At 39.1% G+C, this 143,636-nt stretch overlaps 8 protein-coding genes across 10 annotated transcripts; 3 read left to right on the forward strand and 5 right to left on the reverse strand.

Annotated features, from left to right (window-relative positions):
- Positions 1-696: 696 nt before the first annotated feature.
- Positions 697-69,770, reverse strand: LOC102234910 (mitochondrial peptide methionine sulfoxide reductase-like). Of its 3 annotated transcripts, XM_005812773.3 has the most exons (8): positions 48,117-48,347; positions 38,789-38,857; positions 38,522-38,641; positions 35,023-35,127; positions 21,499-21,605; positions 9,754-9,923; positions 7,714-7,737; positions 697-6,255 (listed from the first exon to the last, which is right to left on the reverse strand). In XM_005812773.3, the coding sequence occupies exons 1-8, from the start codon at positions 48,307-48,309 to the stop codon at positions 6,036-6,038; spliced, it is 1,008 nt and encodes a 335-aa protein (XP_005812830.2). In that variant the 5' UTR covers positions 48,310-48,347; the 3' UTR covers positions 697-6,035. The 3 variants fall into 3 exon arrangements, with proteins under 3 accessions (XP_005812830.2, XP_023208767.1, XP_023208768.1); XM_023352999.1 differs by lacking the exons at positions 697-6,255; positions 7,714-7,737 and adding an exon at positions 69,733-69,770 and having other exon boundaries at positions 8,336-9,923; positions 48,117-48,315; XM_023353000.1 differs by lacking the exons at positions 697-6,255; positions 7,714-7,737 and adding an exon at positions 41,844-42,098 and having other exon boundaries at positions 8,336-9,923; positions 48,117-48,201.
- Positions 69,771-70,668: 898 nt separating this feature from the next.
- ythdf2 (YTH N6-methyladenosine RNA binding protein 2) lies at positions 70,669-78,754 on the reverse strand. Its single transcript, XM_014473998.2, has 6 exons — positions 78,544-78,754; positions 78,293-78,317; positions 76,221-76,300; positions 73,620-75,314; positions 72,044-72,109; positions 70,669-71,750 (listed from the first exon to the last, which is right to left on the reverse strand). Exons 1-6 carry the CDS (start codon positions 78,568-78,570, stop codon positions 71,727-71,729), a joined length of 1,917 nt encoding a protein of 638 aa, XP_014329484.1. The 5' UTR covers positions 78,571-78,754; the 3' UTR covers positions 70,669-71,726.
- A 3,303-nt stretch (positions 78,755-82,057) lies between these two features.
- On the forward strand, positions 82,058-88,706 carry LOC111612193. Its single transcript, XM_023352513.1, has 7 exons — positions 82,058-82,467; positions 84,966-84,983; positions 85,096-85,226; positions 85,346-85,466; positions 86,828-86,890; positions 88,240-88,305; positions 88,395-88,706. Exons 1-7 carry the CDS (start codon positions 82,287-82,289, stop codon positions 88,421-88,423), a joined length of 609 nt encoding a protein of 202 aa, XP_023208281.1. The 5' UTR covers positions 82,058-82,286; the 3' UTR covers positions 88,424-88,706.
- Positions 88,707-91,074: 2,368 nt separating this feature from the next.
- Positions 91,075-93,289, reverse strand: LOC111612218. The gene is made up of 5 exons (XM_023352702.1): positions 93,280-93,289; positions 93,215-93,224; positions 92,985-93,172; positions 92,099-92,283; positions 91,075-91,985 (listed from the first exon to the last, which is right to left on the reverse strand). The coding sequence occupies exons 1-5, from the start codon at positions 93,287-93,289 to the stop codon at positions 91,536-91,538; spliced, it is 843 nt and encodes a 280-aa protein (XP_023208470.1). The 3' UTR covers positions 91,075-91,535.
- LOC111612192 lies at positions 93,081-96,856 on the reverse strand. The gene is made up of 7 exons (XM_023352511.1): positions 95,758-96,856; positions 95,534-95,639; positions 94,128-94,345; positions 93,810-93,880; positions 93,659-93,719; positions 93,280-93,324; positions 93,081-93,172 (listed from the first exon to the last, which is right to left on the reverse strand). Exons 1-6 carry the CDS (start codon positions 96,160-96,162, stop codon positions 93,310-93,312), a joined length of 876 nt encoding a protein of 291 aa, XP_023208279.1. The 5' UTR covers positions 96,163-96,856; the 3' UTR covers positions 93,081-93,172; positions 93,280-93,309.
- Positions 96,857-98,586: 1,730 nt separating this feature from the next.
- On the reverse strand, positions 98,587-102,195 carry iah1 (isoamyl acetate hydrolyzing esterase 1 (putative)). Its single transcript, XM_005801085.2, has 6 exons — positions 102,090-102,195; positions 101,947-101,999; positions 100,583-100,734; positions 100,306-100,467; positions 100,105-100,226; positions 98,587-98,983 (listed from the first exon to the last, which is right to left on the reverse strand). The coding sequence occupies exons 1-6, from the start codon at positions 102,150-102,152 to the stop codon at positions 98,807-98,809; spliced, it is 729 nt and encodes a 242-aa protein (XP_005801142.1). The 5' UTR covers positions 102,153-102,195; the 3' UTR covers positions 98,587-98,806.
- Positions 102,196-120,009: 17,814 nt separating this feature from the next.
- LOC102237353 (transcription cofactor vestigial-like protein 2) lies at positions 120,010-128,011 on the forward strand. The gene is made up of 4 exons (XM_005801086.2): positions 120,010-120,296; positions 120,702-121,050; positions 125,113-125,559; positions 126,950-128,011. The coding sequence occupies exons 1-4, from the start codon at positions 120,210-120,212 to the stop codon at positions 126,991-126,993; spliced, it is 927 nt and encodes a 308-aa protein (XP_005801143.1). The 5' UTR covers positions 120,010-120,209; the 3' UTR covers positions 126,994-128,011.
- A 6,700-nt stretch (positions 128,012-134,711) lies between these two features.
- On the forward strand, positions 134,712-138,403 carry LOC102237609 (cathepsin L1-like). Its single transcript, XM_005801087.2, has 9 exons — positions 134,712-134,823; positions 135,093-135,197; positions 135,286-135,428; positions 135,780-135,977; positions 136,055-136,246; positions 137,480-137,645; positions 137,731-137,836; positions 137,922-138,025; positions 138,181-138,403. Exons 2-8 carry the CDS (start codon positions 135,098-135,100, stop codon positions 138,019-138,021), a joined length of 1,005 nt encoding a protein of 334 aa, XP_005801144.1. The 5' UTR covers positions 134,712-134,823; positions 135,093-135,097; the 3' UTR covers positions 138,022-138,025; positions 138,181-138,403.
- Positions 138,404-143,636: the final 5,233 nt, after the last annotated feature.

Genomic DNA, 143,636 nt, shown 5'->3' on the forward strand with positions numbered 1-143,636 from the left:
ACACAAACAGCTTAAACTTCAGGTCAGTGTTATAGAGAGACATTTTCCTCCCTCTCTCTGATGAACAGTCAGTGTCCAGACTCTTACCATTCATATTTCCACTAATTCCATCTTATATAATTTCATATATAGGAAAGAAAAAAAACATTTAATGTTATCTTTTTATATATATTTGTTCAGAAGAATGCTGAATTAATGTTAAATTCCTTATTTGTGTGCACAAACTTGGCAAATCGAGATAATTTTGATAATTATATATGCATATATCTGATAAATTTAGCTTAAATCAGATATTGTGAAGGAAAACTGCCTGATCCACAATTTCAGAGCAATTCTCCATGAAATAAGAGAGTTTCCAGATCAGTTCTTAAAAGTATTTTACTAGTGATGCACCGATCCACTTTGTTCTTCCGATACCAACACAGATATCTAAAATTCAGTATCAGCCAATACAGAAAAACAGTGACAGATTGACTTAAAATGTTTCTTTTGTTTTAAACACAGATATAAATTTTTACTGAAATACAAATTTAATTGATATTGCTGCACCAGTACAGCTCAGTAAACCAACACACGCTTGATTTGTTCAGTCGGTGTAGTTAGGAATATAACAAACAATGTTACAACAACAAAAGGTTGAGTACCTTGGTCAAACATGTAAAAATCACAACCAACCTTTGAAATGGTTCAGAAAGAGCAAATTCTGAATATAATATAGAATAAATAATAAATCTTAATGTCGCTCAGAGAATAAAGCATAGAATTAGATTAACTAGATATCCCCTTATGGATCGGGCACATTGACCGATACCCAATCATTTATATTTGCAATATCTGGATCGATACAGATATAAATATCAGATCAGTGCGTCTCTAGTTTTTCCATCGTTCAGCTCGGTGTGTAAAAATCACAGCCACAGCCTTAAAACCCTCCAGTTTCTCCCACTGCTCTTCATTCTTTTTAAACTTGATGGGTCCCCACTACAGCACACAGGGCCCCATTTTTTGATCTCCTCCCATCCCTCCTTTTTTTCTCTCCTTCCTCTATCTCTTTCTCTTTCTCTGTCTCCCCCCTGCTAGGATCCCCACAGCTGCGTGGACCAGGTGCGTTCCGCCCCGACACACACGCACACACACGAGCGCGCACGCCCACAGGCGCACACACACACACACGCACGCACACCCCCCCCACACACCCTTACACCCGCCAACGGACGCAGCAGGAAATGCCTAATACCAGTTTTAGAATGATGCCACTATGCCAGCTTGACAGGGAGGCTGCAGGATCTGTCACGAGAGAAGGCGACAAAGACCAAGTGAGAAAGTGAGACAGATGGAGGGTAGTGTCTCGCCAAATTCTGGGAAAGTCAAGGAATACGAAGAAATATTTGTGTTGATTAAACTTTTGCTTTTACTTTCCATCCTAAAAGGTGTCCACATGTGGACAGTTTCACTTCCGTCCAGGGTCCGAGCACAGTCAGCTGCACGTCTCTCCCCGGGATCATCGCGCAAAAAGGAACTTCTGTGAGAGCGAGTGTCTGTCTGAAGCGGGGCACGCATGTGTGACTTTATGTGTGGGTGGATGTACATGTGTTTTATAAAAAAAAAAAAGTACCAGTTATTTTGGTCTGTGGCTCACCACAGCTCACACTCTCCTGTGTCTTGTACTGATCTCACAAGGCCCTGAGAGAACAAGGGGGAAAAGTGTGTGTCAGAAAGAAAATGTCAATGAATAAGGCCAAGACAGATCAGAATGTGCAGAAGAGATGAAGAGCAGGTGAAGTAGAAGGGAATTTCTCATTAGGACTTATCTGAAATATGAAATCATTTTTAAAAATCTGTAATAAATCTAAATTTGGCCGCTTTTCTACGCTCTCTTCTTCATTTGTTGTCCTTCTTGACATTTCCTTGTGTTTTTTTATTTTTATGTTTGAATAACTTTGGCTGTGTTGGTGCAAATAGCACAAAATTTGGCTAGTTTGCTTATTTTTGGGTTAACCCTAACAACTAAAAATGGTTTTCCAAGCCTTTCAGAAAAATCTGTGCCCCTTCAGAGCCATTATTATTGTGAATTTAACTTACATAAAACATTTTTCCCATGTTTTTATGAATGTATTGTTGCAATATGACTAAAAGTAGAAGCTTTTAATTCTCATTCTTTCTTGTTGAAATAATACATTTTAACTACTAAAATAGGCTGCTATAAGTATTTTTAGACGCGACTAAAGTGGTTGTGGTTCTAACTCTCACAGGGGGCCAATATGCTAAAATATTTTCGTTTTGCCTTCGACTGCACTGAGAAAGTGTTCATTAATCCGTCTGCAGGACAGACAGGTTCATGTATCAACCCTTTCTGTTCAGCATTGATGGAAACTCCCCTTATAAATGTTTAACAAGTAAGAATTAACCAGTTACTTCCAGTTACCAGTTACTGATGAAGTTATGAAAACTTTCAAAACCATTATCAGGCAGTTATATTAGTTATGGAGAAGTAATATAAGTAATCAAAGTACTTAAATAGTGACAGTATTGTATTCTCTGACGTTGCTATCCACTGTTTATTAAACATTAATGAATGTGCTATTACCTTATGAACACGATGCACAAATGTTAATATATTAACTTATCTGACTGAAATAACATTGAAAATTGTTTTAAGATTTTAGAAGAACAAAATCTGATTAATGTTATTACTCTGAAGTAACAAAAATACAACAAAAATGTCAAAAGTTTGAAATATGAAAGTACAATTAACAACCAAATTTATCCAGCAAAGATTTTAGGCATCACTGAATGTTTGTTAGCTATAAATGTGTGAAAAATGTATTTTTGTTGATTATGCTGTAATTTTAAACGTTATACTTTCTGCAATCAGTCAAGTTCAGGACTGGAATCTGGATCTGAAATATTGAGTCTGAGCTTCTCAAAAAAAAGTTTAAAATTGATATTTTAGGGGTTTTTTTACAGTTGAGGTTGATACTGCAAATGTTTGGGACTCTACCTTTACTTTTTTAAACAAAAGTGTGCAAAATTCCTTTATTTAATTGTAAAGGTGCAATAAAAATTATACTGTATGTTTGACAGATGGTGCTGCTAACATTTATTCACATCTAATTGTTTGTTTTTTTTTACTTCAAATGGATCATTTTAACACTAGTTGCTCATTTACAAAGTGGAATAAATTTTTTCTAAGACTCAATAAAAAGTTTCATTATTGTAACCTTTTCAACAAGCATTATTTTTGAAGTTTTGAACATATATCTTAAATTATGAAAACAAAATTCTATTCTGAAAGGGGAGCGATTGCAATCAAAAGTGTCAGAAAACCACATTTGGATAAACTTAGTTAAATGTTAAAGGCTCTAAATGTTGTAACAGAAATATTAGTTTCTAGATGTTTCATGCTGGTAGAAACACTTGGAGATGTAACTGCAGCAAAATGTAGATCTATAAAATACTGACTAAAGGAGGCTGTGGTGAAATAAGCTGAATTTTTCAGTTGTGATGTGATAAAATGTGAAACGTGAAAATACTTCAACTTTGTCCTGGTTTATTAGATAAACAGCATTTTAAATTGAGTCTATGAAGTTGATTACAGCAGCAACATTTCCATAAATCTGCTTTTTATTTATTTAAGTTTCAAATGAACAAAAGATTTTTTTAGTTGACCTTAGAAAACTATAACAGCCCCATCACACCTTTTCTTAAAACACATCTGCAGTGTGAAGTAGATGGTCATTAACAGCGTCATGTTAAACAGACGTATGACTAGCAGCAGCTCAAATCTACGTGTTAGTTTCTGTTCAACTTTTAATCCGATGATCTACAACCGACGGGTTCATGTTTGAATAAATGGCAGCTGTTTCGTATTTTTATCCGAGCTAAAAACTTTGACTTTATGTCAGTCAAAACGAAAGACTCTTTTACAAGCTGCTGCTATAATTTATTTTTTGAAAAGTGCTCATTTGGAATTCACAGCAAAGTTAATACATTTATGGCTTTTTGTGTATGATCTTACAGCATTGTTAACACTCACAGCTCTTATTACGAATCTTCATATGTTGATCAGAAACCATAAACTGGTAAAAAGTGAATCATATTTAAATTATGCTGAAGAATATGGAAGGAGCCATCTGGGGGTGATTCTCTGAGGTCAGTGAGCAACGATGCAGAACACCCATCGGTTAGCTGCAGCAGCAATGCGGTCCACGAAAGACGTCGTTGCATTACTTTGGGTACGAAACCTGAAAAGACTGCCACACACACATAGTCGACGCATACACAATCACACACCCTGCTGACACCTCAGTGTGGCCACACTCTCACCTCAAACCTTTCCATTCACTGAGCAACAGGCCAAATTTTCCACCAGCGGATGTTTTTTGAGGCCAGCTTTTGTTTGAAGAAACACAAGGCCTCAGTGGGGGCCGGAGAAAGCCGCGTTTTCTGGTGGATACTTCACCTTTTGTTTCCACTGACTGAAATCACCTGTTATTAGCTTTTTATTATTTTTGTTTATCTGAATCAGACACAAATTCAACATTTTAATGAAGATGACTTCTCTCATGCGTCTCTTCCAACTTTAAGACAATAAATATGAGGTTGCTCACAAAATAGACACCCAAATCTGAACATGAGTTTGTCCTTCCATATATGGAAGCAAAACACCAAAACTACAGACAAAATAGTATTTTTTTTAGCTCTTGCTCAGATACACACACTCCAACAGGAAGAGTGTGGGTGTTTGGGAACAGCTGCATGGAGACGCATCAGACCTAGCTTCCTCCTGGTGCAGCGAGCACCAGCTCTCCTCCCTTTTTCTCTTTCACTCCCTCCATCTTCTCATTTCCTTGACGTTTAATTATTCTTTTCCTTTTTTCAACAACAACAACAAAAAATCTGCTCCTCTCCTACACAGCGAGAAACAGACAGTATCACACCACCATCTCATGTTGGCTCCACTTGAGATTCAATCTGCACCGTTGGCAGAAATTAGCAGGCTTTGGCATGCACACAGAAAACTGTTAGTGCATGTTGCAATGCAAACACAACGTGCGTACACGTGTGTGTGTGTGTGTGTGTGTGTGTGTGTGTGCCTGTGCGTCTGTCCTGTTTTTGTCCTCCTTTCCACGTAATGGTGAAACATCAGCACATCACCACTTGAAAGCCTGAATATTGCACAACATTTTCCTGTGTCGAGCTCTAATCGCGGCACTCGCTGGCAACGTTAAAACTTTCCTCCACTTGCACAGCTGTGTGAGGTGAGGCTGAGATGACTCAAGACGCAGATGGACAGAGCAGATAAAGATTCAAGATGAACATGGGGAGGAAGATGTTTTGGAAATTTGATTGTTGCATCAGCGTCTCGGTTGTAAAATGTCAATGGTTGAGATGGTCTTTGAAGCCGCTTATCAAAATGATAAGCGGATGCTGCATATGCTGGCAAATTTGCGCACCATATGAATGTTTCATCCCCCGGTTTGAATCAAGGCCAGACAAAGCTACATGCACAGGTGCAAGAGAGGCTGAGCATCTCCGTGTTTCACTTTCCCTTCCAGTTTTCTCTTTCTGCTCCCAAACGCTAACGCTCCGAACCGTTCCAGCCGGTATTCCTGTTCCTTTAATGCCTCTTTCAGCCACTTTCTGTCAGCAGCACGCCCCCAGTGCACAGTAACTGCACCGAAGACACTCAGCAGTTATTTCTGGGTTTCCTGTGTGTCATGCGGTGGTAGCTTGAGCTAGCTAGCATGGCTGACAACACACAGGCTCACAGGTGCGGCATGTCACAGAGTGGGCCGTCAGCCAGAAAGCCTGTGGGCCAGTTAGTAGTCAACTGGGCCCTGTAGCACGTGCTGCCCTCCACCCGAAACACGGCTCCAGTCCCAGAGGGGCAGAGAACAAACTCTGTCACATTTCCTCAGTGGAATTAAAAACCATTGTGTGTGTGAACATGTGTGAGCTCGCCGCGCCACACAAACCTGTTTTAGATAACCTTTTTATTAACTTTCACATAACTACATGCACAGTAGCTGCGTTTATTTACTTCTTCGCCCTTGGCGTTGAATCATCACCCACAGATCAGACCTGGAGTTTAACCAGCTTGCAGGGGCCACCAGGATTTGCCCTCTCTCCCCAGCTTGCCCCCAAGCCGCAGATGCAGGAACCCAGACAAGGCTGCACTTCTCTGGGCAACACAGAGACGCCGCTGTGCTCTGGTTCCTGGAGCCCCGACGCTCTGATTGAGACCGTGTGCCCCTGCAGGAACCAAAGGGAGGGGAAGGGAGAGCATGGGAGGGGATGCGAACACATCTGGCATCTGAAAACCCCGCACATAGCTGCTCATATCATCAGGAGATAAATGTACAAGCAATTAAAAAAAAAGAGTAGAAAACAAACATATCTAAAGCTGGCCTGTTGGAGCTCTACAATTTGGATGAAGCAATTATGTGAGGAGCAGAACAAGAAGGCACAGCCATTCTCCAGCTGGTAGGACAGCACAACTCCAAGCTATTGTTCTATTTATACATCCTACCAAACAACGTTGTGCTGGTGTCTGAAGCAACAAATTATGTTACTGCAAAGCACATGAAGAGGAAATGCCAAAAAAACAAAGCAACTTTCAATCATGTGAATAAATACCACACAAAAATAAGTTAAGATCTATTGATGTCGTCAAAGGGAAGCTAAATAGAAAGCTGTGAAAAGGAGGACACAATAGAGAGCGTATCAGTGCAAGACATTTTGCGTGGGTGCACGGCTGTGCAAGGTGTCTTTTTGGTGTCTTTTTGCTCGTTTTGCGTGGGCGCTCCCCTTTTGCATTAGGCGGCGGTACAGGACGGCGTTCAGAGCTGCTGCTGCTGCTGCTGGTGGAGACGTGTGTTTACGTGAATGCGTGTGTATGTGTGGGTAAAAGTGCAGAGAACCTCCGATAAACAACCGACACTTTTATCTCCACGTCTCAGCCCACTGTTTCACAGCGCCACCTGTTTTCACAAACCTGCTCATTCCTTCATTAGGAGGGTCTTTATTGAACCTATTAACTAAGAGATGTGTATTTTTAAAATGTTTCAGCGAGAGACGCACTTTGTGGGCAGCTGTGGGGCCATTATAAGCCCATCTGCAGACAATAGGCTCTGTCTGATGGGCACACACAGCCTGGTTCCTGTCCTGCCTCGCCCCACTGTGTTTGTGTGTGGATGCCTATATGACAGTACCATGCATTTCCATGCCCCTTTTTAACCTATCACAAAGACACCACACACTCCTGCAGCTATTTCTAAATGTGACTCATTTTTGCATGAAATTTTCGCAGCACATCTCGACTCATTCTGAACCTAGTGTGTGTGGCAGAAATCAGCAGCAGCTCGCTGAGGCCACCGGTGCAGGTGGCGGAGAAGACGATCACAGATCCCAGCCCGCGATTAGAACTCGCTTACCATCAAAACCTGAGGAACTCAACAAGTTCATCTTATGAAAAGGTTATCTACTGTTAAAAATGATTTTAAAAAAAATCAAACTGACATGCAAAGTATAAGCAGGCTCTGGAAAAGAGCTGGTTGGCCAAACCACATACCACTCAGAGCAGTTCGATCAAGCAAGCCGCAGCTCCACATGCCTCGACACACACACGCACGCCTGCACGCACGGCTCCTGCATGCAGACACATGCAAAAATATCTGCCCCAATACTAAAATAGGCCCGGGGAGGTTGCACCTGCACCTGTGCCCTGGTCCACACCTACACACAGGTGTCAGGATGTGACACATACACACAGACAGAGAAAGAGAGATAGCGGAGAGGGAGGGGGAAAAACAAGAGCGGGGTGAATCACACTACTGCGGTCGACCAGAAAGCTTTTTCTAGATATCATCTCTGTATTTTGGATTCTAACCATGAGTGTGATTTTCATTTTTAACTACACTTTCACAGCCGCATGTTTAATTTTAAAAAACACGGCGTGCAGAACGGTTTCCGGGGATTTCTTGTTTCTTTTCTGAATGATTGTATTTTTAAGATGTTCAGCTGTAAGTTGTTATTTTTCTTGTTTTTTTTTATCCTAATTGTGGTTTTGCATGAAGTGGGGTGAGGGGTTCAGCAAAAAACCGAACCAGACAAAGAGCATAGAGGCTCAGAGTTTCTCATTCTGCTTTCTAAAATGAGTCCTCTCTAAACGCGTGTCTGAGTCACAGATGTTCCCTCGCTGCTGTGGCGCGTCCCTTCTCAGACGGGACAAAATAGTTTATAAATATAGCATAAAATAGTGGGCAGGTGTGTGCATAAACAAATACTGACACTTAGATCAAAATCATCCATGCAACAATCAAAAATATGAAAGAGATTAATTTTATTGTTTCTTAAATGAGATATGAAAGACAGCTTATGAGACAGCTTTAATTAAAATTTATATGAAATGTTAAAAATAACAATAACAATAGAAAACTGTACGTAAAGCAATTAATCTCTGTTAATGTTATAAAATGTTTCACAGTTATTGTACGTCTACTGACTCAAAGCACCTTCATATGTGTTTTCTACATTGTTTAGAAAGTTTACATAAGAAAAGTTTTATGAGTTTATTTGATGATGATTTTTAACATGAAAACAGCAAGTGAAAGTCGATCATGTTTAAGAAATACCACCACCGTGTGGACATTGAGTGTAGCTGCAGTCCAAAACTTTTGACTTTTTCTCTAAAATAACATCAGGTCTCTGTTTTACTTTTGTTTATTCATTCATCTTGAAGGTTTTTTTTTATTTTTGTAAAAGAAAAAGAAGCATTTTTCGTGTTATAAATGTGACTTTTGCAGCACATCTCCACACTTTAGCTGAAATTCTAAATATGTAATTTCAGGTTTATTAATAGTTCCAAAACATGTGAATAATATAAAATTATATAAACAACACTGTTTATGTACACTCATTGGCCATTTCATTAGGTACGCCTGTTAGATTACCTGAAAAAACGAACTGTGACTCAACCAATCACATCACAGTAACCCAGTGCAGAGAAACCTGGGTGTTTGTGAAGGATAAAAATCAAATGGGTGGACATTTTTTGAAATGACTCACCATGGTGTCATTTTTTGCATCACAGAAAACTGGCATTTTATCACAGGGTGTTCACGTTTGTTGACTAGAAGTCATTTTCTTTTCTTCCCACAAGTTGGAAAAATTGTGCAAACTAATATTAATCTGTTTGAAGATGTCTTCTGTCTCAAATGTCCTGTTATGTTTTTCATCTTTCTGTCTTAGTGTTAGGAAATTGTGATAAAATGGTGATTCTGACTTTGGTGTAAAAAACAAATTGAAAAGGTTCATGGTGTATTCTTGTCATATCGCCCACTTCTGACTGGAATCATGTCATCAAGTATTTTCCAGTTTGTCGTATGATTTGTCAGACTGTATATACAGAAGACAATAAAGAGTAAACATGCATTGAATGTTATTTCTGTTTCAACCTCTCTGTTGCATTTTACATCTTTAGATTCTGTTGCTACATGCAAGTTAAATCTGTCACTAATTCCATTTCCTTCTTTACAAAGCTCCACTTTTTATTTAGGTGTCTTTACTTTATTCCATTGTTTTATTTTTCAGTCTACTGCTTTAAACTGTAATATTTTCACAAATTTGAAATGTTTTTATGATACATATATTTTAGGGATGTGGCTTGATTTTATTGCTTTTTGCTGATGTGAAACAACAAAATTGATTTTTGGATCAATATAGTTTTAAATGCCCCCACACATGCCTTACAGCTCCTCCTTGCTGCCTCCAGTGGGACAGTAAACCCCGGTCCCTTTAAGGCCGCAGTATCCTTTGGGTACCTTCTTCAGGTACTGCTGGTGGTAGTCCTCCGCGTAGAAAAACTCCTGTCCCTCCAGGATCTCAGTAGTGATTGGACCGTAGCCTTTCTTATCCAGTTCCTAAAGACAAAACACAAAAACGTAAATCCAAGCAGCAGAAAAAGTCAAATGAAACCATCAGTGCTGAAATGTCTTCATTTGCAGCAGAGCATTCCCAGTGGTTTCCTTCCAAACATTCAGAATTCCTTTTTTCCCAAAACAGCTCTTAATTTTCATCTGAAGTATGTTCATATTGAAATATAAAGAGACAAAAGCCTCATAATAAAAAGATAAATATTATTCTTACAGAATTGTGTAATTATTTAATTTCATTTAGTTTACTTTTTGTTATTTCTTTACTGCTGTCCATCATAAAATAATTTAAATTGTGTCACTTTGACTGTCACTATGATTATAAAATCAAACAGAATACCTCAAAAACAAAATGGTTCTAATATATTTGAACATGAATTATTTCACTATACATTTATCTAAATGATTTGAGAAAGTCTTGTATTTAACTGATCACTAAACCTAAATCTTTAATGCTGAAAAAAGTTTTTTAAAAAAGTTTCTTTTCTTTCAAGCATTCAGTTGTGCTTTACTGTGGGCCAAAAAGTGCCATAATTCAATTAATATGTCATCTTTTTACATCATTATTTATATATGTAATAAAAACATACACAAAATAAATAAAAATGCATGTATTTAAAACAATTAAAATACGTCTTAACATTAAAATGTATTCAAAACACAATTGAATAATCAAACATCAAAATCATAAGTACAATTTGATTGAATTAGGTGTTAAAATCATACTGCATTATTTCAATATTTAATTATTTCATATTTGAAAACAACTACTATGACTGTCACAAGGAACACAAGATAGTTAAATAAATCTACTGTATATTGTATAGTTTTACTTAAATAATAAAAAAAGAATCATGCTAATTTTGTTTTAAATAACATAAATACATACATGTTTAATTATTCATTTAAACATTTAAATATTGATAAATCTGTTTATTATTTTAAGGAATTGTAATTTTATTTGAATTTACCTGTTATATATAAGTTACAAAGCATATAAAAGATTTTATTTATGTGTTGAATTTACCCTCACAGTTGTGAATTTTCAACATTTCATTTTACGCTCCTCAGTCCGACTGCAAAGTGACTGAGTGACACTAGAAAGGAATATCAGCGTCTTCATATAGTGCAGCATGTCTTCTGCGGCTCTCTGTAGGACAAAGCATCAAAGAGTATCCGCTCGCTTTGAGAACTCCTCAAGACATTTTCACACTTACCTTATTCTAAACATGACGACAGAAACCTTCAAACGCTCTAAAACAACGCTTTCTTCCACACACTGAGCCCTCTAACAGCTATATCAAAGCTATTCCTGCTGCGCTGAGTGGTTTTCTCCATCTAATAATACAAGCGTTCAGCCCTCTATAGATCACTGCTGCTGGAGCTGACGAAACAAGCTGGAGGAGCACTGAGACTGTTTGTGGGCAACAAGTAGGTCTCTCCGCGTCAGAACAGTTTGCAGCACTCTGGAGGTTTGTTTTGCTTTGTGAGGGAGTACGCCAAGTTCAGCATGCATCAAGAGAAAGAAGCAGAGCGTGTTCAACATGGGCTCAAGTTGTTCTCATCAGCCTACGTCGGCCTTCTGTATGATTTAAATATTTTGCTCCTGATAAGAAGACAAAAGTTGATATTTGACATGTTTGCAAAGTTGGCCGGCAAACAAAACTTAAATTATTTGAGGGAAGCTTGCATTCTATGGCAATTTATTTTAAAGTGGCAGTATGTCACTTATATAAAAAATATTTGTTTACATGTTTGTTAAAACTGTCACTATGTTGTGACAGTTTGGTATGAGACAGATAATCAGTGAAAAATTGAGTTTCTCTGCCTTCTCCCAGTGCTAACTAAAAACAACCAATCAGAGCCAGAAGGCGGGTCTTAGTGCTGTCAATCATGCCATTCACATGGCGCACCCATCTGCTCTCTGATTGGCTACAGCATCTCCCCGTCAGCAGAGCCTGTTGTGAATGCTAAGTTTAGCTGGCAGATAAGCAGTTGTTTTTCCACCATCAGAACATTTACAATGTTGATTGACAGCGCTAAGACCCACCTCCTGGCTCTGATTGGTTGTTTTTGGTTGGGAGCGGTGCATTTCTTTCGACAGCTCAGGAAGCAGGAGGAGGAGATCGAGCTTTTCACAGATTGTCTCATATCTACTGTCACGACATGCTGATAGTTTTAACTTCAGGTTTTGATCAAAGTTGTAGCTTTAAGGTTGTTAAAGGTTGCTGTATAAAGTCTGCAACTTTAAGCATTAAATGCTGCCGAATCAAAGAATTGTTCTAAATGAAGAGCTTGCATATGAGAAGTGTGTAGTACATGTTCATGCTGCTGGGAAAAACATACCAGAAGATAAAGAAAGAATGCATGTTTCTGCAAGTTTTGTATCTGTACCTACAAGAGATTTGTAGGTACAGGTGATAAACGCAAAAAAAAGTTCAACAACGGCTGTGTTTAGTTCTCCTGACAATGCTGAGGATGTTAAACTTTAATGAAAGGAGCTCTATTTAAAGATTTATTACAGCCCCGCGATCTGAGTCATCTAAGAGTAAAAGGAAATTTTTATTTGAAGAGGATTAAGATGAGATTATAGAGGAAAAGGTCAGACAGCTTTCTGAAAATGGAGCCGTGGGCAGCGTGAGACCTTTCAGTGAGATAACCATCAGAAACTGGTCAAGAAAACCTAACAGACGAAAAGGAAACATTGTTGAACTCGTCTGAGGAAAACATTGACCTCAATTATGTCTTCTCACTGAAAAACACAAATTTGAACTTTGACTGCTTATAGCTGCATTTGAACAAATTAGATAATCTTTGAAAATATTCATTTATAATTTACACAAACCGTGTAATGCATTCAAGCATTTATTTTTGCTTATTTTGATTATTATGGTTTACATCTGATGAAAATCCAAAGTCAAGTTTCAGAAAATTTGACAAAATGGCAACAGTAATAAAAAAAATGTAGGGCAACTGAAAGATTTTCCTTTGTACTGTGCAGTCAGACATTATGACTGCTTGGTTGTGGCTTCTTTAGCATGAATTAGTGGATCAGTGCAGCGTAACATGGAAGGATCTGCCAGTAGTTCTTGCTTTATTATTGACCCTCAGCTTGTCTGCACTGTAGGCTCTGGTGGTGACGTTGTTCCTGTTTGCTGACCAACCAATCACAATGACCCCATGGTCATTACACAAGTGTACCGATAAAATAAACCACCCAATAAACTGGGTGATTTATTGGCTGGGTGAACAATAGTAACCCCACTGTTGCCAACAATGTCTCATTTCAAGTGTACTGAAATATTTACACTAGAATTTAAACCAGAAATACTTGGAAAGATTTTGTGTTTTAGTGTAACATTCGATTTAACAGAAATAAATCACGTAAATCTATATATAGTTTGTGTTTTTGATTGGAAAAACAAAGATAAACTACTTTTTGGTTACATTTAATTTAATCCAGCACACTTATTTTATGATGGAAACTTTAGCAGCTCAGTTTGAAGGCACAGCTGGTTGAGAGTAACATCCTGTTAGAGAACAGCCGTGTTGTGTGCATATTTGTCCACATGGAGGCAGTGTCGCACCGGCTCGGAGTGGCAGAGCTGGGACTGATGCAGAGGAGTCAGTAAATCAAAGCTCTGAGCCCCACAGAGAGGCTGAGGCAGCAGCTGACCTCTAACTCCTCAGTGGCTGCTGCTTCAGAGTGAGGGCTCTGGTCCCCCTGCAGGATCCAACCAGCGCAGCCTTTAACAAATACGGCAGACAGATTCACTTTACCGCTTCACACTATGCACACACCGCCAGGAAAGGCCATACTTTGATGATTTCAGTCAGCAGCGTTGTGGAAAGCCGGCTGACGGAAGTGCAGAGCTGCACGCCGTGGCCTAATTAATCAGTTATCACCAACAAACCACAGTCAACGCCGCAGAACCCTCTGGGGCGTTCTGGACGGCCAAGGAAAGGTTTGCTATTCCGAGCCAAACACACACCTCCACCCTGACGCCCCCGCACCACTCCCTCGCTCTCCATCCAAGCCTCTACAGCAGTCACAACACGGCAGCCATTTTAGATCTATAAATCAGAATGCATGGCGTCATGCCACTGTGTATAACCTTATGTGGCTTCACTTTCTCTCTCTCTCACTGCAGCAGCGGCAGAGGAATGGAGGAAAGAATATGGAGGATAAAAGCGTCAAACATGGAGGGAAGCGGAGTTAGCAAGACGTCTTCTGGTTGATGCTAATCGGGACGTTTGGACTGAAACTGGTGGACCTGTTCGGGTTTTGTGCATTAGTGGGTGAGGAGGGTTCGAAAAGCGACAGAAATCATCTCTGGAAACCATTCAACACACCTAATATCGGGATGTGAATCCTAAATGTAAACTAGAAGCGCATCTCCGCCTCGGCTCAGGAGGTTTTAGGAGAAAACCGGAGTCGGATGTGAACCAAATGTGGTTAAATTTAATATTAAATTCAGAGTTAAAAATCTCTAAGTCGTCCTGAGTGAGAAAAACATCCCTGAGTGTGTGCGGCCAGAGCGGCGCTCACTCAGCCCAGTCAGCCCTTCCTTTCTTCACGCCTGTCGGAAACACTCCCATGTCAAAGACATGGCTGAATGGGTGCATCCCTCCTCCTCCTCCTCTTCCACTCTCTCCATCTCCTGATGGATTTTCATTCTCTTGCTTTCTCTCTCTCCCTCAGACCAACGTTCCAATGTCCTCCCTGCTTCCCAGCCAAGCGAGAGAACCCCTCCGCCCTCCAGCAACGTCGCCGTTGCCACACAGGCGACCCCAGGACACAAATAGGACGTGACACCCCGAGAGAGGGGCAGAGGTGGGAGAGGAGGGAGGAAGAAGAACATGTACTCTCCCTTCTTCTCTTCTTTACCCCACAGTCTTGTCTCTGTGCCTCCTTCCCTCTGAGGGCCTTCAGCAGAACAGCGGTGGGGAAGACAAGTGCACTGACGTAGAGTTTGTGACACTCCATGACTCAGTGAAGACATCTGAAAATGGATATGACCTCAATTTGACTGTTTTCTTGCTGCAAAAACACAAAAAGTATGTTTAGTCTAGTTTCTAGTGCAAATATATTAATACTCTTGAAATAAGACAAAACTATCTTACAGAAGCTTTATTTAATAATTCCTTAATATTGTTTTAAAAAAAGTAATAGTTTCACTGGCAGATTATTTCAGTTATAACATGGGAAAATGTGTCATTATAAGTAAAATAATCTGCCAATGGATCTTGTACTTTTTCATCAATATTGAGAAATTTTATTTACTTAAAACAAGCTCATACTTCTTGCTGAAAAGTTACTTCTAAGCTAATTTTGTCATATTTCATGTAAACTAAGATTTGCATTAAAATTATACCAAAAATACTACGTAAGATTTTATTTTTTGCAGTATATTTTCCTAGCAAAGTAGTAATGGTACTAACATAAATTAATTCAAATTCAAAAATACTTTATTGTTCCCACAGGTAAATTAAGTGTTGTTGTAACTCATATTAATTCAAAATTCTTCAAAGAGTTATTGTAGATGGTGATGGCAGGAACAATCTCCTGTAGCGGTGTGTATTACAGCGAATTTGAAGACGCCTCTGACTAAAGACAGTGTTTCTCTAAGACAGACTCATAAAGAAGCTAGTCAGGGTAGTCTTTAATTTTCTTTATTTAATGTAAAAATTGCTGTGCAATGCAACTTCAAACGTATTCATGACTCTGATACCTCATATAACTCGAGCAAAAAGATGGTGCTCTAGTTATATGAGACTAAAATCAAACTTTTGGACCTAAGGTACATGCAAAGCGCAGCTGTAAACGAACACCGTAAAATTGTGATGGCTGCATCATGTTGTGGGGATGCGTTTCTGCAGTAGGACGGCTGAAGTGAAGAATGGGTGAAACTAAATGAGCAAGAATCCTTAGAAGAAAACTGATGCTAAACACACAGCGGAGCGATCATGAAATGGTTTGAATCAAAGCATATTTGTGGGTTTCGACTGCCTAAAACTAAATTTAAAAATAGAAAAGATGGTGCAGACATACCCAGAAAGCTTTCAGTGGAAATCTCACCTCTGAGATTTGAATCAATAAAGAAAATTAATATTTTTCCCTTCACTTCTCAATTATGAGCTACTTTGTGTCGAAATAAAATGAATATGTTGTAGTTTGTGGTTGTATTGTGACAAAATGTAAATAAATTAAAGAGGTTTAATAACTGCAAAAGGTAAAAAAAAGTAAAAACAGGAATCAAAACAAAATTAGTGCATTACTAAAGCTAGGGACTGAATTTAGTTTGCATTTAAGAAGCAGAAAGTCTTAGTTTAGATGTATCAGAGTAAATATATAGATTTTTTTCCTCATGAAGAAATAATTTAAAATGAAATCTGTTGGATCACTTCCGTGATGCCAGGTCATTACATTTTTGCTAAATCTTGTATTATTTTTACAATACAAAATTGAGTTCTGTGTAACAACATGTTTTCTAGGTGTAATCAAAATTTTTTATTTTGTCCACCATGTGCTAAGAAAACAGACCAAACATTTGCAAAATGTATTTTGATGAACAATTTTTTTCATTTCATTAATTAAACGGGTTAAACTTCCAGCACATGGAGCAACGTATAGCTGGTGTCCTCTGAGCACGGCTCTGAATTTCTCTGGATTTCAAATACCTTAAACCTGGTAATTAAGCTGGTTTTAGGTTTATATATTAAAATAAACACTATACGTAGCGCTAAAGTTAAAAAATGAAAAATAAACTGCAAATTTCCAACCCAGATGAGTTCATTTAAATAAATCTAGAAGTTAAAAAGACAACAGATGAAGGGATCTCCATTCCCATCCTGCTCCGGATTCCCTTTGCTCTGATCTAAAACCGGAGTGGGGTCGACTGCAGCTGCACACCTGAACTCTGGAGTTCAGAAAAAAAAAAAAGCCCTTCAACATCTTAAAAATGTAAATACACTTTTGAGCACGCACTGCACACATCAAAGCTGCTCTACGGTGAAGAGGCGCTGGTAATAGACAGACGGTGGCTCAGCCTGGAAATACATGAAAAAGCCTGACATGGTGCAAGCCGACGAGCGCGCTGCAGCCCCGGGGTCGCCCTCTGTGACCTCAGAGAGGCAGAGATGGCAGGACGCAGAGAAACAGATGAAAAGAGGGAGATTACGAAGAGAAATGAATGCAAATAAAACACATTTAGCTATTGGGGAAAAAAAAGAGGAACGGAAGATAAGAAGGCATCCTGAATGTGCCCGACGGATGAAGAGATTTTTATTTTCTGCTCTCCTCATCCGTCTTTCCCTGCTGCAGTACGGGTCAGGATCCATTTTAGTCAGGCTCTAATCTTCGCCGAGCCCTCCTACATTTTGTGAGCGAGGAAGCCAGCACTCCTACATCCCTGGAGCAGAGAGGGATGCACGTGCTTTTTGGAGCGAGGGGATGAGCGCTTAAACTTGTTTTATTGTTGTTTTTTAAGGCAGATGTGAAGCGGAAGAAAGAAAATCTCAGAAGGTCCGTCCTGATTTCACGTTAAAACCCGTCTGAAGAGAAATCCCAGATTAAGAACAAATGATTTCATTAACGGATTTCTCAGTAATACCAATCAGTTTAGGAGATGGCAATAACTTTTGCAGAAATTGGGGAACAATTGAAATATCAAAATCCCACTTTTGAACTTTCCAGAAAATAAAAAGCAAAAATAAACTTGTGACTAGAAGTCTGATTACAAAACCTGCTGATGCTCCTCAGCCTCAGGCTTCTGCATGTCACTTCTAACCTCAAATGCCTTTTTTTCCCCTGCACTCATCATCAGAACTTCACTCCCCCTTCCCTCTTCATCCCGTTTTCAAGCTCATTAAGTTGGGATGCTTTATCAGAGGGCGCACTCCCTCCTCCAAGGCCCGACACACACACACACACAAACACGCACGCCATATTCAAAGCTGGCTTGATAAATCCTATTGTTCATACATGCACACACACATATAGGAGCCCCCGTTTTTCTCTCCAAACCCCTAACCCATCCCTAAGCCCCCCGCCCCACCCGCCACCTCCGTCTCCTCCTAATCAACTCTTCCCATCCCTTCTCTCTCACCCTCCACTAAACCCTACACCCCTCACCCAGCTCTGGGGAGACACTTTCAGGCAGAGAGGGAGGGATGAAGAAGAAGGGGAAGAAGAGAGATCGGGGAGACGGAGAAAGAGAAGCACTCCTCCTCTCTGCTCTGCTGCCACAGCGGCTGGGCTACAGAAGCCTTTGATGTTCTGCAAATTTCAAATTTCATTACAGAGAACCCCCTTCTCCCCAGCGCTCCCCCCTCCTCCTCCACTAACCCTCCCTCCCTCTTCGCTCTTGTGCTTAAACAAGCTTTTCTGCCTCACTCTCTTACCCCCCCCTCACCCAAACCTCCCCCTCAACGCTGAAGTTAAGGAACTGAAAGCCCTGCAGAGGAGACTCCTCATATGGGTTAATTATTCATTGGGCTGCGCGTGTATGTGCCAGATGCATGTTTGCGTGCGTGTGTGTACGTCTATGACTCACGGCCCCGGCAGTGGGCTGGAATCTGGATTTTTGCGATGCCTGTCTTATCTCTGGTCATCATCCACTCCCTCTTGTCACTTCAGTGAACGAGGCTTCGTTTCTGCCACGAAAGTCTTCCAGACCCCGAACGCAGGAGGAACGCCTTCATCTAGCTTCGTTCTGAGACAAGTGTTTGAGAGCAGCACGCTGCCATCTTGGTTGGGGTTGTGTCAGCCGCTTTAGGAAGATGGGAGCCCCAGTGGCCCGTTGATGGGAGCGAGGTGACGTTAAAGTGCTTGACAGATTGGTTGTGTCAGCAGCGTTGGTGGGGAGAAGGAAGGATCGAGTCTGAATGTGTGTAGAAATGTGTTTTGAGAGTCTCTGCTGTAAACCTTCCTTGAAATCAATAAAACAAAATAATACAACTGTGTTTTAATATGTCCCTTCATGGTTTTATAAGCTTCTGATCCATGTTATTACTGTAGTTAGGCAGTAATATGGTGATTCTGTGCATCAGATTATCTAAAAGTAGCAAATAAAACAAAACTATATGTGTGTGGATATATTTCCTTTACTCCGATACCCTTAAATAAATTCTTTATCAACAAATTGCCTTCAAAAGTAATCTAAAACAGTCCACCTGAGTGTAATTCAGTTTTGTGAAGGCCTCAGATAGAACATTAGAGAGAAAGTATCAGGAATACAAAGGATCACAGCAGACAGGTCAAGGAGGGAGATATGCAGATGATTTAATAAATGTTGGGTATTAAATCAATATTTCAGGGTATGAACATCTTACAGAGCTCTGCTCAATCCATCTGCTGATGATGGAAAGAGAGTTTTAATCAGAGAAGCCTTTAAAACTTTGGAGAAATACACAGCTCAGGTGGGAGAAACCGTTACCAGGACAACTACAAATCATTTCTTTCCAGAACTGCGGCAAGAGGAAATCCACTGTTGAAGGAAAGCAATAAGAACTCGTTTGCAGTTTGTTAGAGACAGAAAATGGATGGAAGAATCTGAGCACAACATAACTCATGAGGCAACACGGTGCTGGGAGTATCATGCTTTGGAGATGCTTTTTATTTGGAGAAGCTGATGTTACCTCAAAACACTTTTCATCATCGCCCAATGTATGTTTTTTAGTTTCTTTGTGGCATTAATCTGCGAGCCTTCAAGTGTCAAAAATAGCAGCAACATTGATTATTATATAATTAATTAAGTGTAAAGTTGATTATAATAAATTGCTCTGCCTGCACAAAATAGTGTTTTTTTCTTCATTGGTGGTAATAGCAAAAGAAATAAAATATACATTAATTAAAAAAAACACACAAAGAGATTTATTTTACACCTACAAATAAAACAAAAATAAATATCCAATTGCAGCGGTGGGTCTTAAAAATGCATTTTGAATAGAAGTCAACAAAATTAGCCTATGAATAAAAAAAAATTATTAAAAAATATAAAGTTCAAAAATCACAAAAGCTCATAAATTTTAAAACATAACTTGAAATATTAAATCTTTATTTGGCTCTAGGATTATAACTGAGTTAGGTACAAAAACTAGTTCTGTAAATAATCCCAGACTAGAATATTCCACACCGATTGCAGATTAAAAAAGCGTTTGAAATTCCTTAAACAATCATGTCTGGAAAATAAAAAGAAAGACTCATAAATATTGCTTTGATCTCATTTTGCCTTGTTCCGGTGAACTCAGTATCTCCACCTGCTGGATGTTTTTTTACACACCTATTTTGTACAGAATTTTAATTGGCTTTGATTGACATTTCATGATTTAGCTGCTCAGTTCAATGCATGAGAAGTAACTAAAACTCATACACATCAGCTTTAATAAGGTTTATGTGTTTCAGGAAGTCAGTGTGGGACGTTAGGTCAGCAGAAAGAGAAAGAAATGTCTCTTCAGGTTTTGTGAAATTTTTTAGTTTAATTCAGGTTTTGATGTGAATGTAGAAACTCTGAGTTGCACATCTCTTAGTCTCATGATGCCTAAAACACTAAGGGTGCCTGGTTTATAAACACAGAAGGTGTGTGTGTGTGTGGGGGGGTGGGGGGGGGAGGTGTATGTGTGTGTGTATGTGTGTGTGTGTGTGTGTGTTTCAGTTGACAGCCTGTCAGCAGTGACGGCCCCCTGACATGGCTTCTTCCCTCTTTAGCTTTTTCTGCTGTCCTTCCCCGCCTCCCTGTCCCTCTGGTCCCAGCTGCCAAAGCTCCCCTAACCCCTGACCCCAGCTCAAGGCCAAGGTTGAGAGGTTGTTGCCACGACAACATAGCAGCCCTCTGATCCTTGCCTGCTGACCCAGAGCGCCCAACGTAACCAGGAAGATGATAATTTGCTCTCCTTTGCCCCCCCGTCAGCTAGTCCATGAATACCATTTAGAGCTGAGAGGAGGTGAATGAGCCAAGAAGATGCAGGGATCAATTTTAAATGATGGATGGATGGATGGATGGACAGATGGACTGAAAGAACAAAAGGGGGACGCGTGTGCTGCTGAAAGGAAATCAGTTAGGATGACCTATTGACCCTCTCCCCTTCTTTCAGCTTAAAAAGATAGAGATGAGTTTGATCCAAACAGAACTCGTTTTTTCAAACGAAGAGGTCAAAACTGAAAGCACCGACTAGTTATTGTGATTCAAATAACAAAAAAACGGTTAATGAGTGAAATAAAGACATCAACTGCATGAACTTATTCTTATTTGTTTGAAGTGTCCGCCATGTTTGTTTCTTTTTACCCTTTCGTCAATTCAAACTCACATGGCGATGCCATTTTAATCAAATACTTTGTACCTGTAACTAAAGCAGATTTCAACCTTATACTTAAATTAGACTTTAGCAAGTTAACCTTAGTTTTAGATACATGTATTTAAAACTTTTAAAGAGTTTTTAAAGATGTGCAAATACCATGATTTAATGAGTGCCATACGTGAGCCATCTAGCACTCATGCAGTTTTAGAAAAATCATAACGGGACACACACACATGTTGGCTGGTGTGTGTTTGTGTGTGATCACCTTCTGGAAGGCCTCCTTGCTCTTCAGTGCAGCCTCCTGTTGAGCTGGGCTGGATGGGTAAATGACTGAACGATACTGAGTACCGCTGTCATTGTGCTGCTTCATACCTGCAGAAAACACAAAACAGGATAAACATAGAAGCCACACAAGGGAAGCACAATCAGAGGATGGACATGTTCTGCATGAATACGTCATCACACTGCATTTTTATGAAATGAGAAAAACTGCCAATACCAAGTCTGAGTTTCATTTCATTTGCAACGCTCAGGCCTGATTAGTCCCAGGACATGTACAACCTAGAAATCCCTTCAGTAGAACTTGTCTGACAACATAAAGTAGGCCACATTTTGTTTAAAAGCAGCATTTTCAGAAAATTACATTTTGTATGTACTCAGATTATCTTCTTCCAATATAATTCTTTAGCCAACCTGAAACAAGCAAAAAAGAAAAATAGAAGAATTCACAAAAATCTTTTCACAACACAGTTAAACATAAGATTTGGTTCTGATAGATATTACTTACTTTTCTTTACCATCTGCTCTTGAATTTCTTAATTAATGCCAAATTGGTTTGGATAGTTATTGCTTCTTAGTAAATCAAATTCCCATTAAAAAAAACTGTGGTTTATATTTGCCTGATATTAAACTTTGTTTATTGAAATCTTTAAGTATCACAAAAAGTAAAAGCAGATTTTAATTTACAGAGGAGCAAATAGGACTGTAGGTAGATGAATTTTTGTCTCCTGTAATCTGAGAGACGCTCTCAACATTTTCATCAGGTTTACATCAGTGGGTTTGGAAGGAGGCCAGGCCTAAAGCACCTTGATTTAGAGGGCTAAACAGCTTCCATCACTTCTAAGGTTTTAAGAAGCTACAATCCTGAGCAGCTCTTGCATCAAGGAATGCATCAGTGTGCAACTCTCTGCTGGCTGCACCGTTTGCTTTTTGTCTGATTCTTATGCTCATCCATAACTGGAAAATGCTGCCGTTTCTCCATCTCTGACTGGTTGCTATGAGCTGCAGTCAGTGGAGGCTGTAACAGATACGCCTTCCAGCCAACTGAACGCACCATCAGCTCACTTCATTACAACTGCAGCGTTCCCCTAAAGAGGCACATTTCCCTTTCAGGACTTCTCTAATGTTTCTTACTGTGTTAGGTAATTTTCTGGCACTAATTCAAGGAGAAGCTCTAGCTGTAAACCCAACAGTGATTACTAATCACCTTATAAAGATGACGTGAGAACGAGTTGGCAAACGGCTTCTTGGTTGCACATCAAACATGCACCAGTGCTGGATTCCAAGCTGTGTTTGAGCTCATCCAACAAATCTGAGTTTCAACATAAAAAAAAAAACCCTCCTGAGTGAAGTCATTGGCTTTTCAATCACTAAATGTTCTACTACGTTCAATAAATAGTAACTCAGGGTGTCCAGGTTGGGTGATGTTTTTCAGTGCTGCCATATGCCAGAGCTACAACTGAACTAGATGTAAGTATTGGTACAGAAACCAAAACTGTTATTCTGTGTAAAACGATAATAATTAGTTGATGGTTTTTATCAAGCTTTGACATCTTTTACATAACACAAAGTGTAAATCATTTTACAAATTGGTTAATAATATCCATCATAATAATCCCATTTCATAATACTGCCCACATCAATCTAAGAAATGCATATCAATCCATATTAGAGTTGCTGTAGGCCGACACACTTTAATACACAAATATTTACAGTACTTATGAATACGCAGTCTACCCACAGTGACAGTGGCTCTGTGTGTAGAGTAGTTGTCTTGTGATCGCAAGGTTGTAGGTTTGATTCCAGCATCCTCCTGCCACATGTCGATGTGTCCTGGTCAAGGCACTAAACCCCAAATTGCCTACTGATCTGCGTATCGGTGTATAAATGTGTGTGCGAATGTGACTCTAGTGCAAAGTGCTTTGAGTGGTCAAAATGACTGGAAAAGCGCAATATAAATTCAGTCCATTTACCATTACAATGTTATTCCCTCATCAAAAACATACCTTCGATTCTTTCATGCATGCTTGAGACATCCTGCAATCTCCCCTGAAAGCCATTCAGGTTGCAGAAGTGCTAGTTTTTCAAAGTGGTAAATTGCAACGTCAAATTTCTTTTACATCTTGTTTGATGTATGAAACATTTTTATAACAACTGAAGGTAACATAGTTACTTTAATGTACTATAAAATGGTACTATGTGCCTGTAAAACACATAATATTGCCCCTTTAATAAAATCAGAAGGACGGAGGTAGCAGTGATGTAAGACTGCTCTGTAGCTCTGGCTCTCTCCCCAGAGACGAGTCAGCACTTCACACATTGGGACATGTGTCCAAAACTGCTCACATGGCATTGTTAGCGACAAGCAACAACTTCCCAAACGCTGAGCTGTAAAGTTTGGATGAGAGGCGAAAGGTGAAAAGAAACAGGAGAAAAGTCCAGCTGCATCCTAGTAAAGCACTTCTGTTTGTCAACTCCTATATAAGTGAGAAATTAGACCAGAAAAATACCAAAATTCAACATTTGTGCAATTTCATACAACAGGACTTATGTTGACCTCAGTGCGATTTACTCTGAATCTTAAAATCTGGCATGACATTTGGCAAGCCTGGGAATTACCCAGAGGATGCATTAAGCACTTTAACTAAGATGTCTGTTACTTCTGGCTGCATTAATCCCAGGATGGCCGAAGCCTGACTACTGAAACCAAGGCCTCAAAGCAGTGGTTGAAATCATGTTGCCTGTATTTATCCGTTGTAATAAATGGATCAGTTGTGATCACAGTACTGTAAGTTAACCCTGATGTAATGCATCAGCAGTACTGCTGCGTCGCCTTTCTGTGTTCACCACGGGAGAGTAACAATCTCCACTGACACAGAAAACGTATCCTTGACACAGTAATCTGCATATCTTGTTGTCTTTAGATTAAACGTTACCTTACATCATGGAATGTCGCAACCTATCTGCGAAGCGGCCTGCTGGAGCGGAACGGCCATAAGTATTCATCTGGTCGTCATTCAAATCAAATCAGACAAGCAACCAGCGGCTGTTCTGTGACACACACTGAATAAACTCACAATAAGGGATGTTTGCTGCCTCAGAGAATCTGCTTCACTCAATGTTCCTCAATAAAACTACATTCTTGCGTGGTTCAAATATGATGAAAATGTGTATTGGAGGGGAAAAGCTGAATTACAGAAACCTGTGCTGACAACATTCAGGGGAAACATTTTTCAAATACAAAGATTTTGAAAACAAAGGCGAGCAGCAGTTACTGTAGTTGTGATATCAGTTCATACATTCATCCTACAATTATTTAAACAAAACAACATTAACTTTTGAATTATTTTGCCATCAGTAACTTTGTATATCTTTTTGCATAAGAGCCAGAGGAAATATCTCATTTAAATATCAATTGCTATTGGAGAACTTTCCTTATTCTTTTATGAAGCAATAATGCATTAAATAATTCAGAACATTACAAATGAACTAAAGTTTTTTCTTTACATCTTAATCCCAAACAACATCCAGATGTTTTCCAGTAAAACCACTTCCCACATTAACATTACGGCAGCAGAACGCTGCAGAATTGCTCACCCCTCTAGCACTTGCATAGAAATTTTTTCTGTGAAATATTGCCGAGTGATGATGCAATTCTGCAAAAATTTACTTCACTAAAGTTAATCTGTGAAAGTTTTTATATTCTCAGTGTAGACAGTTCTTAAAGAACAATGTCACAACTACTGTATGTTCCAGCAAAAACAAAACAAAAGAAAAAAAAAACGTTAGCAGTGATCAGACACCTAAATTAAAAAATGAAAGTGAGTTGCAGTTTGTAAAAGTTTTCTTATCCTAAGATTTATTTGCTTTTAGCACTTTTCAACAACAAACCTAATGCTGTTCCATTAGGTTTTAATTGATAGGCCAACAAACATAACGCAAAATTAGGAGGATGAAGGAAAAAGGTCTTCAAAGATTTTTACAAATAAGTCTAAAATTTGTGGCGCGCATATATTCAGCCCCTTTACTTTCAAACCTCAAAATAAAATCCAGTGCAGCTTATAGCTTTCAGAAGTCACTTGATTAGTAAATATAGTCCAGATGTGTTCATTTTATTCTTGGTATAAAAAAAAGCACGACCCATCAGGCAAATCATTTTGGCCCGACCCAGGCCAAATTTTGGATCTAAATTATAGCAAAAAATCTATCTTTTAACAAGTAATTTGATAAAGCATTTGAAGACTAAACTATCTGTGACAGTGGAGAGGAAAAACTCTGCTTTAGCAGAAAGAAACCTCCAGAAGAACCAGAACTTGATAAAGTACAAGCAACCATCCGCCACAAACGACTGGCGGTTTGAAAAGTCAGAGCAGATACACAAAAAGAAACTGATACAGACTTTCAGAGTTATAAAAAGTAAAAAGTTAATAACGAAAGAGGGGGAATGTTTAGTTGTTGGCAGCATTATCTCAGCTGATGCGCTCCTCCTGGGAGCAACCACAGGTAAACAGAACATCAGACCAGAAGAAGGTAAAAAACCGAGAGAAAACATACAGATAACAGTTTAAAATGAGCAAATGATGCAATTTAGAGAGTAGTAGAAGAATAAAGTAGCAGAGTAAAATATATGTCCATAATTGTCTCTATAAGATCCTCGTCTCCATGACTAAAAAATCAAACAAAACCCCCCATAAAAAGAAAGAAAAAAAATAAAACCTCCCGCCTTCACCTCACTCTCTCCATTTTTAACAGCCCCCTTCGTTATTTTCTACATCCATCAAAGGCGGCAGTAATTATTAATGAGAACCTCCCTGTTCTCTCTGCATTATGCATGAGAGCCTTGCCTCTGAAAGCAGAGGGTAATGGGGGTGGACAGAAGAGGAGGGGCCAGAGGTCGCACATGTGCACACACACATGCACACGTCGCCTTGAGGGGTCACTGACCTACGCCCACCGAGCTGAAAATATTAATTAATAGCCTCTCCCAAAAATGGGAGAATTTTAACGTGGCTCCTTTAACTTACACGGGAGCTAAAGTCAAAAGGAAGTGGGAGGGTGGAGGAAGCGGGTGGAGGGGGTGTCGCTAAGGGAGTGACTCTCTCCTGGAGACAGTCAAGCACAAACCTTAGGACACAAACGTACACGCAAACACTTTTGGTTGTGTTCAAACCCGCTGAGAATTGCTGCAGCTCTGTAAAATCTCTTCCAGTGTTTTTGTTGCAAGGAGGGAAAAAAATGGCTCCACTCAAGTTGTCCCTGCTGGCTGCCGGGGATAAAAGCCTGTCATTTTCCCCCCATGTCCAACTTTCCCTTCAGGTCTCTGCTTCCAGATTTTGCTCTAATTCTCCACTCTCCTCCGGCTCGTGGCTTGTCGTTTGTTAATGTGTGTCCTTCTAGACTCCGTTTGTAACTGTCTGAGCTAAAATTGAAGATCCTGTAAATTTAGGGGTTTGAGATGATTCGTCTTGCAGAAAGCACAATAGAGTTTCACCTCAGTTCAATTTTAGAAGATAAAAATATAATAAGAAGGTAATCAGTTTGAAAAAGATGTCGATATTTATGAGAAAGGAATGACAGACTAAGATTTTATATGCTTCTGAACTTTCTATTATTTTCTTTCTGACGTAACTAGCTGCGTTTAGAAAAGTACATAATTGGGCAATTTCACATTTCGAACATACATTCACTTAATGGAAACACACCAATTTTGAAAAAAACTCATTTGTTGATTACAACTATCAAAATTTGCAAAACACTTTGTTCCAATCACACGAGTCACATGATCAACAACCGGACGTTGCTACAGGAAGTGGTAGGAGGATGATGGCGCGCCGTGATTTTTAATGATTTATTGCGTGAACAAGCTTATTCACATGTGATTTTAAGTACATTTCTTATTTAATGGAAACAGCGCAATTGCAAAATTGTATTTTTCCAACATTAGCGGAATACTGACAAAGTTTTACACACATCTGTAATGGAAACTGATACACACAGCTAGCTCTGGAGTCCGGCTGCTGCTGGTGTCCAGTTATTGTTGGTGTTTTTCTATAACTGCCATGTTTTTGAGCATGAAGGAAGAATATTTGATCTCAAAATTATTGCACTAGTTTTGTCCGATTAGATGGTGGTAAAGTGAACGCTAATGAACAATCTAATGAATTTTCTGTTACGTATTTTTTCCTCCCCACCCTTTTATCCTTTCATCATCCTCCCCTTGAATGCAGTATCAACCCAATAATATCTGTAAAAACTGTAACCTTGCCCCACATCTGTTCCAACATCAAAAGGAGATTACTTAATGCTGATGGGTTTTATTTTGGCTTTTTTATTAGAGAAATACACAGAAAGACCTGTAATTCCAGATAGATGCAGAGATCCCCGTACATGTGTGATAGTAGTAGTGCTTGTGCCGTGCCCTGCAGGCCCGTTCCGGCTGTGTGCGTGCCAGCAGAGCTCTCTCCTCCTCCTCTCTCCTCTCGACTTCTATTTTTGCCCTGTTCTTATGTAAGCCGCTGCTAACGCGCTGGAGACAGAGGCAGAGTACGAAGCAGGGATGGTGAGAGCCTCCCTAGTGGACACACACACCTGCACACGCGTCCATACGGGCTGCGTACGCATGCAAAGGCACGGGAAGGGGAACAGAATGCGACGCTATGCTTGCACATACAGAGGCGATATTAAATCACAACGGTGACTCTGCACATGACACATCATGCACATTACCACAGTCGTTTTCTAGAAAGGGGAGCACATCTCGCTCGGTTATTATCTGATTGCTCATTAAATACACAGAGAGACACAAGCAGGCTGAGTTTACACTCTGCAGAAGCTTCACGCGTTAAAAACAGCTTTATTTTCTGTTTTTAGTGGCGCAGCGCTCTCTAACATGATCACTTCATGGTTCTGGGCACGCTGTCAGAACGCTGTAACTCTGGCCCTTAACTGTTTATTTTTAGCTGCTTCTAAATGGAATAAGTGAAGCTTGATGCCACTGCATAAGATCAAAATTTTTACTCCTCAAAATGTATAAGCGTCAACATTAGACAGTATTTTTACTCAGCAGCTTTTTTTGAGGCAGATTTCCATAAAAATTATGCTCATCAATATTAATGGATTCTAAAACAACTCCACATATTTTCATTTTGTTATATTTATTGCCCTTTTAATATTAGATTACAATAGGAGACGGAGCCAATCTGATCTCATATCAGCATAAATTACTGAACTAATTCCTAGATCAGATATTGGACTTTCCATCCTCTGAGTCAAACAGCATGATCTTGTGTTGCTGCAGGTCTTATTTTGCCAGATTTTCAGGTTTTATGTACTGTGGTAGAAAGTCGGAGTACCCAGAGAGAACGCATGCATGCATGGGGAGAACATGTAAACTCCCTGCAGAAAGACCCCAGCCCAGATTCTGAAGTATGAACACATGGACAGCCCCACCTTCTTCTGAGATATTCCAGTATTAAAAGTAAAAAAAAAAATAGAAGCAAGATTCTTATGTGCTTTTTGCAAACATTTAGAGTGGTGGGGATTGACTGCTATAATAGAAGATTCCCCAAAGTGCACTGGACGGATAAGTTACTCCAACGAGAGGAGCAGATCAGAAAAGGCATCATTTGACATTAAATCTAAGAGACCTTGTGAATTCTGCACATGTAATCTCTTTGGTCGTAACTTTAACAAACGCTGACCCTTAAATCTGAACAAAGCTCAAATGGTAGCAGCCATTTTTATTTTTCAATTTTTTGTTCTTGTCTTTATTATACTCCACTTATTTATTTTAAAGCAACAAACAAACATCACACATTAAGGCATTTTGAGGTTAAACCGAACTTGTGGAAGTCTTGGCGAACTTATTTATTTTTCCATAAACCGTTGAAGGAAGTGACAAAAACCTCAGAGGAAGAAACTGAGGGCAACTTCCTTCTGTGAACAAAAGTGGAATGGCATCAGATTTTAGTGGTTGTAGGATTTCTCTTTTGCTATTGCTCCCGCTGACACTAGACCCATGTGTTTGTTATGGTCATATTGACCTGAAATGTCTTGCAATATGGTACGCTTCCTGCTTTTGGAGCGATCTCCTCTTTGCATTTGAACTGCGCCAAAGTTCTCTTCAACCAAACTGAGACCTAGCTTTTTAGGCAGACCAGAGTTTCTGTTTTTAGTCCTCATCAGAGTTTGATTACATATTCACACTTCCACAAACAAACCGGACTTTCCAGGCAAACAAATTAGAGTTTGATTGAAGTGGACTACACAGAATGGACTCTTAGAGTCTAACTAATTCTTATGCATCATATTCTATAATGTTCTTAGAAACACAAGACTTCTTTAAAAACATATATTACTAAATGTATTTCATCAGAATTAAATGGGGGTTCAAACTCAACCCCCGCAATGCATACACTCATGCTGCAATCTCCATAAATTAGGGTTGCAGCACGTGTGAGAGTGTAATGACTGACACCTGGTAATGAGCAGGCCATCATCAGCCAACCAAGCAGGAGAAACAGGGTCAGGTTAGGAGAGTGTGGGGGTGGCTGGGGCCACAGGTCAGAGGTCAAGGCCTCCTCATGGGAGTGGGGTTTGCTTTAGATGGCAGGGGCACCCCTAACATTAAGGGACAGGGTGACACAGGGGGATATGAGGAGGTACCCCAACAGGGAATTGGCGTGTGTCGCAGCCAGCTGGGGTAAAGATATTATATTAAGGAATATTCATGCTCATTTCAGCTGTCAGAAAGAAACTGCCGCCAGATGGAAGACAGCTTGATTTATGTCCGTTTGATTGTTTGACCCTATAACTGTGATGAGCTGCAAAAGTGTATCTTCATTTTGTGGATCGGTGCTGCACAGCTTACAGGGGAATCTAAAAATCTAGGTTTTGCGAAATGTCAAAACAAACCGTGAACGACTTCATCTCAAAAACGTGTCAGACAGAAATGCAGAATGTCTCTTTCACGGCATTCCCGCTCCACAAATGTTTCCAAACCGGTGTGAGTGTGCATGTACGTGCAGACGTTATCAAATGAGGACAGCTGCGTCGGCCATTTTAGCTGTGCATTTGTGTTTTTGTGTCTATCGGCACACGCCTGAGTTGCCTGCGCACTGACGCAGCATCAGCAAGCCCACACCATAAATACTGCATGGCCCCAAAAAATAGAGAGGATGAATGCAATGAGGGAAGAGGAAGTACAGGGGAGGAAAAGGGATCAGGAGGAAACAAGGAGGGTGGGAAAACATAGGTTGTTAAGATGAAGGGCGGCTGGGGGTTGAAGAAAGGGATGGAGAAGAAGGGAAGATGGGGGGAGGGAGGATGAGGAACAGGAGGAGATAGTGACTAAGAGATAAAAGAAGAGCGAGTGGATGTGAGTGTGTTTGTGTGATGAGCGGATGGCCTGAGGGAGCGGCCGAGTCAGCGTGCCGCTCTGCGGATGTACCGAAGGGGCTCCGGGCCGTTTGCTCACTCACTCGCCCCTTCGCTCTGTTCGCTGCAAAGAGGACAAGGGTGGAGGGGGAAGGGGATGCAGGTGAACCTGACAAGTTGGGGGAGGATGGGAAAATGTGCAAACATGAAGAGAACACAAAAACTGAGGGGGAAACGGGGGAGAAAGAGGAAAACCAGAAAAAGGGTAAAAGGGGGGCAACAGAGAAAAGTAGAGGGTTGCAACTGATGCAAAGATGCAAAGACAGAGAGAAGCTGCACAAAATGATCCATTTTCCACTGCTTACCCACAAAGTTTAAGGAAATCATTAAGGAAAACATGACCTACAGGCCTCTGAAGGTACTTGAAAATAATAAACGGTAAAATATAAACAAAAATATAACATAAAGCTATTAGTGGGCCTTATTTACATGTTTATCTGTATGTGCATTGGTTAAAGTGCCGCCACATGAATATTTATCCCGAATTCAAACAACCTTTTCAGTCATGATGATAAAACAGGACTGCTGTGACCCTCTGACACAAAGAAGCCACTTTGTTGACAATTTGTTTGTGCCTGAGAACTGTGCCTGAGCGCATGCGAAGGTATGCTGCTGAGGGCTTGTCAAAACACAGACATAAGAAACTTATGATATGGAAGCGTGTTGAATCGAGGGGGGTATCGAGGGGTGGGGTGGGGTTTATGCAACATCCCAGGGAAGCCAGCGGATTGAGACTAACGTTGCTGAATATGGAAAGAGGGCACACAGCAAAGGCTGCTGGGAGTTTCTGATTGGCTGCTAATGTTGCTATCCAGGCCGGGATTGGTGGAGCCGATGCAGCCCGACATCACGTTGTTGGGACTAAACCCTTTTGAACTAAGGCAAAGCAGCAAAGGCACAGATATCAAAACACATTCGCCCACCCCCACGCGCACATGCATGCACGCATTTGCAGCTGCACATATTACATGCAACTAAATAAGTACCTATGCACGGTTTCAATCACATGCCAACACTGATTATTAAATAAGCCTGGCCTCCGTAATGAAGCACATCAGGAGGAAACGGGATCCCAAAACGCTCTTCGGCTTTTCCCCACATACCATCTCACGTGAATCTACACAGGTCAAAGCGGAAAGAGAAAACTTCTTTAATTTCTTCATTCTCTTTTAAGCCCAGCTCTAAGGTGGACAGAATAAATTGAAGCTTAAGCATGCATGAAGGCACAGCCAGCGGGCCGCTTTCCACCACTCCACGCTACATTTGTCAAATCAGAAGAATTTCTGCTACACGTGAACCCCGGATCTGAGAGCAGGGGAACGGCACCGATTCGCATTTAAGTCACGCGTGAGGAGCAGAGCTCCTAGAAAAATTTTTATATATACGAGTACTTTTGAGTTTGCGGTGATTTTTCAATATGTCGGTCGGTTTTAACTGTGACTAACAAAAACAGAGTGCATAGAAAATTAGCTGCATGCTATTAATAAAACATGAGATGAGCCACGGCAGTGTGATCGGGGGAAATGTATGACGACTCCTTTGGCCTCGCTGCCTCTGCCCTGTGGCGTGTCGGCTCAACTCTGTCTGCGACTTTGCCTGTGGTAAGACGTGTCTCTTCCCTCGGCTACTGTGAAGAGGGGACTAATCTCTTCTAATCAGGAGAATGTGGTTCTCAGATAAACCAAAAAAAAAGTCTATGTCTTCCCCTGCCTCCCGTCTTAAACATACCGAACAATGGGACGGCCTAAACCCGAACAGAAGCAACAAAACAACTCATGATTCGTTTGATTTATTTTACAACACCAACCAAAACTTTTTCACAGATCATCATAATGCCACCACAATCTTCAAAATATTTTATTGCTGTTCTTGTGTGACAGACCAACACAGAACAGAGTGTTATTGTAAAGTGGAAAAGAAACAAAAATATTGAAGGTTTAGTAAAACTAAAGATCTTCACCAGACGTAAAACATGCATTTGTTTTGCCTGTTTTAACTCGGCTGTATTTCTCTACCAGATTTAGATCAATTTTGAAGACTGCCACAGATTCTCAATCGGATTTAGGTCTGAACTTTGACTGGGCCATTTTAATACATTGATAAATTTAGATTGTAGATTTAGCTGTACAGTTAGCCTGTTGGAAGGTGAACCTCCACTGTATTTTCAAGTCTTTTGTAGCCTCTTACATTTTCCTCCAGGATTGCCCAACTTTGACCAGCTTCTATGTCCTTTTTGATATAAAGCTGCATGATGGGACTCTGTGTTTAATGTTATGGACTCTGTGTTCAACCACATAAAATTTTGCTTATAGGCCGAAAAAGTTTTTTGTTTCTTCCGACTAAAGTACGTTATTCCATGCGTTTTCTGTGCAGCTTACATAAATTGTGACAAACATTGTGTGGTTTTCTTTAAAAAAAAAAAAGGTCCTTGTTGCCAGTCTTCCATAAAGACCAGGTGTATGGAGTGCACCACTAGTAGTTCTCATGGATCTTTGCAGCTCCTCCAGAGTATTTGTGAACCTTTTGGATGTTTTTTAACCTGTGTGCTGTGATTCTGTTGTTTGCTCTACTATTGTGCCGCTTCTTGGAGTAGATTTGTTACCTTAGCTCTGATTTGTTCGTTTTGTAAACTTTCGTTCAGATTTTTTTTTGGTTGAGGCATTGAATGTTGGGACAATAATGCACTCTAATTTTGGATGTTGTGCAGCTGGAATGATTTTTGCTTTTGAACAGTTGCTATGATGCTTAACAGAGGAAATGATATATTTTTGTCACCCAGGACGTGTTACTGTGGAATGTCATCTCTGTCGTCCTGATATTGAGCTGTTAACATACTATGTCATGAGACTGTTAAATATCTACAGTGTCTTACATCAGAAACTTATTCAGATTTGTTGCAACACTGACTGCTACTGGAGATCCTTCCTGCCCACAGCATCACCGACTCTTAGAGGATACATAAATAATAAGAGTTATGGCAGCATTTAATTTCTCTTTGTGATAAAGTTTTTTGAACTGAAGTGAATTTGAATTTAGTTATGTTCTCTAACAGACTGAAGATGTCTCAATAGAATAGCTGGATTAATTAAAGAGATTAAATTACACACACGGGGATGGACTCTTTACTAAAGAGCTTAACAATGGTTTGCTCTGGATTTCATTTGGGGGTATTAGAGTAAATACCCCTAAATGAATACATATGTACACCAAACGCTTGAAATTTATGATTGTAAAGACAAAAAAGTGTAAAATAGTCAAGGGATATGAATTCTTTCGTAAGGTATTTTATGACACTTCCTAAAGTGACGTTACTGAACGAGGTGCATGCGCCTCTTAGGGCTGAAGGTCGGGCCTATGAATCTTTGATCCGTCTCTCCTGGTCCCACCCATCCCTACATTCAATATGAGGTAGCAGAGTGCCACTTGGCCCGTTCCTGCCATCTCACATACACACACACATCCCCCCCCCCCACATACTCCGACACACACACCCTCCATGTGTCCTCCTGGTGCATTAATGTTCTTACATCACCTCCTCCAGTGAGCACAGAAAACAAGAGAGCACCAGACTCGAAGAGATGGAGAGATGGCTTTTAGTGGGGGATGGGTACGCTGTGCACGTGTGGGTGGCAAATATGTGGCAGGCTTCACAATAATGCAGCAATATGTATCATAAGGCAAACACTTAAATCGGGGGCAATTTTACTCTAAAAAGGTAAAATTTGCTAAATTCATTTCCTCCAAGAGGGTCGAGTTTGAAAAATATATAATTTTGCAAGATGTAGTTGTTGTTTTTTTTAAAAAAGTGTAAGCTGTGCACAATGTAAGAAATACTTTTTCCACAATCTTGGCTTGAATGTTGTACCACAGTGGTGTGCACCATCATGGATGGCTGGGTCTCAGACACATTAACACTGTCTGGCATTGACTTGCACCCATGAGACCTTCCCCCCACTGCAACATGCACGAGCGCATGCCTGGGCATCACCCTTCTGCTCTAATACACTCTCACCCCCTTGGGATGGCTCCTTTTTGGAGGGTGACTGCGGTTTGTTTGGATGCACGCTCCTCCTACCTTGTGTAGGATCGTGATTCTCCCAAAACTGTCTGAGGAGTTCCTCCAGGCTGATGTCTTGAGGGGAGAAGACCACCCTCACCACCTCAGTGTGGGCCGTTAGACCTGAGGGGGAATCACAGATTGACATCGCTCAAAACAAATGCCATCCACCTCATACCCTTTATTTACAAATACTGAACATTTTTAATATTAAAAACAAAAGGAAATTCCAGGTTTAAAATTGCAGACGAGAGAATCAGAGTCCATGCACCACAGGTAGAAAACATTCAGGCTGATCCTCCTATGAGCTGTTATTTCTCATGGCACCAGAGGAGAAAGAGAGAAACAGAGGGTTGTATGGAGAGAGAGAAAATGAAAGCAAAGAAAAAGATGAAGCTTATGGTGGAGGTTGCCAAAAGCTCACAGATACTCATTCCTGTTTGCAGCTGCCAGGATACTGAAGCCTCAGCGAAATGCCTGCAGGCGCTCTCTAACTGAAGGCTGCTTTAGGTCTCATATGTTCTGCATGTGCATCTGTGCACGTTTATAGCAGAAAAGGTGTTTTACATTTTTTAACATAGACATATTTTATTAGTAAATGAGGCATCATCTAAAATCCTGCAGCACTGTAGAGGTAATATAAATTTAGACCTACGTACGGGGACACAATGTAGGTTACAGGAGATGACTGAGTTCATATACAAAACAAAATTTTGTGAAATATGATTTGCATATGATCATGTTAGAAAGAAAAAAATCCTAAACAGTTGCCTGCCAACAAATAATAGAAATATATATTGGAAGCATTTACACATTTTTATACTGAAATGACAGTTAATGAGTATTTATGCTTATAAACTGTCAGCAACAAACTGTATGGGCTAGTAGCAGCTGCAGAGACTTTAGCTAGCCATAAAAAAAGCAACAATTTCATTTGGAACAAACAAGATCTTCTCAGGAAAAGGTGACCATGTGCCACGACTATCAAAGCTTGTTCCACATGTAGAGGGTAAAAGGCTGGGAAAGATCAGGACCAGTAAAGCTGTCAGAGCTTTAAAGTTCTGCTGAAGGACCAGTCACCCGTCAGCTAAAGAATCAACAAGCCAGCCTGTTTAACTCCTCTGCCACTGAAAACAAGCAATGCAACTCTGGACACCAATTAAAACGAGTAAAATTAGGAGTAGAGCTTTTACATTTGTTCAAAGATGTACTGATAAAGTGTCATGTTCACACATCCTGAAGTACACTGGCTCCTAATATTGTTTTTTTTTGTATTATTTTTTGTATCAGGTTTTTGTAATGTAAAGAAAAAACATGTAAAAAGTCATATGTGACAATAATCCTTTACAACTGAAATGCAAAACAAATCGTTTAAAAAAGGAAAAATAAATTGGAAAATAATAATGCAATAATGTGTTTGTACAGTGTGCACACCCTTACATTATTTTTAAACCACTTTTTGTGTTGTACGCATTTATATAATTATTTTTCCTCCTCCTCAAAAGTTAATTATTTCTTTACAATAAAACATGTCATTGATTGCATCCCACAAAATAAAATGTGAACTAAGTTTTTTTGCTTGAAGTCATGAATTATATTAGTATTTTAATCAACCATTCTTGGAAAGATATTTTTTACAGCTGGCATAATAACCTGAACTTGACTGCATTGTATTTTAGCAAGAACTGAATTAGAATACATTTAATTAAAAGGAATGTGTTTAATTTAATGTGAATGTGACTATATAATTGAAATGATTTTTACTAAATTGGATCTTTTCCTTTTTTTTAAGTGCCTTGAGATAACACCTGTTGAGAATTGTCACTGTATAGAGTAAAATTGAAATATATGTATAATGTAGCAAATATATTTCAATGTAGCAAGCATAGCAAAAATTAATAAAATAAAATGTTATTTATGCATTCACAAATAAAAAAGCCAAAGTATTAATAACACCAGAGACTGAGCTGGAAATGAGCTAAAACAGATCCCAGTTAATTCAGACAGCAACTCCAACAAAAACATTCTGCTTCATATTTTATTCAACATCGTATAATAGAGATGGTAACTTTACCTTACCTCATGCTGTTCTAAACAGCGGGCCTTCAAATATATCTTAATTTATTACTTTGGTAATCATTGAAGATGTAACATCGTTCATGAAACCTTTTTCTCCATAACTAAATGAGGTTCGTGTTCTTTTCAAACTGTAAATGTAAGAGATTTAGGTCCTGACCTGAGCGGCATCAACCATGTTTTGTGTCTCTTCTGAATGATTTGCAGAAAAAGAAATGCCAGAAGGGCCTTTGAGCTCATTGCAGAGTACAGAACAGTTTCAATAAACGGCAGGAAGTCGTATTATTGGTTCAATCATTTTACCCAGGTTCTTCGTAAATAACATTTTTCCTTCCACAGCTTTGCATTCTGCGTTGCAATTGTCTGGCGCATTAGACTGTGCTTGTGCTGTAAATGAGGTAAATTATGCTGATTGATAATAAGATGCTCCTCCTTCTACAAAGGGAATTTCTGACTGCTCTCCATCCTCCCCTGTTTCTGTCAGTCAGGCCATCCACCTGTCTGCCTCTTCTTTCTCGTTTCGTCTGACAGTTCCATCAGCCCTCTCAGTCAGTCTGTCCTGCCACGGCGGCGCTGACAGCTCCTCGGCCATGTGCCGTCGCAGTGTTCTGCTCCGTCATGGCCACTGGAGCGACGCCTGCACTCTCTGAGTCGATGGACAGGACCACTGCTTTTTTTCTCACGCTTTTTTTTTAATCCTCCCTTAAAAAGTTTATTCCGCTTGAGCACTTATTCTCGTCGTTTTACTCATCCTTCTCCATTTTCCTCCACAGATGACCATCTTGCTACTAAGAAGCTGAGAGAAGCAGCAACAGGGGAGGCTGCTGGTAGAAACCGTGTGACAGAGCATCCTGTCGGTGCTCTTCATGCCCCTGTGTCTGCACCTCGACTCAAAGCTGCCCCCCTCCTCATAAAGTCCCGAACGAACAGCTGATCATCTTCATTTTCAATATGCATCACCTTCCTACGAATCCATTTGACTGCTACAATAACATAACGGGAATTTTCTTAACATTACGATCAACAAGAACAGAATCTGTTTCTGCAAATCACATTCTGTGGGAAAGAAGCCCATGTATGGCGCCTTCGATGCAGAAACCTCTGTTACTAAAAAAACACCGCAATACAGCACAGCAGAGAGCAAAATCCTCACAAGTAGGTCATGTGGGGGTGGGGATGTTGGGGGGGTGCAGCCCATCTGGAGCAGTGCATTCTGAGTAGTTGACTGCGGATGAAGGGAAGAACCAAGACGAGAGAGCTTTATTTAAAACAATCTTCCTCTGCATCTGCTTCCTTTTTTCTTTAAATTCTCTTTAACCTTGACACTTGCAGCGTCAAACGTTCTGCCAATCTGTTTCACTTCCTCGCAGGAAGGTAGAAGGATCTGTTAGCGGGAATCAGAGAGTGGGAGGTGTAAATACCAGTAAAAAATGTGCAATACCTGTGCAGACTTCATTGTAGGTCGGGTTGGGTGTGAAGCCCCCGGCAAAGCCCACCTGGGTGGAGAAGACTCCTGGAAGCCGCCAGAACAGCTTCTCAGCTCCCCAGAAACAGCCCATTCCTGCACACACACACGCACACACACACACACACACACACACACACACACACCAAGGCACAGTTAGGCCTTTTTGCACTGCGTCACACAGAGATTTCATGAATGCAGTGAAGTTTCAGGCTTTATAAACGGATGACTGTGCCACCTCACCAAACATGATGGTTTCCATGCCTCCTGGAAAAGGCTCCACAGCGGGATTCCCGTTAACGGCATGCTTGTCTGTGAGGTAAAACAGTGGAAAATGTGTTATGGGATCATAACAGTAAAACGAAACAGTGTGACTTTCAGTGTGCTAAAGAGCCTGAAAGCAGCGTCGAGTCGGCCTCAGCGGCTCTCATTTAGCAACATCCTGACGGATCAGAGCTACGAGGAGATATTTAAGAGATTACACAGCTTTGATTGTCCCTCTGATTCTCCCTGCTGTTCTCTCTTTATACAACTACACACATTTAAGGTATTATTGTTCAGCTTTTATTACTCAGATGTCTCAAACGTCCAGTCAAAGTTCAGACAACAAGGTGTCCCCATTGCTTCACCTGATCTGCAGATGTAACTGTAACAAAAGGTGGTTGTGCAACATGTTGACTCAGGAGGATAAAGTACAAATGCACACCACACTTTTCAGGTTTTATTCGGGATTTCATTTCATTTCACAATAAATCCCACAAAAATGCGTTCAAGTTTATTGTTGTTCAAAACGTGGAAAAGTTCGATTAATATCTTTGAAAGGCACCAGGATTTACATTATATGACACATGTGATCAATATCAACAGGTAATAGGTCTAATAGAATATTCAATATTCAGTATAGAAAATATTCACTGAACTCTGACCCAGAACTACACAGCATTCTGAAGGATGCAGGCTGCTGAAGCCTTTCCTGCAGGGGTTGTAGCATCCAAGGCAAGGTTGGTAGCATCAACTAACTCACTCACCCTCTGGTTACCTAGCAACAACTTGCTGAGCAACTTGCACAGCAGCAGTTTACGCTTTTGCTACTGTGCCTCATAAATGCTTAATAATGTTGAGTATATACTATGGATAAAAGAGCAAAGGTCGCGCCATAAGTTTTATACTAATTCAAATATTTAAAACAAAAAAACTCATAAATAATTATCAATATCAACTGATACGTTCTTCAGCTTTATGGAATAGTCCTATCTCAACCACTTCTTGATCACAGTGAAAATATTGAACTATAAATAGAGTGTAGAAACAGTGCAGCCTGAATTTAGAGTGCTAAACGGGAGGTGTGTGTGCGTGTCTGTGTGTGTAGCCCTCAGATATGTCAGGAGGATTAAGGTTTAAGAAGACTGAGGTGACTTAGCGTGCAAATCTCCACTCAGCAAGGCTGGTTTGTATTGCAACCACTAATAGTTGTCTCCAGATAAACAGGCCACAGCGTACACTAAGAGCTTAGCTATATATCGGTAATGGATGCTTACTCCAAGTTCCATGAGGTGATCGCTTATTGTCCGATTAAGTTACGTTATGTGTGACACTGACCTGAATACTAATAATCACTAATCTGATACAGACAGAATAGTTCATTTCCTAGATAGGCCTGGGATGATCCTTAGCTGTGACAAAAGGCCAAAGACCATTAGCTACCTGCAGTTGCTTCAGACTTAAAGGAGATTACGATAAAGACAGACCACACTGAAGCACTGACAAGAAAATGTTTTCCCATGCTGGGACTCTAAAGATAAGGGCTTTTGAAGAAAAAACGCTTGGACAGATAATACAAGTCTTGTTGTATTGGGGCATTTTTTGATATTTCACAAAGTCGTTTGGTTTTCTGTGCAGTAACAGATTGCAGACACATGAAGGACTAAAATGTCACGGAGGCCTGGATGCCCCCAGGCGGCCGCATCGTGGACTCCTATTGAGCGGCAATTCTGTGTTTTTATTTTTTTATTTTTAGCAGGAGGTTGTTTGGCGCTGCCAGGTCACGCTCACAAGCACAGTCGGCTACAGAATCAAAGCACATCCATGTGACGGACATGCTAAATCTTCTCTGTCTCATTGGACGACTTCAGACGGTGGAAGAACAGAAGAAATGGTCTTCTAACATTTTCACCGTCTCCTAGATATCACCCCCTGGAGTTGCCAAATGACTTCGAGAGGTAAAATGAGAGAGTGAGAGGGAGTTAAGTGTGAGATAAAGGAGTAGGAGGAAAGGAAAGAATGGTCGCAGGAGGAGATATCTGCCTGCCAAAACGATAAAAAGAAGTAAATCGCCAGTTAGAAGCAACATATTAAAGTTCCGGTGAGGAAGCAAAAGACTCCCCTGGCTTTCAGACAACCAAACCTTCAGACACCTTATAAAGAGACGAAGCACTTCATGTAAGTGAGAACCCCGAGAAAACAAACACAAACGAGAAAATATACAATAAAGAAAAGGCGAGTTAGCTAAGAACCTGTTGACATGATATCCGCGTGTTTCAGCTGCTCTCCATCTTTACTTCACACTCACTTCCTAATACCACTTTGCTCTGACAGTCACTTGCATGCTGACTTGCATGCAATCTGCAGCACAACTGTTGGTGCATCAACCGCTGTTGTTTTTTTTCTTTTTTCCTGTGGAGGAGCTGGCAGAGGTCCACTTGGTGCCAGGCTAGCACTTTTCATTGTGCCCAGTCAAACACACCCTCCTTCTCACACCCCACTCTACAAGAATTACCCCATCTTACACACACGCATCGAGAAAGAACCCGGCTGAATACCCTCACTGCGCTGCCTTACTATGCCAGCAAAAGAAAGAAAAGAAGACGATAAAAAACAAGCGGGGAGGGGGATTGCCTGGGCTTACAAAAGAAGTTAACAGGCTGAAAATGTGGAAAGGACTCATGAAAAGGTTTTTTTCCTGTTTTGGATGGGATCCAGGCTTAAGTTCTTTAGCACACCTTTGTTTTTGCAGATATCTGGAAAGTGCATATCACAGTGTACGCCATGTAAGGAATGAAGCTAAATCCTTTGGTCACCTTTTGTTGCTTTAAGCCTAGATGCTGTAGGCGGCTGGATCAGAACCAAAACGTTGGACCGGACGCCCTACCATTCTGCTTGAATCAAGGTGACTACTGTTCAGGGGCACAACAATCTGGTGCTCAGCGGAAAACAAACACCCAGTTTGAAGTCTTGTGGTGAATTTTTTTTTTTAGCCTTTGATACTTTCCGATTCAACCTATGGTTCTGTGTTTCTCACCCGCACAACTGAAGTCCAAGCGCTGCTGCCTCCTCACATAGAGACAGGGGAGCGGTACCATCCCAGCATGCCAAACTGGTGACGTTGGGTTGATTTCCAGACCGCTCGGCTTGTTTCCTTCCAAAAATCCTCTCTTTCTCTTTCCCTTCCCTCCCTCTTGCCATTCCTCTTTCTAGTTGCGCACAGGTTGGCAAGGAGTCAGGCACGAGTCGTCGGAGGAGGCTGATGCTTTATACTGGTGCCAACTACCCTCTGCTGGATGGGAGGAAGGGAAGGGACGAGAAAAGAGTGGGGAAAGGGGGGCGGAAAGACGGGGGGAAGACTGAAATCTGTTTTTACACAACACAAAGAGGTAAATTAAGGAACTAATGAGAGCGGCCTTCAACAACCCAGAGAACTTTGTGAAACACTTAAACATACACGCTCTGGCCACTTTATTAGGTACACCTTGCTTTTATTTACTGAGCCCTCTTTTGCCTAAATTATTAGTGGCAAAGAGATTTTGATTCATATTGACATGATAGCAGCATCGTACCGATTTCCATGATGCAAATCGGCCAATCCTCCACATCCAAGGAATGCTCCTTTTGCAGTTTTTTTTTACATGTCCTGTTCAGAAATGTAGCAACCAGAAATGACTTAGTACTAAGTGAGAAACCCAACAGATTTACTTTCACATGTGAAGCATTACAGATTTCGCTACATTTATTAGGTCTTTCTATCTGACATATTTTCTACTAATATTGATCATGTGACAATTGATATTAATACCGTTATTGTATTATAGCCCAGCCCTAATATATCATATTATTGGAAATTGATTTGGGTTCATTTCAACTCCAATGGACACAGATACGGAAAAGAAGGGGAAAGAGGTTAGGTAAAACATAAATAGAAAATCAGGAAATAAAAATAGAGGAGAGGTAGAAGTAAGTCTGTCGCAATAAGCAGTTAATAAATTTATCACATTATAAATTGAAATGAGGTCAATAATTTCTACCCTGATGGTTAATATGTTAGGGCAATTTTGTTTACAGAGACATAATCAGTTTTAATTATTGTTTATGTTTATGGTTTTTATTCCTATTTTTTCTTTCTTTTTTGTTGTTGTGTGTTTTATTTTGGATATTTAAAATATTTTCTAGTTCCAGTTTTAAGTGTTTAAAAAAAATCTAGTTTATATTTCTGGGAGCGAGCAAACTTGCATTATTATGCTATTATCAATAAATTACTTGAAAATGGTCTCAAAACAATAATATCATTTATTGCAATAACTACTGGGACAACTTATAGTGCGGTAAAATCTATTATGACAAGCCTAGGGAGACAAATTGAGAGAAGACAAGAAAATATACTAGGAATCTGTGTAAACACCTGCAGAAAGAGAGAAAAACAAGAACCAAGAAACCACAGCGACAAACAACAACATGCATATATAAAACAGCAATGTCACTGAAAAGCCCACAATAGTAACTAAAAGATGTATTTAGTGCCAACCACAGGGCAACGTATCACAGTGTATCACTTGTATTCATAAGGTTTATAAGCAAGCAGTGTGTCCCCCAGGAGGCCAGGTAGACAAGGATGAGATCGGAGTCACAGACATCCAAAGATGGGAACCCTAAGAACACCACTGCAGGTATTTAGCTGAATTACCATTAGTACACAATGTGCTCTGTCTGCCAAATAATGGTCCAACCAGTGGACAGTTTCTGTGGACAGATCTGGTAAATTATGCATTTGCAATGGGTGGTCCTATAAGCTGTACAGAGGTCAACAGAGAGGGCAGCAAGCAGAGTCTGTGTTAATATAATGGATAAAATTATTAATATCTTTAGGAGCTTCTGTTACTGTTATATGTTTCCTTTTCCTAAACCCAGACTGGAAGTCAAATACAACCTGGTTGTTAATTAAAAGCCCCATTAATTGATCACTAACAAGGAAATTGAGAAGTTTGGCCTGGACAAGTAGCTTGGCGATGAGCCTACAGTTATTTAGAACAGAAAGGAGATTTCCAAGAATCAATGTGTGTTTGGAGGGATTGTCCAGTTGGAATTCCCAGTGGCTTGACTGGTTTGACGCTTGGAGCCACCAAGACTCAAGTGACTAAAACCTGAACAGGAAATAACTAGAACAGCAGTGTCTCTATCCAAATCAAAGCCAGTTTTTAACATCCACACGGACTGAAAAGTACCAGCTCCAAAATCAGATTCAAATTCATTCAGATTCAGATTTATTCGTGTCCCAAATGGGCAACTGATGTTACAGCAAGTATAGAAACTGAAAGACAAAGTATCAAAGAATCAACACAATTAAGTTCAACTTTTGACTTCAAGATAAGACAAAGAACAGAAAGTGTTCCTGAAGGAGTCATGGTGAGGCCTTTAACCTTAAAACATTGTACCAACTTCCAAGCATGGGGTTGACCACATAATGTAAAGACATATTTCACATAACAGATTGCAGAAAGTGAATGGAATAAGATGGATGAACTTCTGACCAGAGCTGTAAATTGAAGTCCCAACTATAGGTCACAATGCGTATTCTCCATTTCTGTGTATAGAGTTAGAATTTTTTGCTCTCTGTCATCTATTGTTAAATCTATGTGATGTTTTTACTCACCTATATTTTTGATTGAATGAGGTTTTCCAATATCAATGTCAGTACAAAAAGGAAAAGACTAACTTACATTTTAGGAAACCCTCCTTTTTTATTTGGCTCACATTTGCCTACCTTGTAAACTTGCATCACCACTTTGTCATTCCTCACAAACTGAATAAAAAACAGAAAGGGCATCTAGAGAGAGCTGTGAAACAATACTGGCAATATATCATTGCCATGAATCTGTACATAACAGTTACAGCGAAACACATAGCAGAAATTGATTTCAGTCAGCTTGCCTCCCCCACCCCATCCTGTTTAGAAGAAATATTGGCAGTCTATCCTGCCCTGACTCAAAATAATAGCTACTGTGCCCCTACCATGTAGCAATCTGCCATTGGATAATTCTTGCCAAGGTCACAGACTACATCACACAGACCACAGTGAGGGAGGGAATGCAGGGCAACAGGAAACAGAACCAGGAACAAGGAGTAACTTTATCAGGGTGCCAGGGCAAAAGGTTAATCTGAAAACGAGTCCTGTTCGATGCAGAGAGGAATTAAATGGTGTCCGCTCTCAGGTCCACAGGGCTGGGACTGAACTGGGCACATGTGAAGACACTCCTTAAATCATTACTGCTTGGAGGACCACAGAGATACTACACACACACACACCCACGCACGCACACACGCACACACACTGGAGACAAAAAACCCATCCTCATCTAAACTGCCACCCCCATGGTGAAAGGGGAGGAACAGATTTCTGCCATGCCGTGTCTCCGAGCTGCTTCGACAGACGGAGAGGCAACTTACGACGGGGTGGAGCCTTCATGCGCATAATGCCCAGATGGGCCCCTGGATGCTGTAGTACCTCTTCCTCCTATGCACTCACGCCTGGCTCCCACAATGCACTTAGCGGACGCAAGTGTCTGAACGGGTGACAAATGCAAGCAGCCGACTCAGATTGCATAATGTTTCTCATAACCGGCCATCCTGTTTCATAAGAGAAACCCAAGCAGGTGAATGAAAGTGTCACAGTGCGATGAGCCAAGTAATAAAACTGTTGACAGCAACTACTAACAGCAAACAACCCAGTAGGCTCTTACAACCACTAAAACAGAGTTTATCAATGTCCAAAGATTAGATCTCAAAAAGTTACAATGGTTCAAAAGACTTTACAATACATGTTGGTTGCCAAGGTTAACTTTGGACAAGAATTTTAGAAGTTACCGTTGATTCAAAGATGTGTGAATCAACATCACCCAATTTAATTTCAGGACTCACTTTACAGCTACTCATATTCTAAGATAGATATTCAACAGAAGTATCACAAAGCATACCTTTCCACATTTGGTCAGGTGACAACCAAACTTTTTGACAACCGGATCACTGACTTATCACACAGAACACCTGAATTATACTGAGATTAGATTACCCATAAGTAAATTGGATTTGATTTTATTTAGGCTTATCAGAATAAAGAGGCCAGAATACTGATGAATGCCACACTTCTTAGACTTTCATTTGTAAAACATGTTAAAAACATGTACTATTTTCACATCACAATCATGCACCAGTTTGTGTTTTAACCTCACCTGCACAAAACTAAAAAAGTCTTATTTGTGATTGCTTGCATCCAAACTGTTTTATATCTACACAGAGAGGTAGCAGTAAGTGTAACAAAGTTTAATCTTCTGTTAATATGTAATCACATCCTCGTTATTTAACTGCAATGCTGGGTTTATTATTGAAGAGATCTGATACTGACATACTGTCAGTGTTGTTCAGTGAAGCATTCGATTTGCATTTGATTTAAAGAACTTTGAACTGAAATATGCTGTTTTTCAAGTTCATCAGCAGAGGGTGAAAGCTGATCAAATCAATGTAGCTTCAGTTCACTTTTTGTTTCCAGAATACACGCTTTTTTTATATATTCATGAACACAGGTACTTTTTTAATAATAGAACATTAAAAACAGCAATTTTAACTAGAAAACTAACAGTATTCACTGAACTTGAAATTAGTTCAGTTATGATTTGTCTTTAACTGATTCATTTGGATCATTACTCTGGATGTTTCTTTAACCTTTATGAAAAAAATAACCCTGAAATTTGGCTGAATCTGTTCGGACAGAGTACAACTAAATGTTTTTCTGTGTTTTTATGATGATCATATTCCACTGCATTGGACAGTCATCAGGAGTCTGACCTCGATTGTTTTGAGGAACTGTTGTCTAATACATTTTAGGAAATATTATTTTCAGTTGCTTCCACCTTTGGATATCTTGTGTTGATGGGATGTTTTAGAAATGTTGAGGTTTTTTATGTTTTGAACCTTTGAGCCACTATATCAGGGCAGGCTAACCCATAAAAACTGACATTTCACAACTTTTCTAAAATAAGAAAACTACTGTATTTCTAGCTTCCCCTGACAAGCAATATACACCACCATTCAGGCATAACATTATGACCACTGATATGAAAACCTCTACATGCCATCTGCTAATGGGTGGGATATACTAGAAGTGACAATTGTCCTGAAAGTTTAGTGTGTTAGAAGAGATTGTTTGAGTTTAACAAGGACCAAATTGTGATGACTAGACACTTGGATCAAAGCACCTTAAAACCTTTGACCAATGAAGCAATGGAAGAAGGTGGCTTGGTTCTTTTATATGAAGTAGATTGTTGGGCGTGCATGAATTGTTTACCTGGGAAACACATGGCAGCTGGACATCTTTTGGGAGGATGGCTTGACTTCCTCCCAGTGTTCAAAAGCATATGTTAAGTTAAATCTCAACTGAAAACCCACCTGTTTAGAATTGTATTTGAAATGTAATCAATTACAAATTTAACCTGACTTAGTGCTGTGTTTTGATTATTGATTCTATATTGCATTGTGTTTCTGTGTTTGTAATGATGTAAAGCACTTTGAAATGCCTTGCTGCTGAAATGTGCTATGCAAATAAAATTTGATTGATTTGATTGATTGATATGACACTCAAAATTTACCTTATTTTGCTTTTACTGTCGTTTGTCCTGTTTGTCTGTGTTTTTCTATGATGGACTGGAAACCTGTACAGGCTGGATAGGACCCGGCGCTTCAAGACCCTGCATGGATGGATGTAGCTCCTTTCAGCAGGATAATGCACTATGCCACAAAGCCAAAAATGCCTTAGAGGAGTTTTGAAGAGTTGCATTTGCCTCCAAATTCCCCAGATCTAAATCTAATTGACCATCTGCCTGTAGGCCTGCGCAACGCACTAGTGCAGTAGGCGGTCATAATGTTATGCCTGAGCTGCGTATTCTATTTAGGATTTTGTATTTGGAGAATGTTGGTTAAACTAATTTATATCCAGCGAGTTGGTTATTAAAGTCGTTTCAGTTCATGATGTCATGCCCATCTGTTGCTGCAAATGAAAAAGCTGAGCTTTCCATTGTTATTTAGGTATGCATAAAAATATTATAAAGTTCTGAATGAAAAAATATATATGAAGTTGTTATCTTGCATTATTTTGAACATCAGTTCTTCTACACTCAATGTGTGTGTGGGTCTTTTTTTTTTCAACGTTACATAACAAAGCTTTATAGTTTCAGCAGACGTGGCTCCACAAAAAAATCCAACTCCGCAATTTTGATAAACTTTTATAAACTTACGTTACTCTGCAATTTACCTGCTACGACCATTCTCTCCTCCCTTCCCTTCAGAGCCCGCTCTCTGCTCGGCAGCTCGGTCTTATCTGTCATTCTGTCAGCGGCGAGCAGCGACACGTACACCAGCAGCAGCCCTGCGCACTTTCTGAGTGTTTGTGGAAACCAGCCCGAGCACGGCGGAGCCTTCCGGGAAGGTTTCATAACGGCCTCCATCACGGACTTGCGTTAAACGGCGAGGACGGGAGGGAGCGATACCGGAAAGGGAAAAAAAAAAAAAAAACGGCCATCAGTATGAATATTCATGGCACGTGGGCCACGTCGTGCGATGCATATTAACTAGTCAAGGGGTTAATATGACTTTGGCACAAAAGCCTGCAGAGCACCGTGTGCGGGAACGAAATTAAATTTAAATAAATACCCACCACATTCAGCATGCAAATGAGCACTCACCAATTATCTGCTCCCGTTTTGTGGGAGGTGCGTTTGGTGGAGCAGGTTAAAGTATAGATGTATAAAATACCAGTCTTAATGGTCTGTGCAAGTTTTGGTAATTGGATGTTTTCATTAGAAACCAGCAGAAGTGGTTAGAGTAGCCAAAATCTGTCCCCAAGTAAAAGTAGCACTACTTGAACACAATTTTACTCAACAAAAAAGTGAAGCAGAAACTATAAAAAGTCAATATGTATTTGATCATGTACTGAGTAAATAATATCTGATTTAATATTTAAAAATGATGTCATCAGGCAGACAAAAATAGAAAATTATGCAAATTCTGGTGTTTCATAGAGTAAAAAATAAACACAAATACATAACAGTTAAAATATAAAATTACTGAGAGGAAACATTTCCACATCAAATTTGTTCAACAGAAAGCTGGACAACAATCATTTCAGAAGCTAATGAAAGTGGTATATCTACATTGTATTCAATCAATCAATCAATCAATCAATCAATCAATCAATCAATCAAGTTTATTTGTATAGCACATTTTATCAACATGGCCGTTCAAAGTGCTTTACGCTGTGAAAACATTAAAAACTCATCAATAAACACATGATACAGTCAACAATTGTGAAAACCAATAACATACATTACATGTTGTGAAGTGAATTTGTTAAAATCATCAACACATCAAATATGTTGGTCAGTGTTTCATTAATTATTGTTCTAAAGCAACTCTAAGCAGGTGGGTTTTAAGTCTCAATTTTAAAGGACTCGGTGTTTCAGCTGTTTCACAGGTTTTGGAAAGTTTATTGTGGTGCATAGAAGCTGAATGTTGCTTCTCCATGTTTGATTCTGGAAGCAGACCAGATCCAGAAGTCCTGAGCGGTCTGGAAGGTTGATCTTCCCAGAGCAGATCTTTAGTATATTTTGGTGCTGAGCCGTTCAGTGATTTATAAAACTCCGCTGTCGTAGGGACAGATACAGGAAATCCTTCCTGCCATATGCCATCTCACTGTACAATAAAAGCTAAATCATTGTTCTGCACTAATCAGTCCAATTTCGCACAACTGCACTGTGGCACACTTGCTGTACATATATTTACATATACATACTGTTTCTGCATTTTTTTTTAATCTTTGCAAGGACTGCTCTACGCTGCTTTTATATTGACAGCATGTTATATTTTATTTTTATTTTATCTTGTCTACAATTGCTACTCAGTGGTGGTTGTTGTGTGTCTTGTCTCTATGCTGCTGTAACTGCGAAATAATTTCCCGGCTGGGATGAATAAAGTAATTCTATTCTATTCTATTCTATTCTATTCTATTCTATTCTATTCTATTTTATAAACTACCAGAAGTATTTTAAAGTCTATTCTCTGAGCTTTCACATTATATATATATATATATATCATAAGTGGGTAAATAAAACTGAATATCAAAGAATGACATTTTCTATCAAAGTCTTTTAAAGGTTCAGCTCTCCACTGCTTTCAACTTGAACTTCAGGAAGACATAGCGATGGGACGGTAATGACGATAATTGTTTGTCAGTGGGAGCATAAAGTATTATTCCTTGTTCTCTGATCCAGTCAATGAGAACAACAACAAAAAAGAAGTACTCAGGGCATTGTTCCCATATTCTGCAAGCCAAAATAACATCACAGCCTCCTCTACAACCCTTCCCTCCTCCCTGTCTTCCTTTTTCCTCTCTCTTATCTGCCAGAGAAATGAAGCTCAGTCACCTGTGGAAGAGCTGAATGCTGAACGGGGGCACTTTGCAATGCAAATGCCAGGTAATTACCCGAAAGCTAGGAGAGTGGAAGCACACAGATGAAAACAGAGCAGCCAGAATAAGAGCGGAAGGCAGAAGGAGAGATGAACCGAGTGCTAGGTTCACATGCCTGTTGATGCCGGATGATTGGGGTGTAACTGAGTTTGGAGAGGCGGTGTGGGAAGAGAAGAAAGGATGAGGTACAGAGGACCAAAGGGATGTGAAGACACTACATAAATACAGTAGACACGCTGTGTTCATTTTCTCCCCATTCTTCTCTGCTTCTAAAAATGCGCTTTCTACTTTAAAAAAATCAATCAATATCATTTCTGTAACCTCTGCAGAGTTGTGATTTTAGAGGGATCTACTTTAATGTGAAGGAATTTCTGCGATCAAATAGATGTAGGAGTGGATATGTGTGTGCTTGAGTGCTTTTGTGCACATAGGCAATTTGTCCACGAGTGTACGTACATGCTTTCTTACAAGCACTTGTGCATACATGCATGCATGGAGTGGTTGCATGCATATATTTGACTGCATAGCTGGTGTGTAGTAGCGGAAGATTTAGCGAGCACGCCAGCTTGCAGCTGTTTGATTGTCAGAGAGTGAATGCGGAGAGATGTGCAGATGCGATTATCAAAGAGATTATGAAATGACCTGGAATTAAACACTGCAGCAGACTTTACCAGGGTATCACTCCATGTTAAGCCCCGGGTTTGATGGGAGACACTTGGTTAGCCAGGTCACATACCTGCTATATGCGGTGTAAGTCAACATGCTTTTTGTAATTCACTTCATGAAGACATAAAGCCCTGCTTAGACAGACTTTTTATATGTCTCAAAATACAGTTTCTGTCAAATGTTTGCATTCACTCATCACTGGCATCAATTTCATTCATTTGGGGCTTTTAATGATTTATTTGAACTTTTGCTTTTCCAGGTTGGAATGTTTTTTAAAATCAAAAACTATAATAAATATTAAAAACAAGAAATTGTTGGACAGGTCTAAGTTTAACATACATTTTTTCCCCATACATAATGTGTCAAATGATAAATATAGGCTCAAATATTAACATTCACATAGTGAATGTTTTTTAATACCTTGTAGCAAGAGAAGAAAATCCACACACTTTTTCTAACAGTCAACAAATTTCTGCCATCATTCTGGATGGATTTTGATTACTCTTGTTTTGGCAGAGCTCCATTAAATTGGTGATTTCCTAAGATGGACCCTTCTTTTAAGACTATTCAATAAGCTTTCAACAGGCTTGGACCTATGGACCTATTGGATCACCATCTGGATCCAAATTTCAAACATCTTCTCCAAGTTTGAATCAAATTTGCAGTTGCACGCATGGACAAACCAAAATGTTTCTGGAGAAAGGTTTTATGATCAAAATGAGACAAAGATTGACTTGTTTGGCCAAAATGTCAAGAAGTAAGTTTATAGGAGTCAAGAGAAGACTTTCAAAACTAAGAACACAGCAGGGCCGTGCAGAGACCTTTGGAGGGGCTCAAATTTAAAAAAGGGCACATTGAACAAAAACACCTTAAAACAACATAGCAACAACCCATATTAATCAAGAATTTAATTGGATCCTACTAGATCATTGCCATCATGTGGGGACAATGCAAAGTAAATGTAGTATATTTTCCCCAACAGGTATAAAGTTGCTGTTTCTGCTGCTGACAGTCCTGGAGGTCTGAGCTGATCTGAGACTGTAACTGTTGAACAGAAGAGAGGAGAGAAGGTCTCTGGTTATGAAGTTATGAAATAAGTAAATTTGCTGCCATTTTGCTAATTAAGCCCTAATAATATTTATTTAACCTCTAGAGCAACTTGACTCAAAGGGGTTAACTCTATATTATTGTGTGATGTTAGCACCTCTGAGATCTAGAATATGAAGGATCTAGAACATGTAGGCTCAAATATCAAGACATCAAGGCAAAGAAAACTCAGTAGCTGCTGGTAGGGGCCCTCCAGACATTCAGGGGCCCCTAAATGGTTTAACTGTAACACAGACAATAGATCTAAACCTGTAGCATCATTTATAGAGAATGACAATGTTATTAAATTTTATTTAATGTATTCAGCTGAGAAAAAAAATTGTACATTTAGGAGTTAATTAGGAAGTTTACTTTGTAAAAGTTTAAAGAATCATCTTGATAGCATGGTTGTTGTGTTGCCATGGCAACAATATGGCGTAATCTTTGTGTTTGAATTTGGTTTGTTCACAAATACATCACAGCAAATAACCAATAATCAGTGATTGATTTTAAACTCCGCTAATAAACCTGGTGTCCCTCTCACAGACTTCAGCTCATCTATATTGAAACATGTTAGTGATGCTGAGGTTCTCAGTAAGACGGGTTCCGGAGGGAGGGGGGTTTGTCTAAGGCCCCATATAACCTTGGGCCGGCCCTGCATGAACAGCCGCTGCGATGCGCATCTCTGGAAGCCACCTGAAATCTACCTGGAATCTACCTGGAATCTACCTGGAATCCCTCGGTAGCCCCTATGTCAGTCTGCCGATGCTTTGGAGACATTTTGATTCATTTAATTGAGGCCCGTTATTCACAAACCAGTGTATGAAAAAATATTCTTGCCCATAATTTGATAGTTAGAGGATACAGATCCGCCTCCTCCTCACCATGGACCCGGAGTCTGAACAACATGGAGGCTCTGAGAGTCATTATTAGACTGAGGGCAGCCAGACTAGTTTATTTTGCTAAATTATTATATTTAGCTAAATATTATTGCTGAAGGGCACAAGCAAGCCTTCTGACATACAAATAAAAAAATTTAAAATAAAAAAATATAAATAAAAAAAAAACTCAAATAGGGCACTAGGGGCATCAAGGATAAAAGGGGCAGGGGCTCCAGCCCCCTCCGCCTTCCCCCTCTGCACGTGCCTGGAACACAGTATCAACTGTCACATGGTGGAGGTAGCATCATGCTGTGGGTTTGTTTGGCTGTCACAAGTTTAGAAAGAAAGAAGACTACCTGCAACTTTCTTTAACTCCATCTAGAGCAAATCTAGAGTTGGATGTTGTGAACTTGGACCACTTGGGTGTTTGAATGGAACATTAATCCAAAGCTAATGCTACAGACAGCTTAATTTGAACTTAAGATGATTTTTCTCCATTACCAGTGATGTTTAAATTCAACTTGATGTTGTTTCAGGTGAGTAAATAAGTTAGATCCAGAACTTAAAATGCATACAATGGCAAAGTTTAGATCTGGCCCACCTTTGTTTTTACAATGCAGAATTTTGACCCTATGAATTTATGAAAATCAACAGTAAATTCAGACTTGTGAACACAATTCTTGCTTAAAATCATCACTGAAATTGGAGTTTGAATATCCATCCAACCCCCATCATTAAAAGTTGAAATTAACATGACATTTCTGCAGTTAAAGAGTGGATGCAAGCTTCTGACCAGAACTGCACTTCTATTAGCAATTGACCAGAAGAAGAGGTCGTCAACCTGGAAACTGCTTTGCTTGTTTAGTGTAATTGTGGCTTTTTAAAAGTCTCACTTTGACTAATTAGAATAATAAATCATGCCGCCTCTGTGTTTTTAAAGGAATCTTTTCGTCTCGCCAAAGCAGGTGGGATTGTGGGCTGGTGAGAAAAAAACAAAGGCTTTGATTGCTCTGCCGAAGCTGCTACAGGCAGTTAGGGGCAATGTGGTTCTCTGGCGGTATTCACAGACCAGAGTGGGAAAAGCAAACTTGACAAATTTTCATTCATATGCCTGCCTGTGCTTGAGTTTGCTTGACATAAATCAGCAGGCTTATTGGAGAATGGGAAGAGATGGAGACTAGTTTGAGTGACTTGGAAAGGTGAGGGTGGTTTGGACATTGGTGCATTTCCAAGAATTTGCAGAAAATTCTTGGAAATGCAAGCATGCTTGCATTTTGGCTATAGCAGAATTTCATTTTTCTCTCACTTTAGAGACCCAGCACAATGTAACAAAGTGAAAATCATGATGCAGCAACCAGTGACATGTTAAGTTGATTTATTTCAACATTTCTTTTATAGACTCAAGGGAAGATTTTTTTCCTGTGCTCATAAAATCTGAATAAATTTGAATTTGTACAAAGACAAGTTTACTCAATACAAATAGTAATTTAAGAAAGCATATATTCCCCTTGGGATTTTCTGTTTTAATGAAAATCGTACCTCATTTTTTTGCACATGTACATAGGATGGATCAAATGCAGACCTACAAAGACAAGACTGTCCTCTAAAACTGAAATACTGAGTAAGAAAAGGAGCTGCAGAAACCCACAGCTCTGTAGGAAGAATCTACATTGTGAACATAAGCAAACATACATAAGTTGCTAGTTGCGATAAAGCCATAAATGGGAGAGAGAAATAACTTGGAAGGAGGTGACTTTAATAAAAGCCAGGTTCGTGGAGTGCATAAATAAGTTTTCTTGTCACGCATCCTCGTTCTTGAACTGTGGATTTCTGCAGCTCCTCCAGAGTTACCATTGCTACCTTATGTCTTTTTCTCTGATTAGTGCTCTCCTGTCTGGTTGTCAGCTTTGGTGGACATCCATGCCTTGGTAGATTTACAGTTGATGGATTTAGCAGAGCTCTGACAGACATTGCTTTAAATTTCTTCACAGTTTTCTTCCTGACATTTTTGCTGTTCTTAATCTTCAGGATATGGATTTCTTTTGGTTGACTTCTTCAACAGCCTGCCTGCAATCTAAATCAGTCTAACACTGAAAATCTATCAAGGCGTCTATTTTAAAGAAGAGAAGTGGACAAAAATAGTGCAGAAAGATGCACCCAACCCACCAAACCAACTCAGAAACACAATTGTCCACTAGTGCTTAATTTTGGACTGCAGGAACTTGACACATCAGGAAAAAACCCACCCACCTCTGCATGGGTGTGGGGTGTTGTAACTACTGGGATTCAAACCATTTTCCTTCTGTCCTGTTAGCTCCCTGCTCTAATCTCTGAACCATCAAACTGGTCATGTTCAACCATCAATCAGACACATTCATATTCTGAAACTAGAGGAGACACAAATGGGAGACTTTGTTGGATAATTGAAAAGCCTTTGCAATATAAATGTTTCCCAGAGCTTGTCCCGTTGTTCCACTGATTAACTGTTTGATCATTTTAAATGAAGCAAAAATAATAATAAAAAAAACACAGTAACATTATTACTGCCTCTGAAATATTCTTAAATACAACACGACTTTGAACTTAAGTGAAGTGTATTACTGTCGCTTCTGAAATGTTTCCACTCTAAAGAAGAAAGCTGTCACAACCTCTTGTGTTTGAAAGTCATTACACACTGCATGCTCTCATATTTCTGTGTGCATTCCTCTCATTTGACACTAACTGAGCCTATGCAGTGTATCCTTAGGTTTCCTATGCTTCTGAGGACAGGCTTCCAATTAGTTCTTCACTTTAGACTCATGTAGCGTAGCGTTTTAAACTTAGTTTTGCATTTGTTATCCTAGCAGTTCAAATAATTAATTCCATTTATGAAGTGACTCTTAAATTATTGTCAATATTTACAGTTTTACTCAAATTTGGAGTGCTCTCAAAACTTAATACCACAAGGATCATCAAGATCTGCAGTTTAGTAATTTAGGTATATTGTTCTTATGCTCTAGACTTCAGAAACAACATTTTACATATTTTTTAAAGATGGCCAAAAATATGAAGTAAGACATTCAGATCATATTTGGGTCTTGGTGTTGGAGACCCTGATCAAACTTCTGATATCTGCTGACTGTTTTTTCAGCAGCTCCCAGCAAGCCTAGCAATATGCCTCTGGCAGAGCCAACTTTTAAGAATGTAGCACATTATTTTGTTGATCTGACAAATCTGGGAATTACTAGTTTTTCACTCAGTAATGTTCCAAGAGAAACAGATTGCTGCTATATCTCTGTGTCATGTGATCTGCTAAGATATCCCTGGACAGCTAAATGTGTGTAGAGAGAGAGAGTGGTGGGAAAAGAGCAAATGAAAATCATTAAAATATATGACTTTCAAAGCTAAGCTTAAATTTATGAGACAGAACCATTTTTTGTGTCAGTTCTGTTGACACAAAATTAACTGTGTTAATCTTGTGTCACCAAAATTAACACAGTATGACATAATATGATATAAGTTGAATCAACAGGTCATACTGCAACTGAGCAGAAACTAATGTTAGCATTTTTAGCTATTGTTTTTCTAGAAAATATATTTTTCCACAGTAAGATTTTGTAAACATTTAGTTGTCAGAATGCCATGAAGCATTTAGTCATCAAATATATTTGGATGATTCGATCATGACCTTTTTGGAATGTCATCTGCTCATCACTGCTGTTGCAAATAAATGATGAAACTACATTTTAGGTATTACTGTGTGAGAACACAAAGCAGCTTTCTGAACCATGTAAACCCATGTTAAAGCAGAACACGAAGAAAACAACAGCTGGGAAAAAATATTGGTTGCTGGTTGGAGAGACTGCAGCGTCCTGAACATCATGGGAGGTATATTCCTGATGAAATGTGACATGCTATTTTAATGCATTTTAATGCTGCAGAATTTACAAGATCATAAATAGAAATGATTTTATTAAGTTTACTGGTGCTTTGGTTATTATTTTATAACTTAACTCTGCTTTAAACCTGCCTGCTATGTTCCTTGGTCTTCATGATGTTTTTGTAACAAGCCTCTGAGGCCTTCGGAGAACAGCTTGATTTATTCTCTGAACTACACATTGGCGGACTGTGTTTTCTAATTAGGTTTGATGTGGATTTTAAAGGGGGCTCAAATTTGCATTTCTAAAAAATGTGAACCCATCCATCATTTTCCTCGTTATCTTTATGAGGGTCTATCACATAAAAAGCCTAATTTATTTTTACGAGTTTTTGGTTATGATGTGACAAAATGTGAAAATGTTCAGGGGGTGTGAAGACTTTTACACATTGCTGTATGTGAAACAAGCAGCCAGACAGAGAACGGGTGGATAAAAGCAGAAAAAAAAAAAAAGAAACGACCTGATGGGCGATTTGAGTGAGCTGAGTGCTGCTCCATAATGCCGGTCCACTTCCTCTCCCTCTCGCTCCAGCCTTGCTAAGAGCGGCTGGGCTAAGCTACTCTTGCCCTACATACAGCCTAAACAGCAGATTACCAACTGTCCCTCTAATCCCATGCACCGGGGCATGTGCCACTGTCACCATGTACGAACCACCCAATCACCCTGCCGCCTCTGTCGCAGCCCCCTGCTGGGCTGGTAGCCTAACAACCTCCCCCCACTCCAAACCCAGACCACAACAGCTTCTCTCATTCTGGTTTCTGTCTGTTAATTTTTTAAAATTGAATTCAATCTGCAAAAAAGCTTGCTCATAGCAAAAAAATATCGAAAACCTTACTCTATTTGCTGCTCTTCTTCTTCCCTAGCAACACCCCCTCTGATCCCACATCCTCTTCCAGCTTTAACCTCCTCATGACCACCTGGCATCATGGCACAGCCTCCTCCAGTCCCCCGGCCTTACCTAAACCAGCAGACCTGAGATTAGGGTTAATCTGGACCTTGTGTCATCCTGTATCCATCCACCTCCCCCCAACGCCCCATTCTTTCCACCCTACCTCCCTTCCTCTGCTTTACCAAAGAGGCTTTGGTTTAAAATCCTTTACTGCAAACCCCCACTCCCTTTGCAGAGTCTTTGCTGCCAACTGCAACTTTTCCTCCCGCACCATGTCCTCAGGCAATCCTTCAGCAGACACTGGGAGAACCTGTCCCCGAGCGATGAGATGCTTGCAAAGGATTGTTTTTTACTGATTGTCTCCTCCGTTAGAATAAATCTGAAATTAGGCATCTGCAGAAATTTGCTAAAATAAAACAATAAATCTATTCATTTCTACAAAGTGAAACATAGAAAGTCTGCACCCATGAAGACTTTTTTTATGCTCAAGTTCGGGACGGAATAACTAAACAATTCATGCTTCAGTCTTCGCTCCTGATCAAGGCTTCCCGATGCATTTAGTGATTTCTGTTCTAGCTGGAGGACTGAGTGAAGATGTGAAGGCCTGAGTTGGAGGAAGGCTTTTATAATAGGTGGAGAAAGAAAAAGCAAAGATGCACAAAGCAAGGAGACAAATAAAGAGCCAAAGTGCTAATGCTCCCTTCTTTTTCTTTTCTTTTTTCTTTGTCTGTGGACGTAAATGGCAAATTCCCCCTCAAGCAAAGTCTCCCATCTTGAGTTGAAAGGCCAAAAAAAGAAAAAATAACACTTGGCTGACGGATACTGGTAGAAAAGAAGAATTAAAGTTGCAGAAGTGGCGGCAGATGTAGGCCAGTGAGGATGAATAAGGAAACTTAAATGTAAAGGGAAAAATAAAAAGGCCCTTGAGGATAAGAACCTGAATGAAATGATGCTTTCATGATAAAACAGAATGCAGAACGTCGTGGCATGATCAGAAGATGCACATCTTATAATGTTAATATCCAATTCCTTGTGTAGTTCTAGTCAATTTGCTTAGCGGTGTTTAAGTTATTCACATTTTTCACCATGTATGTTTTTTTCATTTTAATTAAAGAGTGGATACACCCCTTAAAATATGTCAAATCAGAAGTTCCTCATTCTGTTGCGTTTCTGTGAAAAGAACAAAAATACAGCAACGTTACAATCATTGCATGTTGAGGTGGACCGGTAGTAGTGACTGACGAAAAGCGGGATCACTCGCTGGCGGATGAAAAAAAAAAAGTCAAAGAGAAAAGCGTTCGAACTGGTTGCTCAAAAAACGTCCTCAGAGAGCAAGAAGGGGAGAGCAAGCAATGTGGTTAATGGACGTAAATTAATTGCTGTCATGTGGATTCTGATCCCAATAAATCAGGGTCAGTGAGGTCTCTGGTGCCATTGCTCCATCACTGGGATTCTGCAGGAAGAAACCTTGATCTCACACACACACAGAGACTCACACCGACTCACAGCTGTACACATGGAAATATTTGACTTTTTCAGTTGAAAATTAAAATTAAACATGCAGGTAGAAATAAAATTTTCCCCCCAAAAAACAAACAAAATCTAAAATAAGAGGGCAAAAATAATATCAAGTTGCTGCGGCACTCCACGACTATATTTTGGATACAGGATCCTTGCATCAGTGTGGGTTTTTAAAAATTGCACCACAAGTCAAGGCAGGACACTGGATGCCAACTGGTGCAGATATAACTGGGTTATAAATGCATCGTGCCTCAATAAATTAGCAATGCTTATCATTAAAAATTACCAGTGTGCTTTCTGCTTAGCTAGGCTGCAAAATTGATTTACCTTATTTTCTGACCATGGTCATCAGAAACACTTCCTCTCTGCTCTGAGAATTACTTCATGTGTTAATCAGAAAATATGTGAACCATGTATTTTAATTATAATTCACACAAGAAAATTCAAAAACAAAACGTGTTAAAAGAGGCCGCAGCACTGCAACAACCCACAGATGAAACTCGGAACAAAAACGCCGTCCACGCTGAAGTTGACATTTTTATATTTAATTTATAACCACTTACAGTAAAGCATGCCTTATTTTGTATACCGTACAATGTGCCCTCTTTGATACCGTATGCCCCAAAGCAAATCACTCATGTTCAAACAATAATATCTGAATGCGAGCGAAATGGTGCAAAATGGGAAGTAGGTCACATAGCAATTTATTTGACAAAAAGGGGATGGGGGGTGGGGAACTGGGACAGGGTGTATGCAGAAGCAGCAGCAGCAGCAGCAGCAGCAGCAGCGAAGGTTTTAGGGACCAGAGATCAGATTTTAACGGAGAAAGTGATCGATCGAAGAAAAGTTACAAACACTTAACGCTCATTAGATCTGTGTTTGGGCTGGTGTGAAGCTGGAACAATAAGCTCCGCATGAAGTCTCGCTCACACACAACAAATAAAGCATGCTTACTTATCAGAGGCTTCATTGTCTGTTCTTGTGAAATTGAGACCAATTTCGCAGCGTTGCAACAATACTGCGTATCAGCACAACTGACACAGAGAACAGCAGCAACATTGATCAGCTATCAATGAGCCGCCCAATAATCCCTGACCAATATACAACAAAACACAAGCGGATTTCTAAATATATTTCCAACAAGAAATACATTTTAAAAACCGTATAAACTACAACAACAAGTATATCATTAAGCATCATATATGTATGATTAGAAAAAAACATTTCACTCCCATATATTTTTTCGGATAAACTGCATTTTTATTAAGAAATATTCTTGCACTTGTAATTTATCTAAAAACTGTAAATATTTTTTTTTAAATAAGAAATAAAAAAAACTATAGAAAAAAAATTATTCAAATGCAATATGAAAATAAATTACATTTAGAGGCTATTTAAAAATGATACATTTCTATGGATGAGTTAAATCTGATATTTAGAGACGACTAATATAAAACATTTTATTATATAAATATGAGAATTGCAGGTAAGTCAGATATTACAAAAAAAATCATTTATATAATGTCGTAGATATACAGTAACACACACCATGTCTGAGGGGTGTTAGGGTGATGCGGCCCTCTTTGCATGTTTAGAGACGATGTCATGTACATCCTCTGCAATCTGCACAGACTGCGCTCAGGACCTGTAAAGCCACATTAACACATGAGAGAGGCTCTGGAGCACCAGTCTTTTCTAATGACCCGATAATCCGACCCAAATGCTGCCTGCTTGCTAATCTCCCCATCAGATTACCAAAGTGGGAGACGAGCACTGCCTATTTGTCCCTGCCTGCCTGTCTGTCTCTTTCTGCCTGTCTGTCTCTCCAGACTTGTCTCTTTATATAATCGCTTGACTCTTTTCTGCCCGTGTTTCTCTGTCTGACGAAAAAAAAATCTTTTCTCGAGTCTTTCTGATCTTTGCAGCTGCCAGCTAGCAGTGGTTGAACGCCCGTTTGCTACTCTCGTCTTTAAAAATTAAGGACGAAGTGCGTAAAAAACGCTGTAAAAAATATTCGATCTGCCATATTTTCGAGGTGGACAAGGTTCAACTTTTTGTGAAAAAGCAGCATTTATGCTAAAACACCATAGCATGCAATTAAAGGGAAAATTAAAGAATGATCTTTAACAGAAAAATACTTCAAATTAAAGAAAAAAAATGTATCTTGTCTTCACAAACAGAAAAACAGGATCTCTCTGGTGTTTCACACTAGAGCTCTGCTCCAATATGTCCGTGCATTTCAGGCAGAAATCATCCAACCTAACATCATGTATGTCTCACATCAGCCATGTCTGCGTCTACATGTTAGCCTTCGAGGCCACATAAGATATCACTTTAAATCTACAGAAAAACACTTTGACGAGCCCGCTCCTCGGGTCTGTACATGCATATATTTGACATATGGATTTACAAAAAGCTCAGACAGAAGCTCAGTTTGCACACAGATAAACAAAAGATTTGATTTATTGCTTCAAATCTATAAAACTGTGCGGAGTCAGTGACAGACTATGGACGGTGTCTACGTTCCATAAATTGTGCACGTCAATCTTCTTCTCTGATGTGTTTAAGGAACATTTTTAAAGATTTGTCTGCATTGTTTTGCAGAGGCTGAAATAAGATCAGTTTAACTATTCTTTCCTTTTTTTTTCTGATAACCGTATATTAATGAAGGATAATAATAATACCCATTCTGAATAAAGGAAGCAGTGATGCTGATGTATGAATAAATCAGATCAGCAGCCATAACGAAACGTTACATTGTTTATTGTAAAAAAAAAAACAACAGTAACAGCTTTAGTCTTAAAATGCTTTTAATGTGTGACCTATGTATTTCAACCAAAGTATTTGTGTACTTCTACACACCAGTGGAGATAAAATACATCTGTAAAGTGGAAGAGGTTCACAGCCTCACAAAAACAGTGAGAAAGAAAATCTAATTCAATATGATTGAACGACGACCAGATGAAAATATGCGCCCGTTTCTGTGTGGATACGACAGCTGTGGACACTTTTTAAAGAACGGGAATGGTTACAGCAGCGGGAATACCGGGATGAGCTAAGTGGTGAAGTGAGGCATGAGACGGAAAAGAGCAGTGGTGCGCTGGAGGGAGCGGGAGTTGGAAAAGGGCTGGTAATAAAAAAAAGAGCTAAGGTCATCCCTGGTAGATTCAGCAGCGTTAGCGGGGCTCGTGTCCGTGTGCACGTGTGTGTTTGACAGGGAAAGAGAGGGGAGGGGGGGTGGCTGCTGCCGCTGCCCATTTACCAGAATCAGCTGATGGCTGTGGATGATGGAGCGGGGAAGGAGTCAAGGGTCAAAGCCTCGCATTGTCAGCCCTGCTCCACTCTCTCATGGGGTTCCCTCCCTCTGCCGTCAACCCCCCCCACCCCGCGGCCTCCTCCACATTAACATCCATTCACCAGCTTGGTGCATTGTTGTTGCTTGCAGCAGGAAGAGAGGATGCGATGCGTAGCTTACAGACGTCACTCTTGCAGATCATTTCTGTTCTGCTGCGGTCGCTCCAAACCGTTCGTCTGCTTCTAGTTGTGAGTGCACTAATGTGTGTTTATATGCAGGTGTGTGTGTGTAGGACAAGACAAGAGAACTGCCCCAGCCCCCCCACCCCCCACACTGCTCTCATCCCCCAGTTTTAGATCTACCCTCTCACCCCTCAGCTACTCCCCCTACCCCGCCGCCCAGTGCAAACCTCCCCCCACTTTGCCTGTGTAATCCCTGCCAGCTGGCCCTGTTGGCTAATCCCTGTGCACTGATCAGCTGGGCCATGCATCCAGTACGGGACAGGATAGGGACAGGGGCAGATAGGGGCGGGACATTCGATAGATGTGTGTTTGTGTGTGTGTATGGATGTATGTGAGATGGGGGGTGGTGTCGACCAGAAAGCATAAATTGAAGCCCGTGCCTTCTCCTCAGCGCACTGTGTCTGCGTGTGAGCCAGTCGCCTGTCCTCCTCGTCCGTCCGTCCCTTATTTCCCTGTTCTCCTCCTTCTCCCTTGGATCCTCATACATATATACCTACCTGGCTTATATATGTATATTCTACATCGTGGGCTTTTTTTCCCGTTGTTTCTGGTTTTGTCTTGAGCAGATCCAAATGGATTTTTCCTAAAGCTGATGAACGGCTAGAATTTAGCTGAGTCCGTGTTTTTTTTTTTCTTCCTCCTGCTACCTTCTCCTCCTTTCCCCCTTGACTGCATGCGTGACACCTGCCTGCATCCCATCCCTTCAGTCCCCCCTGTTTGCTATCCCACCACCCCTTGTGTCTTCCGAACGAAGAAGAACCCAGACAGGATGGAGATGGAGCAGCGCAGCCACAACAACTACAGCGGCAACAAACAACAACAAGACCGGGAGCGAGGACCTGAAGGAGGACACACTCTCCATCTTCTCTGCTGTTTTTCGCTTCAGCCTTAGAGAGGAAGGACGTATTCGATCAGAGAAAAGAAAGATTCTGTTTGTGGTAGCATTGTGTAGGGTAAAACGAAAAAAGAGACTGATTGCAGTGATGACGAGTTTTTAAAAAAAGTGATTTCCTGGAGTGATTTGTATGATAAAAAGCTTCAATTCTGAAATCTTTTCCCTCTTTCCATCACACTTTACTGCTTGCAAATCGATTTGTGCGTCTGTGTGTGTTGATATTTAGGTCCTGCTTTCTGGTCTGTACAGATACATGCGCAGAGTGTACAGAGCGAGAGAGAACAGTAAAGAGATGGAGAGCAGGAGGGAGGGTGAGAGGGAGATAGCGACACAGCTTTACCAACTGGGATGAAGATCGGTTTGGTCTGGTTAAGCCGTACTGAGCTCCAGAGAACAGGCGACGCGTAGAGTCCGGCGCTTTGCTCACATCAGGACGTTGCGGAGCGTCGTTGGTGTGTCCTCGTGAAAAAAACGAGCGTCCTTCCTTTGTTTTGCTCTCAGGGGGAAGATGTTCTGCAGGAATGGTAGCGATCAGGTAGCCGGGCAGCTGCTCTCTTTATGGTGCAACAAAGGTAGCTTCGCTCGCTCGCTCTGCTGCGCTCGTCTCTGTTCTGTTTACCCAAACAGCATCTAAAGGCTGTGAACCCTGCTTTGATGACAACACTTTTTTTTTTACTCTCCCCCCCTCAAATTTTGTTGCTGCACATCCACATTTGCATGCGTGCATGTATATGTGTCGTTCAGTGCGAGCCACCGTTTGTAGTGTGTGTTTGTGTCTTTTTCTGTACTATCTGCACAGAAAACCTAATATTTTTTTAAACCAGACTGCACATTTGTGTGGAATTAACATGGCTGGCACTCTGACGTGTGAAAGACCCGCAGAGCCGCATCTGAGCCTACAGGGAGGACAGATCACAGGTGAGGAAAAGGGAATGAGAAAGTACAGCTGAGCGGAGGCAAAATATTTTTGCACTTTTGCAACAGAAAAGAGGAGAAAAAAATGCAGCAAAAGAAGAAGTGAAGTCCAACGTGCGGTACATGACAGATTAGAGGAGAACATGGAAGCGTTAGCTGCGAATGCTTGGAAGTTTGGGTTTGAGCTCTTTGTGTTCACAGTGGACCTTGATTTAATTTCAATACAATTAAGGCACGCGGTGAATGCCAAGAGAGAAGCCACAGTCGACCCTCACCTGCAGCGTGTAGGCGACAGGACAGGGCTGCACAGATTAACACGTTTCACAATCCAGATTAACCACACACACCAGAGACTGCACACACAGATCGAAGAGGAGCAAATGTATATTTTAGGACACAAACCCACAACCACTGGGCACTGGTCGGTTAACATACTGGTTTCCATATTGTCCCAGCAAACAGAGCCATAGGCAGCCTTGCAGTGTTACTCCTGCAGCCAAGTGGACAGAGGGATCACACTGGGGGGATTTGCCATGTGGTGACAGTGGGACACTTCAAAGCTCTGTGTATTTTCTCGTGAGAATATGCTTCCTTGTGAGGTAAAAAAAAATATACTGCCAACTTGTGGAAAGCAATAAATCAAACTCCTGCTGTGTATTTGTCTTGTAGAAAACTCAAAGTCATCCTCCTGCATGTTGGTTTATAACTTTAGCTTTGATTTCAGCTGCAACACGCTTACCTGCTTTTGAAATGATCCATTTGGATTTTTGACTTTCAGCATCACACTTGTGTCTTTTCCTTCTTTGAAACATTTCAATAAAGTCGTCGTTTTATGGACTAAACTTCTATCTGTAGTATTTCTTGTTAAAGCACAAAGCAAATCCAAAATGACAAAGCCTCAAGTAATTTTAATAATGAGCATAAATTATTGTATTAAATAAAAGAAAATCACAGCCCTACATCAAATGATTCATGCTGCAAATCGCTGCAGGCAACAAAGATGCGAGCTGACCTACATCCCAGATGATGGAGGCAGAATACGCAGAAGGTACAAAAATAAGAATTTTTTTTTTAGGGTAAAAATTAATTATTTACAATAAGTTGACATAATTCAGATTTTTTTCAGATCACACACAACAGCAGCTAAAAACTTCACAAACAAATTTATTTAAGAGCAAAAGCTGTGTCTTATTTTTAAAAAAAAAAGATGCCACAGCTATATAGCAGGTCTATATCTACGCATTTCTATTCGCATGCATTCATCTCCTCACAATCAAAGTGCGCAGGGGGTGAGCGTGCCACATATGTTGAGACAGAGGTCATCAACTGCTTTCAGGTCCCTCTGCCTGTCTGCACATTATGCATCGTCACAATGCTCAACACAATTAGGAGACATGCGGAGGGGGATGCCGAACACATCAAACACTGCAGAACCCCTGGTGCTGGAGAGCAGGTGACCATAGACAGACGGCCCCTCCCCCACCTCCGAGAAAAATGATCTCCCAACATGACATCTTTTTTTTCTTACATATATGTAAGAAAACAGAGGTAAAAAATGCCATGAGGCCGCCTTATTCAATTAATACTAAAATAAAATAAACATAAATAGCGTAAAATAGATGATTTTGAAACTTCCAACTGACAATACGCATTTAAAATGCATTCATACAATAATATTCTCAGAAAAAGATTGTGCGATCTATCTTTTAATACAAACTACATTATGATATTTAGAGGATTCATTTTCTCATTTTGATTTGGAGATTATTTTTTTCCAGTAAAATGCAGGAGAAGACAGAGAAAATCTAATTTAGTCACGTAAATAGAGGTCGGGTTGGTGACATGGCGAAGCGTCACTAATGGAAGAAAGAAATGGATGCCTTATGATAATGAGGGGAAAATAAAGCAGAACCATGACCTTGCAGTGCAAAATGAACCCAAACCGTGTAATACGTCGCTCACAAAAGAATCTCATGAGTCGAAAATGTTTTCTCTGGATTGATCTTGTCAGGATTTAAAATATATGTAAATAATTATATCTTCAATCATAGCTGTATAATTCTGATATTTTTTTATTTGATTTTTTTTATTTTTATAGATTTGATCCATTTACAGAAAAGAAAACGTGGGTTGAGGATGCCATCTCAAACACCATCACAAACTCTCCCATCATGTCTGTTAGTTTGCTGCTTCATCTCCAGCATGCTCTCAGCGTAATATGCACTCTGTGGGATGTTCCGGAGCTGACCCTCCTCCTCCTCCTCTTCCTCCTCCACCTCCAGCACCACTTTCTCTTTCTTTCTTCCCTCTCCGTATGGGGCATCTCCATGCGCCCCTGCTTTATGGCTGCTCATTTGCATCCCAGGAGGGGCTGAAAGGCGTCCCCAGAGACACGCAGATAAGGGTCAGAGGAGAACCCCTTGAGGGCGGCACGCTTGCCTCGCACACACACCCTCCCCCCCACCACAACACACAGACGACACGTGCCATGGAGCTCCCTCCCGACACACTCAACGCTCACCAGCCGTGGCTCTTTTATCGGCTGTTGTCACTTTGTTAGATGCTGTCTATTCATGATAAACTTGCCTTTAATAAGGGTGAATCTGATTTCCCAGGGTTATCCCTAGCAGTGGGCGACATGGACGTAAAGTTTTATCATGATATTTTGCTTTACTGTTGTGATAATGAAAAATTTGGGGTGGGCATTTATTGTATTGTTTATCATTTATTATGTATGCCATAATAAGAATTTTGATTTATTGTTGTTGCAATAAATTCTTATTAATGATGTTAAAACCCCCAAAACTGTCCCTATAGAGGGATTGTTATTTTTACTTCTTTCTTCACTGTTTGTTTAATGAGAGCGTAGATTTATATAAGTAATTTGAAAATGTGATTCAAAGCTGTTATTGTGTGCAGTTACACGTCTGCATGTAACGTTTATCATTATCACAGCAGTACTCCAAAATATCGTGATAAAAATTTTAAGTCGATATCTCCCACTCCTACGATAAATGTGATAAGAACAATTTAAATAACTGAGAGTGAATGGGGACGTTTGTGTGCTGCGGAGAAAAATTACCTCGGGGTGAAGCAAGTCAAAATGCATCAACACAACGAATCTAATATGGCATTTAAAGAACAAGCACTTGAGGAAGTGTGGCTATATCGAGGCTCAATGTAGGAAAAAAATGAATATCCGGAGCGGCCAGATAGCAGGTAAAGCAGCGCACAGCTACCAATACTCACCCAGATTAGAATCACAGTCAGAAAACTAAACAAATAACCTGAAACCAAGTCTTCGAACTGGCGGTTTAAGACGCTGGGTTCTGCTCTCGCTCTTGGACTGCCGCTACGCGCTACTGGTAGTAATATTTCACAGACAACCTCCACCAGACAGTGAACTCTCACAGTGAACAGCTGCAGCATGTAACTTAAAAAATAGATTTTAGATATGTCTAAATTAGGTGAATTTGTCGCCAGATAATTTTTCCATTTTGCCAGATATCATAGTATCATTTATACCTAAAGCGAAAAATGAACAACCATTCAAGGCAATCGGCAGTGATTTGCAGAGATCGGCCTCATTGATGATCACTATCGGAATCGGCAGCAAAAAACCTGATCGGATCATCCCTATACGGTCATCCAGATGTATAGGCAAATTAAAGCCTAAAACCATCGGTGTGAAACCTCTGACAGAACGAACATACAGCGAATGTCAGAATGTGCACAACCTTGTTAAAAAGGTCAAATTTTTGTAGCATAAAAAAATTCTACAACCAAAAAAAACTTTTTTTTCCCCCAACTTTAACATGCCTAGTGTACAAGTCAACTAAAAAACACATTTAGTAAGAGAGAATAACTCGACTAAAACAGATTCAGTTTTTCCTCCTACCAACAACTTTCCTGTCATTGCCTCTGATCTCATTCAATCATCAGAGATGACAGACGTCATGTGTGGGGTTCCCCAAGGTTCCTTCCTCAGACGCCTCCTATTTAGCATACATGCTTCCGCTAGCTCACGTTATATTAAGTAATTATGAGATTAGCTACCATAGGTATCATAGGTGTGCAGGTGATTCATAACTCTTTATCATAATGTCACCAGGTGACTATAAACCCATTCAAGCACTGAAGAGAGGCTTGAAACAAGTTAATGGATGGATGTGCCGTAACTTTCTCCAGCTCAGCACAAACAAAACTGAAGTTATCTTTGGATGCAAACTTGAACAATGTAGAGTTAGATACTGCAGCTAAAAACTACTGATCAGGCCCAGAGGCTGATGGAAAATAGATTTTAAAATACTTTTGTTAGTTTATAAATCATTGAATGGCTTAGCACCAGAATACTTTAGAGCTGTTGTTTTTCTATCAAGCTTCCAGACCAATCAAGTCTTCTGGTTCAAGTCCACTCTGCATTCCCAGAATCAGAACCAAACAAGGAGAAGCAGCATTCCAGTTTATGGTTCACTAATATGGGGCAAATTTCCAGAGAAATGCATAATTGTTGAAACACTGAGCTCCTGCTGTTGGCTTGGAGGTGGCTAAAAACCCATTGTTTATGTCATACACTTAAATCCTACTTCAATCTACTGTTAATATGCTGACAGTCTGACTGCAAGAATATCAAATAGCTAGCCAATTTATTTTTTACTAACAGATCTACATCGGTACAAACATTAGATTTTTGCTTGTTTAAATGGGGAAAATGCGTCTAAGTGCACAATATATGCCCTTTTGAAATTGTTTTTTCCAAATGTAATATGTTGGAGGACATCAAACTAGACATTACGATGATTATCATGGCACTTAATACCCACATCACTTTAAAATCACTATTTTTAAGACCTGTACAAACCGCTGAGACGCCTCTATCCCTTAAGAAACAGGTTCAGAAATTTAGAACATCCGAAATGAAAACTGTAATACAGCCTGCTGTTCATTTACACACCAACGTTGCGAAAGCGTGACCAAATATTCTTGAAAAGCCAAATTCAGTTCGTTTCTTGCAGATTATAAAGCTTTTCTCAATTTTTGATCAGATGACATGTGATAAATTTCCACACCAGTACACTTTATAGACGGTATCGCTTACCTCGTGTCCAGGAAGGAAGGGCGATGAACTGAACCCGGCCGAAGAACTTGCAGGGTAAACGGTCCTGTGTCGCCCTCTTGCGTCCACTTCGACTATTACAGAAATAATTTCCAAGACAGAAAATGGCGGAATGTGGATTAATCAAATATTTATAATTACTGAATCTTGTACGCGTCGTCTTTTACAAAATGTCATGTTCCACAAATGAGTGAGTTTATGTAAGGTTTTTAATCAAGCTAAGTCACCACATTTCATGCCAAAAAATAACTGAAGCGATCCGAAATACGTAGTTCTAGAATGTATTTTCAATTTACCTTATGCAGGTAGAAGATGCATTATTCTTAACACAATTATAAGTTGACAGATATACCCAGACAATTTCACAGCAGATATTTGACTTGGATGCCTAAAGAACACAAAGGTGTGTCTCCAAGAACTGCATTCTATTTGTATAAATTCTGGTTTGACACACACTTGGCCCAATAACCGACACGCACCAATGCAGAGGTGGAATTCAATCCTCGTGAAAATATCGGTTCAGACTTTACTGGCTTAAAGGAGAATAAGTGCAAGTACAAATAGCCAATGAGAAGCAAAACCCAACATAACTTTGTGGAGCATCTTTATTATGCCACAAATAAAAGCCAGTAGATCTCAAGGTTTCCTTTTTTTTTCTAAACTGACAATGACACCGAGCAATGCATGGCTGCAATTAATGATTTATTATGAATGTCTGGCTGAGCAGAAATAAGAATTGGGGAGTGTGGAGGACAAGGTGACACAGAAAAGTGGAGCTGTAGGAAAGGCAAAGCAGGGTTAAAGTAGAGCCTCCATCATTTGCAGGCTGATAACTGAGCAGAAAAAACACTAATACCATGTAAAAACAAGCTGAATAAAGAAGCCACTTTTAATTCGAACATAAGGAATGGACACAACTCTGCTGAATATACCACATTTATTACTTTTGAACTGATTAATAGAAAGAGTGGGGGCAAGGCCACTCGCATCAGTCATAAGAAAACGGAAGGAAAAAAAGCAGCCCATAGCAACAATGACTCAACTTCTTCGAGAAAGAAAAAAAGGCGGAAATAAAGTCTAATGAAGACTGTTAACAGACGGCCCCATTTTTTCCCCATAAAATTATACAGTGAGCAAAAGCTCATCAACTTAACATGTTCTCTGAATTTAAACATTTAACCCCATTCCTTTGTTTTCCTGCCTTGATCCTCCTCACCCCACATCTCCTACACACTCCGACAACATGTGAAAAACACAGAGGGCTTTTCTTTTTTTTGTTTTAAACGAACATCTGTAGTCCTCCTAAACAAAAACATGACAAGCATGTACAAACAGAAACTGAAGTGAGAATAGTTGGCACCAGCCGTCGGTGAGGAATCCACTGTGGAAGAAGTTGCTCTGGGTTTCTTGGTTGACGATCTGAGCATTATTTGCAGACAGGTGTAAGGGTTGCTTTTAAAGATGAAAATCTTTCCATTCTTTTTTTTTTTTGGCAGAGGGGGACACTAAATTTTTCTATTTGCTTTCTGTATGGATTTTTGATCATTAAGGTTTGTGTGAGAATTACAGACTGAAGTCTTGGACCATAAAAAAACAGATGCCGATCCTTGCATTTACAAAAAAAAAAAAAAAAAAAAAAGGAAGAAAGAAGGAGAGGAAAAAGCAGCGTACAAGGAAAAAGCGTATGTAGTGGAATGGGGTATGGCAAAAAAAAAAAAAAAAAAAAAAGATTTCAGCTAAGGATGCTATGCATTTAGTTGTAGTCCTATGAATAATCGTTTCCTTTTTACTACAAGTTCAAAGTAAGTCTTCAAAGTCAAAAAAAATCAAAGTCTTCATTTAGTTTTTTTTCCTTTTGTCCTTTGTTAAATCTTCACCCCTATTAGAATTTCTTAGAGATCTGAATGTAATAATGTACTGGAGCGGACAGGGTTTTAGGAAGGGGCATTGCAGTCCTTTGACCAAAGCACCAACTGTTACTTGACTCGTCCTTGGCGCTCCTGGAAAGAAAAAGCAAGAAAAACAATTAAAAACAACAATAATTACAAAATAAAGTACAATAAAACATTTTTTCTTCTATTTCCAATGAATTATAACAGAAGGGGACGTGTGGAGCATGTAAACAAGATAATAGAGATTGTATACTGTGAAGAGTGGATATCACTGTATCAAATAACCGACGATGTAGGTAGAATAAAAAAAGCAAACACATTTTTATTAAAAAGTCAACGTATCCGGGCATAATTCAACAATACATGTGCATCAAATTACTCCTGAGCTCAAGCAAAGTTACCTGAAGCCTGTAATGACTCCTGTTGCTTGGGTTGCTGGGATATGGCTCACTGCCTTGGACCTCCACCTGTCAAACACAGAACAGAAAACTGAGCACAACATAAAAAATGTCATTTCCATCTATAGATTTCAATTATAACCAAACATTTTAGATTAAAAACAACTTTGATACTGTAAAAAGAATATAGGTTGTGCTTCAGAGATAGAGTACAATTAGAGCAGTAATCCAATACAAGAAGTTAATGAAAAACTATTTATAAGCATTTATTTAAATGTTCAAAATTACATTCAAGAAATGTAAAACTACACAGCAAAGAAACCCCCCCCCAAAAAAACGCATTGTGGGATGTAAAAGTATGTTTCCAAAAATCATACATGTACAGTTTAACTATAAAACTGTTCTGTGTGCAAACAAATGGAAGAAAGGAATAAATATTAGATTTTATCAAACACCCCAACCTGTGAAAGAATCCAAACTCTGCTGCTTGATACTTTTATTCCTCATGCTTTAAATTCACTATGTAAAGAATAAAGTGCAACAATGGTAAAGTAAAGATAGTATTTCACTGTTTCGTGGTTTTATCCAGTTCATTGTAAAGCCAAAAGTTAAAGGTTACAATAAAAATTAGGGAGCTAAGCTTCTGGACTATACCAGAAAATGTGTAAAAATATTACTAAATACACACACCCTATTGTCTGTTACGGCAAGTAGCTACTGCACACATTGGTATATTAAAATAACTGGAGATAGGTGCGATGCATGCCTATGTTCTCCATCCATCACTCTGTGGCCTTTAGCATTTTAGCCAAGGTCATTTGTGTCCAGTGAGTATCTGCTGCCATGAGACTCCAACTAAATATTACATTAGCATATAAAATGCAAGTTCATAACACTTGGAATATATTAACCAACAATTATTGCTCTTCAAACAGTCCTTTGTAACATATTGCACACACTCATGTTGCGATGATATTTTGTCCAGCCGTATTTCCTGCATACAAAACCACCACCAATATGGCAGCTAAGCTGAAAAATAAACCACGCAAAAAAAAGTCATTCACACAGGGTATTTCCAGTTTATAATTTGACTCATGACTAAAATATTTAAGAACTGCACAATACTTTGCTATATTGTCATGTGTTTGCATATTAACACTGAAAAGCAGTAATTGAAGGCTAATATACACAAAGTGTCATCAATATACACTTTGAATGCCAAGAGGATAGATATAAGACTCACTGTAGTAGTTTCCCACAATTGACAGATTATGGTAATCTGCCAAAGGTCAGAGGTCATGAGTAAAAAGAAAAAGTGGATTTCTTCTAATCGATACTACAATCATTACATTCACCAACAATAACACTTTTTTTAAAATATTGTGCAGCTCTAGTGATAAACAGAAGGGATAAGCAAGTCATTACAGAGAAAATAATTAAACTTAGAATAAAAATGAAACTCGTAGTAATAAACTTTTCATTCCGTATAATATGACAGAAAAATGCAATATTTAAAGACATTCAGAGTTGAACAATTTTTTTATTACACGTTTCAATCATGTTAGGAATGGTGTTTTACCTTTTTCACACACTCTTCCTCCTCCTGACGCTTCTCATAGTGAGAGAAGTCATCGAAGATGGAAGTGGTGTGTTTATATCCAGCGATGATCTTTAACACCTGCCTGGCCTTGTCCAGCGGTACCTCCTGTGTGTCCCGAGAGTTGGTCACCGGTTTGTTTTCGTTGTTCTCTAGCCGAATGTGCCTCAGCTGACTGTTGGGAACGTCTTTAACAAAGATCCAGCGCACGTCGAAGCGGCCCTTCCACTTGTCCTGCGACCACACGCCAGCAGACGTGTTGTAGTCCACCGGTGAGCGCATCTCCGCTACACCGCAAAAGTGCCCGCTACCATTGACGCTGAACAGAAGATAAAGCGGCCCTTTGCCCGCCAACGAGCGGTAAGCGGCGTCGAGCCGTTTGTTGCCGTGCTCCGTGCTGCACCAAATGTTGTACTTGATGGAGCGGTGGATGTCGTCCTCGGAGTAGCTCTTGATGATGAACACGCGGCCCTGCTTGAGGTTCCAGTCAAAGTCCTTGGGGTTGTAGTTGTTAACCATGCGCAGCTTTTCTAAAACGGGGTGAGGCTCAGACGGGACTCCGGGAACCACGCCGACGCTGGAAGAGGAGGGAGGCGACTGGCCTGAGCCGCTTCCACCGGCGTCTCCAAACCCATTGGCCCGGTTACGCGGAGGGACCCAGCGAGTTGGTTGAGAAGGCTGCTGCTGTTGGTGGTTTGGCGGTGGCGGACCCTGGGAGAGGGGCTGGGGTATCTGAGCCATACCTGGCTGTCCAGTAGGTGGAAGATGATGCTGCCCCAGCTGGGAGACAGGTGGAACCAGCTGTCCATTGCTCAGAGGCATCTGTGGGTTCCCTGCAGCTGTGGCTCCAGGCTGCGGAGAAGCCTGATTAGGTGGCTGCCCGTTGCTGGGAATAGAGGGCACCTGCTGAGGGGTGGCAGCTTTGGGCATGGTGCCCTTGTTGTCCCAAGTGCCAATGTCCATGTTGTGTTTAATGGGCGGAGGAGGCAAATTGGCACCTGCCATGCCACCCTTGGTTTTAAGCTTGGGTTGAGGCTTGGCGGGTTTGCTGGCGATGTCGGCCCAGGAGGCCGGCTTGGCTGGGGCAATGGAGACAGGAGGCATGCTGGGAGGTCCAACAGAAGATACAGGGCCCAAGGGCCCCCCACCAGGCAGCCCAGAGCCAACCACCTTTGGAGCCATTTCTCCATTCCCACCAGGGGCAGCACCACCGATTTTAAGACCCGCCATGCCCTGGTCCAGGCTGTTCATGCCAGGTGCCTTGTTGAGGGGTTCGTTGGCAGCAGGTGCAAATGGAGACTGTCCATCAATCATGGCACCCCCAAGCGAGCTGGGGGCATAGGCGTAGCTGCTGCTGTAGCCAGAACTCTGCGGTGTCCCCGACTGTCCCTGAGAGCTGCTGTTGCCCCATGCGGAGAAGTCGATGCCGCTGGGGAAAAAGTTGAAGCCATGCTGGCCCAGGAACGGGTTGCTCCCCAGGGGGCCAGGCTGGCCGAACATTGCATCTGGGAGGTAGTGGGGTTCACCATTGCTCAGCTGTCCATAGGAGGCCAGGTAAGGCATAGGAGGGTCCCCACCAGTGGACCATGCTGCCTCATTCAGGGAGTAGGAAAAGCCAATGGAAGGACTGTAGTAGCTGGGCATGTACGAGTCCGACATGGCCGTATAGGCATTGCTCTACAACAGAAACGGACACGGTATTAATAGTATTTCAAATAACACTCAATATTATTCCTGCACATTTATCATGCGAAAATTCCATATTTTTTCCAGAATCTAGCGTACTTTTCAGCCAATTTTTGCAGTTTAAATACAAAAGTTCACTATGAAGTCATTTAGAGATACTTCCACACTGACTGGACTCGGTAAATATAAATGACTTAAGAGGATGAATAAACGGTAGCAAATTATGCCAACAACAGATTGAAGGATGGATATAAGTTTTACAAGTCAGTTTCAAACCCCTTAAAAATAACACTGGATAAGACTTCAGATCCCAAAATGTCAGTTTAGTCTAAAAGCATTACCAATAGTGCAACTGAACAGGATTATAATGAAAACAAAATTTCCTCAAATATTTAAGCACAAATAGTCCTTCAGTATCTCTCACTTATTTTGTAACTTCCCAATAGAGAGAGGTTGCAAACGAACCGCTTTCTACTCCATGGTATTTCCTTACAGGTAAAACAACCAAATATTTGTTAAAAGTTTTCAGATATAAAATCCTTCAGTGTCCTGTTAGAAAAGCAAAATAAATGACACTCTACAGATTAAAAGGCATAGGATTATTTTTTTAATGAATGAAAGTGAATCAGTGATGCCCCAGATAACAGAATTAAACTGGAAACAAATTTTTGTAAATCAAGTTTCAAATTCTTTTACATGTAAAATTCGTTTTATAAATTTGAACCCATTGTAGGTAAGTAGGTAGGTAGTTTTTTGTGGTCATTTTTTTATTTAATTTGTAAACTCCACTTCCATCAAAAAAGAATAAAGATATGATTTTTATTAATGCATGAGGAAAATGCGGTCATGGTGGTCAACATGATTCATCAACTTCTCAAACATTGGTCAAATGCTCACCTGTCTGGCCTGAGTATTCAGGTAAGGCTCAAACTCATCGTCATTCAAAGTATCCTTTTGGGTCACAGCTCCGTTTTGCACTGAACAGAAAAAAGACAAACAGGTGTGTGAATCCGATATAGAAATGTTACAGTTTCAATTTATATCATCATGATCGCCTGTTATATGGCAAGATTAAACTTATTAGATGATGAGGGAGCAGCCTGAGCAAGTAAAAAGTTAAAAGATGTTTTGATGTACTGAAGAGGCAGACTTTGTTACAGTTAACAGATCAAAATGATATCAAAACCCATGAAAGGCAGAAATGTGAGTAAGACTACAATAAAGTGAAATCTAACACACAAGAAATATTAGTTATTAACTGCTGTCTATTGGCTATGTTACCATCGGTGAATCTGGGCTGATAGTTCTGTAACGGTCACTGGATTTGCAATTGCATAAGTGACTTTTTAGGATCTTTAATGATAATGTAAACTCAGAATGCTATATAGTCTAAAGTTTTTAAGTATTAGTAAAACAAAATTCAACTAATCTAGCATCTCTGATTTCAAACCAGAGGGGAGAAAACGGTGTCTAATGGTGCTGAGATTATCAGAAAAATGCTAGTGCTGGAAAACTGTGATAACAATATTGACATTTTTTCACATTCCCTTCTTTACCATTAGACAATGTTGCCACCACTATGGGTGGCTTTAGATTCTCAGTCACTAAACATGTAGATCCTCTTTGAGGCTTAGGAACCTTGACAGTAAATGTAACTGGTCCAATATCATATCATTACACACAATGTGAATGAATGACATTTAATATACAGTATCCAACCAAATATCGCAACCACCCAAGCAATGTTTTATAATCGCAATGTTGCATCAAAACTTTGATTCTAATGCATCTAATGCAAAATCTTAAAATCAGTAGCAGAATCCTCCCAATGTGATACACGACAAGTCAAATTTACTTGACGAAAGTAAATTTTCCTTTCAAAATATCTAAACATATTACAATTGATAGGTTAGACAGAATAAAGACATCCAGGACTTTTGAACATTTTGTTTGACAGATATTTGACAATTTTTCATAAACAATTTCAAATTCAGTACATCTATTAAAACAGTTGATTTTTTTAAATTATTATTTCTAATTTTATTGTCCAATAGATTAAAGCCTCGAGAATTAATTGTTTTTAGACTAATGGAATGCGTAAAATATATTTCATAACTATATAAAAAAATAAAAATTACACACATTTTGTGATGATATTACATTTTGGGTTGCAACTTGTCATTTTGGGCGGACATAATTGCTTGAGGATTTTGGATTTTAACATTTTAAACCTTCATATACGTTTGTGCCATTTGAAGTTGGTTTTAAATGAAATCCTTTTTACAATTAACTCTTCTAAAAATGTTGACGGCAAATTTTGCCGAAATGTCTTCTGGGATCTTGCTATACATTATGTATCATAGTAAAGATTGATAACCGCAAGTGAAATTATAGAAACAGGTAAATTATTAATTTAAATGTAGAGTTATAGCATTAGCGGTAAAGTGGTGGTAAACCATGTGTAGAGACGTGTCGTTTCGGGTTAACATAGCAATATGCTAACATTAGCACGCTACCAAGCGTCCTTTCAACTTGACGGTCTTGGCTAACATTAGCCACAGAGAAAGGCACCTGTAGATTAAACACAGCAAAAATGCCGTTTAGTGTGTGCTGTAGAATCAGACTGAGTGGTAAAATGTTGTCTTCGTTCAGTTCTTTGGTCAGAAAAGCGTCCAGTCTAACCAGGAAAACGATGCCGATGTGAATCATTTTGCTATTAACATTAGCAAGTCAACGCTACCTGTGGGGACCTTTTTAAATCTTGCACCGTAAACGCCCCAGAACTGGTTTTAGATAAACCAACGTTGCGTCTTTTATATTTAAACCTAAAATATAAAGTAGTTTGTGATAGACATAGAGGGGCCTTTAACCAGCAACAAGCTAACAGAACTCACGAACGCAGGATTTTCAGAGCGCACGGCACGTAAGGAGATCCGTATTCACAACCCCAGTCAGTGAGTAGCTCTTACCTTTATTAGCTAGGCCTTTCGGTCTCTGGATTGGGTCCAGGTGATTCATGAAGGTTTGATTTATGAGAAGAGAGGAAGGGGAAAAAATAGATGAAGAGATGTATTTTCACCAGTCAGTTTGTTTTGCAGGTGGTCAGGCCTACTGCACTACTGAGCCACAGCCGCTGCCTCGAAGCTAAGCTACCTGCGCTAGCCGTCGCGATGCTGACAAATTTGGCCCTCGCAAACGTTCAGAAAATACCTCTTTTTACCTGTTCAAGAAGGCTGCTGGCTGACATGTCTTTCCCCCCCCACGGCCTGTGTAACTGTATTCTCTCCTAATTAACAGCGGCGGGGTGTATAATTTGTCCGGCTATGAAGGAGTTTCAGGCAAGCACTCTTATCTTTCTACAGAGCCTGGTTTCTACACAATGGCGGGCTGCAGTTTGCTTGACAGACTCCTCAACATGGCTGGGCGGCCCTCGTCAACTCAGAATGACATTTATTCACAACGAACACGCGCCCTCTAGTGGCTTGGAGGAAGAATATATGAATAGTCCATTAAAGGTGGGTAGAATACCCTAATTGTGCTCAAGAAGGAGTAGCACTACTTCAAACAAATTAGGGTCTTTCTGTTTGTATTTTTTTGTTTAGAAAAAGTCAGAACCTTAAGATTAAAGTCACTTTAATTTCACAATTCTCACTTCTGGAATTTTTAGAAAAAAAATCAGAATTCTAAAATTAAAGCCAGAATTCTTTTTTTTCTCTGTGGCTCTAATCGTCCTCCGCAACTTCAACATAGTTTTACTAATATAAAAATGAAAAGTAGCCACCTAAGGAATTACTCAAGAGTAAAAAAAAAATTCAACTTAATGGCTACTATTAACTTAAGTACTGAGTAACTGATCACAATATCTTATGATGTGATCAGATAGGCAAAACATAGTTTTGTGCAACTTCTAGTATTTTAAATATTGAAAAGAGAAGTATAATATAAATAAATGACCTCCAAAAGGCACAACAAGGTCAACAAATAGAAACAGCATTAGAATAACAAATCCTGTGCACGAAAAAGAAGTCTCACTTTAACATAAACTAGATTTGTGAGTCTGTCTGGTGCTTTTTTAGTGAAAATGCGTTTACCCTTCATTTAGTGAAGTACGTCACAGTGGATAGAGTATCCAGATATTTAACTTAAGTTAGCTATACTAAATGTAGCCAGTTGTTACCCACTTCTGAAAAGAACTTTAGATGTTACAGTCCTCAAAGCTTAACTTTTCATTTAAATATTTATCCAAGACACTTTAAACATGTATAGCAATTTGCAAAGTATTTATATTTTCTAATTTTGTCACATTGCCACACCAACCTAAAGTTCATTTTATCAGGATTTGAGTTGACTGACTAAGAGAAAGTAGTGCATAGTTACAAATTAGAGGAAAAATCATAAATAAATTTCTATTTTATGCAAATAAAAATCTGAAAGTGTGACCTGCATTTGTATTCAGCCCTCCTGGTACTTGGTAGAATCATATTATGGTGCAATTGCAGCTGTGAGTCCTTTTGAGCAGTGACGTGCGGTCAGGGGAGGCAAGTAAAGCAGAGCCTCACCTGTCATAATGGAAAAATATGATAAAATAATTTAAATAGCTATTTTCACCCTGTGGTTTGTACTGTAAAGTATTTATTTTTTATTTAGCTTAACCAATTTTGATTATTTTTTCTTAAAAATCGCTGAATTTTCGCATTTTCCCATTCAAATGCTCGGAAGCACAGCCGGTGAGGCAGCAGCGAGCTGAGCCTCACCTGGGATTGCGCAACCTCTCGCTAACTCCACTGGCTGCCATTCTATGGGAGCATGCTCCTCCTGTCTGTACGTCGACAATAAAATGGTTAAAAAACATTTAATATATGAACTGATTTTCCATAATTTAGCTCATGTATATAATGTACAGTGTTTTTGTCACCAACTTTGTGCGTAACGCGTTTCGTGTGCTGAGGAGCGATCAGAAACAGCAGAGAACAGGCAGTTCTCTTGCCTCAGGGCAGGGGGCGCTCATGATTCCAGACATTGTGACTCCACAACTGCAGAGTAAGAGACAGTAACAGCGAGCTAGCTATACAATAAAGTGCAACGATATATTTATAGTTTTCTCCTCCTACTACAGCAATCACTTATTAATAATCGCAAAATAAACATTAAGCCTAAAACCATACTACTGCAACAGACTGAATGTTCTGTCTGTTGTTGTCTATGGCCCCGGTTCGGGATACTCTGGACTCACGTTCTGTTTGACTCACTGATCCGACGGATCGAACCCCACTTGTCCGAAATGCAGACAAAGGCTGATCTGATCAGGAATTACTTCAAGGAAGCAAGACTGGTTTTTGGAGTATTCTGAGAGCAAAGACTGAAACATGATGTCTTTTTGTGCTATCAGGTGGAGTGTGTCACCAATTTAAGTTTGCATCTGGTTCTGTTAAAGCTACAAGAAAACATACAGTTTTTTTTATTTGAGACTTTATTTTTATGGATTTGTTGTCTGATTTTAGGCTTGATTAGATCAAGACTGAGGCAACATTCCTCTGTAGCCTTTCTTTTTGTTGACATTTTGACCCACCAGTTCATGATGTTTACAGTGACTCTATTTGGTTCAGATGTTTTCTGGATCCAAATACCCAATAGAACCCACAGCAACACAAAGTATTTGCTCCCTTGTAGATTTCTTCTGCTTTTACTTTCCTGTCACACTTACATGTTTCAGATTTAATAACAGAGAAAATAAGACAAATTCAGTTTTTAATTTTCTTTTGTATTTACTAATGTTGGAAAAGTGCAGTACAACCCAAACTGAACCTAACTTAAAATCTGGTTGAGTGTCTTTGTAGGATTATTTTAATTCCACCATGTTGGATGCTTTAATGGGCTTGTTGCCATGGCATCTCAATTAGCTTTTAATTGGGACCTATTATGAAAAATTTACTTTTTGTTTGTTTTTAATCTTCCATTTGGGTCTCAGCTGCTTCTAAAAACACCTAGATGGTTTTTGGCATTAAGTTTATGCTTTTTTTTGGCAGTTTCAAAACTTTCCTGATTGTTAAATCGCATTCAAAGGGCACCGCTCCAAAAGCAGGAAGCGGACTACAACCCAGAGCATTCTGGGTAAATACGAGTAGCTGGAGTAACGTTTTTTTAAGACAAAAGAGAAATCCTACAACAGCTAAAATCTGACGCCACTTCATTTTTGTTTACATTTCAAGAAGGAAGTGTGGTCTTCGAAGGTTTTTGAGTTGTTTCCTTATGTAGTTCATGGTGCAGCGCCCCCACAGGCGAGGAGGGGAACAGGTTTCTAATTAGTTAAGATCATTTGATACAGTTCAGTGTGAAAGCTCACCAGCTAAAAATGTAACAAATGTTGCAACTTTTGTACCAAATCGTACCGAGTCCATAGGTGAAAACACCCTAAGAAGGGAGAGAAATACATTTTTAATTGAAAATGGATTGAAAATTTTAAGTGTGACAAGTAGTTAAAACAGAAATGATGTGCATGGAGCAAATACTTTCCACATCATCGTACGTTTGTCAACTCAAAATGTCCATAAGCAGAAAGGTTTGCTTTACTCGTTCCAACCTTAATATGAGGTTAAAACATAAGGATTATGATCATGAACTCATATTTGCCATAAAGTTTGGAGTTCAGGAAAGTTATCTGAACAGAATGGAGTAAACAAGGAATGGATCCCACCTCAGTCTACAGCAGAGACTCCTGAACTTTTATCCTCACCTTTTTGTTTTCACTCTGCAGACTCAAGACATGCTGAGCAACCTCGAGTCAACGTCTGTGCGCATCGTCAAGCATCACCAGCCTCCCTCCTCCTCCTCCGCCGGCCGGACCGCCCCCTTCTTCCAGCCCCCGCAGCCGCTGACCCAGGTCCGGCCCCGGTCGCGGCCAGCAGTACCCAGGGCCCCGGCCCGAGCTGCGGCGCCAGCCAGGGCAGCGCCGCGGACCTGCAGATGGCCACCATCCCGGAGGACACCAGCAACGACTCTCACCTGGCCGAGGAGGCGCGGCCGCGCGATTTCACAACCGCAGGAGTCTCCTCGTCGGCTACGAAATCCTCCTACGAGGATCTGACCGAGCAGAACCCATCAGCGAAGGAGCGGCGGCGCCTCCAGAGGCAGGAGCGCCTCGAAAGTAAGGAGACAGAGTGCTGAGAGAATAACGGCGCCGCCGCCATCTTGATTTAGAAAACCTCAAAAAAACACATGGAATCATGTAGGTTAGATTTGTTGAACGGAACCACTTCTTTGAAGCTGTGGGTTCCTTTTCTGTGCCTTTTTAAGATCTGGTGTATTTTGAGGGATTAAAACGGAAGAGCATTATGGCCGCTGGGCGAATAAAAGGAATTCTGACTTTAATGTGAAGAGATCAAAAGTCAGAATTATGTGAAATCAGAATAGTTGATATACTAACATACTAGGATGTTTTCACCAGACTAAAAATACTTGGTAAGATTTTCTTTTTGCAGTCAAAGTGCTTCACAAAAACACAAACATAAAAACAAGAAGACACAAGTTGATGGAAAATGTAGCAGTCTAGTAAAAAAAGTCCTTAAAATAAACTTTGTCACACCTGACTGATCTTTAGCTACTTTCCAAAGAACAGGCAGAAAGTTCTGTCCCCCGATGTGAAATGCTGGTGGGCATGTTTATGAATATAAATGCATGCCACACTTTTCAGATTCATAAAACTTGTCGATTACATAAAGTTCCAGTAAAATACACTAAAGTTTGTAGTTGTAATAGTACAAAATGTGAATTTGTTATTTTTTTTGCATTAAACAAAATTTAGGTAATACTTTTAACATTTGGTTGCAAACCCTCACCTAATCTTCCCAACGTATCTTTATGCATAAAGATGCGATTAAACATCTCCAAACAAAATTAAACCTTTTCTTTGTATTCTTAGGCTAGATCACCCGCTTCGGATGTTATCATCCCATAGAATGGCGATTATCAGTGGTTATCAGCCCCATTGAATGGCCTCAGTTGGTCCCTGCTCTACCTGCTAGCAGGCTGTTATCAACCGTTATCAACCATTCTATCGGTGATAACAGCCGCTTGTCGCTAATAGAACCTTTTTTTAACCTTTTTTTAAAAACCTTTATTTATAATTTATCTGCGAATTTGAACAGGATATTAAGAATTTACTAAAAATACAAAAGCCAAACGTATCCGTCATAAGATTTTAATTAGGTATTGTAATAAACGTTACAGTATTTAAAAACAACTCACTAAAATCTAAAACCGGAGGGTTTTTTTTTCTGTTTTGTTTATTTTTGTTCGCTTTTTTAAAGACTTATATTCCCAATATGCCTTTTATTTCTTTGGATTTTTTCCAATAATTCACTCAAAATAAATGCCAAAATTTAACATACTTGGTTAATTTTATTGGATCTTTACAAGACGTGTTCTCTCAATACATGCCGTGTTTTTATCTTCCGGTCGTGCAATTATATATATATATATATATATATATATATATATATATATATATATATATATATATATAAGCATACAATGAAATTAAAAGGTATATTCTAGAGTTATGTAGTTGTCCAACCTCATAGCCTTCCACTAGGTGGCTGTATGTACATCCGAAGTTGCTTGCAATCCATTAATAATGATAAGAAGAAGTTAGGGTTGGCCCTAATCTTATTTTTAATTTAAAAAATTAAAAATAAAAATACGGATGGATTTGCTCATATGATTATATGAAAATCTGTGTTTGTACCATATGAAAATGTTTAATATTTGTATTAGTAGTAATAATAATAAATTACGGATTGCACCCGACAAAACATTAGAGAAGAAGAAGAAGAAGAAGAAGCTTACGTCATTCGACGCGACACTTTCCACGGTCGGAGCTGGTGAGTAGCCCCTGAATCTGTCAAATAAAAATGTAGTAAAAAACCTCAAAAGACCGAAAGTCTACATTTATAAATCTGCTGATGGTAGTTCTATGAGTTAATGTTAGCGAGTATGTGGCACAGCATGTGTTTGTACAGATTTAGACACGTTTTTAACCCTATTTGGTAGAAAAAAAAAGCTAGCTAAAGTAGCCTCTTAAAAGCCAGTCACATTCAAATGTAGCTGTCCTTCATACCTTTAATAACAATGTGCTAAAATTTTGTTTCATATATCTTAAAAAACCGTATACTTTTCAGTATACTAGTTTATATCAGTATATTGATTTAATGTTAGGATTCTATCATACAGTTCATTACATTTCATCGTTTCCCACAGTGTATTATAAGCCCTGAGGCCATCATTCTTTATTTGTTGCCCCACCAGGCTAAGCATTGTTTATTTATTTAAGTCTTTGTAAAACGTTTGCATTTTCTATGACTTTATAGTTATTGTTCAAGTATTAATCTTCCAATCTTTCAATAACACATAATTCTCAAAATGTAATTTCAAATTTCCCGTCAACTTTTAACATTTTTTATCTCAAAAACATGACCAGCTACAGGATGACTGACTGTCATAAAACTGAACCACCGGGCTTACCATGTTTTCTGGGGGATACCCTGCAAGCACAATGCATGCTAATATTTATTTATCACATACCAGAAAAAACAGCTACCTTCTGTTTATTCATATTCATGGTTGTATTTTCTGTCTTTCTTTTAGGTTCAATGTCAAGAAGAGGTATGTGTAGCATCTCTTAAACATTGAGCTATACAGCAAGATCTAAGAAAATATGTGTTTGTCCTGAATATTATTTTTTTATATGCTCTGCTTTTTTTCATTTCATGATAAGAGAGAACACATATCTCGGAGGAAGCGAAGGTCTTCCTCCAGAAAGACTATAAAGAAGGGATGACCAGGGTGGGATCTCCACTGGTTGGAGCGGCATCCCAGGCCACTGGCTTGCCACCGTTTGTCATTGATGTATGTTTACCAAAGTTCTTTCTAGCCATTCAATTTCAGAATTCAGAAGGCAAGATGCAATTTCATATAAAAATAAATTCAAACTTCCTGTTTTGTAACAAGACTTTTGTGTTTTTTAGAACTGGATTGGAAACTATAGAAGAAAAAAGCCATCTTCTTCTCAACCTAAAAACAAGAAGTTATACACCAAGGACCTGTCTGGTTACAACCTGTTCTGCAGGGATCAGTTAAAGAACAAGGGTGAGAGAGGATTTACTGTAGCTGTTATGTTGACAAGCATTGTTGTGTGTATAGCTAGCCTGATCATTGCAATTCTCACTTACAGCACAGCCTTTGCTTTCTCCCCTTGACTCGGATTATCTCCTGCAGACGTTTCATTGTGCCAATCAGTAAACAGAAGGAGAAGTTGTTAAGACTGCCAATTTTCTGTGCTGTTTTAGAATTGCAGTCCACCTGTAGTTGTAGCAAAGTAAAGGAAGCCATTCAGTCTTTGTTGGCCTTCCAAATATGGAATTAACATGGACAGCTGCCTCGATGAGCTCAGGGCTTCTGTCTTTGTAGTGACAGATTTTATGTATTTATTTATTTTATTTTATTTATTTATTTATTTGCAGCAAATGCAATTTCAAGTAGAATTTTTGGCATTGAACTGGCACATGACATACGTCACAGACAAACATTAGCGATTGGGTAAAATTTAACACCTCTAGAGAGGTGTTAAATGAGTGTTAATTGAGCAATAGTGTCTCAATAGCCATAGCCCAGACCCTCTGGATGCTTCAATGTGTAGTACAATGGGTCATTTTTTTACCAGGCTATTCATAAACTTAATTTTTGGAAAAAGTATCTTGCCTTAGTTATTTTGTAGTTGTGTAATACTTGCATTGTTCTGTTCGATTTACTTTCTAGAACAGTGGTTTCCAAAGTTGATTCTCAAGGGCTGGAACCTTCATGCCCTTGAGCCATGATTGAATCTAGGTTAACACACCTGGATTCAATCATGGCTCATTAGAAGGCCAAAGAAGAAAATTGACATGTTGAGGAGGTTACAACCACCAGACAGAGAAGTAAAACAAGCGGTCCTTATTGGAAGGACTTCATTCAGTATCCCTTTCCATGTAATAGGGGGTTTTTTTTGGACTTGTTTTAATCATACAATTCCATTTGAAATTGTATATATGGTTTTTATATCAGATTTATATTAGAAATAAATCTCTTTCCCTGTGACAATTCTATTCAGTGTATCCCAACAGATACCTGCTTAGTTATTTGCAATTATGGTCTATGATGGAATAGTTACCGTAAAAACTTTGCAGAAGCAGATGCCAACTTACAACGAGAAATGAAACAAATATACCCTGAAGTATGGGAAATTGTCCTTTCGTTCATTAAAATTAATAAAGTACAATGTTGTGTTGATTAATATTAGCCTTAAGAAAACCTTTAATCGTTCACACTTCACAATGTGTACTTGAGAAATACTGTTTAAGCCATGTCCTGGATACTTGTACTTCAAGTTTTGATATTGAATTTTATTGTACTCATATTGAAAATATGTTGGAAAAACAATTTCAATAATTATATTTTATTCTTTGTATCAGACCCCGGGAGGAAAATTAGGACACCAACTGTGGAAGACATTTTGAATGCAATGTGTGCAAATGGTAAGTTTGTTGCATGTCTATCCTGAAAGTCCTCCATTACAATGTTGTTATGTATGTTATGTGGGTATATTACAAAGCGCACTACACCCTCGGTAACACAATATGTCTGGTCTTCCTTAGGAAAATATGTATTCCGGATGATTTATAGGTTTTCAGATACAAAAAGTGTGGGGAGTCCAGCTTTGTCTTTAGGTTACTCTGACGTACAACCAGATATGTTTAAGAAATTATAAATATTCCATACTTAGATAAATCACATACGCTTTGGGGTACGTGTATTGGGTGATCTCATTAGTGAGGATGTAACACCTTTCAAAATGTTCTATATGGCTATTATGTATAGTTGGATTATAGCTGTACTGTCATGTCAATGTCTGCAAGATTCATCTCGGCATTGATATTGTGGTTGTACAAAAATGTATGTGTAATATAGTGCATGTGATGCGTTTCTCATGCTAAGACTGTTGAACAAATGTAGTTGTGACAATTAGCAAGTTGGCAAGTCTCACAACAGCTGATGTTCCCTCTGAACAATAGTCACATTCACAAATGCGGAATACAGAAATATTTTATTGTGAGCTGTTAAAAGTAATAGTTGCAGCTGGTGTCACAGCTGACATAAATCCGAATACTTTGCAGCACTATGTTTGGTTATGTTTTATTGCTTATTCAAACCACTTGAGGTGGAGACCATCAGTCACACAACAAAACACAGAAAACTCTCATTCCCTATGTACATCAACCACATTTCCAGCTTTAATTACACATGCAAACATTAAAGAAATTATTAAATTAGATGTACCACAAAATACAGTAGTACAGAACTAAAGCATAGATGCTTGTCTTGCATCACTTGTTTAACTTTAAGGAAGTAGAAGACATCTCAAATTACGGAACTAATGAATGAGCAGGCAATAATTTGTTTTCAACATAAAAAAAAAATTGCAGAAATAATTACATACAAATCACACTAACCAATAGCTTAAAGTGGGGGTTCCCAAAATTGTTCCTCAATGGCCAGCACCTTGCATTTCTTAGTTCTGTTCCTGGTTTAATGCAAGGCCTATGAATAGGTTGACATGATGAAAAGTTTGTAACTTCCACCGGTGAGAGAACTAAAACATGCAGGATGCCCATCCTCAGGGCCCTAATTTTGATGACAATGAATAAAAATAAAAAGTATTAATAATAAAACTGTTTCAATATGTTTAAATATGCTGTTTACACAGAACTGATAGTAACGCTTGAGTTCAACATATTCCCGTATAAAGTATAATATGTTAAACGTTACTTGAAGGTATGACCTACCTTGAGATCACATTGCAACTAAACTGTTAATTCTTCTTTAGATGAGCGGAGCGTAACAGAGCCTATGGGTTTGACGGAAGTGCTGTCAAGAGAACCGACTACAGATGGTATGCATTTAAATAAATTAAGGCATTATGCTTCTTTTATGTTTTTTAAACTACATTTGTCAATAAATGACTTATTTTTCTTTATTTAGATACTACGGATGTTTGCAACATCTGTTGAACAGACGTTCATCACTGAACATCTGTTCAGTGATGAGAAAAAAAATGCCAAGAAGAAGTGGCGTGAGTGGCGACGTTGCAACACATGTGAGCAGTGGTCACACCTGGCATGTGGATTCAAGAAAAACTGAAAAATTGTCTGCACTGGGACTGCAAAAAAGACACTTCTAATTTGGTCACAGTTGTGACATCTGACATCTGTCAATGTTAGCATTTCCTGTAGTTTTTTCTTAAACAATTGATAAATGTACAATGCATCAATAAAAGCTTTTGTATTGAAAAGATATTCTGTCAAATGTGAGTTCTTTAAATAGTAACAAACATTTGGGTATCAAACGAACACATCAGTGAGCATGTTAGCTGAACTCATTACTATTACACTTGAAAAATGTCCACATGGTAGCACAGATAATACCCTTTAGCAAAAGAATGAGTAAGATCTTTCCTTTTAAATAAACAAATTGACCAGGTTAGAAGACGACACGTTCAGGTAAAGGCACTTTCTCCCTTCGCGAAATCGTTAGGACAGGCATGTTGATAGGACACAGCTGGAGAAGATCCCAGTGTGGGATGCAGTAGTTCCACAACGTCACGTTACTATTGGTTATCAATGGGTGACACGCCACGTGACCAGTTACACACTTTTTGCCGCTTAATGAAAACTATTAATACGATTTGACATTAGGATTTCATTCTGTCTGATAATTTCAATTTATGACTGGAAAATGTGATTTACTTACTTTAACAGAATTTACTACCCACTCAGACTGGTGAGTTCAATCATGACATCGCCCCGTGTGTCAATGCACCCGCGATGGGGCGCATTCCATTTCAAATATTGAACGTGTGCCGCAACAATAAGACCCTGTGAGTTGTAAGTGCGAGGCTGTTATAAAGTAATGTATATGGTCATTGAGAGTATAATTGTAGTGTGTAGTGTTTTAAACTATGATCAGGGCTTCACGTTTTTCTCATATTTAGTTTAGCTGCACTATTACAGATAGTATGTGTTAACAAGGAGAAGCTGTATGGGAGAGTGATGCAAAAGAAGCCTTTTCAGCAATTACGCCTCAAACAGAGCCGCTTGAGGTCTGCAAAAGCACATTTGGACGAGCCAGCTTCATTTTGGAATAAGGTCCTGTGGACTGAAGAAACAAAGATTGAGTTGTTTGGTCATAAAAAAGGCATTATGCATGGCGGGGGGGGGGGAAACAGCATTCCAAGAAAAACACTTGCTACCCACTGTAAAATTTGGTGGAGGTTCCATCATGCTTTGGGGCTGTGTGGCCAATGCTGGTACTGGGAATCTTGTTAAAGTTGAGGGTCACATGGATTCCACTCAATATTAACAGATTCTTGAGAATAATGTTCAAGAAGCTGATACGAAGTTGAAGTTATGCCGGGGATGGATATTTCAGCAAGACAATGATCCAAAACACCGCTCCAAATCTACTCAGGCATTCATGCAGAGGAACAATTGCAATGTTCTGGATGGCCATCCCAGTCCAGACCTGAATATCACTGAACATCTGGGATGATTTGAAGCGGACTGTCCATGCTCGGCAACCATCACACTTAACTCAACTGGAATTGTTTTGTAAAGAGGAATGGTCAAAAATACCTTCATACAGGATCAAAGAACTCATTAAAAGCTACAGGAAGCAACTACAGGCTGTTATTTTTGCAAAAGGCAGATCTAATAAATATTAATGTCACTTTTCTGTTGAGGTGCCCATATTTTTGCACCTGTCAAATTTTCTGTTAATGCGTACTGCACATTTTCTGTTAGTCCAATAAACCTAATTTATTTCTGTGTCTAATGGAAACAGAAATATTACTGTGTCCATTAGATATATCAAACTGAAGTAGCTTTTGTAAACACCCAAATATTTATACATAAAAATGATTGAGATTAATAGAGGGGCCCAAACTTTTTCATATGACTGTATGTTGCCGCTTTCTCAGGTAGGTTACAAACAGTTATGTCATAATGCCCCAGCCGGCATACCTAGGTGGGCCCCATAAGGGAAAAAAGAGGGCAGACAGTATAGGTCCCAAAATGGTTTGTTACCATTTTCCATAGTGGCCCATATATTTTTTTTATGTAAGCAGAGACAAATCACATAAGACTACATGTCAGAATTTTCTGACATACAGTTGGTGTTATTCAGACTCTCTGTCTTTATATTCCTGCCTGATCCGTCCCGCTGTGTGCTTACATTTTAATGTAATATCTGGTGTGAAGGACGTCAATATTCGCGTTGCCCTCCTGAAAAACGCAAACATCAACACTAATGTTAACTGCTCTATAACCTTTTAAACAACCAGGAATGTACATGTCCTTACAGTTGCAAAACTAAATGCAAATCTAACAGTAAGATAATTCTCACTAGTCTGTGCAGCCATCTGAGTGGTGGAGCAGTGGAAGGAGCGCGTAGACAGCAAACACTCAACCTGGATGCTGGTGTGAGGGGTCTCCTAAAAAAGTAGTCAATCATCCAACTGCAGATTATATATTATGGTGCTGCTGGCATTCTTACTAAAACCAGGAAGGTAAATCAAATAAACCAGTTTGTAAGTCCCTACACAGGCTACAAATAGTCCATATTGTAAGTTTTGAAATCTGTCTGAAATATCACAGAAACACTGACGTAGCTCTTAATGAATTTTTAATACAGAGTAGTGCCCTTCAAAATAATGTAATTCTTGGATAACAGTCAAATATTTCTCAAATATGAACATCACAAAATTTTAGTCCACTACGTTTTAGTTATTTCGTTGTTGTGCCCAAATTTAAAGATATTATGTAAAGCACATTATGCAGCATCTCAAAATTAAGAGTTAAATTCAAACTGTAAATGAAGTTTAGTCATTAACAATGTCATACTGAACAAGAACATTAATAAATGTGAAAAAGAGTACAAAGCTGTAATGAGTAAAACTAAAATGCCCTTGATTATATATAGCTTGACTTAAAAAACAGATATGTCTCAACAATATCAAAAGCAATAAACTGAGATGTTAGAACAAAAAGCTTATATGAAAATCATCAAACAATAAACTTTTTATACTGGAATATGTGCTCTTCACATAGGACAGTAAGTGGCCATAAATCATGAAGATGATTCACAATCTATGCTGTTCTCTCCTTCGTCAACATTGTCGTCATCATCCTCTTCATCCTCTCCATCGTCAATGCTTTCATCATAGTCTATGTAATGTAGATCTGGAGACATAAGTGCTTGAGAATGAGAGTTAAACTCTGGTAGGTGATGATTTGGAGGAGGGGCACCAACTTCAATAAACCTCTTGAACATGTTCATTGCACTGTACATTTTCTTTTCTAACATGATAATGTTTTGATGAAGTACAGCTTTTGAACCAGGATCTGCAGTATCATTTATAGCTGAACTTAAATGTCCATGTTGTTGATGAAGGTGAAGAATGACAGTGTTCATCTCTCTCTTAAGTAGAAGCTTTTCTTCAGCTGCTCTAGTCTTCAAATGCAGGGCTTCTATTGCTCGACTTTTTAGGTTCTTTGGAACAACACCATGATCTTCAATCTTTAAAATAAGAGAACAATTGCAAGTGGAACCTTGTTAAAGCGTAGTAGCAACATAAAGTGAATAACAGCATGTAGAAAGTTGAATAAAACCTTTAGATCAATTCTACTCACTTGTTCATCAAACAATGTGTACAGCTGGGAGGAGGCATCACACAATTCTCGAAATTCTAAATGTGATGGAAAGATGCCAGTTTGTGGAGGCCACTGCAGATTATTGTACTCTGTAACAATCTTCTTCAGTTTTCTGTTACAGGCATTCACTTGCTTGGACAGCCTTATAGCAACTCCCTGTCCATCTGTAAAGAAAGAAGAAATATAAATACTAGTAAAAATAATACAATCAACACAATATGAAAACATGATACAATAGTCATTTATTGAAGTATGTTAAACATAATAAAAGGTCAACATCTGAAATAGTGTTTATCTCAATTTGGATTTTGTGAACACAAGTAGTGGCAGCCAATTCTACACAAGATATTCAACATGACACTAAAGTTCGCATAAGGAAATATCAGTTTGTAGGTCAAAATCTATTACTGCCAATAATTGAATGATATTTTAATTGTACTCTTAAAAAAGTTATCCTCAGAATATAAAGACTGATAGTTCTTACAGTGACTTAATATCTGCAGTAATGCATAAGATCATTGAATGTCCATTAGAAAATGGATGTATTACAATACTCACTTATCTGTGCCTATTTACAACGGGCATTAGGTGAAAGACAGGATACACCCAAGAAACATATTCATACACCAAAGATAAATAACCATACACATCAAAAGCACATACCCATGACAAAGGACAAGTTGGAATAAACCAGTCACTTCGTACACTGCATAAAGAAGCTTAAGTACCCAGAGTGAACATATGCATGGTGCAGGGATAACATAAAGATTAAATTTAGGTTTACCACATGCTGGGATTCAACCACAAGACCTTTGAGCTTCAATTTTGCTAATGACCATACAGTCAAGAAAAGAAGTAGCGTTACCATTATATCTTCTTTTCAGGTTGAGAAGAGTGGCCCTCTCCCTTGCTTCATTTTGTGCTCGTCGTATCAGCTGACCTCTAAGTTCCTGGTCAACATCTCTCAGTGTTCTCTGGAAAATGTCATCCGAAGGGAGCCACCTTCGTTTTACACCATGGTGTCTCTCAATTATTCGAAGATCCCTGTCCAGCCTAACCACAACAAAAACAAACAAAAAAAACAAAACAACGCACAGTTTCTTTACTTCAGGCGAGAACTGTTGTTCAAATATAGAAGAGTACAAATATCTGTCTCTTACTGTTATTCATCTTCAATGAGTGACTCCTGTTTATGTGATCCGGATCTAAAAATGAAAACAAAGACTTTATATTGGCATAGCTTGTATAATTAGCTGAGCTTAATACTTTGTCATTAATGTGGCAACATTGTAAGTCTTGTGTAAGTATTTCACAATGTTTATACATTATCTTATGCATGTCTGAGGTTAGTGCCTAGTAGTGAGGCTGCTTCCCATAGGTGAGGTTAGGAACATGGAACAACCACCAAATCGAGACATTTGACTACATTTTTTTGTATTTACTACATGTCTTGAAAACTGCAGACCTTTGCAGCACCCTCATCATTACAGACACACCACCAATCTGCCTACTGATTTGGTATTCAAAAAAGGATCATACCTGAGCTGGTTGATTTCGGTCAGCTTCATCACATAGTTCCTCTTCCATCTTGGAACAATCTCTGTAGATAAGTCAACAATGTATGTTATTGAACAATCCAATATCTCTGTGAATAATTGGAAATAATACAAATTACATCAAAATTAGTGACCTTCGTCGGAAGTGATAATGGCGAAACTGGGAAATAGACTCTCCTACTAGGGGTCTGTACAGCATATTAACCTGTAGTAAAAAGAGTCACAGTACTTATGTTTAATCTATTAATTCCAAAGGTACATAAGTAAAAAAAATAAATAAATAAATACTGTAAAAAAAAAAATTCTAAATGAGAAAGCAGTAAATAACACATCTAGTCTACTGGAAATGCCATCAGTGACATTAATTTAAAGAAATATTTAATATATTAAACAGAATAAAAAAGTTGCAATATTGTTGACATATTTACTAGGACATATCTTTTTCTCTCTACCTCCATAACAGTAAGATTGTTTTTCCACCGTAAGGTGTTGATGAATCCCTCTACAGAGACCTGGCACTCCAAAGAAAGATGGACAAATAGCTCAAGAAGAGCCATTGAAAAAGCAGCCTGTGGCTTCTCCGGTGAAGCAGGCCAAAGGCCATACTTCAGAAGAGTGCAGACCTCAGGTTCGCATTTACAAAAAGAAACTGTGCAATTAATGAGATGACCTAAAAAGACAAAGGAAGAAAAAGGATTCATTCCATTTTTTATCTCACAGAGTCAATAAATACACTGTTTTATAGAACTTGGAATTAAATCAGTCCACAATATGTGTTATAATTATACTTTGATTTTATAAGTTGTATAACAAATACATGATATCCATATGAGGAGTTGATCTTTTTATTACTGCTCCCTTTAGGGACCACCGAGCCACATCTATGCTTCTAAGATGGAATAGGACAGGGGTGACCAAAATTCGTCCTCGAGCACCTTCATTCTGCATGTTTTAGTTCTCTCTGTGGTGGTGGTAACAACCTTTCCAGCAGGTCAATGTTCTTCTACTGAGCCATCACTGGATCCAAGTGCATTAAACCAGGGACAGAACTAAAACCTGCAAAATGCTGGCCTTCGAGGACCGACTTTGGGCACCACTGGTGTAGGATGTATTGGGATTACACCCTAGGAGCTGGCCCAATTGGCTGGGTAGAGGGAAGTCTGGGAATCCTTAATTATGCTGTTACTTGGGTGACCTGACCCCAGATAAGCAGAAGGCAATGGATGGATGATATATCCCTTCTTTAAACATGTACAAACCAACGCAGACTTGCCACTTTAACTGTGTTTAACTTAACATGTGTTGTCTTTAACTGAGCTTCCCCTCCAATCTATGTATTTATGTAGTTTTCTATATTTGTGTATCCAAGTATAAATAAATAACAACAAAGAAGAATAAAAAGTTATTCCACAATAAAAAGTCACATAAACATATATTCACGTGGGACAAGATTAATAATCATAAAGTGAAAACATAAATTTTACTAAATAAGATTTAGAATTTTGTAGAATATATATATATATATATATATATATATATATATATATATATATACACTGCTCAAAAAAATAAAGGGAACACTTAAACAACACAATATAACTCCAAGTAAATCAAACTTCTGTGAAATCAAACTGTCCACTTAGGAAGCAACACTGATTGACTATCAATTCCACCTGCTGTTGTGCAAATGGAACTTTGTACAGAACAAAGTATTCAATGAGAATATTTCTTTCATTCAGATCTAGGATGTGTTATTTGAGTGTTCCCTTTATTTTTTTGAGCAGTATATATATATATATATACATACACATATACACAAAATTAATTAATTAAAAAATTACATAGTGTAAAAACATACCTGTGTTGACAAAAGTCTTTACATCTCTGGAGTAAACAACATGGGTGCTGTGATCCCCACTTAAATGCAACACCAACTGCTGGAAAGCAGCCTCATAGCAGGTTTTCTAAAGAGACACAAAAAAGGACAGAGAAAAACCGAATTTTATGCAATTAAGAACTCATTCTCATTCTATACATATCAATTACAATATTTATTAGTACATTCAACAAAAATGAACTTACATTCCACTTTTCAGGGAGGTGCAAAGAATTTATGGGTACTGTGTAGACACAATCCTTGCAAAAAACACTGCTTCTGCTGCATTCCAGACAGCGGTATACTCCAGGTTTCTTGCACACAGAGCACATGTCAGAGAAAGGAGCGGAGGACTTATAGGACTCTTCCAAGACCTGATCTTTTAGTGTATCCCATAGGCTCAGCTCCTTCCTTTTTGCCCTGGTATACGCGGTCCCTTCTTCCTTTGAGTTTTCAGTACAAATATCATTTGATGAGGGAAAAACAGTGTTGGTGTCAGATGAGCCTGCATGTGAGGGAATGTAGGAATATTTCGCCCGAGCACCGATGGTTTTCCGAGTTACTTTTATTTTTTTGGTCTTACAACGGACACTGCTCTTATATTTAGGCATGGTTCTAAAGTGGGAGAGAACAGAAAGAAGACAGAAATACTGTAACACCGAGAAGCATAAAATAATAATAAAAAAAACAAAATTTTAGCACATTGTTATTAAAGGTATGAAGGACAGCTACATTTGAATGTGACTGGCTTTTAAGAGGCTACTTTAGCTAGCTTTTTCTTCTACCAAATAGGGTTAAAAACGTGTCTAAATCTGTACAAACACATGCTGTGCCACATACTCGCTAACATTAACTCATAGAACTACCATCAGCAGATTTATAAATGTAGACTTTCGGTCTTTTGAGGTTTTTTACTACATTTTTATTTGACAGATTCAGGGGCTACTCACCAGCTCCGACCGTGGAAAGTGTCGCGTCGAATGACGTAAGCTTCTTCTTCTTCTTCTTCTCTAATGTTTTGTCGGGTGCAATCCGTAATTTATTATTATTACTACTAATACAAATATTAAACATTTTCATATGGTACAAACACAGATTTTCATATAATCATATGAGCAAATCCATCCGTATTTTTATTTTTAATTTTTTAAATTAAAAATAAGATTAGGGCCAACCCTAACTTCTTCTTATCATTATTAATGGATTGCAAGCAACTTCGGATGTACATACAGCCACCTAGTGGAAGGCTATGAGGTTGGACAACTACATAACTCTAGAATATACCTTTTAATTTCATTGTATGCTTATATATATATATATATATATATATATATATATATATATATATATATATATATATATATATATATATATATATATATATATATATATATATATATATATATATATATATATATATATATATATAATTGCACGACCGGAAGATAAAAACACGGCATGTATTGAGAGAACACGTCTTGTAAAGATCCAATAAAATTAACCAAGTATGTTAAATTTTGGCATTTATTTTGAGTGAATTATTGGAAAAAATCCAAAGAAATAAAAGGCATATTGGGAATATAAGTCTTTAAAAAAGCGAACAAAAATAAACAAAACAGAAAAAAAAACCCTCCGGTTTTAGATTTTAGTGAGTTGTTTTTAAATACTGTAACGTTTATTACAATACCTAATTAAAATCTTATGACGGATACGTTTGGCTTTTGTATTTTTAGTAAATTCTTAATATCCTGTTCAAATTCGCAGATAAATTATAAATAAAGGTTTTTAAAAAAAGGTTAAAAAAAGGTTCTATTAGCGACAAGCGGCTGTTATCACCGATAGAATGGTTGATAACGGTTGATAACAGCCTGCTAGCAGGTAGAGCAGGGACCAACTGAGGCCATTCAATGGGGCTGATAACCACTGATAATCGCCATTCTATGGGATGATAACATCCGAAGCGGGTGGCTAGATCCTCTTTTATCACGTTATTTCAGTGTATCATGTTACATATCAGTCACTCTGAATGGGGGATGCTATTGTTGGTCTTATTAAGGTTTGTTTTTTAATAAAAGCACTTTTTAAACACTGGAGAATTTAAGTTTTGCACACAGTCGCTTTTCTGAGGTTGTGTATTTGAGCCTTTTACATGTATATCAGAAACAGCAAGTTTTTCACTGATCTTGTGGCGTTTTTGCTTTAAGTTGGTAAAAATAACTTTTTTTCTCATTCCTTCATGAGTTTCCTGCTGAGCGCTGCTTGTGCTCAGATCTTCTCAGTTTGGTTTTATAAACTGGTGCCAATGTGAGCTCTGCACATTCATCTGTTTGGTGCAGACTCGTTACAGTTGCCTGCTGTGTCGCATCGTAATGCTGTACAACATTTTATTGTGTGTAAAAATAAATAAAACATTTTGCATTAAATACTGTGTGTAGTCTCTTTTCTACATTTGAGCGTTTTGGCTTGTATGAATGACATCTTAGTAAGAAAAAAAATCTTTATTGTACATGTTAAGCATTGACTTTTACAACTTTGTATTACAAACAGTAGACAAGAGTAATTTTTCACCAAAAGAATTCAGACATTTTTAGATTAATCTCAGATTTTCAGGAACTTTCTTTTGGATGTTTGAGTTTGAAATGTTTAATTTTTCTTTCTTTTTTTAGAAAAACTAATTTATATTTAGTTAAATATAAAATTTTCTAAAGAAAAACAAAAAAACTAGGACATTTCTAATTTAAAAGTTAAATACATTTGATAGGAAAAATGGCATCTTAAATGTCCATGTCTTTTCTAGATAATTTCTGATTTTTTCTAGAAAATGTTCAACTTTTCAAACTCAAACGTTTCTATATTTTTTGTAGAAAATTTGAGATCCTCAATTTCTGAACTTTCTAGCAAATTTGCAACTCAATTTTACATTTTTTTTCTAGAAAACTTGAGATGTTTAAAATTGTATTTTTTTTTTCAACCAAATTTTCAACTTTTAAAAACCCAGAAAGTTTAAAGCCATTTTCTAGAAAATTTGAGATTCTCAGTTTCTGATTTTTTCTAAACAAATTTGCAACTCAAAAAATTTTTTTTTTTCTAGAAAATTTCTGAGATTAATCTACAAATTTCTGAATCCTCCCCCGGTGCTAATACTTCACAGTAGAGTTTTGATTCCACTTGCTGTAAATCCAAAGATATTAGCTAATACTTTGATCATTCTAAAGTCCACTGCTTGTTTTTAAGCTTTTCCAGACGTTCTCTGCTTCATGAGTTGCAGAGGAGGCTGCTCTCTGGGCTACTGGTCTCCACGTCTCCCCAGTAAGGCAGAATGAAGGGCAAATGAGCCACACGGCTCTCCAGTATGCTCCAGAGATGCTGCGCCACAAACTGGTTTCCCTTCTCTGAGAGGTGCAGCCCATCTGACAGGTAGGCGGTGAAGTCCTGGACAACATTTAAATAATTCAGTCATTTATTCAGTCATCTCAAGACACCCAATCAGACTCTAGCAAACTGAATCTTTCATTTTCATCTATTAACCTGTTGCACAAACTCCCAGGAACCGGTTGAATGTGTGGATAAACCTTTAATGTATCAAATACATTTGCAGAAAACTGCAGATTTGTACCAGCTCAGTTAAAAATACCTGCATGTTTAACTAAAACATCGTCTTACAGAGGTCTTGTTTTCAGAAAAATACTTTATATGAACACAGAAGATCTGATTCCGAGTATACTGTTTATAAATTAATATTTTTAAGTGTCTTGTTGGTACCTTGAAAGATTTTTCCACATTTTGTTTTTTATTGGGATTTTACATGATAGACCAAGAAAGTCTCAAATAGCAGTAAAATTAAAGAAAAATGTATTATTTTCACCATTTTCTTTGACTGAGGTGTGCTTGTATTCAGCCCACTTTAATATAATGCACTAAAATAAATAACAACCGTTAATATACAGCCAGACCTACAATGGAATGGTTAAGATTAGGAATGCAATTTATTGGTTAATGAGTTAATCTAAACTTGATTGATTGACAGACAATCGGCCGTGTTCTTAAAAACTTTAATTTTATTTTGTATCCACAGGGCCAACCATCTTTCCATAACATAAAGGGCTAAATTTTTCATAATACGCTGAAATAAAAAAATTAAAGTACCTGAATAAACAGAAAATGGTGTTTTTTCTCTCATGAAACTTAGACAGGAACTTCTTAGGTTGCTGAATAGAAAAACAAAAGTTGTAATGAATCTTAAGGAGTAAGTCCAGTGTTTACATTTCAAATCAGAACCATGTAAAAGTTTCATTTGGACCGTTTCTCTTTCCCGTTGTGGTATGGTCCCACCATCTGTGTTTCTGTATCAACTGGCTCCTCTTAGGGATGACCAGTGCTGCCCTCTGCTGGGTGGCGGCCAAACTAAAACACTAAAAGAAGGTCTGTGCTGAGGCTATTAGATAATTGATTGCAGCTCATTTTAATCCAATAAACCATTAATCGTTTGTGACTCTAATGAGACAATGTGGAAATATGTACTGCATGTTAATTACGTCCAAGATTGCACTCACTTGTCCGTCTTTCTGCATGAGCGTCCAGAGGTCCAGGACGTCCGACCCGCACTGACCAGCCGCCTGAACACATGCCTGAGCGTACTGTCCTGCCACCGAGTTGTGCCGATTTAGAGGACATCCTGGTGGAGACACAACAGGAAGCAGTTGGGGTCAACACAGGAAACCAGGAAGAGAACAACCCAGAGGTCCGGAGGTTACCTTTGAGGACGCACTCCTTCTCCCAGGCCGGCTCGTGAATCGGAGGAGGAGTGATAAAGATTACTTTGTCTGCTGGAACACCAGCTGAGGTCAGAAACCTGCTGATCTCCTTCAGGTTGTCTGAATACTCCTTTAGAGGGACGTGCTGCTGTGGGTTCTTATCTAAAGGAGACAGAATATTTCTGTACACAAAACTTCTGTATTTTATGAAGTAGTAAACCTGAAGAAAGTAGATAAAACTCTGGACTTCTTCAACTAAAATGGGAGTTGGCTGTACCTTCCAGCGAAGCATCGTTCGCTCCAAAGAATACGGTAACAGCTGCTATGTTATTTTCTGCTGGATTCTGGCTGCTGATGAGGCGAGGAAGGACGATCTTTGCCCATCTGGAGTTATAGCCAGACAATCCTCTGTTCACAACATCACATTTCCTAAAAACAGAATGATTCTGATTCACAGATCCATCAAATATATAACTAACAAGATTTTTTGAAATTTATTTCTTAAAAATTAAGAGCTTTATTGACAGTGTTTTAAGTCCATTTGAGCTCCATAATGCAATCAGGTCAAGTGATATTATTATTATTATTATTATTGTTATTATTATTATTATTATTTTTGGCAGTGATATAACTTGGAAAAGTGTAAGTTATTTATTGTATCTCGGAAGCTGCTCATTGGTTAACTTGACCTCATTACTAATTAAAGATAATTTCAATAAGCTAAGGCAGAACAGTTCAAATATTAAACCTAATGCACACATTTGTAAATATTATGTTGACATTTTATGACAGTTTTTTATTTATTTTTATTTTTTTAAGTATCCACTTTTAACATATTTCACAATTTATTAAAACAAGAAAACAACAAAGCTTCTTGAAAATTGTCCGAGATTTATTTAAGAAGCTCTAAATAACATCTGACGGTAAAAGCTGTTAAAGTACGTCAAACGTACTTTAACAGCGGTTATCTAGCTTACGAGGTGCACTTGAATGCAACATGAGCATTACGCCGTGGCTGTAAAACACTGTGTAAAGGTGCAATGTCCAAAGAAACAGAAGTGGTGGGGAAAATCGCGAACTCATCACCAAAATTTGAACATTTACATGTTTAAAGTATGATTGACTTTATTATGTGTAAAATATAATTAAAGAGTACCTTTATTTAAACATATTTTACAATTAAAACAAAAAAACCAACAGTGAAGCTGGAAATGGATATGGATACCTTAAAAGTACAACACAACCTTGGGGATATTTTATCGTAAATCAGTCACTTTAAATTCGTTTTAACATTGATAATGTAGTGTACGAGGTGTACTTGAACGTGCCACAAGGTTGTCGATGTCACCGTAAAATACCGTGTAGAAGCGCAATTTCCAAACAGAAACGGTGAGGAAAAACGGCAGACTTCTCACCAAAATGTAAATATTTACATGCATAAAATATGCATCTGAAGATTTTATAAAGGAAAAGTCTGGTACAATTAAAAGAGGTCGAAATTTAACAAGTTAAACAGAATCAAGCTTCCTGGTTTGTCATTATTCGCATGTGGCATTCTGTTGTGACAAACTGTTTTTATACAGAACAAATCGCTGATTCTGGAAACAAACGAAGAAATCACTGAATCTGTCATCTCCTTACCTTGCAAGTTTATTTGCAGTTTCTGCTCCCCATCCATTGGGTTGAAAGGAAAACTGAAACATGCACAAACAGAAATGTTACAGGTGGCGCTGAGCAGACGACAACCAGAATGACGCTTCGTATCTTCACCGCATAAAACCAACCTGTGTGATGGAGTCACCAAATAAAACGACTTTAGGCCAAATTACTGTGCTGAACTTAGACATGATTCAAAGCTCCTCCGTTTATTTTCTTCTTCCTCTATGAGGGTTGGCAAACAGCTAACAGGCGAATCACCGCCACCTTGTGGATTAAAGTGTGGATTGGGGCTTTAACAAAAATCTGTGCAAATTAAATGTTATAAACGTTATTATTAACGAAGTAAATATGTGCCATCAGGATTTGAATTAAAAATGCCTCTGAAATTTGAATGTTGTATATTAGTGCTTACTTTTTCAGTGTTAAAATAAATTCAGAATATATTTTTAACCTAAAAAAAATTCAGTGTCATTATTTGTACATGAAAAAAAAAATTCAGTATCATTATTTGTACATGGTTGCAGTTTTCATTTATTAAAAAAAAAATCACATTCCTATTTCAAAGTGATCAAAATTTCAATATACATATTTTTTTCAGTTTACATGTTCAGTGTTAAAAAAATTCGGCATATAAAAAATTGAACTATTCAACATTCAAATGCAATATTTTCAGTGTCCTCTAATTCAACTTGCTCAAATTCACTGTCTCAAATTCATCGTCTAAAAATTCTCTGTAAAAATGGCGAGGTCACTGGTTACTTCAGGTCACAGACATTAGCAATGGATGTCAGATTCCAGCTCCCAGCTAATCACGTGACGCAACCGTCGTATTGAAGAAATAGCAGCATCACCCAGGCTGGCGACCATGGAGGCGAACGCAAACCCAACGGTGAGTTTAATTCTTTCATATTTCTGTAGTATATTTTATTTCGCGCATGAAGTTTGATACATTATCTTAAATCTTGATTTAAAACACAGGTTTGGGCCGTTGTTAATCTTACACCATGTAGTGCTGGCAGATTACTTCTCTCTACCTCCTAGCCCCCCCAGCTCCTCCACGCTGCCCCTCACCCAATTTCCCCTGTTTTATTAAAAAAAGAAATACCACTTGCGCGAAGTCTAGAATCTTTAAAGAGAACTGATGGGTGGCGACTTTTTGGGTTGTTTGTATGTTGTCTTAGGTGAGACTGAGACAGGCAGTCTTAGTAAAGTGTAATTTTTCAGGAGATGCTACCGCTAATGTAGTAAGCTAATATGGCTGCCTTGTATGCTTCAAAGAGGGGCTGTGAACACTTCCGACATTAATTATAACCACAACCCCATTCTGTTCAGCTACTGTATTGTTCAGGTGACTTCATTTATGAATTAATTAAGAAATTTGTTGTCATCACAACATCATCCAAAATACCAGTTACCTACCAAACTGTACTTGTATTTGATATAGTTTCTACAATTTTAATGGGAGAAGGGCACAGTAGGGTTGTCATCCTTTTCGTAACGGGACGCGATTTGTTCCGTATTTCTGTATGTCCGACAGTAACGCCTATTACACACATATAAACATTTAGTGTAACAATAATTACGAAACTCAAACACAAGATTTGTTAAGGTCAGCTAAATTGTGGCGGGAGCTAGTAAGGACCCCAGAACGCTTCGGACCAATGATGATGTCACGGTTGCCTAGAGACGAACGCTAAGCCCCTTTTGCACTGCACCGCTGGTGCAAAAGGGGCAGACTTTGTTCAGACAAAGAAGATCAAAGGTAAATCAGCTCAATAAGGCTTCATCTTCTGATTCTTCGAATGAAGAAATGGCTAGAGAGACAGAGAACATTGATAGCGTTTTGGATGAAGACAATATGCTGTCGATTGAAAGACAGTCACTTATTAAAGAAAATGAGGAGCTGAAGAATAAAGTAATGAATGCAGAAATAGCTGCACTTGAAAAAGACGAATAATTAAAAAACCTGTTTGATGTTAACAGAACTTTAAAGGACGATAACAATACATTGAAACAGGAAAACACTGCACTGGAGCAGAAAAACACCGCACTACATCAGGAAAACGACATTTTGAAACAGGAAAAAACCATCTCGGAGGAGGAAACCGCCACTCAAATCAACACGCTGGAGCGGATAATTTCCTCTATAGACCAGGAAAACAACGAGCAGAGGGGGATAATATCTGCATTACAAGAGGGAAACAACATTCAGAGGGAGAGACTCGTTCATTCAGAGCGGTTAAATCGCGCCCTGGAGCGACGAATAAACCGTTTGGAGCAGCAAAACTCAGATCAGGAGCACGATAACAGAGACCTGCATCACGCCCTGAATTTGAGAAGAAGGCAACAGGAGCAGGAAAAAACCAACCATCTGCTAGCCCTCACTACTCTGGAGGTGAAAAATACTGTCCTGGAGCAGAAAAACACTGCCCTGGAGGATGAAAAGGCCGCTCTGGAGAAGGAAAAAAGCACTCTGGAAGAGGAAAACACCGTCCTGGAGCAGAGAATAACCCTCTTGGAGCAGAAAAACAAGACTTTGGAGCAGGAAAATGCCACCCTAGAGCTTCAGAACAGCGCTCTGAAGCAGGACAATAGCGCCCTGGAGCAGGACAACAGCGCTCTGAAGCAGGAGAACAACGCCCTGGAGCAGGTGAACAGCGTTCTGGAGCAGGATAACAGTGCTCTGGAACAGGTAAACAGCGCTCTGAAGCAGCTGAACAGTTCTCTGAAGCAGGTGAACAGCGCTCTGAAGAAGAAGAACAGCGCTCTGGAGCAGAAGAACACCACCTTTGAGCAGGAAAACACTAACCTGCAGCTTGAAGTGGAACAGCTGAACAAATGGCTGAGGGACAGAATGGAAGAGCAGAACCAGCAGCAATCTGAACAGGAAATGCAAAAAGACAGCCAGTTGGTTTCAGACCAGCCACAGAATCAGCTGACTGTATTCAGACGTGTGATCAGAGGCATCTGGAATATACTTCTCAAAATGTACCTAACAGGCACTCTCAGGTACTGGATTGAAAGATGGTACTTCTAAATGAAGAAGTCTCATGAGGGCTCCAAGCTTCATCGGTGGCCTCCAGACGTGCCTCCAGGGCTTCATAGCAAGTCCCGTTGGTCTGCAGGTGACCGCCAGGGCTTCGTAGCGAGTCCCGTTGGTCTCCGGGCTGACCTCCAGGGCTTAGTATGGAGTCTTGTTGGTCTCCGGGCTGACCTCCAGGGCTTCGTAGCGAGTCCCGTTGGTCTCTGGGCTGACCTCCAGGGCTTAGTATTGAGTCCCGTCGGTCTCCAGGCTTACCTCCAGGGCTTCATAGCAAGTCTTGTTGGTCTCCGGGCTGACTTCCAGGGCCTCGTAGCATGTCCCGTTGGTCCCCGGGCTGACCTCCAGGGCTTTGTATTGAGACCTGTCGGTCTCCTGGGCTACCTCCAGGGCTTCATAGCAGGTCCAGTTGGTCTCCGTGCTGGCCTCCAGGGCTTTGTAGTGAATTCCGTTGGTCTCCGGGTTGACCTGCAGGGCCTCGTATTGAGTCCTGTCGGTCTCCCATGCTGGTCTCTAGGGCTTCATAGCGAGTCCCGTTGGTCTCCAGGCTGACCTCTAGGCCTTTGCAGCAAGTCTTGTTGGTCTCTGGGCTGACTTCCAGGGATAACACCTCCGCCCAGAACAAGCGTCTCGCTGAGCGGAAACGGATCCCAGCTCCCACCTACAATCCTGGCCAGAAGGTTTGGTTGTCCTCCCATGATATTCCTTTAAAATCAATGTAATTTTGCCTTGTTTTCCACATTCTTCATTGGTGTTTCTAATTGCGTTTATTTCTTGTTTGTAGTTATTTTCCTTTGTTCTAATTAGGTTCCTTTTAGACTGACAGGACTCGCTACGAAGCCCTGGAGATAGGCCCAGAGACCGACAGGACTCAATACTATGCCCTGGAAGTCAGCCCGGAGACCAACGAGACTCGCTATGAAGTCGTAGCGAGTCCCGTTGGTCTCTGGGCTGACATCCAGGGCTTTGTATTGAGTATTGTCGGTCTCCCGGGCTGCCTATAGGGCTTCGTAGCAAGTCCCTGTGGTCTCCGGGTTGACCTGCAGGGCCTCGTATTGAGTCCTGTCGGTCTCCCATGCTGGTCTCTAGGGCTTCGTAGTGAGTGTCGTTGGTCTCTGGGCTGACTTCCAGGGCTTCGTAGCAAGTCCCGTTGGTCTCTGGGCTGACTTCCAGGGATTCGTAGCGAGTCGTGTTGGTTTCCCGGCCTGACCTCCAGGGCTTCGTATTGAGACCTGTCGGTCTCCCGGGTTGACCTGCAGGGCCTCGTATTGAGTCCTGTCGGTCTCCCATGCTGGTCTCTAGGGCTTCATAGCGAGTCCCGTTGGTCTCCAGGCTGACCTCTAGTCCTTTGCAGCAAGTCTTGTTGGTCTCCGGGCTGACTTCCAGGGATAACACCTCCGCCCAGAACAAGCGCCTCGCTGAGCGGAAACGGATCCCGGCTCCCACCTACAATCCTGGCCAGAAGGTTTGGTTGTCCTCCCATGATATTCCTTTAAAATCAATGTAATTTTGCCTTGTTTTCCACATTCTTCATTGGTGTTTCTAATTACGTTCATTTCTTGTTTGTAGTTATTTTCCTTTGTTCTAATTAGGTTCCTTTTAGACTGACAGGACTCGCTACGAAGCCCTGGAGATAGGCCCAGAGACCGACAGGACTCAATACTATGCCCTGGAAGTCAGCCCGGAGACCAACGAGACTCGCTATGAAGTCGTAGCGAGTCCCGTTGGTCTCCGGCCTGACATCCAGGGCTTTGTATTGAGTATTGTCGGTCTCCCGGGCTGCCTATAGGGCTTCGTAGCAAGTCCCTGTGGTCTCCGGGTTGACCTGCAGGGCCTCGTATTGAGTCCTGTCGGTCTCCCATGCTGGTCTCTAGGGCTTCGTAGTGAGTGTCGTTGGTCTCTGGGCTGACTTCCAGGGCTTCGTAGCGAGTCCCGTTGGTCTCCAGGCTGACCTCTAGGCCTTTGCAGCAAGTCTTGTTGGTCTCCGGGCTGACTTCCAGGGATAACACCTCCGCCCAGAACAAGCGCCTCGCTGAGCGGACACGGATCCCGGCTCCCACCTACAATCCTGGCCAGAAGGTTTGGTTGTCCTCCCATGATCCTTTAAAATCAATGTAATTTTGCCTTGTTTTCCACATTCTTAATTGGTGTTTCTAATTATGTTTATTTCTTGTTTCTAGTTATTTTCCTTTGTTCTAATTAGGTTCCTTTAGTCTACTTACTCTTTTGTGTTTGTATTTTTGTTATTTCTCCTTGTGTAATCTTCCCCCCTTTCCTTTGCCACTTTCTCTATCCCTTCTCAGTCTGCTTCCACTCCCTCCACTCACATCTGCTCATCAGCCCATGTCCTGGACAGTGGCGCATTTGGTAGCACTGTTGCCTTGCAGCAAGAAGATCCTGGGTTCAATTCCCAGGACCTTCTTGCTGCAAGGAGTTTGCAAGTTCTCCCCATGCATGTGTGGGTTCTCTCCGAGTACTCCGGCTTCCTCCAGAAGTCCAAAAGCATGACTGTTAGGTTAATTGATTTCTCTAAAATCAATTAATCTTCCTGTGTCTCCAGTTTGTCTTTGTTTTGCTTGTTTTTGTTCTCCACTGTTTTACCTCCTCCAATCCCTCTGATTGAAGCTGTTTCCTCCCATGGATTGAATACGCTCACAACAGTTGCAAACCTGAGGCCAGCAGGTGTCAATCAGTTATTGTAGATCTGAAATTTGGTTTGATGACCTCAATCTGAGAAGCTACAGACTGATGGGAGGAACCAAAGAGCTCTGTAAAGGTAAAGGCAAATCTTCTGAAGTTGGGATATAATTAATTTAATTTCACATAATTATCGTGGTAGAAGCCATTTGTTTGTTAAAATTTTATGAAATATATTTGTTCTATTTGATGTTTGTTATGAATGACGTAAACTCACAAACGAACAAGGTAATTAGTCCAACGTTTAGAAACTACAGCGGCTGTAATGCACCACAGCAAAGGTAAACAAAGGTAAAATAACCCGAACAGGTGATCAACTCCAAACCACTCGTAACTTTTTACTCTCTCTCTCTCTCTTTGTAGTTTTAGCAAACTTGTTACCATGGCAGTTCCCTAATCTGAGAGAAAAATATAATGCATGCTAATATTATTGCACCGCCTATGGTGGTGCATTAACCTGAGGGGGATATTGAGGCTTTTATTTTGGAAAAACAAACCTAAGCTTCATATTAAATGGCCACACTAATCCAATGTCTAACAGTGTTTTGGTTAAATCCGTTATTTAATGGCCATTTACTGTTTTAACTGAGTGTTAATTAGAACTACGGTGATGCGTATTTGTTGTCCTAACCAGCAGCCAATCCCCTCTTGTGTTCCGTTGCTGTGGTTATCAATCCTCTGCTAACTGTCATGTGTGTGTGAGACAGAGAGGTGGAGAAAGAATTCTATCTTTTTGAGACACACAGTCAGTTTATATAAAAAAAGCAGTCCGAATAACTCCTTCCCGTTCAGGAACTGACAGACGTATTCAAAAACCATTTGAAGCGTATGAGAGGGCTATTTGCTGTCTCCCATAGTACCGCGATTCATATCTGTAGCTCAATCACAGTAATAGCAGTGTTGAGACAAAGATGGTGTGTGCGGAGCTCTGAAATTTTTCAGAAATACATGGAAGTGAATCTGGGAGATTTGTCAGTTACCCTGGCGCATGATTTCACTCTGAAGCACCTTGACAGAAAACCGTAAGCTCTAGAGAAATTTTGAAAACATTTTACGGGAGCAGGCATTCGTATCAATGTCATGACCGAGTTTGATACCGATAGCGCGATATTTGTGCGTGACGGCGATTTCAAAATTGTTTTGGGGTCAAAAATCCACTTAATTTCTCACTCTAATGGAGCGGCAGTTGGTTTCAGTTATACTCTGCATTTTGGCAGTTGGAAATTTTGCTCGTTTTTCGCTTTTTACGTTGCCATCGTAACTCCAATTCCCAATAAAAGTAATAGCTCCCCTCCCGGGAACGAACCGCATGTTTTGATACCACTTTTGTGGGTGGGCATGCAGCGGTACAAGCCGCTTTTAACAGTGACGGAAGAAGAAGTTAAGAAGAATGAAGAGGCATTCTATTAGGTGTAGAACAATAGGGGCCTGCCATGCAATGCATTCCTATGGGCAGGCCCCAATAACAGCGAGCTAGCCATACAGTAAAGTGCAACGATATATTTAAAGTTTTCTCCTCGTACTACAGCTAACACTTATTAATAATCGCAAAATAAACATTAAGCCTAAAACCATACTACTGCAACAGACTGAATGTTCTGCTCTTTGTGTGCGAAATATTTCAGTGTTTTTTTAGGGGCATTGTTGTCCGTTGCTATGGCAACGAGTCCGTGCATGTGACCTGCCCAATGCAGAGAGTGAGAAAGAGGTCGTTTTGAGTTGTACTTCAACAGTTTTCCCTTCGCTGTGGAGCATATCAAGAAATTAACAATACTTACATTTCCAAGTTTTTGAGTTATTCCGTTAACTCAATCCGATGGCATATAAAATAATTTGTTTCCGCTCCAGCGTTGTCTGCATGCTCGAAATTCCCTTATGTAAACGCAGGTGGTCTACATTTGTATATCTGATTATGATTAAGTCAGTGCCTCACCAGCATTGCACCTTACCGCACATCACTGCTTTTGAGTACGGTATATAATTTCTAGCTTTGCATGTCATGAGATACAAATTTTGTCTGTCCTTCTTTTGCAAAATAGCTCAAACTAAGTCAGATGGGGCAGAAAGCATTGGTCAACTTATAGCTTCAAGTCTTACTGCAGATTCTCAGTTGGATTTAGGTGTAGGCGATTTAAGTTTGGGCGCACAAACAATTAATTTTCATTCGATTCCACTTTGTTCACAGTAAAGATCATTTAAATATAGATATTTAAGAATGGAAATGGAAAAAAAGCTTTGTAAATATTTATTTACAGACAAGTCTATGAATACTTTTACAAGACAACACATGCTTTTCAGTAAAAAGTTTTCATAAGGTCTATTTTTTAAAAATTGTTTATCATCTGTTATTTTGTAAAAATAAGAGAACACCCCCTCCCCCAGATTGTATGTGTTTTTGGGAGTGAAATACTACATAAAACGTTATTGAGTATAGACAGTAACAACATTTTGAACTTATTTGTTACTCACAGTTTCAACAGAGAAGGTACATATTGAGTGATTATCTCTGCTGAATCTCAAGCTCACCAGAACCAGAAAGTTTTGAAGGTTTTTTAAGTGACTTTAACACTTTAAGGGACTCTGGATCTGTCTGGATTATGAACCTTGCTAACAGTGAAGTAGATTATTACCCTAACTGGTAATGATGATTCAACAGCTTTTGCTGTAATGGCATTCCTCTGCCACTAGATGGACTCAGAGACACTTCTGAGTAAAAGCTAAGTTAAAATTAGTTTCTGTTTGAGCTTCTTATTAATGATGAATCAAGATTAGCTCTGTTTGTTTTAGTTTTTTCTTTTGACTCAGGACTAAGTGAAAAAATATGCTCCTGCACATGTTCTGACCATATGTGGAGGGACATGGGGGCATGGAGGACACTGAGAAAACCATGCTTTCTTTTGGCATTGGAGAACAGGTTAGTAGTCCATAACAAAAAGGCAAGTAAGAAGAACATAAAAGGATATGTTGAATTAATTTTAAAACAATTTCAGTTATTGAGTCATCCCTCACAAACTTACCAATCAAAAATACCAAAATACCCAAGCACATTGATCTGCATGGCCCTCTTCATTTCATTTTCCATCAGGCAATTATTCTTAGTTATTGCCATTCTTGCTTTTCTCTGTAGTTATTCTTTTCCTTAATGCAATAGGTTAAAACAGTGACACCCTTGATTCATTATGGATGGGCTGTGACCAACATCTGATCAAATGACTCAAGGACAGGAATAACCCCATGCAGGCAACCCACCACAACCCAAACACACGCATGTATATCAAACCATTTTTTAAATCAGGTATTATATTTAAAATCTTAAATCAAATGCAAAACTCAGCAAGTAATTACCAAAAGCAGAGCATAAGCAAAGATGAAATACATTAGATCAATGATTAAACACAATTGCATGAACATTATAAGATACACAACTGACTGCACTCAGTGCATCAGTGTGACAAATTGGGATGGCAGACCAGTAGCTGTGAAAAGACATTTGACTTGTTAGACATGCTTCAGACAGTAGCATGGCATGCCTATATCATATTCAGCCTTTCAACTCTCAATCATTTTTGGGTGCATGATTTTTTTCCCCTTCTCTCCAGGGTCTTGTTGACTGGTGTGGATTGGGCAGGTGGCGGTGCACGGAAAGGAGCTGGCCCTTTACCGTCCAATAAAAATAGCTGCGGTCTCCATGATGTCACCGCTGAGTAAATCATAGATCCTGAGAGTGAAGAAGGGGATAAAATGAGGCAAATTTTAGAAGATACATACTTTTTTTTTGACTATATTACACTTTGCACTTCCATTGGTAATTCAGATTATTTTTTTAAATGTTTTGGTTTTCATATTATTCAGAACAACTTACACAAATGCTCACTGTTTTGCTTGCATTTATAAATGCTAGCTTGCCTGCAATCTTGACGATGTAGAAAAAGAAATCACCTTCTCCCACAGGTGACACTGCCATTTTCAGCTAGTCCCACCGACTGTATGCTGCCAGAAAGGGTGTACAAACTATAGTCGGAGTCTGATCTCACTCCCATACCTGGCATTCTGGAGCCACAACACCATGCTGCTGATGAGGAACCCGATCAGTCGTAAATCTTCACTGTTTGACCATGTGACATGCCAAATTTGTGATTCTGCCCTCAGTTCCCTTTGGTATCTCATTCTCTTCACCTTTTGCCACCCATATCGCTCCTCTAACTGCTCCGTTCTCTGACACAGAGACAATCCTGCATTCCCCGGATCAGTTCTTAAGACTTCAGCTCCCTCATTTTTGATTTCCTTTGGCTTTACATCTGGATTCGAACATGTAATTTTAATTGTGTGTGCATAACTTCAGTGGCCCAACAGCAGGGTGTCAGCTATGTCAGTAACAGGAATGTAGCACCTGTCAGCCTCGCCAAGGATGCAGTTTTTCCAGATTTTGCCCATTTCACAAGATTAACTATTGATACATAGTGAGGCAGCTTTGGGGGTCATTAACTAATCTCAAGTGTACAAACAGACTCTAGATACAAAGGGGAAATAAAAACTGCAGTCATTTCTTGGCCTTGGCAATTCCTGGTATGTTAACAAGGTGGAAGGAAAAACAATAAACACTAATATTTCTATTTTTATTTTCTGAACATCTTTACATCAGTGTTTTTTGCTATCAATGTTAGTTGTTTAACGTTTCCTTTCAAAAAGAGAAGTGGATATGTTTTATGGTGATTAACTGTATTTGTTGAAGTTCTGTTGATTTTTTTTATGATAGTAAAATAATATGGATATGCAAATAGAATAAATGAAATAATATCAGAATCTTTAAAAATACATAAAATATTTAACCAAAAATTTTTTCAACTGAGGTACAGAAAAATAACCGAGGCTATTTATATTCAATAATAACAACTTCAGAATAGTTCTAAATATACAGAGAATTTGAGGGTTTTTTTTATTATGCTCTCGGTGGTGTATTGAAAACATGATTTATTTGTAGAGAATGCTAAATGCTTTTCAGCAATCTTCACAAATAGAACATGAAAAGTGTGGCATGCATCTCCTTTTACTTTGATACCCCTAATCAGAATCTATTCCAAACAATTGCTTTCAGAGCTAAGCTAAGGAGTAAACACAATCTTTAAAATCTCACAGAGAACTCAACCAATCGTCAGAATTTCACCTAAACTAAGAGGAAGAGCATCGATAAGACAAGCAGCAAGAGGCACATGGGAAATCAGATGCCGACAAAGAATGAGAGGATAAATATCACTCCAAATCCATAAAAAAATCTGTTTTCAGTTTGCTAGAAGATATAGAAGACATGAGAAAATATGTGTATGAAGGAATTATTTTCAGACTGGATTAAGATTTAACTTTTTGCAACTGCATATAATCTGAAAATCTAAAAGGATGCAACAGACTTTACACTGGGGTGGAGGCTCACTTTTCAGTATTACAATGCATATTTGTTTGTTACAATGGCCTAGTCAAAGTTCAAACCTATCAGCAACAGTGAATTTATGAAGATTTGAGAACTACCAATCTGACTAAGATTGCCCTTTCTTGTGAAGAAGATACGTTTTAGTTTCTAGATGTGCATAGCTGGTAAAGACATACCTAGAAAGATGTGCAACTTTGATTTCAGCAAAAGGTGTTTTTTTTTTTAATTGACTAAGGGAGGCCTGCATACAAAGGCACACCACACTTGTTAGATTTGTGTTGACAAGTGTTGATATAAAAACTGAAAACCATGTGTCATTTTTTCCACTTACAGTTGTGAAATACTTTGTGTTAGTCTATCACAAAAAAGCCCTACAAAGTACAGTTTGTGGTTGAAGTGTGACAAGTGTGGAAAAAATAGACTGAATGATTTTGTAAGACTGCAAAACTGAAAAGCAATCAAAGCAACAAATTGACTTCTATTATCTTTTTTAGCTAATCAAAGTTGATCAGACCTAATCTTTCTCTTGAAACCAACGAAAATAATCCATCAGAAGAAAAGAAACATGCCTTGATTTGTTGTGCATAAAGTTTAATTTCTAATAAAATTTTTTCCTTATATTTCCTTATTTCCAATATCCTGGTGGTCTGTGAGGACAATAAGTTGGTTGTTTGAGAAAGAAAATAGCCGCACACTTGCTCACTCTATGACAGAGGATTTATTACCAACATTTGTGTAGAAGGTTGAATGAGCTGGACCTGTCCATATGTGGCTCTTTTGTAAGAGCGCGCCTGTGTGCCAGAGTGTCTTTCCAATGACACCGGGTGATGATTTTCAACAGCTGAGATGAGTTTGTGTGGAAGTGGACAACGGGGCAGCTGTACATCTCTGCCTTGGACATATACACCCACATTCACACGAACACCAAGGCTTATAAACAACAGTGGAATCCTGAAGTCCAGCCCTCCTGGGACCAAGCCACACTAAGACCTTAATAAAGGACTTGTTGTTTCAGGAGGCAGCTTATATCATTTTGGGTTCATATTGCAACCTAAACATCTTTCAAGACTTTCTCTAAAACCTCACATGCTTTCTGAAACATCCAAATGATCTCTGATTGTTAAAGTTTAAGCATTTTATGAAAAGTTATCAGGACCACCAATGTTTTTTTTTATTGCACTCATGTATGTCTAGCAGACTATATACTATTAAAGGTGCTGTTGCAATTTGAATAGTGTGCTAAATAAAACCAAGTTGCTGTTACTACCTCAACTGGCCTGCAACATCTCAGCCAATGAGAGACACTGCCTGCTCACAGCCTTTTTAATGGGGGTGGAGCAGCACCAAAGGGTCACAAGGAATGATGTAATCTGTGTTTATTTTCAGCATACACAAGTAAATGTATACAACTCCTCAAGATCTCGTTCACAGATTCGCTCTATGAGTGACAGATTCAGTTTTTGCTTGCAAAGATTTACATATTTCATTTTGGATCTCTACCTTATCGGTTGTCTTTTTGACTTGTATGGTAAGGCAAATATCTATGAAATCACTCCCATTTCTGTGTGACTTAAGGCTAGCATTATAAACGGAGAAGCTGTGTTTATCACGAGGGAAGACAAGTAAGAGGCAGAGACAGAAAGAGAGACGGAGACACAGAAATTTAGTCATGGCAGTTAATACTAATAGTGGCTTCCCTTCCATTCCGTCAGCTGCAGCTGTTGATCACGCTGGTGTAACAGTGAGCTTTCTAGCATTGCATCACTCTCTTTCTCCAACCACTACTTTGCCGTCCAGCATTACTATGCAGGAAGCTTTTCTGATGGCTATGAACAGAAGCAAGAACAAAAAGGCTTATTATTATCATATAAAAATCTACATTTGTATATTTACTCATAAGCTCATATAAACTGAGATAGGAATGCACCTTAATGAATTTGAATCTGCCTCAATAATTGGATTGTTGGAGTGATTTGAGGAGATAAAATATATTGTGAAAAATAAATAAATAATCAAATTGAGGTGATCCAATCATTTCCATGGCCACAGGTGTATAAAATGCAACAACTAAGCATGCAGGCTATTTCTGCAATCATTAGTGAAAGAAATGGTCAGTCTGTCTGGAAAACCAATGATTCTGGGTTTGTCAGTTGCCAGAACAATAACACTTGTCTGAATGATGTCAAGTGTAAGGTCTGGTGAAGGGAGGATCATGTTGTGGGGATGTTTTTCAGTGTCGGGATCAGCTCTTCAGTTCCGTTAAAAGGAACTCTTAATACTTCAGCATACCAAGGATTATGGACAATTTCATGCTCCATGCTTAGTAGGAAACAGTTTGGGAATGACCCAGTTGTTTAGAAATGATTGCGCACCCGTGCACGAAGCAAGTGTGAAAGAACTTAACTCTCCTGCACAGAGTCCTGACTAAACCATAAAAACTCATTTGTGATGAATTAGAGCAAGGACTGAGTCCTCTCGTCCAACATCAGTGTTTGACCTCACTGGAAGAACGTTCAAAATGATCCAAATTAAATGCAACATAGAGGAAACGAATTTCCAGAAGTGTTGAAGCTGTTCTTGTTGTAAAGGGTGGAGTGGAATGGCAATAAACATCATGCATTAAGAAGAAGATATCACTCAAATTCATATGATTACAAACTCAGACAAGCAAATATTTATGTATTTCTGCATGTGATTTCGACCTGTTTGTCTTTTAAAAGTGCCTCGATATGACATTTGTTGTAAACTGGCACTGTATTAATTAATTGAAACAAATACAGAGACAATATAAGATATACAATTGATCCTAAAATTATTCAAACTCCACTGTAAAATAGGTTTAAATAACTAAGTAAAGCTAATGTTACAATAATTTTATCCATAACTTGACTAAAATTTCTCACATGATTATGCAATTGTAATTCATTAATGGGGAAGCATAGTAGTGGCTCCATGATGCTAAGGAGCTGCTGTGCTTCCTTTCACACTGGAATGTTATAGGATGAAGAACTCTCTAAAGCTTGGTTTCACAAGACATCTTGGAAGATGCTACAGAGGCCGTCAGAGTTACTTGACTTGAACTGTAAGAAATCTCTTGTGAGATTTGAAAGATGTGGTTGCAGCATGAACACCCATTAATATCAATTACCTGAAGATCTTTGTTCATAACAAGTGAACTAAGATTCCTCATAAGTTGTATGGCTCCGCGACACACTTGAAGAAGGTCATAACAGTGAAAGAGTGCTTTACTAAGTGTTAAAGATGCATGTCAAGGAGGGTTTGAATAATTTTTAGACTTCAATACTCACTAAAAATGTCATATCATGTTTAATTTGGAGGAACCACTTGTTATATTAGCTAGTAGTTAAGCTATTTTAATAACTTCAGTTTGATGGGGGTTTTTTTAATTGTAAACAGCTGTTGATTTGTGTTTAGTTTTTGTCAATTCAGCCCTCAATTTATATAGAACCATTCACCAATAGAGTTTAAGAGCATGTTTAATCCATCAGCATGTTAATAACCTGGCCTCAGTTATTCATACTATGTGTAATGTATGCACAGCAAGTTGTTGGTCATGTTCTCCATCTAGAGAACGCAGCAGAGGGACGATGTAACTTCCCAAGGAGCTCGTCCACTAGCATACATCAGAGACATTCCACCTCATCTGACACTCGTCCATGGAATTCTGCAAATTTTCCACACTATTCTCACAGGCATTCTGAAGTGCCTGTCAAAAAGACTGGCATGCCCAGACCTCAAGCACAAGAAGCACGTAACAATTTAAGAAAGCATAATTTTACTTTGTTGAATTTTGTTTTTTTAAAGCCTGGATACACATTGAATCTTCAGTTTCTGCTCTCTTGGTGCTCCTGGTGGTCTGTTTGTTTGTGTATGTGTGTGAAAATATATTTTGTTTGCACTGCTGATAGGTGATAATTTGTCATAGATTGTGCAGAGTCCCTTTCTCGTCCATGTCGGTATGGCCAGTGTATGCAACCTATAGTTGACACCTATGTGTCATACTGGGAGCACACTAAATACTTCAGATGACTTGAGGGTTTACTTGGCAACCAATGGCTGTTTTAAGAGCATGGATACACTTTCAGTTTGGACCGAGCACAAGGTCTGCAAGTATCCAAAGTGCACACAGAGGAATAGAAAAGTCACAGAACCACATGTATCATGTGCTCATTGTTGTTTGTCTGCTTATCTAAGTGACTTCATCCAGATCTATTTGTGTAACATGACATAGTCGTTAACAGCCGTTTGTATTGGAAATGAGATATTGCAGAACCATAACTTGTTTCCATGTTTCAGAGCTCCATAAATTATATTCACAATAGAAGGAAATCTATTTCAGTATTTCAATTCAAAAGATGATACTCTTATAGCTTAATTACACACAGGTGTAAATGTCAGGAATGAATTTCTGTTAATCTTGACAATAATGACTTACAGCTAATGAAAACCAAGAGAATTCATACAGAAATCTTATTTTTATGCAGGTTTCCAAACAAGACTCTCTACAAGGAAGACAAGCCATGAAAGGTCTTTGCTACTGAAGATGGAGACAATGTTGGAAAGTATAGTAGAAGAAAACCTGTGATTGATACATATAAAGTGCATAAGAAAATGGACAACCAGGCCCTTGAGAGGATTGTGAAGCATAGTCTACTTAAAAGTTTGCAGGAGATTCAGAAAGCTGCAACTCGAAGGTGAAACTTCAAGAACACAGGTGAACACATGACTAGCCTACAACCGTCATTCCTTTTACTCAGTCACTCCTGAAACAGATGCAGTATAAGGAGTTACTTACATGAGCTTAAGAGAATGAGGAACTGACTGTTGTCTCAGTGGTCCAAAGTTTTATTTTTAGAGGAAAGTAAATTTAATAATCAATTTTATTCATAAAGTGCATCACATTCACACGGTGATGATGGCAAGCTACTGGACTGTAGCTACAGCTGTAGACTGCAGGACAGACTGACAGAAGAGACTGCAATTTTGCACCATCGGCTCTTCTGACTGACTCTAGCTGGCAAGACAGGTGAAGTGTCTCGCCTAAGGACACAAACGAGGAGGGTGGGTAGACTGGGAATTGAACTGGCGATCCACCAATTGCAGGGCAAACTTCTACCGCCATCGGCACAATTCCTCACATCTTGCATTTCATTTGGAAACCAAGGTCCCAGGATCTGGAGGAATGGTGGAGAGATACAGAATTCAAGCTGCTGCGGAGTTTCCACAGTCAGTGAGGACTTGGGAGGCGACGTTACCTGCAGGTGTTTATTCTCAACTACAAAGCAAGTGTAACACTTACTTTGTTACACTTTAAATTGTCACTCTGCCTTGACAATTTAAACCCATTTGTCTCTGCTGAGTAGGTTTTTATATGGTTATTTCATTCTCCAGGGTGAGTTAAATCCCACAGAATCTAAGGAGTTCTGCCAGGAGCAAGATGAGAGTATCAGAGCAAATTATCACCACACAGCAATGATACACTATTACATGCAAAAGGAAAATCAGTCAAATCACATGTGGGGTTCACCAAGGCTCCATCTTTGGTGCCCTCTATTTAATATTAACATGCTTCCACTGAGTCAGATAATAACAAACATAATATAGTATGATAATTATGCACAGCTCTACAGCACAATGTCACTAGGTGACTATCAACTCATTCAAGTGTTAAGTAGATACATTCATTTGTTCAATGAATGGATGTGCCATAACTTTCTTCAGTTGAATAACATCAAAATTGAAGTTATTTTTGGACCGAAGGAGAAGCTGTGATCAGCTGTGTTCTGATGAAGAGTCAGCACACATCTTTAGATTTGACAGTTAGAAGCTAAACAGGTCAGTCTTGAAATGTGACTGATGGACTTGGACCTGGACCTTCAAAGACACAGAAAGAGAGCTACAAAGTCAGCCTTCTATCACCTGAAGAATGTTTCCAGGATTAAACAAGATTTTAAATAACTCATTCATACGTTTATCTTTACTCGCATTGATTACTGCAACAAAGTCTTCACAGGTCTGCCTAAACACTCAGCTGCAGCTGATCCAGAACGCTGCTGCTCGGGTTCTAACTAAAACCAGGAAGACAGAGCACATCAGCACAATTTTAAAGTCCTTACAGTGGCTCCCTGGAGTTCAGATAATACTTTTTGTCAATAAATACCTGAATGATTTAGTACCAAAATACATGTTATTCTATCGGCCTTCCATACCACTCAGGACTTCTGGTTCTGGTCTGCTCTGTTTCCCCAGAACCAGAACCAAACATTCAGAAGCAGCATTCAGTTTTTAGGCTCTTCTAATCTGGAACAAACTTCCAGAAAACCATGAAAATCCTGAAATAGTGCAGTCAAATCAAAACTAAAAACCCATCTTAGTTGACTTTGACAGTCCAACGTTTTACTTTTCTTTTGTTACATGACTGTATTATAAGTTTTTATGTTTTCATCATGTAAAGCACTTTGTATTCAAAGTTTGAAATGTCTGGTTGCTGAAAATGCTGTACAAATAAACCTGGGCATACTTTTCAATAGTCTCAGATTTAAATTTTTTAAAATCCCCTTTTATTAGTCTTATACAATTAATGAATATATGTGAATGTCACCTATTTAGTAAATTGAATGAATTACTTCAACTTTTCAATGGAGGAAAAGTGGAGTCAACCATTATGTCCATAATCTAAATGATTTGTACTAAATCATCCATTATTATTTTTCATATTGTGGATGTAACCGCGCTGCCGGGGATAAAAATGTGGAGCTGGAGGGTAGGAGTGGAAGGAGATGGCGGGGTAGGAGGGGTCGACACTGCGATGCACAGGACAGGACACCCTCATGCTTGCTTCATAAACCTCTCCACATTTTGCAACCGCGGCTGTTGAGGAGCGCGCTGGAAGCGGAAGGACTGCGCTCCTTCTGGAGTGATCATGTCAAATCTGGAACGGGCTTTGCTTCACGCCGCATAACCCCAACTGAGCTCTCCCCACTTCCACAAACAGGGATGTTGTCGCGCAGTCGGTTGCGAAGGTCGGTTCCAGCAGAACAGTGAGGACACCGCTCGTTTACCATGAGCTGTTTGGATGTTATGTATCCAGCCTATGGACATTACGCACCGTACGCACCGACTGCTCCCGCTTTTATCAATAGCTTACAGGTAGGATGCGAGCAAATATTTAAAGTTCAGTTACCCCTCCACCCCCTCCAAGTTTAACTGGAGTCACTGAGATGAATGTAGAATATTTTTAAATTGGATACATTATGCTGGTTGATGTGGCTTGTGCGCAAACGTGAATAGGCTTGGTTTTAGTCAAGACATTTAATACATTTACGATTGAAATTTTTTTTCTTTTAAATTGAATGACTAATTTATCTTGTTCAAATCAGATGTTTCACGCACTTATATTAGCGCGCATGGACATGCCAGCGCAGCAGCACAATGATAAGCATGTCAAAAAGCCTCATAATAATTTCCAGAAGTGTTTCTGCAGCACCTGTCTTAATCCTCTCCCTGCTCCCCCTCCCATGTCCCTCCTCCTGCCCGCTGATCTCCTCCTGACAGGCTCCTTCAGGTCTGAGCAGCTCTGCGCCCAACAGTCGGGATTTTATGGAACCTTCCAGCGTTCCCGAAGGGATGTCTGGGGGCCCAGGCACTGGAGGATCAACTTCCTCCTCATCTTCGTCCAGTTCTTCTTCCTCCTCCTCTTACACACCTGCAGTACCGAGGCCAGCGGAGGGCCCCAAGGAGAAGCAGGAGGGCCCCGAGGCAGAGTACCTGACTTCTCGCTGTGTGCTCTTCACTTACTACCATGGAGACATCAGCAGCGTGGTGGACGAGCACTTCTCCAGGGCTCTCAGCTCCTACATGGATGGAGAGGGCAAACGGCGGGCGCCAGAGCAACAGGGCACAGGTAGCTGCAGGTTTCACATGACTAATGGGTCTAAACCAGGCATATTAATGTTGTTGTTAATATTTTGCACCACTAATGGAAATTATTGTCTTCACAATTAAAGTCATGAGATATATCATTGTAAATAAAGCTAATATAGGCCAGGATGACAAAATATTCTGCTAGCTTTTCAAAATAAAGCTGGGATAAATATCAATGTTGTTTGTTTGGGGGAAAATTTAGTATTTGTGACTAACCAATTTATTATGATTATGATTATTGCTATCATAATTATTAGACATATAGCTCTAAACTGATTTTCCAACACAGACAGAGGACAACTGGCAAAAAGTGACACCCATACTGGTTGTAGAAATGTTTGTGCAATTTGATCTGAATTTATTCAATGTGACTCACCTAATGCCTGCATTGAGTATCCTGCTGGTATTTCTGATCCATGTTCAAATGAGTAAATACACGTGGTTCCCATAAATGAGTTTTGTGATCTTAGTCCCATTTTGCAAACATTCGGTCTGAGCAAAACACATAGTGGGCCCACAAATGCGTGCCAGGTGTGTTTTGGGGTGTATTTCATAAATTTTAAGACACTGATGGAGCTGGCAGTTCTGCAGAGCACAGCAGAAAGTTGGACTGAAGGTTTAGATGTGGTCTTGGAGAAGTCAGGGCAGAAGGTCATGCAGGTCAACGGCTCTTTGGCCGAATAATGTGGCTTCTGTGGTTCTGGTTGGGCCAAAAGTTTGAAGTAAGACACATAAAAAAGAAGAGTCTGCGCAGCTGTGTGCGTTGCTTTATGTAATTTGTGTCATTAAAAGTTTGATTTATTGGGCCTCAAAAAATGTAAAATATTTGTAAGAGTTTGTGTTGTAATTTTGATATTTAAAATCCATCTTACAATTAAACGACTGTATGCTTGCTTATCTGAACCTATGCCCTGAGTAGGACACCTGAAATTGAAAATCTTCCTAAGCTCTATGCGTCCAACAGGGTGTCCCTCAGCTCTCCATGTAGGGTCTGCCCCCTCAATCGCTGCCCCACTCTGCTCTCTCTGCGCTCTTTTTTCTCGTTAGGCCGGACGTCTTCATTTCGGCACCAGCGAGCACTCCCTGCCTCACAACAGATGCTATGTTTATACCCAGCTGTAAGCGTACAGCCTCGCCGGCGTATCCCCTTCAAACATCTCCCCGGCAGCCATTCTGACTCTGATTCCAACTCATGCTCCACAATGGTTGCACAGTCAGCTGCCTGCCTGCTACTCGGATTTATATCTATTCTCAGTGCAGTAGCAACAATGAGAGACATGGTGGGTCTTCTTGAGGAATAGCTAAATATAAAGCTATATTTCTGAAAATATATAACGACATATTGAATCTCTGTCAAGGGCGTGCAGAGAGCGGGAGGGGTTGCGAAAACAACAGGTGAAGGTGTGGGGCGCAGAAGAGAGGGGCAGCGGGTGCTAGCATGGGGTCAGAACTGCTTGTGTGTGTTTTTAGATTTTCAGGAGCACCGGGCTGACATGAAAGTGAGAAGTGTCACCACAGCCAATGATTTAACACTCTTTGAGCCCTGGGCTGCCTCCAGGTTACAGCGTCTGCCTTATATAGCATTCTAGGATATATGGACATCTCTCTTTCTAAATTGTGTCTCTCTTTAAGTGTATGGGAGCGTGGTTGTGTTTATTTCTGTGTCTTGTTGGACCTGGGTCTTGTGACCCTATGATCCAATGAGGAAGATATCTGACCCAGAGGGTGTCGCAGTCATGTGAGCAACATCTATGCTTTAGCACTCGTTGATTCATTCCCATTCATTTGCTTCTGTGAAATAAGTGCACCAACCAGTCAGTTAATCTGTACTTTTAGAGCACTTGGTATTCACAGTAAGGGCAACACAATGTGCTTTATGTGAAATAAAAACAGAAGGGAGCGAAAAATTAAAAATCATTGGTTCTAAAATCCTGATGTGAGTTCTAAAACTAAAAGCAAAATGAAAATATTAACGATAAATAAATTAAAAAAAAATGTTTAAACACAAATCTACATTTGAGTCAAACAGCTGATATAAATGTTTATTAGCAATAAAACAAATTAAATAATTATTATAGTGAACAGAATGATTTTAAATCAATATAATATCCAGGCAAAACTCTGATTAAACAGTTCAAACCATATATTTACGTAAACTGTATAAGAAGACACTTATACAGTAAGTATAAGTCAGTATTATACTGACAGTAAGAATACTGACAGTATTCTTACTGTCAGTAACGCTGTTTAAGCTTTTCCTGTTTTATGTCACATAGGGTCACCAAAATGATTTGCTAAATGTAAGAATATTGTGAGTGAGTGAAGATTTTCAAAGATTATGTTTTTTTCAAAACCAGAAGTTTACGTAAACTAAGATTACGATTCCTTTAGAGAATTTAGGAGCCCAGATTGTGATGTCATGGCTTTGTAAGCTTCTGACAGGTTAATTTATGACGTTTGAACCAATTAGAGACACATCTCCACAAGTCTGAATCATCCTTTGGTACGATTTCCAGATGCCTGAAGATGCCGGAGACATGACGATTCAAAAATGTAAGTTTTTCTCCATAATTAAGGGAAAAATGAGAACACTTGGAAGCCTGAAAACACAATCCCAAGTGTGAAGTACCTGGGTGCCAGCATCGGGATGTTTGGCTGCATAAGGGAAAGTGCACTTCACAAAATAAATGGTGTCATAATGAGAGAAAATTATGTAGAACTAAGCTAAATCAAAAGTTACACAAAATATTTTGGACAGGAAAAAGTGTCCCACAGCCTACAAGCATGAAGCAGCTACAACAGGTCTGTCAGGAGGAATATATTAAAAATCCAGCAAACTATTGTGAGAAATCATGAAATGATACTGAAAACATTTGACCCCAATCAGGGTCAATTTCACCAAATACTGAGGAAATCTTGGTATACTTCTGAATTTGAAGTTAGAAATAATTTTGCTAATCCTAGCTAGACTAAAACAAAAAAAAACATTTAATATATTATTAAATGTCAGACACTAAAAGAAAAAAGTTGTGTCTTTTTAAACATTTGATTGTAAGTTTACAGTGTCATGGGCTCTAAGAAAAAGAACAGTGGAGTTCTTACATGATTTTTTTTATTACTCAGACTAAAAACATAAAACAATACATTTTGAGTTTCAAAGCGTAGAATATAAATTAATTAATTGTAAAGATTGTTCAGTTTTACTGTGATATTGTTTCTGAATGCCATTACCAGTTAAAAAATATCAGTCTTGTTTTGATTCATCTGGAGGTAATGATTGTGCAAAAAACAGCATTCAGCTTCTATGCATCTCAAATCTGGAACAAACTTTCAGAAAAGTGCAAAACAGATGAAACACTGAGTTCCTTTAAATCAAGATCAAAAACTCACCTGTTTAGAGTTGCTCTTAAACCATCTTTATTCTTACTGAACATTGACCAATATATTCGATTTTTTGTCATGAAAAGGTGGTGTTGAGGTGATGGTGAGGCAGACGCTTGTAGACCCAGGCAGGATGAGTAAATGATTTTAATAATGAATGTCCCAAATAAAGTCCACACAACCAGGCAGCACGACTGAGCAGAAGCCAGAGCTCAACACCGGTAGCAACTGGTAAATTCAACGGACAAGACGAAGGACTGAGCGCACATTCGACAAGGACCCGACAGAGACGCAGACACACAGGTGGCATTAAATACACGGGAGGGTAATTACAGAAACGAGACACACCTGGGAACAATCAAGGGGAGGACAGGACAACAAAGAGACTCAAGGACACAGAAAACTATAAATAAATACACAGAAAAACACGGAACATGACATTTTTATTGATTATTTTAACGATGGCACTTGGCAAAATGCAATGCCTGTTACTAGTTTCACAATTAGTGACTGTATGATGTTTTTATGATGTAAAGCACTTTGAACTGCCTTGCTGCTGAAATGTGTCATACAAATAAACTTGATTGATTGATTGATTGATTGATTGATAGGACTCAAGACTTGATCTGATGTTGATCGGAGTTTTTCTCTCGTCTGTTAGAAACTTCTTCCTCTAACAGTCGGCGCAGCTTCCCCCCGTCTTTCTGGGACAGTAACTACACGTCACCTCAGAGTCGCCCCCACTGTGAGACCAGCGCCGCAGCTTATTCCATGGACCCGTACGCGTCGGCGCTGCATCCAGGCCTGTCACACCCGCATACTCACCCCCACCCACACGCCCACACTCATCCCCACCCCCACCCACCGGAGGGCTGGGGGTACCCTCAGGCCCAAGCCTATGGCCCCCCTCGACCTCTACATGAACTGTACTCACCGTCGGCTCTGGAGTCTCACTACGGGGGTCTGCTCGTGCCCACTGTGAGACCACCTCATCTTCCCACCTTGCCAAGCCACTATGAAGTGGGCAAGCTGGAGCCCACCACCTCCTGGCCGAGCCTGCTGCCCCCTGGAGATGTCAGCCAGACGCTGGCTCTCAACATGGATGCAGGTACCCACTCAGAAATGTCCTGAATCATACGAGTGTTTCTTTCTCAATTTGTCTTTGAAAGCAAAAAAGAAATGTCTTTGCATAATGTTCATTCAAGAAGTTTTTGAGCTTTCAATTTGCATTAACAACAAAATGCAGTAAGAGCAAAAGAACAAATAGCGACTCTGCAAGTAAGGAATTCAAAAACAGTTTTACAGCCACTAAAATAGGAAGGTGTACAATTTCCACAATGTTGTGTCACAATTTAACCATAAGTGGTCAATAAAAATAAAATGATGTCAAAAGAAGACAGCTAATAAAAGTGGTCAATGTTTATTTGTCCATAAACTAATCCACTTTCAAATGAATCTTTGCTGTAACTTTTAAAAAAATCTTAAAATAGATTTGGAGCAGTTAACTCAGTAGCACAAAAGTAAAATCATAAATAAATTTAAGAAAACTGATCAAACAACTTGAAAACAAATGTCTATATGCAATATTTAAACTCTAAAATGTACAAGCTTTTACTTTGCACATCATAAAGAAACACACTGTTCTGAACCAATGAAAATGAGTTTATTCACTCTTAATATGCCACCTTTTACACCACCTGTGACACAATCAATCAACCAATCAATCAATTAGACACCGGCTTTATTTTTTTAGATGTGTTTCTGGTTTTTCTGGAGGTTTCTCCTGTGAAACGAAGCCCATCCCTCCCACTGTCGCCACATGCAAAGTCAGGCATTATGAATTGAATCTGACTGTGTTATATTATTACTAGGAATTAACTGAAATCCTTATAACTGATATTTAAACCGTCTACATGATGGGATTATTTTTAAATATGAGTTGGACATCTTCTAAAGTGTATTGTGATGATATCTGTTATATATATACAGTACATGACAAATGTAAACAGATGCAAAAGATTAAACATATTTGTGACATGTTTCTTATGATGATCAAGATAAACAGTGAATTTATAAATAAACAATACAATAAGTTAAACCAAATACCAGATTGAACTGAGAACTGAGGGTTTTCATAAATATTATGTCTCATCATGAACTCTCACTTTATGGCCTACAAGTCTTATAAATAGGTTTGACCAAGATCATCAATAGTTTAAAAATCAATACTATATCAGGTTAATATCAATTCTGATTTGCGGAGACAACAGGAACGCATGCTCCAGGTTCAACCCCCTCTTTACCCCCCCACCCCCCCCCACCCCTCCTCCATGTGCAGACCTGCATACAAAAACATACAACACATCATAATCATCACAGAAGCTCTTTTCACCCGCCTAAACCAGCATGTTTGGCCATAGAAGGCTCCATGACAACCTGTGTTCTGCCGTTCACTGTTGTCCTTCTCATTGTTTCCATGTTTTTTTTTATTTCCTCAGGTCTCCAGCAGCACAAGAAAGGCAAGGAGCTGTACTGGTTCTAACGAGCCCTTCAGTAACACTGACCTGCCATTACCAGACCCAATTAGTCCCTGGATCTGCTCTGCTTTTCAAGCATTGTGTCCTTTCACTCCCACCCCACACCCCACACATTCACACACCACATCCCCATCCACCCCCTTCTTTCTGCCTTTAGCCTCCCCTGCCAGTACACGGCCTTGCTCCAGGTCGACATGTGTGCACCATGGAGATAAAGAAGCGAGGGAACGAGGGAGAGAGGCCCAGCATCTGAACTGGCTATGGTGTGCACCATCGTTGCTCCCTCTCCTCCATCTCTGAATCCAGTTGCTCTGGCAGGATGAGGGCCACGGTGACCTGTTTGGATTGGGAAACAGGATCACAGCAGACTTTTGCAGCTGGGGGAGAATAAAAAAGACAGAGGGGTACAGGGATGAATCACAGCGTGAAGGGATTTCTTCCAACCTTCCTGGTTATCTCAGTCTCATGCTCTGTGTTGCTACAGTCATTGTCATTATCCACTTATCTGCATTTCACAAATGCAATGTGCAGCAATATCCAAGAGCAGAATTCATGGAGGTTAGTGCTTTGTGACAGTCATCACAAGGCCTTTAAAAAAAACAAAACAAAAAACAAACAAAACAAACATTTCTTTTAAAATAAAGTGTTTTTATTTATCAGTGTTAATGTTTATTTTTAATATGATTGCTTGGCCAGTGTTCTGAGATTCTTGTGGCTCAGTTGATGTTTTTAAAAGTGGACAGTTATAGATCAGCCAGTGCAATGTGGTTTTGGTGTAGTTTCTCAAGGATATTGTTTCAAATGCTGTCAGATCATATTTATCCATGAACACGCTGAGAGAAGGTAGTATTTTTAATATGAAGATGTTCCATTTTAGTTCAAAATTTCAGGGTTTTCTTTCCTTTTATTGTGGTTTTGAATTTGGACTTCTTGAGTATTTTTGGGTTTTTCCGTGTGTGAATTATTTCTCATTTTTGTGTCCCAGAAAATTTTATTGTCAATAAATATTTTTATGGTTAGTTACCACATCTCCTGAATGATTACAGTAATCGTTGTGCAAAAGGCTTTAATTCTCCCTCATTTCCTTGTATTTTTCTTCAGAACTCACTTGCGTTTCACAAAGATATTTTTGCCAACAGTTTCTTTGAACACAGACAAATACTTTTTTCCAGTTAAAACTTTGTTCAAATCCCTTTCTTTCTGCAGAACATACATTTTATACCTGAAGAAATGGGCTTTGATAAACTTCTGCCCAATATGTAAGTTACTTTTTACTCACTGTTGGAACAGGAATGGATAGCTGAAGCTACATTTGGTAATTTTTATAGATTAAAATAAATAAATATGACCTTATTATGAGTAGAATCAACAAGTTACAAGTGCATGTACAGTAGATTTAAAATAAGTTCTTTGGAAATGTGTTTATTGTGTGCACATAAACTTTGTCCATGTCTTGTTTGTAAGTATTTTCGATAATTGAATAAGGTGACAAGTTATTGATTAAGACCGTTAGAAAATATTTAATTTAGCATAAGCAACATATGCTAAACTGAAGATGTCAGATCAGCTTCTCAAATTCAGGGAATGCACAGATGTTTGTGTCCCTGAGACGGTAGCAGAGCCAGATGTGATCACGGTTTTACTTCCAGACTCAACTCATTTAAAAGGCCTTCCATTTGAATTCCTGCTCGCATTCACACTTTGTCACCTACAAAGTGAGAACGAGTGCTGAATGGCAGCAATGTGCAACGCGAGAGGAAGCCAGCTATCCGAGCAATGCTTCAAATGTTGCTCTGTTATTGATCCAATAATCAGATTACACAGTTTGCAAAGTAAAGCCTGAACCAAGCGACTGCCGCATTTTAGAGGCTGATACATTATTTTTGACTCGCAGTGTGAGAGCAGCCAGCAGTGTGAATGACTAAGCTGAGGAGATATGCAGGGTAATGAAATTAGACGAGTTTACAAGAGACAGCTTTCCCTCTTAGTTTCCAATTCCAAACACATCGTTGCTTTATTAGAAGGACGTTTCTTTCCGCTTTGGATCCTTCAAGAGGTCCAGCATTTAATCTGATTGATTCAGTCTAACAGATCTGAGAGAGGAAGTAGGAGGAGGCCGTTCGTATAAAATCATGTTAATATAAATTCAGAGTGTTTTCTAAACTGATCTATATTGTGTGTGATGCTTTGGAAATGCTGCCATCTTCTGGGGTTTTCACAATAAAGCAACAGTTAGCACTTTTTGCGGTTCACTCTGATCAGTTGTAAGTTGTTGCAACTATTAGATGTAAAATAATGTTAAAATTACTGTTGAGTTCTCAGCATTAAGGTAATTCATGCTGGTTTTATTAGTACAAATTTAATATACACGTACTGCTCACTTTATTAGGAAGACGTGTTCAAAATGTTTGATCAAGACTAAATTATAATGCCAAAACAGAAAATTTTACCAAGTAATTTTTGCCTACTTTTTAGTACAAATATCTTAGTACACCTGAAATAAGACAAAACAAACTTACAAGTACCTTTTCAATAAAATATTCAAACTTGTTTTAAGTCATAAATTCCTTGGCAGATTAAAAAGTACTATTTCCATTGACAGATTATTTCACTTACAACAAAACCCATGTTATAAGTGATCTAATCTGCCAATTGATCAAGTTTAAAGATTGATATAGATGAGAGTTTGTGTATCCTGTTTAAGTGATGCCTTGAGAAATGCTGCCATCTCCTGGTGGTTTCTTAACACAGCCAGTTAGATCAAGTTATAATGATAATGTCTTTTACCGTGTTGCCTGTTTCACTGTGAAATGCTGTGTCATTTACATATTGGTGTTAATGTTTGACTTAACAATATTTTGTCAAAAACTAATTCAAATAGGTTTCCAGTGATAGATAAGAGATTTCAATAAATGACTCCTTTGTGTCCTAATATCCTGCTGACTGCCTGTAATCTGAGTAGTGAGAAAATAATTTAATGAGTCATATTATGGTTTAGATTATAATTTTTTTTAACTATAATCATCCAAAGAGGAAGTTAGCAATAATTCACAGCATTTCCTGAGAATAACTTGCCAGTTAGTTTTAGTCACAATTTACAGTCAGACAATTTCTGAAATATAACACCTGCAACAGAGCGGGTCATATGATCATACAGTGGAGGAAGTCACATGATGTAACACGCATTTTCATTTTAAATACAACTCATTTCACAGAGCTTTAAAATAAGGACAGGAAATTTGTTTAAGAGACTTTAATGGTGGCAAAAAAAAGTGTTAAGAAATGTGTCTTGCTTGTTGCCATTTATTAATTTAGGAACAGATATGATGTGTCAGCCATGTGCTGGACAACATAAGAGGAAGGGGAAATTACGGGAAAGGAAATTCTTCTTTTGCTGTACCGTAAGCCAGTTTCAGTTTTGCCTCCGGAGAACAAACTCAGTATTTCCCCTAAGCTTGTGTGGAGACGCCCTTAAACACATTCTCCAACCACTTCCAAGTTTATATAAACCTTTGATCCATGAAACTGGACAGAATAAATGTGTTTTTTTATCTATCTGCTACTATGTTGACTCCTGACTTGCTTTTGCAGGTGTAGTAAATGATTGGTAGAACTCCAGATCAGTCACAACCTTCAGCGCCGTGCAGAGCTCCTCGTGACTCCAACCGTGCTTACACACATAAACACACTTGTGATGCTTCTCATTCTATAGGTCATAGTTACTCAGCAGATTGCAGTTGATTGAAAACAAATATCATGAAGACTAAAGAACACAGCAGACAGTACAGAGAGAATGTTATTTAAAGCAGGGTTAGGTTCTGAAACAATATCTCACAGAGCTCTGGTTAATCCATCATCTGAACATGAGAGGATTATGGCACAATTGCAAATGTGCCAAAGTAATTTGAAAGGTCAGGTTCAGGTAGTTGTGAAGAACCACAGAAACCTACAACTCAAGTTGGAGAGCCTGTTATCAGGACCAGTTTGAGTCTAAAACCTCCAGTTTGCTACAAGCCATGTGGTTGAAGTTCTTTGGTCAGATGAGACCAGAATTAATTTTTTGGTATGTGTGGTATGAAACTAACACTGCATATGATCATAAACCCACTATCTCAATGGGAAGCGCGGTGGTGGAGGATGCTTTTCCTACACAGAGGAGAAAAACCTGCTAGAGACAAACCTAAAAAAAATCTGCTGCTGTAACTGCAGCCAAACACGGCTGCACAAAGCAAATAAATGTACATCACACTTTTTAGATTTCATTTGTATGTAAGAGGATTACGGCTACTGAAAAAAACTGCTTTTCTCAGACATTTAAAGTCAGAATTTCTTTCAAAACCATTAAATCTTTTTGCTTTGATATCACTTTTATGCATGGAATCCCAATTAAATTACATTAAGGTTTGTGTTTTAAAAACTGTAGCAGTATGTATACCATTGCAATGCACTGTAAAACACAATCTAAGGATTGATGACAGCGTCTAGAAGTCATATCCTCTGGGTTGTATTCTCTTTTCATTATTGTATGTCATGTACACTAACAATTACAGAAACCATTGCAGATCAAGTTATTATCAGCTTGTTACTGGGCAAGGAGAGAATGACTCACCTGGTCAGCTGAAGGATTTTATACTTAAAACTAAATTACAGTGCAGAATCTTTTAGTCATATAAATATCGAGGCGTTATCTTTGACAGGAAGCTGACATTTAGTGAAAATTCTGATGACATCTGCAAAAAAGCACATCAAACATTGCACTTCCTCCTTAAATGGAATCAATTTAGAGTTTGTAAAAAGTTGATGATCGTTTTCTATGATCATTTGTTACTGTACTTACATTTGCTTTTATCACCTGGTTTGGCAATCTATTAGTAGGAGACAAAAACAGGATGAAAGCAATAGTAAAACTGGTCAAATTAACCAAAAGCAAGAATGAACAGATTTAACAACTCTTTTTGTTACTCAGGCCATTTCTTCAAATTTGATTCTTCTTCTGGATTTAATCAGGATTATATGGTTTACATTTTGAAAGTAAAGTAATACCCTTCTTGCAGAGTCAAACAGTAATACATAACACTAAATTCTTCTAGAATTAGATATTTAGATAACAATCCACATAGATGTGTTTTTAAAATATTGCTCTTTCAGTTTCAGTTTGTCTGACTGCATAAAACAGAAAAACACAAGATAGTTTTCAAGACTCACATGATCCTGTCTATTTGCATCCTGACTGCAAAGCAAAAAGTAAAATTAGACTGAGCTTCAACAAAGATAAAAAATTATACCTCATGATCAAATGTCATCTTGATAGCCGAGCTGCAGAAGTAATCATGAAGTAGAAGCAAACACAGGAGATCACTAATCAGAGGTAGAGGCATCATCCCTCTAAATACATCCAGATGTCTCATCTGAGTCAACGTGTGTTTTTTAGCACACAGTAAAATCTTACAATGTGTAATGGAGGTTTTGGGACCTTTTGAGGAGAACAAAGACGTGAGCATTTTGCCATAATCAGACTATGATACAGTCTCACTTTTTGCTCTTTGTAACTTTGGTCCATAGTTGAGGCATGCATGTCATAGCAGAAGCACTTATTTATCTCTAACATATTTCTATTTCTGTTTTTAATTAAACAGAAAATTCTTGTGGCTTTTTTAAAGGTTTTGTCTTCAAATATCAAACATCTGTAAACTAAATGACAGTTAATTTTGTTTATCTAAAATTAAGAACATCCACGTAATTTCTTAAAGTGAGCTATGTTTGTTTACTACTGTAGGAGACTGACAGACTGACTGAGTCCACAAAAGTAAATAAATATGACTTGCTTGACGTTTTAGCTTGGTTATCAGTTCTCTTTGCTTTTTACTCTATCTTTATGGTTTAAACTCTGTCATGAGACTAAGAGCCTTGTGACATCCAAGAGGTAGACTGGCATGAGTTGGGAATAAATGTGTATATATCACACCACTTTAACTTTTTAATGTATTGTGACGCTACAACGACAAACGTCTTGGGATTTTATGTGACAGACCAACATGAAGGAGAATTAAGGGATTCTTAAAACATGTTTACAAATTAAAATCTTAAAAAGTGTGGAGTGCATTGACTTTCTAACTTCTTCAAATCCTAAATTTTCAGAATTGCTCTAATGAGTAAAAAAAAAAAAACAACTCAGTTGTGAGTTTATTCAATCAATGGATTCGGGCCAAAGTAAACGAACTATAGATGAAAAATTTCCTCACATAATGAACAACCAAAACTTTGAAGTCTGATTTACTGAGATGCAAATTGTCAGAGGTGCAGATCTACAGTCACTTTTGTGTGTCTTTTCTAATTTCTCTATCACAGAGTCAGGCGGCCATGTTAGATTTTGACATTTGAGTTGTTGTGACGTTCCATCTATTCTACTCCAAATTCTCGGGAATTTTGACTTTTTTGTAAAACTACGACCAAACCTGCAAGTGCCAATGAAGAAGCAACCTTTTTGTGTTCAGAGCAAAAGAATGTTTTAGAATGGACCAGTCAAAGTCCAGACCAAATTCTAACTTGAAAACAGATGCTGTCCAACCATTTCATAGCTCAAGTTTTTTGTAAAGAGAAATGGACAAAAATCTCAGGCTTTAAATGTGCAAAACTTGTAGAGAGACAATCTAAAAGACTTGCCATTGTCCTTTGATTCAGAAAGTATTAGATCATGTGCACAACACCTTCCTCAAATTTTTATTTGTAAAAAAAAAAATCTTGTATCATTTCCTACCACTTTGTAAAAATTCAGTACTTTGTGTTCTGGAAAATAAATAATACATTCAAGTCTGAAGTAAGAAGAACTCTTCTCAGTTTCGTGTTTATTTCTACACATTTTAACAGTGCAGCTTGTTTAACACTGAAGACCAGGGACCAAGTCAAACAAAGGAAGAAACTTTGGACTTAAAAAAAAAATAAAAAACTTAAAACTTAAATCTTAATCACAGCTAACTTATAGTAAGGGTTTCTCACAGTGGGTGCTCTGTGTGTTGATGTGTTCAGAGCCTGAGAAGACTTCCTCCAGAAGGTTATAAAAAGTTATCAAAGTTGCAGAAGTGTGATTTTTTTGTTTGTGTTTTCATCAATCTAGACAGAATTTATTTTTGTGGAGTGAGTGGAGTTATTTCAGCCCAGATCGTTTTAAAGAGGTAAAGATGGAGCAACATTTCATGTAAACCCTCATAATTCAGGTAACTATAATTGAGTGGGTGTTCGCTGAAGTCGGCCTGCTTTAGGAAACAGAAACACACCGGGTTCTGCACGTTCAGTATGTTCCAATGCACCATTGTTTTGCCTACTAGGTTTCATAAAAAACATGTGGGTGTGAGCGCATGCCAAGCCTGTTTAATTAATTTTTTTTTTTTTATGTCGTTAGATTTCGTCTGGAACTCAGAAGAACCCCCACTTCTCTGACTGGAAGCAGGCTGAAAGCAACAGAAAATCCCAGCTGTGGTATTCAAATGAAAAATATTTTACCATCACATGTTACATGACTGTAAAATCTCAAACCAACAAACTGCTGAGTGAAGTCACGCCGTAGAAACCCCAAATGAGTAACTGATGTTGCTTATTTTGCTGAGGTTGAATCTATTTGACATCATGCAAGCTTCTCATAACTTCTAACTCCACCTCTTACTTGTTTTAGTGCTTTACTTGTTATCTTTTTTGTTTATGGGCTCCTGACAGCCACCTGACTGGAATGCTGTAATCATAACAGTTGTCATCTATATAAGAAACTCTTTCCAACACACCTCTGTCACCAACGGGAGGAAATACATCTGTCTTCAGCCCAGAAACAAAGATAGGTGCAGGTAAGAGCACATAAGACCTAATACACGTTCTGCTATATACTAACATTTAAACAAAGGGGGAAAGGAGCGAGAGGAAGAGGTAAAAGAGACATTCATTAAAAGTAGGTTACAGAACTAAAGTTCTGCTGCTGAGAGTTGGTAACATCAAACATCAAGGAAGCGCCTGAAAAAAGCAAAAGAAGAAAAGCTGAAGTGAAAGAGATGATGTATAACCTGTGTGGTTTCCTGTAACTCAAACAAGTTTTTGTTTTTTATCTGTTCGTGTTCAGCCAAGATGAAGATCCTGCTCTTTGTTGCTGCTGCTCTGGCTGTGGCCAGCTGTGCAAGCATCTCACTGGAAGACCTCGAATTTCACGCCTGGAAACTGAAGTTTGGTGAGATCCTGCGTCCTCTAACTGCATTTTGTGTGTAGATTATTTTCTCCTCTTTGTTTTCTAATGGATTTTTGTTTCTTTATTCCAGGACGGACTTACAGCTCTCCATCAGAGGAGGCACAGCGGAAGGAAATCTGGCTCAACAATCGCAAACTGGTTCTGGTTCACAACATCATGGCAGATCAGGGCATCAAGTCATACCGGCTTGGAATGACCTACTTTGCTGACATGGTATATGCATAAAAATCATCTTCCATTTCACCTTTATTGTCACCACTTTATTTGACTGGATGCTAAGATTTATTAATATATTTAATCTCTTTATCTTTTGTGTCATCTGTGGAGCTCTGAGGGAGGCTGCTGGGCTTCTATTTCCAATAATATAACTTTGTTATGTAAATATAGACATGAATAAATATGTTCTTAGCTTTATTTCTTGTTATTCTTTCATATTTCAGCTATGTTTCACCTACAAGGCAACCAGACCCATCACATTGCCTGACAAGGCTGTCAGGAAGGGGGAGGTTAAGAAAAAATAAATATTTCTCTATGATGACTCTGAACTCGGTTCTTCTTCTCCAGGAAAATGAAGAGTACAGGCGTGTGATTTCTATGGGCTGCCTACGTTCATTCAATGCCTCCCTGCCTCGCCGTGGCTCTACTTTCCTCAGCTTGTTCGACGCCAACGATCTACCCACATCTGTTGACTGGAGGGACAAGGGATACGTTACAGATGTCAAGGATCAGAAGGACTGCGGCTCCTGCTGGGCTTTCAGCACGGTACGCTCCACAATAACTTAGTGTTTCTTTTGAATTCAGGAAATTGTTCTCTTAAGAAAACCGTTTCTCTGTTGCAGACCGGTTCCCTGGAGGGTCAGACCTTCAGAAAGACCGGGAAGCTGGTGTCTCTGAGTGAGCAGCAGTTGGTTGACTGCTCTGGTGACTATGGCAACATGGGATGCAACGGCGGCTTGATGGACAACGCCTTCAAGTACATCCAGGCTAACGGTGGGATTGACACAGAGGATTCCTACCCTTATGAGGCCGAGGTGAGAAAAAATGTTACTTAAACTTCAAACAAAATAGAATCAAAGAATTGTCAACATTCAAATCAACTTATTGAGTGCTAAAAGTTTGAATGAGTGAACAATGCTGCCATCTTCTGGATGTAACATGTACTTGCATTAATCCTGAAAGCGAACGGGAGCTTTGTGTCTGGACTTTTTTTTTTTTCAAAGTATTTTTTGCATGACATCTGCTGTATTTATGCAAACATTTATTTATGCAAAATGGAACAATATTTGTTTGTATTTTTTTGGGAAAAAGCTTCTATTTTGTGATTTTTTTCCCCAAGTCATGGGGAATGCATATTATTCAGCATTCCCCATGCTGAATGCTGCATGGGGAATGCAGCATTCAGCATGCTGCATTCCTTTTAGGAATTTAGTAATTCCTAAAAGGAATTTTAGGAATTACTAAAATTCCTTTTAGTAATTTTAGTGTCACTAAGTCCAGTTCAAAATCTGTTGCTTTTAAATACATTGCAATTCAAATTTTTTCACACCCAGCTCTTAAAATCCATAAAATAATTTCAGGGTTAACAGTGTTTTTTGTTGTTTTTCTGCAAATCTACCAATTTCAAGGAGGTGGATTGGAATAAATAAATCTTATTTTTGATAACTTTTAAGTGCTTAAAATTTCATAAAAGTCATAGCTATGCATCAAGATTGAAATTGATAATATAATTTTTAAAAAGTAGGAGAAAGTATATCAATGCATACTATATGTCAATCTTTAAATTAAGGTTTTTTCGGAACACATATTTAAAAACTTGATCAGAATCATTGTTGCTGTCGGTTTTTCACATTTCCAGACTTTGTTAAAATATTATATTTATATATATGGGATAAGAAAAACATTTAATTACTAAAACAGGAGTCTAGAGAGTAACTTTTATTTTAGAAAATGCAAGAATATTTATGAATTGTAAGAACTGCAGTTAATGATGACAATCATTAAGCAAAAATAATAATAAAAAAAAACATTTATTGTGTTTGCAAAATTGTGCTTGTCAGGGCTGATAATATGCTGATAAATTATATTTCTTTCACAATCTTTGAAAAAGCATTTTTCGTTTTCATCACACGCTGTCTGATTTGCTAAGGGACTACTAAATGCTAAGACTGGGAAAACAGTTGAAAATGCTTCCATATAATCACATTTGATCTATTAGCATGGAAAACACACAGAGTGTGAATTGTGGCGTGTTTTCCCTCCTTCAGGACGGACAGTGCCGCTACAACCCCAAAAACGTTGGAGCCACATGCACCGGCTACGTTGATGTGAATCAAGGCGACGAAAACGCCCTGAAGGAGGCTGTGGCCACCATCGGACCAGTTTCTATTGGCATTGATGCCGGCCATTCCTCATTCCAGCTTTATGAATCAGGTTAATATGGATTAAAACCTGCAAAGAAATGACAATGGGACTTTACAGTCTGACCTTTTGTCTAACCTGTGGATCTGTGTTGTAGGTGTGTATGATGAGCCTGACTGCAGCAGCACTGACCTGGATCATGGAGTGCTGGCTGTTGGTTACAGCACTGACAGTGGCCTTGACTACTGGCTGGTTAAAAACAGGTATGCATGTAGTTCATATTTACTTTGTCCTTACAAACAAACCATGCTTCTTTGAAAAAACAACATTATTTGTGTGTTTCTGCAGCTGGGGTCTTAGCTGGGGAGACAATGGATACATCAAGATGTCCAGGAACAAACACAACCAGTGTGGAATCGCCACTGCAGCCAGCTATCCACTGGTCTGAACAGGTATGCTTTTAAAAAAAAAAGTTTAAATGCAAATGCTAAGTAAATAAACTAAAAGCCAGAATACAAGCAGCACATGTGAGCCCAAAGCTCTGTTTATCTTCACTCTGTGGTTTACTGCCTATTTATTTCCTCTTTCTGTTTATCGGATTTTTCAGGTTCAGGACTCTTCTCAACAGAGGGAAAAAGTGACATGTAATTTGCTGTAATTCCTTTTTAAGAGCAACTGAGTCATGTGCTGTAAACTAAACATGTTTCTCTATTCTCTGCAAGTTAGAGAGAAACACAACGGCTCTTTGCCTCAGTGCACTTGTAATAAAAGTTGTTTATGAGCAGTGTAAATTAATATAATGAAATAAAATGTGTCATTGGATATACACATTGCTGGTATGAGCTTTGCTTTGTCAACGTTAAGTGATTTATAGCAACACTACACATTTTTCTTCTTCTGAAAAACATAAATAGACAAAACTGCATGCTAAGCTGAGTAGTGAAGAATTAAGCGGTGAAATTTGCTAGTGTATCTGCCTTAAGCAAACATCAAACACTAGATATATTTAAACTGACAGCACAGAAAGAAATGTGCTTATTTAAAGTCAGTTATGTTTTTTAAAAAAAAATATAAATATGTATACGTACATATTTGATGAGTTAAAAAGAGAAAATCTGTATTCTCCCTAAATCAGTAAATTTTACTTTAGACAACATTAAGAATGTTTGTTAAAATAAATATTTTCAGAGCTGCCAAATCCCATAAATCCTACCAATGTTTGCACTTTTCTCCCCGTTGCGCTTCTGCAGGAGATATTTTATAGTTTTATTGAGTGATAGACCCCTCTAACAAGAAGAAAAAACATCCCAGCTATAGGATCTACATAGTAATTGCTCTGAATCTCATATGAACTCGCCTGTTTTATCCACTCCCCAAATCCAGTTTTTGATATTTGTTTGGGATCTCTGTCTTGCTGGGACACCCAACTTTGTCCAAATCCCAGCCATCTAACTTAGTGGTAGTTCTCATTTTTGATTATTCCATTCACTTTGTAAAAAGCAGTTGTACCATTAGCAGCAAATACCCCTATAACAGCTCAATGTTTGTCTTATCTGACCATAAAATATTTCTCCAAAAGATGTCTAGTTCACGCAGGCAGTTCATGCTTAAAGTCGTTGATTTAGGATTAGGGATTCTTTCTCGTGATGAATCTGAGTTCTGTGTAATGAACTCAGAAATGTATGTTCAGCTGTGATTTCAGATTTTATATGTTCAAAACAACCAAACAAGCCTATTTTCACTTTAAATTTGAGGCTAAAACCAATCAAGTTAGAATTTCTGTCAAATATTATTGTCGACATGATGTCTTTGAGAGAAGGGTGAGACTACGCTGAGAGAAAATGATTAGCTTGATAAATCAAAACGGTTAGCTTTCTTTACCTTTGAAATAGATCTTACTTTGATATTTCCTACATTTAAAACCCTGCAGAAGCTCTGGTTTGTATCCAACCAGCAAAATCAAAACCTGCATTTTTGGAAGCAAAATGCAAAGAATGATGAATGTAAAGTAAAGTAATAAATCAAACAATATTTTGTGAAGTATTGATATGACTGGTTGCAAACTCATTAAAAATGCAGTGATATCATAAAACTCTGATATCACTCCAACAACTTTAACTTTATAATTGGACTCATATTCACGTGTAGTTAGTGTTGACCGCATTTTGTTTGATTGAATCAGATTCATACCCTAGATGTCTGTGTTTACAGTTTAAATTGTTGTGTTGCTTGGGTCATTTTAAGAGTAGCTTTACCCCTTTCTCTACTTGTTGTACTCAGTAGTTCATTTTTTCAATAGTCTCTGACTCACATTTTCCACCTGCTGGGGTCTGGAACATCCTTGTTAGCTGTCCTGAGATATCATCTACTGCTGCTAGTTAGGACAAACTGGCAACTCACTTACACCAACCGTCTGCAAAGAAATCCCTTAATGGAGTCTAGCCTCTTTCTATCGTCATTTATAACGCTCAGGGATTTTACATGTAATCCAACTAAATAGTGCTACTTAAATCAGTATTTGAACATCTCTTTTGAACCTTGGGCAGTGGAGAGTTGCTTAACTCTGCTGCAGATTAACGTCAGCTATAAATAAGGTTACGGTGCTGGATTTTTCTTTTGTTAATTTGTCGCAGACTGTTCAGCTTTACTGCGTTTAACTCTAATTTTCTCTCATGTAACAAAGCTTAAAGACTTCAGCATATAAATCAAGAAAAAAGTATGAGCAAAACAAGGCTAAGCATGGACAAGAATTTACAGAAATGTAATGTTAACAGAGACTAAATTGGTTTTAAAAAAGGAGAAAATGCTGAAGGCACATATAGATGAGGTGATGGAGGTCTGAGTTCGTCCTGTAACTGGTGGGTTGCTGGTTCAAACCCCTGCTTTATTTGTCTCAGTTGTTGTGCTCTTGGGCGTGACACTTAACTAGCTTGTGAATGACTTAATGTAATAATAATATATTTGGAGTTTTCTGAAATAAGTGATATGCAAGCACAAAAAAATTAACAAAATCAAATTACATTGAATCAACATAAAGTCAAATTAAAAGTGTAATAAAACAACTTATACAAAGAGATTAAAAACATTTTAAATATTATGAAAAAATTTGTTATTATTTTGTCATTCATTTTAGAAATACTCAAAATATAATGAAATATTACACAGTGAAATATTTCAAGTCATTATTTTTGGAAAAGTTGTGATGTGCAGATAATGAAAATCTAAAATTTATTGTGTGAATGTTAAATATTGGAAACTCATGGTGTCACATCCTAATCAAATTACTCAGCAAAGGTTTCCTGAGTCTCAAAATTGTCTCTCAGTCTTTGTCAGAAGGATATGCAATTATTTGGAAGAAGCTGACTGAACAGATTTCTCTTGGCAACATGTAAAAATTGAAAAGTGTAGGGCCTAAATTAGAGCCCTGTGAAACTCTGTGTCTCAGTTTGTGATGCTGAGATCCTGAATTTCCCATGCATGTAAGCATTTTTTTCCTGTCAGATATGACATAAACCACTTAACAGTTCACAGATGGCTATCCTTGTGGGTTGATTAGGTAAAATGCAATTTTCAAGTCCAATACTAGCGGGATGTTTCCTTCAGATCCAGGTTACACCTGAGGTTCTGATAAGCTTAATTAGACCTGGACTTTCGTAAATAGTTTTTCTTCAGATTCTGCTAAAACCTGTTTAAATCGTTTACAATAGTTTCCTCAGTCTAATTAATGAAGTCATACTTAGTACCTGGAAATTGCCCATGCTAAATGTCACATTAAGTCTGGTGGTGATAATATTTGATTGGAGGTGCAAAACATAGAGGCTGTGGATACGGAAAGACGGGGAACATGTTAGGGAATTAATCAGCTTGTCTGACAAAATGTGACCTTAACGTCTTTCTTTTTCCTCCCTCAGCTGAAGCAGCAGCTGTGGAAAGAGACACAGTCTGGAAGCAAACATCCACAGGCAAAGTAATTGAATGAAAGATTTAAATTATCTTTTGTCAGGCAAGCCTTGTAACAGCATAAAAAGAGTAAAAAAAAATTCTTCCCATTTTATCAGCACCCCAGTGTGACAGTATTCAGCCAATTAGGCTTGAATGATTGTTATCCGGTGACATTATCTTCATTATTCCTTTTATTTCTGTGAGTATGAAGTAGGGCATTAGAGAGCGGGAAAAGTAAACGATGAAAAAGCTCCCAGACAGAAACAAAGGGAGACAGAAGTAGGGCGCGTAAGAGGTGAGGCAAATTAATTGGTTTTGCTAAATCCTCCTCAAACAGCAGAAGCCAATGTGGTTCCACAAAAAGGCCATTACCGGTAATCAATTTAAATCTGTTTTACCCTTCCCAAGGAAACCAATTAGGAAATTTAATTTGGCTTTTTTGATTCACAGCATAACCACAGCACAGGACAGGACATCCAATTCACTTCCTGCGGAGAGGGACAAGTGAAAACACCGGGAGATGTTGCTGCAACAAACAAAGCTATTGATTTGAGGGAAGGCTGTAAGAGCAAGAGAAGGAGGCGGAGACAGGAAGCGTGAATTAAATTCTTATTAAGAAAGAGAACAAAAACACATCCCTGCTCCTGCTGCGTCAACTGAATGCTGCCTCAGTAATTAAACCTTAGTGCAGGTTGTTTTTTTATTCATGTTCTGCAATTTTATTGGCGAAATGAATGAGTTACCTGGCTTTAAAAAACAAGAGCAGGAAATAAAAGACAACTGAAAAGAAACAAGAAAAAGAGTAGAAGCTATGAATGTATCATGAATGTGTGCATCTCATTAAGTAGATAAAAAAAAGTTTCCTATTATTTTGCTATAATAAAAATGTATAGCTAACATAATAACGTAATAATATTTTTTTTATTTGTTTATTTCATAAGTTGAATCATCATATATGTTTTGCATTATTATTATTACTCTTAATAGTGGTAGTCTGTCGTAGATCCAACAACATTTTCTAATCTTATTAAATAGATTAATTAAAGTTTAACTTTTAGATAAAGCCTACAAATACTACTTCAATCAACTGAAATGACTGATTTCTGCCACTAGATGGCAGCACTTGACTTCTGATGATTATCTCAACGTTTTGGGGCGCTGCTATTGGCCCGGCTCGAATCATACAAGGCTCTGGTTCAAAGTCAAATGTAGTCCTTTGATATTTGCTGTCGCACGTCCTTGGAAGGAACATGTAATACAGAGAAATATTCTTGCAACGCACATAGATACACACACACACACCCACGCCCACACACACACACACACACAAGCTCAGATTGCATTTTCTTGCACCAGTGAACCCATCACACCATAACAACGCACACGATGAACACTGAATGTCCACTTAATCAACAATGTCACAGCACAATTTCAGTAGATTGGCTGTGTGGTTGGAGGAAAGTGTCAGTCAGCCGTGTCACCTATCACTGAAAACAAACAGTGTCTCCTCTGGGGACGCAGACGGGGCCAGAATATTTCTGCTCCGGAGTGTTATTCCTCAGCCGTCACGCCTTTCGGTGAGCGGTCCCTTTTGTTTGTGGAAATAGGGTGTTTGGTGGATTCTTATAATGGAGAACATGTGTGATGGCGACAGACAGGACATGACTGCATGACCGCTCACAACACTGATGTGTGCAAAAACCTGTTAAATGAATAAGTAAGCAGGAAGCCGGGAACACATGCTCACCTCTGTAATTTTGCTCCTTCAAAATCTAAGTTTTTTAACTCAATTTTCCATCCCTCCACCCGTCCTCCATCAGCCAGCTGCAGTTCTTGGACGGTGCTGCTGGCTGCGGTCTGAGAACGACGAGTGAAGCTAACCGTCTAAGAAAAACAGCCCTGGCAAGGCCAATTACACACAGACAAAGCACTTTGCATGTTATTGTGTTCAGGATTCATGCTTGATTGACTGAGTGGGTTCTAATGAGGCCTGGGGAACGGAAGAGGAAGACAGGCTGCCTCCTTTCTTCCCGATAGACTGAGTTCCCCTCATCTTCACAGATATACAGTTGTACAGGTCTGTACTGTATGTGTCCAAACACCTATACTGGCGACAGGCAC

This window comes from Xiphophorus maculatus, chromosome 19, assembly GCF_002775205.1.
Source record: "Xiphophorus maculatus strain JP 163 A chromosome 19, X_maculatus-5.0-male, whole genome shotgun sequence".
Taxonomy (NCBI): Eukaryota; Metazoa; Chordata; class Actinopteri; order Cyprinodontiformes; family Poeciliidae; genus Xiphophorus; species Xiphophorus maculatus.

What these genes read in the sequence shown, in the direction of transcription:
- ythdf2 (XM_014473998.2), bottom strand. Translation starts at nt 78,570, where the DNA reads ATGTCAGCCAGCAGCCTTCTTGAACAG. An exon ending in TGAATACTCAGGCCAGACAG is followed by an intron (nt 75,315 to 76,220) that starts GTGAGCATTTGA and finishes TTTCTGTTGTAG; the next exon opens with AGCAATGCCTATACGGCCAT. An exon ending in GGAGTCATTACAGGCTTCAG is followed by an intron (nt 71,751 to 72,043) that starts GTAACTTTGCTT and finishes TTTTCTTTCCAG; the next exon opens with GAGCGCCAAGGACGAGTCAA.
- iah1 (XM_005801085.2), bottom strand. Translation starts at nt 102,152, where the DNA reads ATGTCTAAGTTCAGCACAGTAATTTGGCCTAAAGTCGTTTTATTTGGT. An exon ending in TTGGTGACTCCATCACACAG is followed by an intron (nt 102,000 to 102,089) that starts GTTGGTTTTATG and finishes TGCATGTTTCAG; the next exon opens with TTTTCCTTTCAACCCAATGG. An exon ending in ACTGCAAATAAACTTGCAAG is followed by an intron (nt 100,735 to 101,946) that starts GTAAGGAGATGA and finishes TTCTGTTTTTAG; the next exon opens with GAAATGTGATGTTGTGAACA.
- LOC111612218 (XM_023352702.1), bottom strand. An exon ending in CCTGAAAAGAAGATATAATG is followed by an intron (nt 92,284 to 92,984) that starts GTAACGCTACTT and finishes CTTTCTTTACAG; the next exon opens with ATGGACAGGGAGTTGCTATA. An exon ending in ACACATTGTTTGATGAACAA is followed by an intron (nt 91,986 to 92,098) that starts GTGAGTAGAATT and finishes CTTATTTTAAAG; the next exon opens with ATTGAAGATCATGGTGTTGT.
- LOC111612193 (XM_023352513.1), top strand. Translation starts at nt 82,287, where the DNA reads ATGGCCACCATCCCGGAGGACACCAGCAACGACTCTCACCTGGCCGAG. An exon ending in GAATGCAATGTGTGCAAATG is followed by an intron (nt 86,891 to 88,239) that starts GTAAGTTTGTTG and finishes ATTCTTCTTTAG; the next exon opens with ATGAGCGGAGCGTAACAGAG. An exon ending in AAGAGAACCGACTACAGATG is followed by an intron (nt 88,306 to 88,394) that starts GTATGCATTTAA and finishes TTCTTTATTTAG; the next exon opens with ATACTACGGATGTTTGCAAC.
- LOC102237609 (XM_005801087.2), top strand. Translation starts at nt 135,098, where the DNA reads ATGAAGATCCTGCTCTTTGTTGCTGCTGCTCTGGCTGTGGCCAGCTGT. An exon ending in CGCCTGGAAACTGAAGTTTG is followed by an intron (nt 135,198 to 135,285) that starts GTGAGATCCTGC and finishes TCTTTATTCCAG; the next exon opens with GACGGACTTACAGCTCTCCA. An exon ending in CCTACCCTTATGAGGCCGAG is followed by an intron (nt 136,247 to 137,479) that starts GTGAGAAAAAAT and finishes TCCCTCCTTCAG; the next exon opens with GACGGACAGTGCCGCTACAA.
- LOC111612192 (XM_023352511.1), bottom strand. Translation starts at nt 96,162, where the DNA reads ATGCCTAAATATAAGAGCAGTGTCCGTTGTAAGACCAAAAAAATAAAA. An exon ending in ACCTCCCTGAAAAGTGGAAT is followed by an intron (nt 95,640 to 95,757) that starts GTAAGTTCATTT and finishes GTGTCTCTTTAG; the next exon opens with AAAACCTGCTATGAGGCTGC. An exon ending in AAAGACTTTTGTCAACACAG is followed by an intron (nt 94,346 to 95,533) that starts GTATGTTTTTAC and finishes TTGTCTTTTTAG; the next exon opens with GTCATCTCATTAATTGCACA.
- LOC102237353 (XM_005801086.2), top strand. Translation starts at nt 120,210, where the DNA reads ATGAGCTGTTTGGATGTTATGTATCCAGCCTATGGACATTACGCACCG. An exon ending in CTTTTATCAATAGCTTACAG is followed by an intron (nt 120,297 to 120,701) that starts GTAGGATGCGAG and finishes TCCTCCTGACAG; the next exon opens with GCTCCTTCAGGTCTGAGCAG. An exon ending in GGCTCTCAACATGGATGCAG is followed by an intron (nt 125,560 to 126,949) that starts GTACCCACTCAG and finishes TTATTTCCTCAG; the next exon opens with GTCTCCAGCAGCACAAGAAA.
- LOC102234910 (XM_005812773.3), bottom strand. Translation starts at nt 48,309, where the DNA reads ATGGAGGCCGTTATGAAACCTTCCCGGAAGGCTCCGCCGTGCTCGGGC. An exon ending in CTACAATGAAGTCTGCACAG is followed by an intron (nt 35,128 to 38,521) that starts GTATTGCACATT and finishes ATTCCCCCTCAG; the next exon opens with GTCTAACGGCCCACACTGAG. An exon ending in GAATCACGATCCTACACAAG is followed by an intron (nt 21,606 to 35,022) that starts GTAGGAGGAGCG and finishes TGTTTTCTGCAG; the next exon opens with GTATGAAGCAGCACAATGAC.